At 38.9% G+C, this 108133-nt stretch overlaps 4 protein-coding genes across 8 annotated transcripts; 1 reads left to right on the top strand and 3 right to left on the bottom strand.

Moving 5' to 3' along the window:
• Positions 1-30248: 30248 nt before the first annotated feature.
• LOC112565222 lies at positions 30249-43913 on the bottom strand. Of its 2 annotated transcripts, XM_025240559.1 has the most exons (16): positions 43773-43913; positions 41596-41695; positions 40305-40410; positions 39603-39810; positions 38555-38887; positions 38309-38336; positions 37704-37810; positions 36238-36450; positions 35288-35350; positions 34408-34552; positions 34101-34264; positions 32801-33178; positions 32442-32594; positions 32162-32245; positions 31550-31855; positions 30249-30713 (listed from the first exon to the last, which is right to left on the bottom strand). In XM_025240559.1, the coding sequence occupies exons 3-16, from the start codon at positions 40365-40367 to the stop codon at positions 30445-30447; spliced, it is 2514 nt and encodes an 837-aa protein (XP_025096344.1). In that variant the 5' UTR covers positions 40368-40410; positions 41596-41695; positions 43773-43913; the 3' UTR covers positions 30249-30444. The 2 variants fall into 2 exon arrangements, with proteins under 2 accessions (XP_025096344.1, XP_025096345.1); XM_025240560.1 differs by lacking the exon at positions 41596-41695 and having other exon boundaries at positions 43773-43865.
• A 644-nt stretch (positions 43914-44557) lies between these two features.
• On the bottom strand, positions 44558-61619 carry LOC112564981 (probable C-mannosyltransferase DPY19L1). Of its 2 annotated transcripts, XM_025240182.1 has the most exons (23): positions 61447-61619; positions 61212-61236; positions 60868-60955; positions 60379-60516; positions 59191-59311; positions 57601-57694; positions 57166-57207; positions 55191-55248; positions 54826-54917; positions 54312-54384; positions 53285-53389; positions 52551-52637; positions 52342-52398; positions 50538-50618; positions 49785-49886; positions 49401-49472; positions 48976-49040; positions 48829-48853; positions 48498-48617; positions 47992-48172; positions 47511-47610; positions 47065-47190; positions 44558-46603 (listed from the first exon to the last, which is right to left on the bottom strand). In XM_025240182.1, the coding sequence occupies exons 1-23, from the start codon at positions 61604-61606 to the stop codon at positions 46447-46449; spliced, it is 2169 nt and encodes a 722-aa protein (XP_025095967.1). In that variant the 5' UTR covers positions 61607-61619; the 3' UTR covers positions 44558-46446. The 2 variants fall into 2 exon arrangements, with proteins under 2 accessions (XP_025095967.1, XP_025095968.1); XM_025240183.1 differs by lacking the exon at positions 57166-57207.
• A 205-nt stretch (positions 61620-61824) lies between these two features.
• On the top strand, positions 61825-69992 carry LOC112563687 (spermatogenesis-associated protein 48-like). Its single transcript, XM_025237932.1, has 10 exons — positions 61825-62141; positions 62310-62622; positions 62908-62963; positions 63269-63360; positions 64498-64636; positions 65393-65460; positions 66056-66097; positions 67306-67413; positions 67868-67981; positions 68292-69992. Exons 1-10 carry the CDS (start codon positions 61923-61925, stop codon positions 68416-68418), a joined length of 1278 nt encoding a protein of 425 aa, XP_025093717.1. The 5' UTR covers positions 61825-61922; the 3' UTR covers positions 68419-69992.
• On the bottom strand, positions 69729-103456 carry LOC112563685 (serine/threonine-protein kinase 17A-like). Of its 3 annotated transcripts, none has more exons than XM_025237928.1 (8): positions 103337-103456; positions 100429-100683; positions 88359-88571; positions 79813-79951; positions 77995-78121; positions 77342-77390; positions 76913-77092; positions 69729-76401 (listed from the first exon to the last, which is right to left on the bottom strand). In XM_025237928.1, exons 2-8 carry the CDS (start codon positions 100530-100532, stop codon positions 75696-75698), a joined length of 1518 nt encoding a protein of 505 aa, XP_025093713.1. In that variant the 5' UTR covers positions 100533-100683; positions 103337-103456; the 3' UTR covers positions 69729-75695. The 3 variants fall into 3 exon arrangements, with proteins under 3 accessions (XP_025093713.1, XP_025093714.1, XP_025093715.1); XM_025237929.1 differs by lacking the exon at positions 103337-103456 and adding an exon at positions 102797-103211; XM_025237930.1 differs by lacking the exon at positions 103337-103456 and adding an exon at positions 102894-103211.
• Between the last annotated feature and the right edge of the window lie 4677 nt (positions 103457-108133).

Raw genomic sequence — 108133 nt, 5'->3', positions numbered from 1 at the left:
AAAACACATTTTCTTAATTTTTAACTGTTAGGCTTTAAATCTTTTTAGATAATCAGTTTATAGAAATAAAGTGCACAACACAATTTAGAACTTAAAAACTAAATCTGTTTTAACTAAGACAAAGCTTTTAAAGCAGACTATTGTTTCCAGAAGCACAATTATTCCTATACGCTTTCATAATGGGGTTAGATGCTATTTATAAAATAAATATATCTAAATTTGCTTCCCTAGAACAGTTTTAAGTTTTAGAAACATGCAACTAGCCTTTGACATAAGGATGGATAATGATACTGAGCAACACAATCAGTTTTGCGCACGAACGAGCTGTTTGATTTTGAAGATGTTGAGAGATGTCTCTCTCTCTCACACACAATGTGAACAGAAAGAGACAGTAATCGCAAACGAAAGACAGGTACACGTGTATATAGTGATTGCATTGTGCAGACGATACCATCAGTAAAAATGTACTTTTAATACCCTTCGATAATTTTTATTATTAACTAGCTTGGCTACCCTGCTTTTTCTGTCGTTCTTTCTGACGCTAACTGTGATTTTATTGTCAACTTTTGATTTATCAATTCATTCTAGTCAAGTTTTTTCGTGTACAATGTGACCATAGCAGAATAGGTAAGTACTTGAATTTGCTGTTGATGTCCCTTCCCTAACTTGACATAGATATATATTAGTCAAGCTGCCACGTGAATTGCTCGCTCCCTCCCTAAACTACCCTTCGCTCTTTCCCTCTGTCTGTTGGTCTCTACCCCGTCGAATTACATTGTCCACGTTAATTGTGCATGCTAGAAATATCTCTTAATTTCTTTTGCGTAACTTTTTTTTTTCATTTAAAGTCATTTTCAAATTGAAGAAAACAAACAGCAAAATATACATCCTTCTGAGCATCGTCAATCTATCAAATATAGCCTACGAGGTAATCGAAGCTAACATTCCTACCCAATAAGGCAGGATCAGACAAACTAAGTTAATTCTTCAACCATCGCCCGCCACAACACACTCTTGTAATAACTGAAGTTATTGCCGCAAATGTTATTCTTACATCACAGCTTGGAACGCCGCCAGTCGAGTAATAAAGTCTACAACTGTAAGAAAAACTAAGCTTTCGTCTAGAGAGTTCTAGTTGAACTAAATATTTGGCTGCTTATCGAGCAATGAGCTGTGCTTAGCAGTCAAAACCAAACATTTTGTGTACCTTGGTCAAGAAAACATTGGAGCCCCGGACGGGAAACGAAACACTGTAACTGCTCAGCTTCTCATGAAGTGCAATCCCTGTGACGGCAGCGTTGCAGCTTTTCGTGTAATGAAGTAGGCAAGGATTTCTTCCTCAAGTAGTTTTCATTATAGACCGTAATGTGCCCCACATCCCACCATCCAGAGCGAGCTAATCCTCCGCCCCCAATTCTCCCTTTCCCAGGACATTTTGCAGCCAAGATGTGCTGTAGTCGATCGAGATCGAAGGGAAAAACCAAAAAAAATGTAAAAGAAGATTGGTTGCGTGGGATGACATGAAGGAAGTTGATCATGTCGGTATGAGTTCCGATAAGAGTTTTCTCTTTAAGTGACCACTTCCCGGAGATAAGAATGCCACAAAGCATCGCGAGTTTTGCAGTGAAGTGTTCATCTTTGTCGGTCTTTGAAAACTTGTATGGAGCTAAGCGCCATTTTCTTTAAAATTCATACTTCTTCATCCTTCTCTCCTTCTTCGTTATATTTGCTATGTAACTACCTGCTGTTGCAATTTCTTAGTTTCCTTCGTAGCTTTGCATTTGCTGTTTTACGTTCGTTGTAATTTTGTTATAGATATGACTTCTTTCTTCTTCCTTCTTTCTTCCTTCTTCTTTCTTCTTCCTCTTCTTTTCTTTTTTTGCTGTTCTTAAAGAGGCGAGAAAAAATCAATATCTACAAACAGAAATTGAAAACAAACAGAAAGAGAATGTGTCGTGCAACGTGTGCACTTTACACTCATGCAACTGTGACGCCAGCTCGAGCAGAATGATTTGAACTAGACGTGGGGCAAAGTGACGCCATCAAAAAAACTGCCGCTGGATCACATGTCTCATTACCATTCGCTTACATCATTGACCCTCTCAGGAAGCCATATTCATTGGCTTCAGCTGTTCGAGTTGACGCAAGTAGATTGATTTTACACCTTTTGGTCGCGATTTTGGTTAGCTGTGGTAAAACATCTTGCTGCATCCCCCAGAAGTCTCGACCAAGAGGTTAAAAAAATGACTTGCCACAGAAATTTTCTCCCAAACAAATTCATCCGCGCATCACACACGTCTGCAGACTGGCCGGAGTAACCGTAGCGGCAGGAATTATCTCCTCATTTACCCAGCGGTTCGTAGTGTGTTCTTATGTCACTCACAGAAGGCACGTGAAGAAGCACCGGTTGCCATGGACCCGTCCACATTTCTGCTTTAACCTGGCCACACCGGCATCCTCCAGCGCTCGGTAGGCCACCAACATTCTCTACAGACTGATGTCGACCTCCCCAGCTGTGCAGAAAGACTCTTTGCCCGCTTCCCGTCCTCCCGGGTAGAGATGCAGAAAGATTCAGAAAGCTTCCACGATCTGAGGGGCTTGATGTAGCTATGATGTCTTTTTATTCTTCTTATTTTTATTTTTTTACTGCTCTTATATCTTCTTCTTTGTCACTGTTTTTAAAGACGTGAAGAAAAAAAATCAATTCTAACAAACAGAAATTGAAAGCAAACAGAAAGAAACTGCCTCGTGCAACGTGTGCACCTCACCGTCATGTAACCCTGACGCCAGCTTGAGCAGAATAATTTGAACTAAACGTGGGGCAAAGTGACGCCATCAAAAAACTGCCACTGGGTCACATGTCTCATTATCATTCGCTTACATCATTGACCCGTTCAGGAATCCATACTCACTGGCTTCAGCTGTTAGCGTTGACGCGAGTAGATTGATTTTTTACACCTTTTGATCGAGATTGGGGGAAGGCTGCAGCAAGATGTTTTACTGCAGCTCCCAAAGTTTCGACCAAAAGGTGTAAAAATGACTTGCGACGTGAACAATACCCCTCCCTACTCCTAGAAAAAAAAAAAAACAACAACAGAAAACACGAGCCGAAAACAAAGGAACTAGCGAGCACCCGCACGAACCCAGCGCCGCACAGGGACGCAAACAACAAGCCATGGCAGGCAACAAAACAACCCTCTGGCGACACGCTCCCTTCTTCCCGATCCCCACCCTCTAGACGGCCATACTCTGTCCGGGACCAACAATGCCGCGGCAGAAACAATTATCCAAACTAGAGTAGCCTGACAGGGGCTTAGTGTGGACAGAAGGCACACGAAAAAGCACCGGTTGCCCTGGATCTGTCCCACTTTTTCACTGGCTACGGAATCATGCTACTGCTTTACCCTCGACACACGGGTATCCTCCAGCGCTCGGCAGGCCACCAACTACACTCTCTCTACAGGCTGATGTCGACCTCTCCATCAGCGCAAACAGATTTCTCGCCCGGTTCCCTTCCTCCCTGGCTAGATGTGCAGATGAGGAGAGCTTCATGAAGCTTCTATGATCTGAGAGGCTCGGTGTCCGCACGGTTTCCTATGTCTGACCACTATTCTTCCGGGCTTGAGGTCCACTCACCGTGAGATTAATCCAAGCCCTATCGTTCCGAAAGGAAGGCATAAAACGGAAAGAAAGGGGTGGCAAGGGCTAACTCGTAATTAAACGCTGTAAACTGATCAGGAAACTAAACTGACTTAGGAGAGGCTGAAAAGACTCTTCCATCTCGCCCTGGACCTCGACGTCCGTTGAAACAGTTGGCTACACGCGACAGTTCCAGTACAGTTGTCCGGACGTACGACCGCTGTGGAGAGGGGAATCCAAGCAAGTGCCTGAGAAGGATGTTCCGAATTTCTGACATGGAACGCAGAGCCAATAACTTTGTTCCAGGGAACCCTTTCTCGAAAAAGTGAAGCCGCTATTCTTGAGCCAGGTGACCAGGCAGGACACTCTAAGACAGTTCTTCAGCGGACTTTGGCGCGCGGGGAGGGGAGAGGGTCTATGTCGAGGTGGCAATGGAAGAACCAAGTAAACAAGTTGACTGGTCGTTTGGCTGATCTTCGCTGAGGACACATCCTTAGTGACAAGCCTCAACATCCTCTGCGTCTGATTAGTTGTTCCTCCCTACCACCCTCGACGACCAGCATCAGAAGACTACCAAGTCTCTGTCAAGTGGTACCAGTCACTAGATGAAGGATTTGGGCGACGCCAATAAATTGACAGTTACAGCGCTTAACTGTTTCTCTGTCATTCATTTTGTCATCATTTGTCCTTGTCATTAATACCAGCTGACGCCCAGCTAAGCTGCTCTATCGTGAAGAAAAACTTAATGCAGTATATCGCCTGTACCTATTGTTGCTGTATATATTAATGTACTCGGCATGCATACGTTTACTGCTAGTACATGAACAGTTGGTAATCTCGCTAGTAATCAAGGGTTACAGCTGCCATTAATGGGGCGGGAAGTGGGGGAACAACTAGATAAACACAGGGGTGGTAAGCACGGCATGGCCTTTTTTTTATGCCAGCCAGCCATTCTACTCTTTAGTGTTTTGTGTGCAGTGGAAAAAGAGTCTTTGTTTTAGATTTGTGGGTTCGATTCTCACCGTAGTCCTATTTTCAGATAGTTTTGCTTACGATATTTCTTAATCTGTATATCTTGTGTTTGTGTGTGTGTGTCGCGGACGTGTGTGCCGCCACATAAAAATGCAATTTAAATGAGTTTTCTCCCCTTGCCACTGTGGGGGTGATGTAGAGGGACAGCTGGTGGTACACAAGAGGGAAGGACCAGACTGGTTAGTCATCACACCTGGACTCTTACCGAGCACGGGAGATGTGAATGAGAAAGGACTGTGTGGTTTATACTGAACTTGATGTAAATGAGATGTGAAGAAACATGTGTGGATTTTATCTTTTACTCAACCGCGGGGTGAGGCGACTGTGTGGATTTCGTTGCGGTGTAAAGTGAGTGTGTGGTTCTTCCCTTTTACAGATCCTCAACCGCTGTGTGTTGTATCTGCTGGATTCTTTTAGACCATACTGCTGTGTGATTTTACCGAACCCAAAGGGCCTGTGAGGACCTGGGTGTACAAAAATGAATATTTTCTTATTACTTCGTTTTCAAGTATTGCTATGTATACAAAACCCTTACCCCTACTATAGCTCAGGTGCTCACCTCCCCTATAACTTCGCTATGTGCTTTTAAGCAACCATGACCCCTAGGAATGTGGACAATGAACGTGCATATGTTAAAATGTATTAAGGGTTGTATTTTATTTAGTAATTATATTTTTTGTGTTTAGTCTAGCTACGGTGGTATCTGTCCACTCGTAGTGCGTCATCACTTCCCCACCTCAACCACGTCAGACAGCGACCACTGCTTTCCCCGGCCCACACGGATACTGAACATTGTCCCAGTCCAGAGACGTACACGACAACACTGTCGAAGAAAAGTCTATGATTTTGAAGAAAGTTATTAAAGATGTAGTGACTGTCCACTCGTTTGCACCGACGTTGTCTCTTTCGTCATGAGATGTGGACCTCGCTTTCAGATGATAGAAACATCGTTGACTTCCTGTAGCTGCAACGGCTGCGCTGGCCTGCTCACTCACTCGCATACGTGTCGAGGAGATCGCAGGATGTGAAGGGTAGTGAAAGTTTTAACACTGCCAGATATACATCCGCCCACTCGATACACACACAGACACACAGCAACAAACATACACACCTATCCACATGCAGCCAGTCCACAAACATTCCATGCACGGTCGTCAAGAACACTCAGCTCCAAAGCCCGCAATGCTCTCCTTCTCCAGCAAAAACAGCCCTCCCCCCTTCAAAGAAGAGAAGAAATTAAACAAAAACAAAAAGGAAACCTAATTAAAAGCTAGACACACAGTTCCCCGAACAGCATTAATTCTGCCAGGGCTGTAAACTACCCGCTAATGAACTTATCAGTACACCGAGTGGTGTGGTTTACGCCACATCTTGGAGAGTCACGTTTTTATGTCGTGAGCTAATACCAAGAAAATCTTTGCAAAAGTTTTTATAGAATTTTTCTGAATAAAAAAGGTCCTTCCTGTCCCTCTTTCTGACAGTTATGACACTGTATGACGTGAACTTGTATATTCATTACACGCAAGTAGGGCCTTGTGAGGTAAGGTCGTGACAAACTGTCACAAGAAAGTCACAAGGTCGTAAGGTCCCCAGGGTCTTCTATCTTAGGCATAAGCCGTGCTCTTGCCTAATTGGTCCTATACGACAGCCTAGGACCACGACCCAGGTTTGTTCCAATTACTTTCGATGCTATGAACTGAAGGTACTTTTGTGAAACAAAGACCTCGGAAAGCCAGCAACATCACTGTAGACCAGCGTGATCAAAGTCGTGACCCATGATGTCCAGGAACAGCAACTTGTTTACACGCTATCTCGCCGTCATGCAGTCAATTATGTTTCTATTTCTAATCCTTCATGTTCAACATTCATAACACGCCATATCTCAAAATGGCAATAATTTGATATCGTCGTGAAATTTCAGGGCAGCGTCTGAAGATGGCGGAAGAACAGAAGTGGGTTTCTTCACATTCTAAACTTAGTGAACCCTGTTTACTGCCCCTTACCGTGTCTAGGCTCTGGGACCTTTTATCTCTTAACTTTAACCTTTACCTTTTTCTGTTCGAAGGATTTTATTCTCCCGAGCGGACAAGGCCTACGGGCTCATGGTTTATCGTGAAGTGACATTTCGTGCCAGACATTAATATTTGTGACTTTGCAGTCGCCTATATATCATTATTTTATTATTTTCCTTTTTGATCCTTTCTTTTTTAATCTCCACTAAAATCTCTGAAACTGTGTACATAGCCGCTCAGTGTATGGCTAATGACTACATGTTAGCTGACATCTATATATTGGTCACCCAGCTAGCGGGCATACTATGAACTCTGTCACTGAAACTTAGACAGAAAGAGGGCTTTGAAGTTGGAAGTCAGACTGAAAATAGAAAGCATCACATTCTGTTTTACGACCATACAAGCCTTATTCACCAAAAAGGAAAAACTTCGGGGGAGATTATGTAAGCTAAGTATGGTAATGGCTAAACAGAAACGGAATGAAAGTAGGAAAGAAGGAATGAACAAGCGAGAGCCAATGACGTATGAAGCGGCAGATAGAAGATCATGTCTTCTCCGTAACCACGGCTACGTCTGGAAGCAGGAAATTCACGACGATTTATGCCGTACATTAGAAGGTAATGCACATATAGGCTGCCTGCTGCCTCACAGAACTCGGAACAACAAGAAAAATCAAGCAGCCATGCATGCACCACAGCCCACAAAACAAACAAACCTATTTTAAAAAGAACTTGCGGAGTGCAACCAGTCTGCCAGTTTGTTTTATTTACCTTTTTTTTGTTTGTTTGTTAATACATCCGTCATCTGCTAGTGAAACTCGAGTCGAAAGCCCGCCAGCACAAACATGACTGCGCAGATAAAGAAAAAGAGATTATGCATTCTAATCACGAAAGGCATTTACGCCCTGTCGGAAAGTTTTTTTTGTTGTCGTAACCTTTGACCTCGCCTTTCATATTTATGTTTCAGGGAGCAGAGGTTGGAGGGAATCCAAATTTTTCCAGCCAGGAAACATTCTTAAAGCTACTACATTCTAGAGTAGGATGTCTGTAGCAAGATCGCGATGCTTTTATCTCAGTATTGTTCCTGTGACTTGGATGGACGAGACTTATTCTTTACCGTCCTGTAGGTCAAGTTGTTCTTTGACGAAGGTGTTGGTAATGAATAATTTAGTGGTAACTGTTACCAGATCGCACCGTCAGGTTCAGGATGGCTTGTCAAATAAGTAAATTGGGGTCTTCTAAACACATACGCACACATAGGAAATGGCAGTTGTAACGACTTTTAAGAGTGATGGCTGCATCCTTTTCTTTTTTAAATTTCTGTTTTACCCTGCGATACAACCCAGAAGTAGTGTAATGGCGCAGAAAAAAAATGAGCTGCGACAGAGAGCACAGGAGGCGTTTTATTTCCAAAGGAGAATTCTAGAGGGAGGTGGGTTGATTAACCCCTTTCTTTACCTTACAGCAAGGTTATCATGTTCACTCCAAGAGCAACATGCATTGGGATCAATGCTTTCCCCCCTTTTCTTCCCCACCTCCTTAATTTTCTGTGTTGCTGTGAGGTTTTTTTTTATTTGCTTGGTTTTTTTTTTTTTTGCGGGATTGGCGAGGGATAGGTTGGTTCCTGCTTGTTTTTGGCTCGGTGGGCATCTTGGCTCTCGTTTTGTCAGATCGTGTTTACGACTGCGAGTCAGCTCCCTGGAGAGCTTGATGAAACCTGAATGCCACCAACCACCCGCTGCCAACCCGGATGATGCGGTTTACACTCTGTGCACTTATATTCTAAATCGTTCACTATATTTTTGTGGTATGGCATTGATATTTCTACAATGATGATTGCTTTTCATTTTAATGTGTATCGCAGTATTCCTTCAATATTTGTACCGTACAAAAATGATCATTTTTGTTTATAATTTTTTGATTAGTGTGCATTCAAGAAATATCCTAAGCTTGAGTCCATTCACATTTCACCTACAAATAAACACATGTGCGAAGATACTACATTTTTTATATAGACATTAGAATTTCAAAAACAAAATTCATTGTTATTTCAAACAGCTAGCTTCGTGCAGTGGGTTAGTACATACGCAGCTAATTTTCTTCCATTAATTAATGTCCTTTAAGATTAGCTGACTATATTTCTTATCTAAAGTATGGGACGAATGAAACCCGCTAAACGCGTATGTTATCCAGATGGAGAAAGCTATTAAAACTTTTTTTTCTTGAAAATTATGAGGTGCGGCTGGTGCGGTGGATTGAGTGAATGTGAGAAACATATACACGTTTTATTATTTTTTTGATTCCTTTTTGGAAACACACTTTCTGTGAAACTGTTAGCTTTAGCTTTTGTGCATTTTTTTTCACGAGTGCACAAGAGTATTTTTGTGGAGTAGGACGGTCATGTCGCCAACACGTGCCTAACGACATGTACGCCCATGCATGCGCCTCCACACGTACAAGACATCTGGAGAAAAAAAAAGTAAGGAGCCAGCGTGGCAGGTTCTGCTTTTATAGGCTTGTTTGTTCGTGTAGAACTCTGCTCCCTCTGTCTGTAATCGACCCTGACCATTCCCCGCAAACATTCTCTGTACACGCAGCCAGACGTTAGAGCGGTTAGAGTGACGGTTATGGTAAGAGTATTAGCAGTAATTAGAGTAATACCTCTGGTAAAGGGCAGCAGCAGTAGTAGTAGTAGTCTCAGTTGTCATGGTGTGAGAAGAATGAAGCTGGTCAAAGTGATGAAGTACGAGTCTGGTTAGGGTAATAATAATAATAATAATAATAATAATAATAATAATATAATAATAATAATAATAATAATAATAATAATGATGATGATGATGTAGGTTGATGCATCTTGTATTGCTATTGTTAGAATAATGTTTTGGGTACAATAATTCTGTCGTAGAAGTATAGTGTTCCAGCTAGTCATTCTGAAGGTGAGTGGCATTTTCTCTTCACTGTTTCGAAACACACACACACATGTACATATAGACACGTCTACAATAATAGCGACTTCATGTAACTTTGGTCTAGTCAACTGCCCTCCTCACTTGAAAAATTGAATTTAAGTGTTGATTCAATGTAGTATTTTTCTATACTTAGCTTTTATTTTAAAAGAGATAGTGTTATTGTTTTAAATGATGTAGTCAATCCATAAACATATTCCAATACAATTAGACTGTTGTTTTCCTGGCCGCATGAATCCTACTATTAATAAGAAGATAAAGATCGTCACATGATTTCTGTAAGCACAGGAGTAGGCGCTTGTGTAAACATATGGATGGGGCGGGTAGAAAGATGTCTGTGTGTGTGTTGGGGGGACTGAGGCAGTCGGGGGGTGGGATTGGTGTTTCACGCCGCCAGCAACTACATCACCGCAAGATAGTCAGCCCTGTAAACGGATACCACATGCAGAGAACAGCGTGCCCGAAACGAGAGCTGAACCGGGGTCACCAAACCCTCACTGTATTAGTGAGAAGCGCCAACCGTTGCGCCACCGGGCTGCTTCGGAAGAAAGAAAGTAAAGAAACATCCAACAAGCACATAGCTGGTAAATATTCTGCTCCTCATGTTAAATGGTCAACATTTTTAGCCACATCAATCTTGGCCTTTGTATTCTTTACCAAATTATATTTTCCTATTCACAAAATGATCGAAATTGCGCAATTTGCCCGTATAATAAGAGAATCAAAGAAAGTTATTTCAGTAAAAAAAGCCAACCCTGGGGCATGAAGAGAGTTGCGTGACCACATGATGCAAAGCAGACGAGCGTGCTGCTCGTGGTCTACTGTAGTCGGTAATATTAACAGGCTCTTAGCCGCGCGTGCCCACCAACAATATATGTCAGTATGTTTATGTAAGAAGGCAAATGGATGGACATCTGTCGAATTTGTTTTCCTGTCTTGTGTCATAGCAATGATTTTTTTCTGCATTTATTCTTTTTTTAAAAATTTGTTTTCGTATTGATTTGTTGCAGATGCCAGGAAGCTGGTGTCTGTTTCGAAATGACGGCCAGACTAATCAAGCCACAAACAGCCAATCGCGAGTCTGCGAGGACCAGTGATATTCCGAGACGAGAATCGTCTTTCACGTATTTTTTAAAAATAAATGTGCTTTGGACAGCCATCTTTGCATCTGCAAGTTTGCTGTGTACCTGACATTAAAAAAAAGCAGCATACACAAGGGTTGTTATTCGCAACCTCTAGGTTTGAGAATCCTCCATACCGTCCTCTTCACGTCGTCAGTTGTAAATCCTGTCAGGCTTTGACTGTAATTCATGTCACAGGGTTCCTATAAATCCTGCTTAAACCTCGCTATAAATCCTCTCACGCCGTCACTATAAATCCTGTTACACTTTCAAGGACCGAAAGGCACGAAGTTGATTCAGTGTGAGCACGAACTTGTATTACTGGACTGCTGGCAGGCGATTTTTTTTTCCCAGTGAACTACTAAAACGAGGCATGAGACTACAAAGCTTCCGGTTTATTCCCATTTCAGGTTAACTACTGGAACGAGGTATGCTACTACAAAGCTTCCGGTTTATTCACATTTCAGATTAACTGCTAGAACGAGGCATGAGACTACAAAGCTTCCGGTTTAGTCACATTCTTTGTTTAGGCTCGCCGAGACTAACAGCGGAGAACTTCGCAAGAGACTAAGCGTTGGTCTCGGCAGACAGACAGCAGTCCATCTATACACATCCGCGGTGTGAACGAAACGTCTTGGACTCTTTGCTTTCAAACGATGTAGAAAGAAAGTATCTAGCGAACGGCGAGATAAAACACCCCGTATACCACTATCGAATCTCATGCTTTTAAATACAAGACTTTATCATACCTACTTACCAAGAAATACGTGCGAAAGCAAGGACAGTTAATCAAAAGAAGCAAATATGATATTGAAACTATAAAGGTACGCTTTGCATTCAGCGACTACAGCTACAAGAAATTATTAATTTGGTTACCATACTAAATAATGTGCCTGAACAGACTATCGGGTGCGATTGCAATGAAAGGGTGAGTGGAGCTGAGCAAACAGAAAATCAGGGAGATGAGCGAGAATTATCGGACGTGAACGTGCTACGGACGATAAAGATATCGAAGGTTTGTTGAAACGAGGCCTGGCACGTAAGGCTCATGATGTCACGTGTCACCAGAGTAAACCATTTGCATCAAACATTTGCATGCAAGATACACCTCTTTAAAACCCTTTTACACCAAGTTTATTATGCAAGAAACACTTATTAAAATAAAATTCATAATCAAGTGGTTCGCTCGCTCATCCATTCTTTATTTTAGTTCATGCACTTTGTTCGTGTTTGCCATGATATTATTTTGCTGATGCTTGTGTGTCTAGTATGGGTGCCTATCGTTTGTAGTCTCTCGTTCGTGTATAGCGCATTGAGTTTAACACGGGGAAATGCACTTTACAAATTTTATCATCATTATCATCATCCATCATCATCCATCATCCATCATCATCCCTCCCTCTCTCTCTCTCACACACACACAAGGTCTGCAGGAGAAGATGAGAGCATAAAAACTGAATTCAGAAGCACCATATAGTCTTGCAAGACAAACACTGGGCGAGGCACGAAGGTGATCAATTTAAAGGTTGTTTGTCGATCCATCAGATCAATGGCGTCCACAAAATGTGGGTTGCATAGGACACCTCCTCCTCCCCATACATGGAAATAGATGTGTGATGGTCTTGAAGGGTTTCTTGCACGATGTTCTCCAAGTATCTTCCCAGTTGGTTGTTGAATAAGTAGTTTTCGCTGTTATTGGCTTTTAAAGGGAAAGTGCTTCCACTAAAGGCCAATTCCCACTGGTGAGGATCGGAGTCGGGGGAATATGATGCGAAGTGGGGGGAAGGGATGAGTAGTATTACTCTGTATTACTCTGACTGAACTCTTCTAAAGCTCTTTTATAACTTAAACGAATCCCTCTTTGGTGTTAAACATTTGTGTCATATACCACAGACCCTCGTGTCAGACTGTCAGGTGTCTTTCAAAGTAGATGAAGTTGTGGAAGAGATGTTGAAGATCTGTTCAGCTGTGTTTCTTCCTGGCCAGAAGCCAGCCTGTTCTTTTGCTAGCAGTTCATGCAATCCTGTGCATTAAAAGACTAACCAATGTGTTATTTAGAAGGGTTGTGTAGAAAGATAATAAACATATTTCGATTTTCTGTAGGGGTTCATCAAAGTAAACATGTTTGTTAACCTAAACGCTAATGCATGCTCCTAGCTTGAGGATGCAAAGGTGGATTTCCAGGACTTCCGGGTTTTAACCTCTTTCTGTGTACATTGATTTTCGCATCTCTCAATGCAAGAGAAAGAGAGAGTGTGAGAGAGAGAGAAAGAAAGAAAAAAAGAGAAAGCGAGAGAGAGAGAGAGGGAGAAAGAAAAGAGAAAGCGCACCTCAGAGGCGTAGGAGTCCTGTCAGTGGCGCCACCAAGTAGAAGAAGGCTGGGCATCAACATGATTTTATTTCGTCTTCACCCGCAGCAGACAACAACTTGCGACACAGCCGTGAAATATAAGCAGATGAATATTCGCCAGATATAAAAAATGGTGGCTGTTTGTCCTTCCGTAATTCCGCAATTTCTTGCTGCGTTGTCTTTGACAGTCGACAATTGCGATGTTGCATGCAAGGGCGAGGACTACGAGCAACTGAAAACATGAAAGGCATTGAAAACAAATTAAAGCCAAATATAGTTCTTTGTTTCTGCTTTGATGATCTTTAGTTTTGTTATGATTAGTGGCAATGGTTATAAATGGTTGCAACTAAATAGGAGGAAATCGTAAAATAAATAGGAAGGCTACGAAAATACATTGCCATAAGGAGGACAAGAAATGGCTCTAAAGGAATAGTTTAAGGACAGACAGACAGACAGACAGACAGACAGACAGACAGACAGACAGACAGACAGACAGACAGACAGACAAACAAACAAAGAGAGAAGAAAATAACTTTGATGCCCTTATCTCCGATGTTTACTCATCCTTCACGTTTTCCTGCTTTAAAATATCCCGCACCTTCTTCCTTCGTCCCCAGACACTTAAGTATGTATTCCCAGTTTTTACAAGAACCTTTAATCACGTTAATGGGTTCTAATAGAAAAAAAGACCAACTCAAAACTGCCACAAGCGATTTGGCCCATTTTGTAAAGAAACCGCACAATCAATCATTTCTTTTGGTGGAAGGGAGGATCGAATATCAGAGAAAAACGAAGTGGGAGTGGGAGGCGGCCAACACTGTGACCACTTGCACCCACATGAACGTATTGTTCTTAAAAGTGCTGTTCGATGATCGATGTTAAAAGAGATATTTTGGTATAGAGCCAGGACAAATACGGAGTACACTGGGGTCAGAAAGAATGAGATTCGTACACAACACTTACTCTCAACAGAAATCGCTATAACGTGTCAGCAATTTTTTTAACAAAACGGGAAATGAAAGTATGAGCGTGGAAATGAAAGAGTAAGGATGGAATTCAGAAGCATTATATGCATGCAAGGCGAGTACTATATGACTGGCAGATGAGATCGATTGAAAGGGGAAAGATAAGCAGACATCAAAAGGAAGAAAACAATAATTATGGATATTTTTTTAAATATCAGATTTTTCTGGAAGAGTCAAACAAAGAAATCGATGCAAGCAGAAGGGATAACATGTCTGACAACGGCGTGAACAACACTTATTTTCCGTCCTTCATCCCAGGGCAGACCCAGAAACATAATCAGTGTATGCGGTGTTGTTGTTGTTGTTTATTTTTAAAAAATCTTGTTTCGATCTTTCTTCTGTCCAAAAGAGAAGAAAAATCTTTTAATGTCCACTGCGCTCGGGTATCGTGTTTCTGATGGTTAGTCGTCGCCCAAACTTGAGGAGAGAGAGAGAGAGAAAAAAAAAAGCGTTCTAGGTCAAGAAAAGATAACTTCGTGGCGCTTTACCGCCGCCAGATGGCGCTGTAGAGAGAAATGGCGGCCGTTGAAACAGCTGCGTCTTGCCCCGAACACGGCCGCTGTGGTCGTATCGAGCGAAAGATAAGGGTTTAAGGATTTTCTGTTGTTTTCCATCTCCTGCGGATTTAATCTTTATTTCCCACGGACGTTTGAAGGCAAAAATCGTTGGGCTCGCCACGGCGATCATTACAGGTCTCAGACAATGGATGCCTGCTCACGCCTGCCTGTCAGAGTGGGTTCGGGCACCGGAGGGAGGAGGGCGGGAGGAGAGGAGAAAATGCGGCATATGGTTGCTGTCCTGTTTAAAAGACACCGAAGTTTGAAAAAAAAGTTGTTGTGAGAGTTCGCACATTACTGATGTCTGAATTTGTCTGAGTGATCAATTTCCTTTTATGAACAATGGGAATTTTTGTTGAAGAAATAATTGTTTTAAAATACCATGACATTTTTATAGTAGCAAGATGAAGTTATAATGAGGATTTCTATGAAGGCAACAGCAATGCATCTGTGAACATCATAATTTGGCCTTAGGATAATTTTTTTTAAAATGTAAACAAGCACAGGCACGATGATAAATGACCTAGATAACAGACAAAAAAAAAAAAAAATCTCCCTAGAATAAGAAAGGCGAATAAGACGGAAACACTGATTAAAAAAGTTCAACCTGGCAAACATCTTTTGTGGAATGAATCTTTGATTTAAACCCCGGAAAACCTAATCTTGTAATCCTCATTATTTGTTTTGGCAGTACACATAATTTAGGTCGGGAAATACAACTTGAATACAATAAAATATCTTTATCGTCTACAACAATAATTTTTTGTTAAATCTGTTTTTTTTTCCTTTGACGGAGTCAGTGATAGAGGTGATGACGGTGGTTGGATGATGATGATGATGATGACGAGGACGAGGACAACGACAAAAATGGAAAATGTCGGAAGAAGTAAAAACAAAATCAGAAACGGGAAGAGAGATAACGTGTGAGACCCAAAGGACTGATCAAATAATTACAATTGTATCCTGAGTCTTACAGCAGAATTTCTAAAAATAGGAAATCCATTTCTACCATTCTTCTGTAAACTGAGTGTTGTATTTTCAATCAGCGAAGCCGTGCTCGATGGCGAGGCCTACTTTTCTCCCCAGTGTCGGCATTTCATGACATTTTAATGCCCGCAGAGACATTCACTGTCAATGCTGATATGCCTTTAAACCCACCTTTTGTGAACAAGCTTATTTCTACCCCTGCCCCTGAATAGACTTAGCAAGTGTCTACAAAACATTATGTGCACCTGAATCACACGCACGCCCACCATGGACCATGAGTGCACCCATTCATTTATACAGCCTCAAGGCTTTTGACAAAAAATATTTTAAAATCCCACAGCACAGCAACACCCGCGGAACTATATTTTGATGTCTGATACATACTTAAGGAACATCATTTGGTAAATAAATGTGACTGTCAGCAGCTTCTTGCTTATTTTTGCGATTTTGTCAGCTTTGTTTTGGATGCAGGCTTTCCTGTTCATATTTGAACTGAGCAACTTAAGCGCAATTATATCTTTTTTCATGAATTCTTGCTATGCCAGTTGGCTGGGTAACTTCAACTAATCACTGGCTCATAAATAGGGATTTAATTTGTGTGTCGGGTAGCCTTAACCTGCTAGTTCCCAACCCAAAGTAGGACAATATGCCAGAGAATTAATTCACCATTACTAAGGATAACTTTCCGGTGGCTTAAATACGGGAAAATTAATTCTCTACCCAAGCCACTTCCGACAAAGGGTTGATTGATTTTACTGTCGGTGTTTATACCCGAGAATCACATCCAACACGAACCCTTTGCAGGGCTGCTATCACTTCTTTCGTTTTGTTGTTTCAGATAAAATAGCATTGGTCTTCTACCTGAAAGTTAAAGTCGATGTCTAAAGTGATTTGTTTGTAACTTTTTATATTTTTCTAGGCAAAAGGTATAGTCAGTCATTTGTCCTTTGGTACCTGCCGTGGGATGTGTTGGAGGGGTGGAGTAGTGAGAGGAGATGGACAGACGCGGCAGCTCTATTTGTACAGAAAAAGAGGAAAAAAGTCTGGTACACAAAGCTTGTCGCTCGGTTGGTATGGCAATCAAGATGAGACAAATGTTTAGTTTGTGTAGGCCAACAGTCATCCTTGATTGGTTTGGCAAGAAAGTGCCTCCACCCAGAGGTGATTTCCTGCTATGATGGAGGATGGAGGATGGAGTAAGGGAGGAAACCGAAGCACCCAGAGAAACCCTTGTCCTGACAGCCATATAAACAAGTCGTATGCAGACAAGATTTGAACCTAATACCTTGCTGTTCTCACTAACCAGGTACACTACTGCCCCTACCTCACCTCAACACCAATCATTCTTTTCTTGGAGTCAAGATCGTTCTACTTTGTCGCTGTAGTTGATGAAGCTGTCCATTCCACGACACCGACAGCTCCAGTTGTCAGGAGAAGAAGACAGGGAACAGGTCAAGGTGATCCAACATGAGATCAGCTCTTTAGTTTTCAACTTTTTTATTTCCTTCATATAACCAGGGCTTAGATCCGTACAATACCAATAAATCTGAGAGAATTTGCGTGAAAATCCATATTTTGTTTCTAGCCTCCGAGAATCGATTTTGTCAGAAAGATTTAAAATTGTCATTTCATTTTTTTTTCTTATCAGAAAATGGTCAAAGCTCATGACTGTAGACTTGAAGATAGATGTGTTTGATTGCACCACGATGTCATCACCGTGCACACCAAAAACATAACAATGCTCCATAAGGTAATTTTTTTAAACTATTCAAGATAAGAACATAAAAATATCGACAAAGACCAGCAAGCTTTGGAACAGCGAGGTCAAAATAGTTTGGACATGTACAGATATCGCAGACAAGAAGGCAACAGTTGATGCTTAACTATCGTTTCACCGCTCCAGAATTGTTATTGGAAATTGTAAAATTTCACTCCAAGACTCCATTTTGTGAGAATAATGGAAGCCAGTCATTCGCTCAAACGCATTCACTAGACATGAAGACTGGGGGAGGAGAGAACAAAATCTCTGAGTATGTACTTAAGATTTTCTGTGTGACAAGGAACAGGACTAATGAGTAACACGTGCCGTGCTTTCATGGTCTCTGTAGTTTATTGCTGTCTTGCCACCAGCATCCAGGTCACTAATGGTTTATCACTGTCTTGCCACAGGTCACTAGTAGTTTATTACTGTCTTGCCACCAGCATCCAGGTCACTAATGGTTTATCACTGTCTTGCCACAGGTCACTAGTAGTTTATCACTGTCTTGCCACAGGTCACTAGCAGTGTTTTACTGTCTTACCACCAGCATCTAGGGCATCAGTGCAAAGTTCCCGTGTACGAGAGCCAGCGTTCTGTGGGTGTACCTTTGGAAGGAAGGAAAGATAATCTTCTGATTTGCTCCAAGGTGAAGACATGCACAAAACAGAATCATCTATAGAAAAAAAAAGCCAGAAGATTTTTAGAACTAAGTGGGTTTAACGTTCTGAGTTCTGTGTCAATTGACCTGCACACAGGGTCAGCACTAACCTATATTACACCCTCGGCTAAAGATAATCGTTGTACCCCTTCCTACCCACGACTCCACCCAATCCGAAGCTGAAAATTCAAGCAGCTAAAACCTATTCAACAATTACCTTATATGTTCTCGTCATCACCATTTCCTTGCCTTTTGCTGCGTAGAGAGATGTATTAGTTCTTTCCGATCTAGTGAAGCTACTCGATCATGTTCAGTGGACATGGTGGCCAGAGCAACTAATCTTGACCTCAAATAAATTTTCATTAATTGCCACTTTCACAAAAGATGTTCTCCACTGGCAGAGAAACTGGCAGAGTCGGTAGAATTCTTGAATAAAACGACACCACAGATATGGTTTACCATCAAATAATTTATATCCGACAATACAGATTAGAACTTCTTCGGGTTTCATGATAGTCTACTGCTGTATGTGTTTGCATATCCAACTGGACACATTCTTTCTGAACACACGAAAACCACAAGGAAGGAGGAACGGAAGGAAAAGAAGAGAGAGAGAGAGAGAGAGAGAGAGAGAGAAAAGAGAGAGAGAAAAAACAATTAGGGGAGAAATGAAGATCGTTCCAATCTTTGATGGCAAGAGCAGCCTTGACAACAGTCGTTGAAAAGTACAGCTTCCACGATAAATCCCATCTGTGAATCTCATTACTTGTGATTGCTATCTGATATCTATCAAGATGGTATTTGAAGGCACACTTAGCAATAAAACATTTTGTAGTTTGAGGAATCATGTAAATGGTTTGTTTCTCGCCGATTTGAACACATCGCCCTGTTGATTGAACGGTGCAACACATTCTCTTCATCGGGAGGGTTGCTTCAAGTGGGAAATCATTAAAGATTTTATGCAGCCATCATTAACATGAATCATGAGCAATCACAGGTGAAGGTCCTCTCCTAACTTCTTTTTAGTTTGGTAGGAGATAAGGTGTTAGAGCCTTTTCTTGTCAACTTGTTAAACAGACTAAAAATAATTGTTTGCATATACGCTACAGTATACTTTTTTTTTTACTCAAATGAATGACTCATTCACACACAAACATGTACACAACACCAAAACAGCACGCGCACGCTCACACTAGAGCACCTAGAGAAAAACCACCGACAGCCCTGTAAACAGGTGTCACATTCAGAGAGAGTGGTATGTCGGCGTTGAGATACGAACCCATGACTCCCAATTTTCATGGTCATGATGACATGCTCTCTAGCCACCGTGCCACCTAAAGCACCCTACATATTATTATGCAGACAGGTACGTGGTCTCATGCACACGTGCCACTATGCAGGTACGTGTACACGCCTGCAAGGCGAAGAAGTACAGCATCTCTGGGGCAGAAATAGAGAAGGAAAATGGAGGACGTTAGAGAGGATTGGAGAGAACAGGTTCATTGAATGGTTTGAATGATTCAGACGCCGGAATTTCAATGTTCATCTGAACAACTGTGCAACTCCCTTCATGGGGCCGTAGTTATGAATAGAGGTTAAATCGTTGCCCAGGGCAGAGTGGAGAACTCAAGGAAAAGAATCTTGTTTCCGAAGTTACAAAGTTGTGTCCTGACCCCGTAGATGATGTTTACCCTTGTACCCGTAGTGTTAAACGGTGACAAAGATGCCCTGGGGTAAAGAAGCATGAAATACCGTCCGCATGGTCTGGGCATACCATTACTTGTAACTACGAAAACAAGTGCTTTTCCTTGAGTTCCCCATTCTACCCTGGGGAAACGACCTGTTCTATCTTCATAACTACGGCAATCAGTGATTTACTTTTCTTCCCAAACTTTCTCGTGAGGCAAAGGTCACGATCACCTCGTGCCACCGGACTGTATATTCTCCAAAAAGCAGGACCATGGGAGGTTTGAACATATGGATGGAAACGTGAAGTCTGCAGTCAGTATCCATTGGATAAAAAGCGAAGGGTTATACAGTGCACCGACTACAGGATTTCATAGACAATATAATGTAACACCGGGGTACCGACAGCACGTAGCAGACAACAAGAAACGCGTTTGATAAAAATTAAACGAAAGAAATGCACGGTAGATAATGTAGCAGAAAGGAATGCAGTAAGAGGTCGGCCAACACAGACTCTCAGATGAATAAAGGTAATGGATCGCGAAACAAGAGCTCATCAGGTAAAGGTGGGGACCCTTGCATCCTGTCACGCCATGCCGACAACCAGACTCCGACAACAACTCCACCAACATGGCGGCGAAATGTGAGCGGTGAGGAGGATGTTCCCTAAAGGCCAAAGTCTAGACACAAGTTTGTTTGTTTTTTAAGAAAAAAAAAATACTAACGGAGGTGTGCGAGTTTGTGCTGACCATATCTTGAGTTCTGCGGCAAAAACAGGCTGGTTACATTTCACCAGAAAAAATTACAGAAAACAGCTTCTGAACAATTTTTTTCTCAGGCGACACAATCTACTGTCAACAAGCTGATTAAGGTAAATTGGAGCAATTTTTTCGATAACAAATTTTCTAGAATTTTTATTTTTACGTTTCAACTGCTTCAATAAAATTTGAGCTGAAAATGTTAGGCTGACATATCTGTGCCTTCGCTAAAAATGTGAATTGGAAGTCCAGAGACTGGTTCAAAAACTATTGATCTCAACAAAGGAAAGTGAGTGGGAGAGAGAACTTTGCCTGTTGACTGACATACTAGAAGGGATTATTATTTTTTGCAGTTTCATTAGGACGAGATCAGCCAAGTTATTGTCAGTCTACACTTCGTCTGGAGTTTTGTCGGTGGAGGTCACAACCGAGGAAAGGGAGCCTATTCAGCCAAATAACATTTTGTGCTGACTTTTACCTCGGTGGTATAGGAGGATGGTCAGTTTAGGGAAGAGGGGGGATGAGGGCAAACTCCATGGTGACAGTGAACGACGTTCACATTCTTGACCCTTCAGTATCTTTTTGAGCGGGTGGCTACCCCTCCACCCTTTCTTCTTGGTTCCTACGCCCCTGTACCTAATCATTATGAAAAAAACAATGATAGAGTAGTTGACTCGATCTTTACAGAGTTCGTCAACCTGTAATACTTTTTATCGGTAACATAATAAAGCTAGTTTAATAATATTCTGTCAGATTCATCTTAACCGTTAAAAAGCCTCTGTCTGGTATGTCTTTAATGGTCAGCTACCATTTCCTGAAATATCTAACATACTCTGGATGCATTCATTCCCAGAAACTTATCTCGAGTTTTCGGAAGAGACGTGTGCACTGTAATCTTTCTTCAGACGATGTTTGACCAACAAATAAAAACTGCGTTAATGAAGACTATTATCACCCACGTTATAGAAATTATAAATGAAAAAAAAAATATTTGTGAAAGATTTATCAAAAAGCACGTGATGCGATACTCTTGAGCAGCCGATCAGGTAGATAAAAATACCTAGAGTACGACATTTGTCCTCTCGATAACTTTGTGTCATCTAAATGAGTTCTCATTTCACCTAAATAGTCGGCCTTTGAGGTATGAACAACAGAAATTGGACACAGATTGCTGAAACGTGCGTACCATCACCTTGACTTCTAGAATTCTCCTGATGTCACCCTTCAGCTACCACTCTCCTAATGTCGCCTACCTGTCCCACTTGCACGGGGGCTCTCCCTCTTGAGTGACTGAGCAATCTCTGGTCGACTGTGACGGTGACCCACCCTTGTATAATAATTTTAGGACTCGTGCACTGCCTCCTGGAGGATCCGATGTCGGGAAAGACCAACTAAACTTGACTTTGACCTAAATGTGACAACAAACACACAGGTCCGCCCTCTACCCCCTTTAGTGTACCACTTATCATACTTACATCATTTGGAATAATTATCCTTTTAGGCTTAACTTTCATATATTAACTTAAAATTTAAACAATAAACCTAGGATTACCCTTTACCAGTAATGATTGACGTGGTCTGTCTCAAGATGTTTGCATTCGCAAGCTCACGTGCACGCAGAATATTTCTAGTCATGCTAGTCACGTGACAGTACCAGTCGATTTGTAAAGAGCGGTTTTTGGTGACAAATTATCTCGTATAACCTGGCTGAATGTGTGACAGTCATTACTTTCACACAATAACAATGACAAGCTTAGTTTTGTTTCCGTTATCTTCTCACCTACAGACCTCACCAAGCGTGACCGTGACATAATAAAGACTAGAGATCGAGCTGTAACGGATTTGTTCGCACAATAGAATGTTTTGTTAATGTTTACAGCACCACTAACTCAACCACGTGCATCCATACAAGCAAGAAGGGTACTATAAGAAATAAGGCAATATAATCACGGTAAAGAGATAAATCGTGTTAATAAAATACATACAGCTATATGACAGATACTTATCATTACAAACTCTCATGTCGTGGCTGTAGGACCACCAACGTGTATCCATTGTTCAATCTTAATTTCTTCACATTTTCTCCTTTGGACACAGTCTACTCGGGAAGCATTTTTCGCGAAATCTTTATGTATATTTCAAAACAACTCAGTCCATTAGATATTCTTTACAGCAAACTCTAGTAGACTGTGACGGTGACCCATCTTGAAAAAAACCCACATTTAGGACAAGAGCACTACCTCCTGGCAGATCCGATGAAGGAACAAGCCAAGCTAAACTTGACTTTGACCTAAATCACACACACACACACACAGAGTGAGAGATGAAAGAGAAAGAGAGAAGCATTCCTCTCAGAGAACTGAGCTGCACTTTGATAGTCATCTACCATCAGTTCATCACAAAAGCCACTAACAACCGTCTACACTCAACACTAACAGCAAACCATGACGTAGACCGCAGACGATAGAGACAACGACTGTCATCAAAGGCTGGGAAACAGGTAACTGGCTGCCTTTTTCGGTTTATCCTTGCACAGAACCTTCTGGTGTTATAAGTGTCGTTATTTTATTTTGCTAGGAGGAGAAAATCCAAGCTGCTCTGCACAAAAATTTCGATACAGATAAAATTTGTCCCGTTTGAATTAGGGTGGATTTGGGATAAATTTTATGAGTGTTAATGCATTTCTTGCCGTCCACAAGCTCCACTAGCAAAGCTTTACTTATAAAATATTTTGTACAGTATTGAAGAGCATATAATCTTTACTAGATGACAAGCAGCAAAGGGAAAAGACGATATATATATGAATGTCAGTAACTTTATTTGCGTAAATGTGTTTATCTTTAAGATATTTCCACTTAAGTATCCCATCTCTACAGAGGAGATCAAATCCCCTTAGGAAAAAGGAAGCATAGAATAACACACAAAACGGATAGGTGGTGGTGAGAGAGGGAGAGAAAGAGAGAGAAAGTTAAAACAGTTTAAAAACTCTCCCTAAATGTTCTCCCCTTCCATATCTTACTCTATGACCCCCCCCCAACAAAACAACAACAACAACAACAACAACAACAAAACAAACACAAAAACACAAACAAACAAACAACAACAACAACAACAAACCCAAAGAAAGTTGTTCCTACAGTTCTAGAGTGTCTTCAGAGCCAGACTATCAAATCATGGTTTGGACATCACTTAAAATATCAGCTTAATGTCGAATACAAATCACAGGAAACGATTAATACAAAAGCTAAAGATTTATTCCAAAATGTCAGGAATAATCGCCTATGGAAGAGTATAAATCTGTTTAATAAGGATTTCATTAAGAAAGCAGTAAAAAGAAAGTTATATTAAAAATATCTTCATTGCGCCTTTGCCTTCAAAATGTCATCATAAATTGAGTTCAAGAACTGGGATACATTCCTAGCAGCAGTAACCTGAATTAAATTTAGCAGTGCAATTAGTGAACTTTCTACAAACTTTGTAAACTCACACAGATGTGAATGTTAGTCTTAATAACTATCTCAGTAAAATGAAAAGTATACATCGTGAGACGACACTCTTATTGTATATGTAGAGCTTGATTTGAACAGTTATAATTTCTCTGTATTACTATAGATGAATCATAGATAGGAAAGGAGAGAGAGAGAGAAAAAAAAAAGGGGGGAGTGAGAGAAGGAGAGAAAAAGAATGACACACGGCTGTCCTGTCTCTTCGAAGACCAGATCCGATAAGAACAGGATGAATGCGTCTCTGCGATGTACTTAAAAATAAAAGAAAAGATAATAAAACTTTTTTTTAACACAAAGTAAAAGAAAAGGTATAATAATAATTTTAATACAGGGTTTCTTTCTCAATGTTATTGCAATTTGCAACCTGTGCTACTGCATGATTATGTTTCTCGTGTTAAGTTCATTGCAACAACAACATCAACAACAACAACAACAACAACAACAACAACAACAACAACAACAACAACAACAAAAACAAGAACAATAATATCTGAAAGAGTCATGCGCACTTCATCCACTACAAAGCACATCGCAATATTTGAAATTATTTCCGCGTCGTTGACTTGTCATCAACTGAGTTGAGTCATCAACTGTTTCGTGACTATTGTCATGGATGTCTTTTGAAATCCTAACAACATGACAGTCTTTATCTTTCACCATTCATTTGAAAGCATAGTAGCATCTGTTACTTCAGAAGACCGTGCACCTGTCAGTTCTTTTGTACTCAACCTTTTTGTTAAAGCCACAAGGGAAATATTTTCTGTATTTACTGCCTTTGTTTAAGTGTAAACCAACACGTGTCAATAGAGTTGTGTTACGTAATGTCTTTGTGTTGTAACGAATCACCTTTCATCCTTGACATCGGGTGTCTTTTATCATCTCAAGAGCAGCAATACAATGTAAGAGGTCCTGGTAACATGAGAGGTCCCACGAAAGTGTTCATGTCTATGTTTCAAATCATTCTCATGCGCAAAAGAAGTCCCGTTAGAAAATGGCTGATTTTATTGCATTCAAAAGCTATTTGTTTTTAAAAATCGACTAGGTTGCCATTAATGGCAATCAGAAACAAAGAAAAGACATCGACGAATACCAGAGATGTGAACAGTCAACTAATTCAGTTCCCTCCTCGCAAGTTTTTTTGTTTCAGTCCTGTACTTCAAACTTTTCTTTCCTTTGTTGATGGTCAAGACGTTTGACATTTTAATGATAAGTTTCCCGACTTTCTAATTTCTTACTAAATATAATTCACGAGATATTTTCGTTGTTTTTGAATTATCTTTATTTTACTGACATTATCTTTATTTTACATAAAAATCCATCAGGTGATGAGAAATTCGAGGACAAGTAATGTCACATTGACGTCAACGTTGCCATCAGCAAACTAAAAGTAGATAAAAAGTGAAATGTCAGCTAGTAAAAGGAGATAACTAAAACACACATAAGCCAAAGAACATTTAATTAGAGAGACGCTCCAAGAAAAAAAATTTAAAAAGTGTTAAAGACTGGTTTTGCATTTTTCATACAAAAAGTCAGCTTTATTCCGTATTGAATGTTAGATTTCCTATCTGTCGCAACGAATATCTTATTTCGAATGGGTAGAAGGATTAGACAAATATAAAACTCAAAATCCGCTGTCTCAGTTTGCTTAACAAAAAGAAATAAATCTGATTATTTCTACATCGCCATTTGCCACCATTGATGGACAGACAGAGCGATTTACACTCACATCCTCACAGACTCCAAGGTGCACAAGCAAATATATTACACAAACATAAGATGACCGTTACCATCATTCACACACACACACACACACGCCGATTGTCACTGTGTATTAACATCTACATATAATTAAATGAAAATAGTATTACATTTATTTATAGCATTCACCAATTATTTCGGTTTGAGAAGAACTAGATCGTTCAAGAAAGTGAAAAAGGCTAAAGTGTCTGAACTGTGCCCTGCAATGGTTTGCTCACATGCTCTGTGTACTTTGTGTTGGAAATAAAGTGAGATTCTTACGAACTGAAGTGGAAATATTAGTCTGTTCACCAGGTCAAAGGTTACCGACTGTAATGTATGGCATGTGCTTCTTACAAAACAGATTGTTACAATATTTTTTTGGAGTTGGACCTACGCAGCAGCCGCAGTATTTTTGTGTTGTTCTATTGTAACTTGACCAGTCTAACCAGAACGCACTGTAGCTTTTATTTTGAATACAAAAAAGTCAGATGTGTTTGTTGATGTCTTAATGACATCTGGTCTGACCACCTGATGCGCCTTACAGGCGTTGACAATCATTAATTCGAAACGAAACACTCGACGATGTGATATTCTAGCACCATCTTATATCAACCCCCACTTACCTTGTGTATATGAGAGAGAGTGTGTCTGTGTGTCTGTGTGAGAGAGTGTATGTCTGTGTGTGTGTGTAATCTGATAATACAGTCCGTTACACTGGCTTTATGCCACTGGTGTCGTGTTCGGCACAGGTATGTGGATGGCACAAAGTAAGTTTTGAAGTGTTGTCTGCTGTTGTAATTCAAATTCAGAAACTTAATCATCTTGCACTTCTAGAAGATGCGCACGTCCAGAGACCAGAACAAAGCTGCTGAGGACCAGAACAGTCACGGTTGACCCACATTTGTCACTAGAGTGCGGTGACCTCAACTCACTGACAGACGAGCGTGACTTTGTAAAAAGTAGAACAAAGGTGTTGTAAGTCTGTCAGTGGTGTTCACTATTCCTCACATGGGAAACTTTTCTTTAGTTCATTTTAGTTTGTTCTTCAACGAGCGTTTTGTCCTTGCAGAAATCGTTTAGTCCTTCTTTCTTTTTTCTTCTCTTTTCAGTTCTTACGTTATGTAACCTTGTTTAGACGTTGGTAGATATCCTCCGTTTTGTGTTTTTCGTTCGTGAAAGTCGGATCATATACTTGGACGAAAGGAAAGCAAACGTTCGTCAAACGGTCCAATATGTTAAGTCCTTCCCCTTCCATTTCTAGTTTATTACCTTCGCGTGGATCTTAGCGAGCTGCAGGAACCACGCATTTTATTTTACTTTTTTCAAGTTAACTGACAGAGTTGTTTTCAAAGGTAGATATCTGAAAGTGATCCGTGTTTGTCTTTGTCCACAACTAATTCAGCGTTCATAACGGTGAAAGAGACTCCCTCCGGGCCGTATTCCTTTCTCCCCAGGGTTTATTTTTGTGGTTTACCCACACACCTCGAGGTCTGTCGTGCATGTAATGACCAGCTACATTTCAAAATTTACAGGTCTTGTATTACCTGTAACTCTTTACTTTAACGGTCCCATACCTTTGATGACCTAAAGCGATCGGCACCTGTGCGTGAAGCTTGCGTTAGGGTAGGTGTCAGCATCCACTTTGGACGAGGACGACAATGACGACGATAATGACGACGGCGATGATGGCTTTAAAACCGAAAACATCAAGTTAACGTGCAAGTGATAAATATGAGACAGCGATATTTAACCCGACACTGGGTGACACCTGAGCACAGAGCTTTCAAAACTGCGAAAACATTCACCCTCAGGTGCATTCAGACGGGTACAGACATTGGATCAGGTCAGCGATGTGAAAACTTTTCCGTAAGCCTAGTAAATAATATACATATATGTCATAGAAACCGCGCTCGAGAGTCAACTGTTAGTCTCGAAAGAGTGTGTGTAGAGAGGGGAATGTCAAAACATTGCGATCCCCAGTTTGGAGACTGTCATAAAATTTTGAGTGAGAATGGTGATGAAAAGTTGAGCATGTTGGAGAATACTGGTATGGAAAAGAATAAATGTATAAAACAGTAATAGTTATGCAGTTTCAACATACTTCAATATAGCAGTCCTTGTCGAGAAAGTTTCGGAACCAACCGTGCGTGTAAACTAAAATGTCATTGCAAAAACTGAATGAATCTCCATCTGCTTCACTTGTGTTGAGGCCGGTTGCACTGGGAGTCGAACTGTTCAGACCCTCTCCCCCGGACAAAAACCATGTACCCTTATTTCTCAAAGGTAGACCCATTCAGGACAAGTCTGTTCACATCTGTCCATGCATTTTATTATGCTTTTTGTGCAGGTCATACTGCTAACAGTACCTCAGTTCGACACTTCTCGTGCCCAAAGCGACCACCCTCATCCCTCATGATGGTCAGTTTGAAAGTCAGTATCCACCTTGATAGCTCACTTACCAGTCCCTTTAAAGAAACTGCATGGTGTCATTATGAGGCTGAAGTAGCCATTGGGAGACCGGAATACCTGTTCATTGACTTCAGGTGTAGTGGAATGGTCTGTTTGTGTGGCCCAGGATATCTTTAGTGCCTTTATTTTCGTGGAGATATCTGACCTCAGTGCCCTTCTAGACTAGTCACTGTTACATTATTTGCAAAGTGGGAGAGCTTCAGTTAGACCAATAGTTCTTTTTTGTAGGCTTATCGCATCTGGTGGTGGTGGTGTTTGCTTGGACCTAAAGGTGACAACCTCGTGGAGAAAGGAAAGTTTGCACGAAGAGAAAGGAAGAATTTTCAGGGACCAAAACACAAGGAAGATATTCAAGCATTCCATATATAGTTTCTTTATGTCCACATATTTGGTCAGAGAGAAGGGGCCAGAAAAAACAGTGAAAAGAGAAAAGAATGTGTTCAATTGAGATGAGACTTGGTTTCTTCTGACGCTAGCGCGGCATTGAGTAGATGGCGGGGATGAAGGAAGGTAGGGGGAACAAGTGTTTTACACCGAACAAGTAACTGAGGCTATGTCACGGCAAAGCAGTTAGCCTTGTAAACAGATGCCACATGCAGAAAAAGAACTCAGTGCCTGAAGCGAGATCTGAACCCAGGACAGCCAACATTCACCGCACTGGTGACAGACGCAACCGGACCGCCCCATAGCGTGGACAGCGACAAACATCAGCCTCCAGTATAAAGAAAATAACCAAAAAAAAATCTCGATAAAGTAGGTCACTTGAAACACCGTTAGTCGCTCCAACTGCTTAATATTTGAATATTTTCCTTGCGAAACATCTCCTAAGGTTGGCGGCTGTCAGTGAGAGTAAATGGACAATAACTTAAAAAAATATCTTCAGTCGAGATAGTTCATTCTGCAAGGTGTCAGGTGCAAACGGATTTTTTTGAATGTAGGGGGAACATCTCAAGGCAAAGGCAATGAGGAACTTGACCCTAACATTTGTCGACTAACGGTCGCCGCAAAGCAACCTAATAACAGACATGAGGCGGAATAAGAAAGAACAGAAAAGCGGAAGAAGACCTTTTCATCTTCACCACAAGCTATGGAGCGATCCAGGATTCGAGTTCCTGTAACGTTTTAGCAAAACATTTGAGGAAATATTTGACATCATAGTAAAATGTACTTCATTATAGATAGCAAACTTTAAATTATATATTAGATGTGTGCGTGTGTTCATATTTCAGGAGGTGACGAGAGGTCAGATACAAAGTCTAGCAAGAAAATAGTTTCTTTCGTCAGACGTTCGGATACAGAAGACAACAATCTTAGTCAATCTGGGGTCACAGTGCTGGTGGTGCTTGATTTTTTTTTCATTCAAACATTTTTCAAACATGTGGAGTATCTGGTGGATTTTTTGCAGTGTTTGAGTAATATACACTGCCGCACTTTGTTGTCAATACTAGGCTTTGTAAAAATATATAAAGAGCGAGCAGCGTCGATGTATTGTATCCCAAACATACTCTTACAGTAGCACCAGCACAATTTCAAAATTTAGGTAAAAATTGCTCTCCGTAAACAGTGACACCAGTAAACAAGAGCCTGGAGAGGAAAGTTGTGGGTAGGACGCAGAGATGTGGGGTGGAAGCAGGGTGCACTCAAGAACAAAACACGTGTACATATGTTAGTCATCTGCAGTACAACGTAGACAGCATGACATTCATGTTATAACAACATCAGAAGGGAGTGTTTTGGGAAGGTTAATGAACGGAGCATACAGAGGAATTAATGTTATAGTGACTGCACAGATGTTTTTTGTCTCTCAGCAACTGTACAAGCAGAGAAGGCCAGATACAGTAACAGCCGTGAGTAAAGATAGGGCTAATTATATTGATCATACATTTCCTGTTTATCATTCCAGTTATCTGTACTTGATATTCTTTTTTTCTGCTGTCACATTTATTGTTAATGTTAAAGAAAGCACACTGCTGACAAAAAGTAGATCTCAACTAAATATTTATTTACTCTTTGTTGCTTGTTGTTCATTTGCCGTTAAAGCTCACAAGGGAACGATAACGGAGTTAGAATTGAAAGCGAGCAAGAAAAATATAAGGACAGCATAGTTTAAGTATTCAGTCATCTAACTTTCAAAAAATAACTTTTATGAAATATAACTTAATATACCAAAGGTATCTTTAAACTTTAAAAATAGTTGTGAAATTGTAAAGATATGGCAGAAAAAACCACGTGTATTGCGCACCAGTTGGTTTTAAAGTTACATCAGCCAAAGGTAACTGTTCAGGTTCTTCCCAATGCATCGAGAGAAAGTTATATAAGAGACAAAAAAAGATAGCATTTAGCGGAATCTTGTAGAAATGTCGGGTGATTGCAGTTCTTAATGACTGACAAATGTAAGTGCGCCTCGTCTGGACCTGCTGTACTTGCTGTACTTGTGGTGGTTTATCTGAAATCAAGCACAAAAGTTTACCTAAATATCAATTGGAACACACAGCTCTTGAGAAATGATTTCAAAACCGATTGCTCTTTGCGTGATCATATTTCTGATGTTACGAAGGCATAAATACGAATGACATTTTCTTTATTTAATTACCATTCTATTATTTCTTCCTTTTAAGTATGATCGTCATCTTCCTCAACCCACCTACTCCTCTCCGTTATCTTTGTCTTTTTATTCTTTCGTGTCCATAGTCAAGGTCAAGGATGCCTTGCTTTCAGAAAGATCTTTATCTTTACTTTTCACTTCTTTTCTCGAGCCTTTCCTTGTCTCTTTCTTTTTTCCTTTATTTACTCTTTTTAACCATACAAAATCAAACCCATACTCGTAAAGAAAAAAGACATCTTATAATGTATCCATATAGCATTATTTTCATGTTGCAAATTAAATATTTCATAAAGTTTTACTGACAAACGTCTAATCTGAGCTCTCGAAAATTTTTAGCTGTGATAATAGTGGAAACTCCTTTTGTATGGAAGAGGAAACTGAAACGCACTTATTTCTCTGTTTCAAATATTCTGATGTATGAAAGGAATACAGTAACACTTTACAGTTTTACAGCTTAATTTCACAATTCAGTTTCAACCTTATGATGTCAGATAATCGCTTTAAGATAACCGTAAGTAAAGATATATATATATAGAACATAAGATTTAGGAAAAAAATTTTAAAACATTAACTTTACCTGTTTCTGTTTGCATGAGACACACCTAAGTGAATGTTGATGCATGAACCTTAGCGTGAATGTAGATGACTTTACACCTGTGCACCTTGTACTGACTTACCTATGGCGTGGCGCAGTTCTTCCCCCACGTTAACATCGATGTGTGGAAAATGGTTGCGAGTTAGGTGCTGGACTCGCTTAGGGGCGAGGATGTCGCACAGAAACGACAGCAGCTGGTTTCTCTCAACATTTTCCCGTGCAGTTCGATCCCACAGTATTTTCTTGGAATACCTCGTCATTCTCCACCCCGGGTGGTGGTTTTGGAGAAGAGGCAGAACGTTTGACCACTCAATCTCCAGTCTGATTGCCAGTCTTTCGTCTTCACACTTCACTACGATCTTCATCTGGTTTTTCTTTAGTGTTGTGGCTGCAACATTTCGTGGGCACTAATGCGGTCATGTCCAGTCCGATTAAGTCTAAAATGCTGTACATCTCCTCTACTAATCAATTTTTGTAGTCTTCCTAACAAGATGGGTAAAAATATAAGGGAAAGCATCCATGGATAACGTCAAAGGGTGCTTACCTCCCTTTTGACAGCTATGTAAAGCAGAGTTAACTATTAGCAGGAACATTCTAACCAGTTTATATAGCAATATGAATATTTGCATGCTAATAATATTTCACATAAATAGGAATATTAATATATTAATAATTATCGAATAAGAATATTTACCAGGGCGTCCATTGTCGGGAACTTGTTCTTGGGGGTGGTTCTTGCGTGGAATAACTTGAAATGCTACAACGCTTTCTATGGTGGCTAGAATACACAGAAACTGTTAAGATTAAAGAACAAGTAAAACGTTAAAAAACTGAAAAACTGAAATATTTTATAAGGCCAAATGCTAAACCAATAAAGCAATTTTAATTTAGAATATTTTTGCACAAATGTAAAGGAGTTTATATCGTTTTTGTGCTATATTTGCCTCACAACGTGAAACAGCACTACGGCTCACCAGTAACATCTACACTGTTATCAGCCATTATGATATAACTTTCTTCGTTCTTTTCCTCGTCTTCTCCGCCGTCAGCATGATGCCCAGGCGATGCAACAACAGTCACCTTGTTGTGTTTCCCGATTTGGACATACAGGTTGTTCGCCGTCAGAACTGAGCAGCCCAAGACACACACACAAAAGCAATTATGACAAAGCATGAGTACAATTGCTTTACAAATGTGTCGACTATCAAGAAGAAAAAGAAGTAAAATGGAAACTACAAGAAATAGGTAAATGTAAAAATTTGTTTGGCTACACTTTTGAGTCTTGGAACTATATAGCTTCTTAAATTTGAATAATTATGATCTCTATGTTTACCGGAAACATTTTCCATCTTGACACTGCAGGTGAACTGCACAGGGAGATTCTGACCGCAAGCAAGTTCCCTGAAGCTCTCGTGCAAGAAGAGATCCTGCGTTATTTGTATAATTCGTTGGTCGTGGGCGAGTTCATCTAGCGTCTCTGGGCAACTGGCAAGACGAAGCTTGAACCTTATGCTTCCTTCTTGAACAAGGTCAAGATGTAGGTGATATTTTGAAAACACATCTTTCAAACTACTCCGAGTCCATTGTAATTTCTTAAGTAGGGCGTCCTGTGTTTTCTTTTCTGGAAGCAGGAGCGTTATTTCCCCTTTATTGTGTGCCATGTTCTCTTGAAAACAGGCAGTTAAAAATTTCTGTTTAATTTCCTTTAAGTCTGCAAAAATGAAGTTAAATAAATATTATTAGTGTTCTATATCTTTATATCAAGAAAGTATATCGCAGAAAAGATCTATAGTGGTTTAAAAAAGACTAAAAGAAAATAGGAAAGAGAGATGGGAATGAAAGCGACGAGGGACTGGGACAAATAATAAAATGCATGTCGACAAATACACTGGGTTCGAGATTCCTTTTTATAAATTCATAGAACAAAATAGAAATAAAATGAGCCAGACAGGTCAACTGCTCACAATTAATAGATGAAGTGGAACACCTAATGTCTACCTATTTTCATTTCACTTTCTTGTATGTGCACGAACGTGATCATGAATGCAGATATGTACTATATTTCCTTGTGTGTCTAGGTATTACATATAATAACTTTACATCATATATTGCCTTACCAGGCTAATGAATATGTGAACATTTTAATGCAATTAGAAGGTGAAACAGTCTTGTATCTTATATCTTCGTTCATAGAAAACTGAATTTAAAGGTCTAATAGAGCGAAAAACCTTTTTCAAATGCCTGGACAAAAGGCACTATGATAAGATACTGTTTACCTAAATCTGATGAATACTTCCCCTCTTTCGTTCTCGAGATGCGTGTCTACAATAGCCATACAAAGACAGAAGTCAGGATGGTATATGGATACCTTTATGTTGCTTCAGCCAATAGGAGATCTAGGACTATATTAATTACCCATATCCATGTTGTTACATCACGAGTTTGACCTCTTTTTATGCATTGCTATATTTACAGACGAATATTTCGAGAACGGAGGGGTGTTATTCATCCACATGTTGGAAAATAGTAGGTTGTAGTAAGCTCAATAATTGGATTTATAAAAGAAAATGCACACTACTATATCTTTAATGTTCATATGCTTGTCATTGACAGACCGTGCGCAAATGCACTACCTGTAGTCATTCCTGTAAGGACGAAAACTTTGACTGGCGGGTCAGCCTCTTTCTCGCAGCGTTTTAGGTTTTTCATAGAAAGTGGACTAAAAATATCTCGTAGAAATGTGCGAAGAGGAAATGGCGTCTGGTCTTGTCCTTGTTTCACGACTAACGTAATGTGTCTGAAAAAACACACCGATTCTGAACAAAGTAGTCATTAGCATTGATAACAATAAAACGCATGCAAGCACACACTGGAACCTACATATAAGCAGACAGCCACACGGACTTTACATGACTATGATCTAAAATTGTTATTACTGACCTCTTCTTTGGGCTAACTGATACAACAAGACGTCCGTAATGACGCTCAAGGAAAGGTAGAATGTTTTCGATTTCCTTCTGAACTATTCCCATGGCTTTCTTGGTTGTTAAAGACAAACGAATGTACGTATGTGGCACTTGAGTCTCTAAAACAAAAAAATATAGATGCATACTTTCTACATATGAACACTATACTGACGATTTTAATGTGGGAATTGTAGTCTTGGACAAAAACAAAACAACAAAAATGAACCAACTACTTTAATAAACAAGGGAAGAGGAAAAATAAGAAAGTGTTTAGTCAAAGCTGTCTGTAAAAATTCACAAATATATCATTTTTATGTTGCCAATGGATGTAGATGTTAAAGTAGATACGTAAAAAAGGGAAATCGGTTTGGAATTTTGACCCACCTTTACCAACCCTGTTCGTAAAATATAATGTGTATAGAGAAAGGATATAATTTCTTCACTCCAAGAGATCATCAACCATCTGAACAGCAGCATCCTGGCATAAACTTCCCCCACGAGGTCGAGCAAAATAATAGACTGCCATGCTTGACACCACGACAACCATGGGTGACATGGGTGACTACGGGCTGGTCTCAAAACTCGTTTAGACTTTTAAACCTCCGTGCGAACCTTGTACTGTATTAGTGTAAATATCCCCTTCACGAAGCGGGAATTACGTTTTTACTATACAACAAACATTTCAAGTTCCTCTTATATTACAATCCTAAGCTCATTGACATACACTAAAATATTTTCCATACTGTGTGCATAAATGAATAATTTGATTTTTTTGGTGCTGTTAATAGATGGTACTTAACCATTAATGAAAAACAAAACCGTATATGATCTATACAAAGTTTTGAAGTACTCACTTTTTTCACTTCTGGAGAAAAGCTGGATATTTTCAACGGCAATGATGAGTAAAATTGTCAACACTGAAAAAGGCATCAATTTATTATTATTAGTCTTTCTAAAATATTTGATGAGCACATTGTCGATATATCTTTCCTCCCCTCCCCTTCCGTAGAGCAGTTTGAGTCACTGATGTATCACGAATGCTGATAAGTCCCCGAGCACTAGGAATTTCCCCTCGTGCACTCAACTGGCTGATATTAGTTATCGACTCTTCCCCACAGCGCGTAGTATTGTAGTCATGACAATACAGGACTTGCCACAACAGGCCTTTCTCCAACGAAATACACTTATAAACCTCGTGACCTGTGGTCTTTTATAGTTAGCTGCTAACGAGTAGTAAGATCACCGGCAAACCCCGACCCTTCTCTCGTGAAGCTTATTCCTCTCTTTTGTCATCACCTTTGTCTTATCAGCTCACAGCAGGATGTTGAGTTCAGCTCGCAAACACCAAAGACACTTTTTCAATCAGGTGTCAGTTTTGGCTTAATTATTCTGTTAATTCCGAACCGATTAACTCTTTCATCGTAATTTTGTGATATATCGGCCCGTAAAAACCATGCCCATGGACTGATCAACTTTCAGGTCAATTTATGGGCCGCGTTGTTTGGATTCTTTGGACTTATATGTATACGTGAGCTTGGGCCGAGGGGAATGTGTACAACAATGTCAACACTCTTTGCTAGTGGTATTAGCACTCATCATGGGCAATATGTTTCTGTGCGGAGGGGGATGTCGATGAGCAGAAAAGAGAAAGAGACAGTGAGGGGATAGATAAGAAATGTAAAATCATTTGAAATTGTAGAACTATCTTTTGTTGATCTCTTAAAAATAAAATTGTAATTTGTTTTTAAAATGACAAGAATCCTGGTTCATTCAGTTAAACAAATGTTTGGGAAAATCTTTTTACCTGCAATTAGACTAATTGGAGAAACAGACACACACAGGTCGTCTTCGGAAATGAGAGCAAAAGGATGGGAAGAAAAGTCCTGAAGAAAATACAAAGGGTACGGTGACATAAACGTCACTGGAGGCTGGGTTTTCCCTTCCTCAACACAGCACATTGGTTCACCAAACGGAATAAAGGCAGCCTTCCACTGATATTCAGCTTGTTTCGGTGGTTCTGCACAACAACAGCAACAGTAATAATAATAAATAAGAACATAAAGAATAAAGAAAGAGGAAGACTATCTCCGCTATCTCTAATGAAGAAAATGATGTTTTTACTTTATATAAGGCAGTAAAGATCAAGGTTAAAAGACATGAAGTGACCTCCAACTGAAAGTATACACCACATAATATAACATGAAAAAGTGATGTATAAACTTATCGTATTCATACTAAAGCATCAGCCACTTAAGTATGTACGTTGTGTCTAAGTCTGTCCAAATATAGCTCGAGGCGAGTACATGAATAGCAGCTGACAAGGCCAGCCACTCATTTGGAAGATAGTGAGCAGGTCCTGCACAGGACTACCAGTCCACTTCTTCATGGTCATAAGCAGCCTCGATCATCCTCCAAGATACCTTGAACAATAGTCTTCAACAGTGTCGTGTCAGGTCACATATCCGAGCAAGAACAGCTTTTGCTGTTTGATGCAAGTAGAGGCTTCTGGTGTCCCAAGAGTGTGGCCACCATGTTTCGTACACGTCATTCCATTTATGTTCATTGTACAAGATCCAAGGCAGCCTCCTCAGGCACTTGATATCGAATGCCTGAACTCTCCTCTCCATATCAAGGAGAGGACCCGTTTCACATCCGTAAAAAGAGATCGACTTGTAAGTCGACAAGGGATTTGCAAAGTCGTAAACTTGATCTTAGGAAGCTTGATGTTATGGCTTCATCAGACCCTGTCGCGCATCCCCAGCGACTTAGTTGTCAGTGTTTTGTGTGCGCGGCAACCGTCGTTGATAATGTGAGTGGATCTTCGTGCCTGGTCAGTCGACAGCACCAACACTTGCCTCTTAATATGTGCTACAAAATAATTCTTGTTTTCCAGCTCTGGACGAGCACTGTAGAGTAAAATTCGGGTCGATCATGTCGCGAACATTGAAGACTGGGCATCCAGCCCTGTAAACGGGTGCCACATGCACTGAAAGAACAACGTGCCCGAGACGAGATCTGAAACCAGTCAGCCAATCCTCACTGTATTAACGAAAGGCGCAAGCATTGCGCCACTGGACCGCAAAGTGGCTTCTCAAACTAAGTAATTAAAAATGTGAAAAAAATAAAAGGACCAGAAAGGATTCTCCTATTTATGTGATAAAAATTATAATCATTAGAAAAAGCAACATAATCTATGGAATAGAAATATATGAGAAAAACTTACTACTACTAGTCTGTCTCAATATCATTGAATTTGTATCCATATACTACCTGCAAGCCTTTTTGTTATGTCCACCAAACGCTTGAGTTGCTGCTGAAGCGTGTCCAGATTACTCAGCAGATTTTCAGATGCTTCCTTTTGCACATCTTCAAGAACCCTGCAGAGAAGTCCAGAACATGCATGTGTGATGTCAGTCAATCTAACGCGTCAAACTTTTGAAATGCTTACCCAGCGATCACCCAGTAGTATTGCTGTTTTGGTTCCCACTTACTAAATTTTCTTCAAGTATGTAGACTATTTCTATTGTAAGAGTTTGGATCGTCTGGTAATCAGTAAACAGATTTAAGTTAATCTCTCCTTCACAGCAATACGCAAGAGCTGTGAACTTGCATATGCTAAACAATCTCATAAATTGCTAATAAACATTAATTCACAGCCTGTCTGTAATGAGCCTTGTAGCGGTATGTGAAGGAAGAAAATCTCTCTTCTTTTTGGAAATGGATTTTGAAATGAAGAAGTAAACTCTATTTCCTTGCCGATACAATTATACCTAATACACACAACACACTCATATACCTTTGCACACGCATTCAGATAGAATCAATAACTGCTAATCACGAATGACCGGAAACTATTGGGAAAAAAGGTTACGTACTCTGCCGTCAGCTTTATGCAAGTATAATCTGGGAAAGGAAAAAAATTATAAAAATTAGTATCATGTTAGTTCAAAGCAAAGCGAATACAGTGTGACTGAAAAGGTATTACGATTAACATAGTTTGTCACATGTAAGATCACGTAACAAAACATCACTGAATGTCAGTAGATACAATACCGTATCAATGCATTTGAAAAAATGCCTTCCTACCTAAAAACACATACTTTTTTAATATCTATCCATACCTGTTGAATTAAGTGTCTGGCCAATTGGACATGGATCCAGCTTGCAAACACAGTCTGAGGATGATGCAAAAGCTTTGCAGTCATGATTGGCCTTCGGGACAGGTCGGTAGCCATTTAAATAGTTGCACCTACACATAAATTCGGAGGTAGAATTTCCAAACTGTTCCGTAAGAGTCTGAGGGAATGGACATTGCGTGTGTTTCTTGTGACAATGACTTCTAGTGAAGTAATGGGATGGAGTAGGGGCTGGCTGAAACTCAGTGAGTGGACACAGCTGACACAGAGACTCATCTGTAAATGGCCACGAAACTAACATGATGTTCGCATAGAATCCTGCAAAGCAAGAAACAAAATTTTAATTAAAAATAGAAACTAATTTAAAATGTAACTAAAATTAGTCGCGTTTTTACACCTTTTGCTTCTCTGACTGTCTTTCTCTCACACACTACATTTTGTGAGCGCCTTAGTGTAAATTCGGTAGCAGTAGAAATTGCTCAGGTCATAAATCTTGCGAAATACTGAATTCGTGCTAGTCTGTGATGTGTGAGGTCGCGAGACCTCAAGTGAGAGGACAGATCGAGAAAAGGATGGATAGAGGGAAATGGATCAAATTAGTGGAGACAGAGATGAAAGGGGGATAGCAATGGATGGAGGGAGAAAGTGCCCTTGCTTACAATGTGGAAAGATTGAAAGCATTATTGATGATACCTTATCTTTGTGTGTAAAATAATTAACACAAACATATATAATTTGTTGTGAAGTTTTGAATTTCAGTATTGTGACGCTCATATTTTAAGAACTTATTGCTTCGTTTGCTGTATAAGTATCCTCGTTTATTCTTATCTCCGTTTTTACAACGTCGACATTGCTCAAACAGACACCTACCAGACAAGCTAATGTTCTGTATAGGTGGATGTCTGCATGACAGAAGGCGACTGCCTTGTTAGAAAGGGTGGCTTAGTTTATGAGGGTATGACTATCTGCCCGAAGGTAGAAGGCAAGGTAACACCCAACAAATCTTTGAAAGCAATAACTAAAAACTTCCTACCTGCTGGACACTCTATGGGCTCCATGCACAGTCGCTTGCTAAGTGAAAGGTCGTTCGATTGACAGTGAAATTTTCCACCCTGAGAACAACAGAGCTCCTGAAGGTGCTGCCATTCTGTGCTTTTGGGATCAGGGCACGGCTGCGTGAGGCAGGCAATATCGTTAGTTTCCATTGGCCAAATGTTTGGAATGTTGTTTGACGCCGTCAGCTGTAACATAAAATTAATTGTCAACATAGTTCTAGTGTTGTACTGAATGATTAGTTGCCTAATAAAAAGGTGCTCCAAAACCTCATTTACCCGTTGCCGAAATTACATATTTTAAAGTATATTTGAAATGAATGGCTTGCATCCAATAATCTAAACCTCTTATGAAATTATTTTAAAAGATTGGTGACATAAACTAAATATGACAGATGAGGCCAGTTGTTCATCTTAGTCAACGGTATATTAATTAACGGACGTGTATAGGTGGATTGCTGTCTGTCTGCCGAGACCAACGCTTAGCCTCTTGCGAAGTTCTCCGCTGTAAGTCTTGGAGAAACTTAACAATGAATGTGACTAAACCGGAAGCTTTGTACACACACGCCTCATTCTAGTAGTTAATTTTAAAAAAAACCGTCTGAAAGCAGTCCAGTAATAAAAGTTCGTAGTATATTTTACTGCTCAGTCGGTTCCTTCCGACCTTAGCGTTGTTGACTCACTCGGGTTTTCCAGCAGAGACCAAGCATGAAGGATAAAATCCCATTAAGGGAAAGAAAATCCATTTGTTCCGGGCCGCACCACCTACTGCCTTATTGTGACAGATGTCTGCAAAAATGAATAAATAAACCGGTCGATCTTACTTTCTGAAAAGTCATCAGCATCAACAGATATCAGCGACGCATTTAAGTACACAAGCCAGTCGTTCACGGTGACAGGCATAATGCAAAATAAAGTGTTTGAAATATAGTGATTGTTAATAGTAATTATCATTCATTTATCTCTTAAGCTAACAAAGCGCACGCATGTATGTTCGTGTGTGTGTGTGTCCACGCCCGCAGCTATGCGAAGGTAGAAACGGTGTGGGATTAGAGTAATTAGAGGTAGACAAATATGCATGTGAAGTATTGCGTGTATGCGCTCACATGTGAACTTATTGACGTCACGTGACTGCCGTTGACATTAGATATGAAAGGAATATTCCAAACTTATTCATGTTGACAAATATAAAATAATGACAAATATAATCAACTAGAAGGCTATTAGTTTATCAGATGAGCTTTTGATAACGTGCTTTCATTTAGAAAATGCGGGGAAACTATTCATCGCAGACAACGATATAGTAATAAACTATGCATCAATTAATAAATCAAATAAGCACATTTTTTATGGTACCAAGATAAAGGGTACCAGAGCATCACGGCGATTTCTTCCCTAGCTATGTAATCTTAACCCTGCCACCTCGAAAGACACAGGAATGTTTTCTAATCAGTTATGAACGCAGAGTTTGGGGCACGTATCTGTGACATAAAAGTCGCCATCTGTACACTTCGATTTAAATCGCTGCTAAAGGGAGACTAGTCAGAATTTTTGTTCTGTACGGGAGTTCTCTCTCTTTTTTTGAAGCTTACATAACGCTTGTTAAAAAACCCCATAGAAGTTGGTTGCAAAGCTACCTTAGCAAACTAATTTGGAAAACTGAATTCCCTATCAAGAACTTCACTTTCATCACTTGTCGTGTCCTTTTGTTTTGTCAGTTAATCATGAAATTCGGAACTGACCCTGGAGGATACAATGACATGGATATGACGATGACAGCAGAAAAAGGGAGAAGTAAAAAGAAGATGCTGATACAAATAACGTGTTGGTATTAGAAAGTGGATACTGATAAAATGATGCTACTATCAGGATGTGGATATTTTGATAAAATGATGTTAATATTAGAAAGTGGCTACTGCTAACATATGATGTGTTAGTATCAGGCAAGCAAACGAGACAACAGAAATATATTACTTTCATGTTAGATGATGGTGGTAACTGTCCTGTTAACGTCGAGGACGATAGTGTTGAATGTCAGCCGTACTCTTGCCAGAGAACGCATTGTCGCTGAAGTCTGCAATGTTGTTAGCATTTTAAGTTCTAACCACATAAGGTATACCAGCAATAATCCTTTGTTAATAAACATTAGTATGTTATAATAAATATTTGCAAATAAATCATCTTATAAATAAAAAAGAGTGTTGTAATGTATTTAGGAGGGTTTGCTTTTGTGTTAATTGATGTCATGGACATCTACAGTTTATCCAATACCAACTGAATTGGGCTGGAGGACTCCTTTTGGCTACAGGGAAGTTGTAGACTATATATATGTTCTGAATGACTTTGCTCCCAAGCATCTTTATTTTTATTTTTATTGCTGTTTGCAAGATACTATTTTCCCAAATCTGGGCAAATACAATTGATACCTACCTACAAGTATTAGAATGAGATCAAATTTGTAAAATAATAAACAGGTTTATTAGTGCATATATATATAGTCCCAGCACTACAATTAGATAAAGACTTAACAACATAAGCATGTCCATGCACAATCCTGAAGTCCGTTTGTTGACATCTTTTTGTTCATTGTAGTGTTTGAATGCATGTAACTCAACAATGAAAGTGTGTTAGGGAGGAGAGTATTCACCCATGTTTAGGGAAATGATTTTACATGGCCTTTTATTTTATTAGTTTTGACAGTGTAAGACTAACCCATTTTTTCTCTACATTACACACTTAAATCTACAAATCCCAAAAGCGTATGGATTCCATATACTTCTGGGGAAAAATATGTGGGACTCGATCATTTAATTGCTTTTAGCAATTGACTCCGAAAAATGAAAATGAAATTTGACACAGGACTGCGCCCTGACTAGCTCTCTGTCTATACTCACAATGTCACAGACCATCTGCAATCTGAGAAAAGATGAATCCTCTTCCATTTTCAAGCTCTTGAGCTGACTTTCATGCACCTCAGACTAAATACACATCTCCAGTATCTGACATTTATTTGTTTCAAAAACAACAATAAAATGAAACAAGCCCTGTATTAATGATAGCTTTTAAACAATATCCTGGGGCAATTCGGAGAATTCAAGGACAATTAATTGTCTTGTTTCCGAAGTTATAAAGCGATGTCTAGACGTGTTACTTATAAAGCGGTGGCAAAGGTGTCCTAGGGTAAAGAAACCTGAAGTAGTGTCCGCGTGTTTGGACACACCTTTATAAATTCGGAAACAATACGTTTTTTTTCGAGTTCCCCATGTTAGCCAAGGGAAACACCTTACCCTCGTTTGATAACTACGGCCCCTGTAAGCACTATATATCGTTGAGCTATTATATACGGCGCTTCCATCGACAATGACTTGGACAAGACTTTGTTCGATGTCGATCCGAATGAGAAGAATGCCAAAAAACGAGAATAGTTATTATCTGTTCTTCCTAGTTATACCAGCTTTTCATCTTCGCAGTCTTTCTACAAACTCGATCAACCCGACACTATAATGTAGTTTACGTGTATGTGTGCAAAAAATGCCATCTCGATCAGTCTCACTTCGATCAGCGATTGAATATAATCAGTAACATCAACAGTTATTTTAGCCACTGAAGGGACTTGCGCAATAAAGAAAGGTAACTTAAAAAAAATATATTGCGTCGGGATCCATACCTAAGCTCTACCACTCTTCATATACCCTAATCCTGGCCATACTCTAAACGACAGACCTCTATGGTCACAACAGACCTGTGCCCTAACTCCTATGCCATTTTTATAGCCTCAGTTATTTACATATGTTAATTAGAATAGGCTTCAGAGTTCGCCTTCGCAATCGTTAAATGGGTACTCCGCTGCTGGGCAACTGTAAGAACAATGAAGACGACGGAAGTGTCCTCTATAATGATCTCTGTGTAAGTCAATTTTGTTTCGAAATGGAAACTTGGGACGTAAAACGTGTTCTTACGTACGGCACTGAGAGAAAATAAAAATCACACACCTAGAGTGTCGATCAGTGTCAGTCACTCGAATGCCGAGTAAAAAAAAAAAAATGCTGGCAGCCTGATAATCATCAGACGACTCAGCGCGAAATTGTCACATCAGCATGCACTATGCAGTCCATCATCATTGCTATAGGTACTTAAAATTAAAAACTTACCTGAGGTAGGAGTCAGCAGCAGCCTTTGTATGCCAATGTGCTGGGCTCTTCCCGGAACTGGGATTCAATGAAACATGTCACTGCTGAGCCGGCGTCAAACTGCACTGCACATTTAGTTGAAAGCGAAAGTAGAAATCCTGCTAAGTGGCAGGAGCAGGGAGGGTCATCTTTATGCTGAGATTTCTTGTGAAACTTGGATTTCTCCCAGTGTGTGCTGCTCTAGCAATATTTTCGCAAAAATGTTAGAACATTTTCGGTATTCGTTTGTGCGCGCAATAGTGTGTAAATGCTTGCAGGCTTGATAGATAGTAAATAAAAATGATAGATTCACACATTCTACTTTTTATTAAATTTAGACAGCACAGAATGATAATGTATTGTACTTTCGCTCAAATGACATAAATACGTTTAGCATATGACATTTCCGTGGCATTGGCATATATACTTCTTTGAATGTTATCTACTATCAGCTATTTGACCATTGCAGATTACTATAGATAATACTAAATCCATTTACAGCAAATAATCTGATTTGGTGTTAAAAAGCTTATATAATGATTAACATGTTCTATCTGTTCTCATGCTGCTCAATCCTTGGTTTCTTTTTATTGTTGCTTTCTACACATGCAAGTTCTCTACTAGTGAATGGTAAGTTTTTGATAGTAGCTTAAATCATAATGCTGCACGTAGTTTAAACTTTGATAGTCTGCACTTTTTGGTCACAAGTTTTGATTATTATCATAATGTGAATCCAAGTTAAAAACAACAATGCTATGAAAAAATAACAATACATAACAACTCAGCTTTTGTTTAGAGGTTCATTTTATTCAGAACAGAAATAGCCAGCCCAGCGTTTTAGTGCATAATCATCCTGAAATGGCAAAAAATGAATAAAACACACATCATGATAAACTGCGAATTTTCACCTTATTCGAAAAGGCTTTTGGGAGATGTGTTTTCTTTCTCTCACTGCCATACATACATGTACTCCTGAGGTCTCACTTTCCCTCCCTGTTTGTCACATCACTTTGCCTTATGCAATGCACACACACACATATGGACATACAAATGCATGCATGAGCAATGCACAAACCCATACATGGAACAGTGTGCTAGAATGATATGAAGTTAGATGGCAAGTGTGAGGCGCAAAGACCAGAGTGGAGCTCAGATCTCAAGGTTTTAGCACTTCAAGGACTTACAGATGTGCTCAGAAAGCATAAAGAAACAAGCCCTCAAGTGTCAAAAACAGAAGAATAAGATAACAGATCTGTACCAAAATGTGCATAAAGACCAAAAACAAAATAAACAAACAGAAATCATACAAAATATATATTGCACTAGTTCTAAATAACGAGATGCTTGGATAATACAGACTTTGTATAATTGACATTACAAATAAAAGCAAGCAAAGCCCAGCAACTCTGAATAATAACATCAATCTGAGATGAACATTTAATCCTTAAAATAATAAAAAACAGATATAACTCATTATTAAGTATTATAAAAGTACCAGAGTGCCATGTCATTAAAATAAGTAGAATAATAATGCATGACAAGACAACGAAAACAAAATGTAACAATGGAATGAACACATTTATGTAGTAAATATTACTAAAATTACATAGAAGAAAAACCAAAAAGGCAGTTGTCCAAAGAATGTTTTTAAATGTTAGCATTTAATTGCAATCCCTTTCTATTTTTGAGTTGGATACACCTGAATATGAGTGGTGGTGCTGGAAAAGAATCACTCATTTTATTATGGCTTTGCTTTCATTATGTGTGAGAACTATTCACATTCTTTCATTATGGCTTTAAGATACTTTTCAAGCAGTGAACTAGAACTGATTGGGAAAAAACCTCAACTGGTTCTTCCATTCTACTTCAATTTGATTTGAAGAAGGAAGCTGCACATCCAGTACAATGGCATATTTGTCATGTCTTTACACTCATGCATTATATGCAAGAACACACGCAAGTCCAAAACAATATCTTTGTACCCAAATGTCCTATAAAATAACAGAAAACACTTTCTTCTCTCAAATGCTTTACATGTAAATTTTGCCATAAGTAAAACTTGTAATCATTTTCATCACATCAAATATTACAAACCACAAGCCGTGTTAATAATAATCCTGCATTTACAAAGAAAACTGTAATCTTAATAGGGCAAATAAAATTCTAAATAGCACTAGCAGGTCTTCAAGACAAAGCTAGATTAAACAAAATCTGCTTATGAAGTGATAAGCAGATCCTAAACTTGGAGCAAAACTATCTCGCCAGAACTCAACACTTGCAATGCAAATTAAATGTGGCAAAACATTAATTGTGTGTTTCTTTATTACATATTCCATAGTCAAGTGACACCAAGGAATCAAGAGATTTAATAAAGGGAACAGGATTACTGTTGTCTGTCTTGATTTGATAAAACAATCAAAGTCAAAAAAAGTACCAAAAAATCCATCATGCACTGCTTCAAAAGTTAATTTAAAAATAAAAATGCAATTTAAAAAATATGCTTTCACATATGCAACACATGTTGAATTTTTACACTTTCTCTCTCACTAATGTGCATGAATGCATGTGCATGTACACTCACACACCCAGTATATGGTAAGGGTTACGTGACAAGATTGATTCTGTTTAGACCTTCCATGTGCCATAAATGGTAAAATCATGATGTGTTTACTTGGAGAACATCATAAACACTATTCCTAAAGACACGCTTGAAATGTAGGCCTGGGTTTTGTTTCAACAGAGTGCACAATGGTTCCTTTCCTTGGTTCTCTTCATCTTCTAAGTCCCATATTTCTGGCATTGCACACCCTGGTCTGCAGACATTTTGCACTCATGCTTTCTAATGTTCTCTATCACTTTTTTCCGAATAACTTACTAACTGAATTAAGTTTTAAGCTTGATTCAGTAGATAAAAGCTTGCTAAATAAATTCTTTTGAAACAATTAAAATCTGTTACAAGCACTCCATTCTTCATGTATGCTCTTTTTCTAAAGGCAAAAATAAAATAAATAAATAAATGAAAAAAAGGATCATGGGCTTGTGACCCATGTGTAAATGCATGCAAGGCAAAGGTTTTAAGAGGATGCCATTATTAATCAAACACTTTCATCCCTATTCCTGCATCAAGTTTAACAGTCTTTAACAACTTATAAGTACATTATGACATATGTTATATAACCATTGTTTCTGAGAAATGTCTACGTTAAGTGTTTCATATGGTTTTTAACTATACAGCTGATAAGCTAATTACTTGCCCCCAAAGTCTATAACTCACCTGGTTTTTCGAATACACCATGAGTTTTCCAAGATTGCATACTGAACTCCAAGCTCTTTGAGCAGTCTTTTCACTTCTGATGCTGGCTTTCTGCTATACATAGTGTACACCTTTTTAGTCCGCTCTCTGCAAGATTTGACATACAGTATTGTCATAATATATTATTTAAATAAACTATGGAAGTAGTTGCAGCTATTTTGTACGTGTGCCTCATTTAACATCTGGAGGTACAGGGCAGCAGTAGTAAACAATTTTGAATGTGTGAATAACTTTTCTTAAAAACATAGTAATTTACATGCCTTAGTTTGCAGTATTATGGTTTGTCTTTTAAACCTTCATATATTTTTCCCCCTCATAATAGAAAAAAAACACAATTATCTTGAAATATTAATTTAAGAAAATTTGAAACTTTTTGAAAATTTTTTAAATGTCTTTGAGATCTATACCTAAGATTGGCATCTTCATAGTGGGGATGATTGACAATTGGCCGCTGTGTACACAGTTTGATGGTAGCCATTGTTGGCATGGGACCAGCAAAGACAGCATCTATAAAAATTTAAGAAATACTTAAATGTGTTTATTTTATAACATCAATGGTCAATGATAAAGGTATCAGAGCATAGGCATGACATCCACAATGATAATATGGTGTAAGTGTCACAAACAAACATAGAAAGCATTTGTGTACAAACAAGTGAAGGTATGTGGTATGCACTTGTATCTGGGCAGAAAGCTATTTCATGGCATGTCTACACCACTCTTCTGTTACCTCTTTAGTAAATTTATTGCTTTGCCGATACAGAAATCTTTTCTGTCATCTGATCATTTGAATTCTATCCCTTTTTTCCTGTGCCAGAAAAACTAGAAACTCCAGCCCAAAGAATATCAGACCATAAAGCAAAGAGTAGCACTTCACAGTCTTCTCACCTTTTGGTGTTGATGATTTAATCCATTCTACCATCTCTTCCAAAGGGTAGTTGCTAAATTCTCCAATAATACCCCACTGGTGCTTCAGATTGGCATAGCCTGCTACTCCCATTGTAGCCAGTAAGGCCACAAGCAAGGCTGAGTGTGCCACTTCACTGTACTTGGGCAGTCCTCCCAACAGCTGATGAAAGACAGCATCACGTTTTTATGCCCATTTAAATTAATATCAGTTAATACTATGAAATTTGTATTAATTCAATAAATTATCAAGCTGCATTCACCTGATCGTTTGACAGTTGATAGTACAATGCTTTTACCCCAAATGAAAACCTTTTACGACCTTTCCTACCAGAACTGAAGCTAAGCACAGAATCACGGATTGCTTTAGAATCATATTATTTCTATTTTACAGTCAGTCTAATGAGCTATCTTTATATTTGTGATATATAAGTTATTTTCCCCTTTCTCTAAAACCTAAGAATAGGGTGGAATAATATATGGCTGACCTTGCGTGCAGCTAGAAGTGAGGTCATAAGGCACAGGTGTGGTGTCCAAAAAAGCTTTAACCTCATAATCAAGACAGCTAGTACAGTGAAAGCCAGCAGTTGAAAAACATTGTACACTAGCTGAAATGCAAAACACATGAAGAAACAAATTTATTTACAAAGGAAATTTTTTTTCCTTAAATAAAATAGATAATAAGCTAAAGCTTAAAGGACTCAATAGTAAAGAAACTGAAAAGACTCATTAAAATAGAAAGCATTATTATTATTGTATGATTTAAAGGCCTTATGGGAAGATACATATATACAAAAAAGTATCAGACATACTACTCGCCTCTGCACTTGGTTTGGATGATGAACTGCAATGAGAACAAAAAGTAGTTTGAATTAAATGTGAGACCTAATTTTTCTTCTAGTATATAGCCCCACCCAGTACATTGCAATAGTATTATCAGGAATCCTGGTGACATCAACAGATTACCTTTTAGAAGGAAAAGATGAGCCATTTTCTTGGGTTTTGGAAGCTGAAAACTCATATTTAATAACCTGCAGAAAAAAGGAAGAGAACTATATGTGTGAGCTCTTGGCAGCATGTTTCATCATTTTTAAGTTGCAGAAAATGTTCTTAAAAAATCTCAGAAGAGGGTTAATTACAAAAATAATCTTAAAAAAACAAGCTTTCAAGAATATTCTAAAATCTAAATCCATTTTTCCATGACAGCATCAATCACAGATATGCTAAAGTTCAAGTAAATAAATGTGTGTGTGTAATGATAACAGGTCTACAATATGATAGCAATGAGATCAAAATCCAGTTACACACACATCTTGCATTAAAATCACTTGTTTGCACTTAGTGACCATAAACTAAAGTATATGTATGATCCAGTGCATGGGGTTACTTACATGAAATGCTACAAGACAGACAGACAGAGCTGCACTGGGAAGCAACAAAGTTCTGAGAAGTGATATAAATGTCTGGAAAATACAAAGGGAAATAAAATGTTAGACATGCTCTGGCTGATACAAAATAATGTTTTTAAGACGTGTGAGACATAATACTAACACAGTCCAGTCACTGAACCATTTGAATTTCTGGGAACTCATGTACATATCTTGTATCACTAGTGAGTAATACACTTGTGAAAAAAAAATGTTATGCAATTTTTGTATTTTTATTTTAGGAAAAAAATCATTCCCATCATCAATGATAACCAACATCGTCAATATATTTTATCAAACATGGGATTACTTTTTCTACACTTATTCATGTCAGGGTATTTACTTTACCTCAAATTCTATGAAATCAAACTCTTTAGCACATGTGTACAACATAGTATGGAAATTATCAAAGTTTGTGAACTTGCTGCGGAGAATTTCGCCAATGTGAGCCTGAAAACAAAAAAGATACTAATTCAATGCAGGACAGCTCACTTAACAAAAAAAAGATAAACATATATACAGTTAATAATAATATTAGTAATTATTTTTTATGAAGTGCGTGTTCCAAGTAAAATGCTTGCTTTCAGTTCTGACAGTTAAAAAACATGTAATCAGTTAAGTTAAGACAGGGACAATAAAACTAAAAACAAAAACAAAATATGTTAGCCACACAAAAAAGTGAATGAACAAATTTTAGCAGACACAATAATAATGAAATGCCAAAATGCAATAGACTAAATTCCAGCAGACTTTTAGACAACAAAACTATCATCATCTGCACTAGCGTTCACTAATAAGTAGAATAAAACATAGAAGCAAAAAATGGATTGCAAAAAAGTACTGTGTGTCTAATGGGGCATATTTTAAGCCATTAAATTAGGGTGAGCATTGAGATACGTTTTGGAAAATTATGACTAAGTCTGAGATAAAAAAAGAAAGAGCTACAAAGATATAAATGCACAGTTAAGCCCAGTAAAAACAGGCACTAGCAAAAAACTTGAAGAGTCAAAAAATAAAATTCTGAGAATTAAGTAATAAAGTATAGAGTCCTTCATTATATGAAGCCCAGACATGACACCCAAGAGCAAAATGCAAACTTACATCATCCTTTACACCCAGTATCCTGCTGATAAGAATCTTGCAGCCAAGTGTTCCAGCCAGCAACAGTGCACCATGTACAGTCTGACAGGAAAATAAATGAAGAACATTCAATTTATGAAAAAAATAAATTACTTAATCACTGCTGCACTCACGATGTCCTACAATAAAACACAAATTACAGGGTGATTAAACCTACTTTTCAAAGTCTGTATGCCAAAGAAGAAGAACTACACCTGGTTATCAGAGTAGCATAAATTATTTTACTCAAAGATTCATTAATTAAGCAACAAATAAATATTGATAGAAAATTCAATGTTCAGAAAACTGACAGAAAATGGGCTAGAAACTATTGAAACACCTGATGCCAACAGATGTAAATGTGATATAAATGTTCCACTCTACCAGCATAAATTTGCTGCATTGTCTAGATGGAGTGAAAATGTTAGTAATAATTTCTTAAAATAGTGTTTGGTAATAGACAACAAAATACTGAAACAACACCAATAACACATTCACAGATTGACTGAGTTGAAATCTAAAATGATCAGTTTACAAAGGCTTTTAAATGCTGCTGTTCTTTTTAGTCTGTCATAGACTTGTGAAATGATCAGTTTATCAATAAATTTACACTTTTTTTTGGTTGGTCTCTCATAAATTTGTAAACTCATGATTATAAATATATCAGAACTTTACAACTATCTGCATGCTGCCCCCATTTTTTTTCCATATTTTGAAAAACATTGATTGTAGGCCAATAGATCTTAAAATCACTAAATTCACAATTGTGGTGTAGAATTTCACATGCCCAAACTCTTCACATATATTTACAAGATTTTTTTGCACAATGACATCCCTACTTTTTTCATTCAATCTGTGTAGTTTTTGTGAACACATGAACATAATGAACTCTTCCTTGTCACCAGAACAACATATGGCCACCAGATTTTTAGTTATTGCGTAGTAAAACAATGGAACTCTCTCCCTTTCCATATCCGCCACCTACCCACTACTGAATCCTTTAAACATGCACTGAAAATCCACTTCTTCCATAAACATTACTCCTAACACCCTTTCCCACCATGCTAGTCCTTTTTCACACCCTTCCCTGCTCATCTTAATCATGATACTCTCAGTTCTTGCTATCTGGTTCCTCACTGCATTTTTAGTAATTGTTTTTATTCATCATTAGATCATTAGTAATGTTGTTTATTCTTCATTCTTATAGTTCATTCATAGTGTTATTCAGGGTTATTCATTTATTTTCCTGTCCTTTGTATGCTGTCCATATCTCATTCTTGTTCTTATGCACTAAGAGCATCTTCCTTAGGAGTGTGAGTATACGCTTTACAAATGTTGTATTTATTATTATTATTATTTACATTGTCTACAAAAATCTCTTGCTTTGTAGATACTAGCTTTGATATCATACCATGCTGACATCATCCAGCTAAAGAAAGCCATTAATGTTTGTTTCTCTTACCATGGAGTTATCTAATTACTTTCTTTTTAAATGTAATAAAGGAATAAAAGGAATTTTTTAAAATTTAAATTTCATTTTCTTAACTTGCTAATTCCTTGATGTATAATCAAAACATGATGAGCTTCTGTGAACTGGGTTTTGTCATGCTTAAACACCATTCACTCCATCATTTTATGACCACACTTTGTAAAGAGCATTTCCTCAAAATGTGTTATTTTTCAAAATGTGAAAACTGATTCACAGAATTATCTCAAGGACTAACGAAAAAGATAAATGGTAATATGCCTTTTTTGAATAAAAGTAAACAAATATTGTGACACCTACCCATCTGGCAACACGATATTGCAGTTTGTCAATGACTGGCTCCAGAAGAATAATGGCCTGTAAGAAAATTCATGCCACATAAAACTCATTTTTAACAACTTAGAAGTCAAATAATGCAGTGCTGGTTACCATGAATAAACAACATATCACAAGATGAATGGAAACAAGAAACTGGGAAATGATGATGTGTCGCTCTCATATGTCCTTACCCAGATGGTTACCAGGCAGGAAGCAAAATAGGATGTCAAAAGCATTTCGTTCCCAAACAACAACACATAGCCTGTAACAAGACCCACCTGCAAAATATAAAAATAAAAAGGAGAGTAGAATTGTTTACACTATCCTGCATGAACACATTCACCAAACAAGAAAAAACATGATTTTCGCTATAAATTGTTCCTTTTACCAGTTATTGCAAGGGTGGTATTGTATATTTTTGTGTATTTAAATGTGATAGAAAATTACTCTTCTAATGTTAGAAACAGCTACTGGTTGCCAAATTTAACACTAATTTCTACTTTAACAAGCTAAACTTATAACACAAAGGTGAAAATTTTTTTGAATTATATGTCTCTTACTACGAAAGTATTCAATTATTTTTGTAAAGTGTATGGCTTTTTAGTTAAAAAAAAAAGAATTTTGCTTAAAATGTATGCTTTTCCAAACTTCATATGGTAGGTTACTAGGTGTAGCTACTTCTAAATAAGAGGATTAACACAGGTTAACTACATAGATTAGCCTCCATCTCCTCTAGCAATGAAACATGATTCTGATATTTGTAAATCAGAGGTTAATGGTACTTTGTCACATTTTTTAATCTACATTGTGCTATACTGAAAAATGAAAGAACAGCAAATTTGGTAAGAAATGTAAGGAACAAGCATTATATAAATATACTAATTACAAAGTACATTGGAAATGCTGAAAAGTTTGCGGAACTTACAGTCTGCCCGAGGATAACTGCCCTGAGTGCCTTGGAGTTGATATACTGCATAGTGTAAGTTCCAAAAACTGCAAATGCCTGGGTAAGAAGTGCGAATTGGGCGAACTGAAACATGATATAAAATATAATCATCTTTATGCTCATTAAACATGAAAGTAAAGGTAGTACCCTAACCTTTTGGTCGTACGGTACTGAAATCTTGGCAACCACATTTATCTTGGGGGAAACATTTCTAGGGTGATACTCATCTCCTGTCCCTCGCTTTCTCTTCTCTCTTTGGGGATAGGTATCCATTTAACAGCTGGGTAAACTGGGAAAACAATAGAGCCAGCTAGTGTGTGCCTCCAGCCTTGGATGCAGGTGTTCTAATTACTCAGCTGTCTGTTTCCTTACTGGATATTATTCATGCAGGGAAACACTTGTCATAAATTTTACAATAAAACAAATATTGCTAGAAGGTGCCATCTTTATTATATCTGTTGTCAATTTTCTTCTCCCATGAATACAATTTTAAAAATCATTTTCTAGAATCTAGATGATACTTTAGTTTGTCAAAAAGAAAAAAAAATCTGTGAGTCTATGAGGTAAAAAAAGAAATTTAAGAAGCTACCATAATGATGGTGCCCATGAAGTTAAGACACAGCCAGGGCCGCCGAGAGCCAGCCCGGGCCCCGGGACAGACGACCTCTCCGGGCCCCTTGTACTTGTAATCGTAAATTATTTTCCCAGTATATAATGTATGTTTACAATTCGAATCTCAATATCTACACTCAAACTCAACTTCTGCATGTGTAATGCTTGGGTGTTCTGTCCTTAGACCTTTCTTTAAAAGAAAAAGAAAAGGAGAAGAAAAAAAAATCCACTGACCAAGGCCGGGCCCCCTTGACAGCCGCGGGCCCGGGTACACCAGACCCCCCTGTCCCCCCCCTCTTGTCAGGCCTGGACACAGCACATCAGATAAACAATACCACAAAATAACAAAAAAAAAACAAAAAAAAAAACCCTAACAAAACGGATGTTTTCTTACCTGCCAGCAGGCCATGAAAATGGTGGTCAATGCAGCAACAACAATGGTGTGTAGATAGGACACTTTGCTGCTCCTGTTTAAACAAAATATAAAGGTTTTCTAAAATCATCAAGCTTAGAGGATGTCATAATTGCATAGAATGGCTATAAGCAAAGTCACAAAGTCTAAAATGGGGGGTGTTACAAAAGCAACCTATGGGAATTGAGCATGCATCAATATTAAATGCAAAGATAAGGTTAATGTAATTTACAAATAATATGCATGAATCTAAAACTTGTTAAAGACTTGAGTTTTAAAGTTCTGGAAAAAAAAAACCGGGATATTTATTTTTAAAAGATACCCACACAGTGACACAATAATGACTAGGAACTCCAGAAGATCTGTGATATTTTCAATAGTATGTAAAGGTTGGTATCAGGTTGACTTGAATGCTCATTTTTTAAATAATATTTACAACAACAGATTCTGCTGAAAAAAAATGTGCTAGGCTGAAGTTATCATGATAAGAACCTACCTTAGCATGTGAGATACAACAAACATCTGGAAGACGAAAAAGGGGTACCCAAAGCTCTCACGCAAAGGTGGGGTCCACTGCACACGGGTACACTATGAAAGGGAAAGAGTCCACAGACTAGTGACAACAGAGGCAGTTGATTGTAAGTGGTTCACCATATCTAGGGCATGCCAAGTGAAAGATGGAGCCCAATCCTTTTCTTCCACTGCCTTAAATCTCCCCTTAAGTCGCATGAATATGCATGACCCAGAGAGTACAATCATGTCCCTAATGTTTATGAGAATAGAAAAAGAGTAATATCCTATGCATAGATCACCTGGGATATAAACATTCAGCTTTCCTCACTCAAAACACAGTGTACTAACCTCTCCATGGTTGAAGAAAAAGGATGCTACAGTTAAAACGCCACCAAATGGGCACCCACTGCAACAAGGTCAAAGACCATAACAAACTGTTTTTAGCACTAAAGTAGAATTTTTTGGATACATACACATATATCTTGGTTCTAAATGCACCCTTTTTAAGAAGATTTATAAAAATAAGTAAAGAGACAAATTATCTAAAAGACTAAAATAAAAGTGGATTATTTACTGCAGTCCTTTTCTCTTCTCAGTGACAGGATAAATAATTAAACAAGAAAACAGATGTTTCATCCGTATCTACTGCACAAAATTCCCAGCCAGCATACATGCAAAAAAAAAAAGTACTCTTAGTTGGAAGCAGTGACATCAGCTTAACATCTGATAAACATTGTAGTAGGTTTCTTCATGATATGAGTGTGTGCAAAGGATGTACATGTTATGTGTTTACCATTTCCCCCTGTAAATCGTTCTTTTTAATACACAAATGCAGCCTGAACATTGGCAAATATTTAGAAAAAAGCACGAACTTGTATTACTGGACTGCTGGCAGACAATTTTTTTCAAGCTAACTGCTAAAATGAGGTATGAGACTACAAAGCCTCCGGTTTATTCACATTTCAGATTAACTACTAAAATGAGGCATGAGACTACAAAGCTTCCGGTTTAGTCACATTCTTTGTTTAGGTTCACCGAGACTAACAGTGGAGAACTTCACAAGAGGCTAAGCCTTGGTCATGGGAGACAGACAGCAATCCACCTATACATGTCCGTGGAAAAAAGTATATAGCAGATGCTGATAAATACAATAAAAACACCTCACAAACATTGGTATCAAAGTCAATGTAAAATATCAGGGCAGTGATATGCTAATAGATAAACTGAGGCTTCTTGCTGCTCACAAACAATTAGGAAAGAAGAAAAATGTATTTACTAAGACAAATACATTCTGTTTTGTATCCCACTCGCACAAATGTACATTTGTACATGCCAAGAGAGTTAAAAAAAAAAAGTAAAGAAACAAACCGAGCATACAAACTGCAACTACAATGTCTTTACTTCGGAACCATCATCATAAATAGACTCCATTATTAAATGACCAATGGCAGTTGTTCATTCCTAAACCAATGTCTGTTTAGATGCAAATTCTTTTTTTATCATATATAATGCGTGACACATAAATTACACAAAAATGAATTTACTTAGTAATAGTTGATCTTTCCATCTGCAAAATATACTGTGAGATTACTACATGCGAGCAAAACAACTAGCAGTTGCTTTATATATGTCAGTCTCAAACTATTCAAACCGCTTGCAGAGTGACTGAGGCTGATGTATAAAAGTATTTTCCAATAAAATTTACAAACAATTCAAAATATGATGTGCAGCTAAACAAATTCTGCCAAAATACTTTCATGCAAAGATTCAGTTGTCATACAGCTACTAAAATGTGAAGGGTTTAAGTCACAACGTTTTTGATTAAATGATAAAAGTTTGGGTCTCAAACATGCTTTAAATGTTTTAGTCTGCACGTTACATCTTGAGTGAAATGGAATAGACTATGACAAGCCAGTAATTGTTAAATCTCCTTACAGAAAGAAAATTCTGTTCTCTAAACTTTAAATTTTGTCAGCTCTGCAATTTTATAATTTTTTTCTGCTTCACTGGCTTTTAAATCAAAATGCATGTGTCTGTGTAAGCACAGAACATGCATGGCATTATGTGAGTGAATATAGGGATAGGCTTGTACTCAGCTCATGCAAGTACTTATATTTAAGAATACACATGCACTGATTTGCACAATTATTTACAATCGATTATTCTCTTTAATCAAAGCATCAAGTTCTTGTCAGCAAAAGATATATCTGATTTCTCACCTGAGTCACAGTCTTATGATAAAAAAAATCTTAGATAGACACAACCACACTTGTTAAACAGAGTACTTCTAGAGGTGCATACACTTCTGGCATGCACAACTTACAGCAGCTGACAATGGGCACTGCTCTCATCATGATGATCCATGCTATAAGCATAATTATTAGCCAATAACTGGGCATAATATTAAATCAACATTTAAGATTAACATGGATTGTAAAAATCTGAAAAAAAAAATTTTGTCTGTCAGTAGTAAAACCTATCTACAAAATAATACAAGTAACTTAAAAACTACATGCCATTTGCTAACCATTGATATCCAGATAAAGGTAATAACAGAATGATAGCATTGTAATGATTCTTTAAAAAAAAACCTGAGCAAAGTTGCCCTTATTCCTTTTTTTTTTTTTAAAAACTACCAAGTAAATTAGAGAAGAACAGCCAACACAAGAAATCCCTTCCGGAGTAAGATATCAAACTAAATCTCTTAGAATAGTCACATATGTCGTCCATTGTCACAGGTCCTAAAGCAGTCCATTACCTAAGATAGGTTCCAAACAGGAAGAAGACTCCCATCAGGATTCCATTCAGGAGAAACACACTCTCTACATAGAAGTAGGCTGGCTCTCCAAGTCCTATATAACAGGACAGAAACAATGGATATAAAAACTATTTCAAGAGCCAAAATCATAAGTAAAGCACTTGTTAATTTGTTAATGAGTCATTGCCTGTTAGTTTCACAAGATGTTATTTGTTCAATAAAGTGGGTATTTTCAACCTAAGGCAACAACTTCTAAGCCATGAAGTTTCTGTGACCTGTATTTTGTTTTGGAGAATGGTTAGAGCAACAGCATCCAAACCAGATGGCCACACAAGCTGATTCTATACTCCAGTGGTGCAACATAATTCCCTGTCAACCCAGCTGGTAGGAATGGGTACCTGACTCCATAGAGGGCTGGGGAAGGTGAGGCAGCAAGGAAGATATGGACACTACTCTCACTGGCCCTAAGATAAGAGAGGGCTCCAAAACCTTACTCCACAATGACCCTAAGGTCAAAGGATTGCCTTTACCTTTATATTGAACCTGTTTTGCTTAAACCGTATTCTGTGTACAATGGAACCTCAATTATTCAGTCTTAAATTAATGGTATTCTGTTACCTTGTGTAGTGGAACTTGTCTGGTTTTCAATCAACCACGTATTTTATTATTTAGGATTGTTTCCCACAGCCCCGAGGGAAAAAAGAAAAAAGCAGTCTACAGTGTCATGTTCAATGGGATCTTTAGTAAAAGAGAATAGAGTTATGTGTTCTGCGTCACTAATTGACAAAGCTGCCAAGAATGCCAAGAATTCAGAAGACAGGAATAGATATGTGTGTCATAATTTTTAGTCGATTTTTTAAAAAATTAGATGAATTGTTTCTAGGGTTTACTAACAAAAGGCATAGTTCAAGGGTACGAGTAACATCTGTAACTGGTTTTAAAACCAGCATATAGTAGTCAAATAGTGCCCTAACATGAGAAGGCATTAGAATTAATCCAATGCAGAGCATTTTCATTCTCCTTTATTTTAAATCCTGAGCTCTACCATTGGTCCAGATTTGGATATTTATCTTTTGTTCCAAATGTTTTGTTTTTTTTTAATGAAAAGATTGTGTATGTCACATAGTGCCTTTGGCACCACCAAATCTGCACTCAAAATTACTCAAACACTTGCTGCAAATCAGTCACTCATTCAGAGAAAGGCTGGTGATGGCCAATCAAACCACAATGAGCAAGTCAAAATAAAATAGATGGCACAAAGATAAATTTATTTGCATAAAAAAAGGAAAGGAGAAAACAAATTAGGACAAGAAAAGAGGAAAACATTGTTTTGTTTTATTGCCTGAGCTATGAATTGCTGAAGTCTGACTGGTGATATTGTACTTTGTTGTCTGATGAGCAGAAGAATTACTGGTATCACTCATTATTTTCAGTGAATGAGTGACCCTAATAGTTATGCCACATTTTTTTGATTGGTCTGTTGCATTTAATTTCCACAAACATAAAAAAGTGTTATCATTGTCAACTTGATCATATAATTTATTTTACACAACTAAATATTCTAAATAAATGCAAGGTATGTTTCATTACCTTCACAGCTTAAGACAGGTTCATAACCCTCACCACGATTAACAGTGTAGCAAGTTTTGGTCTGCCACTTTAAGGTGTTGCTTAGCCAGTCAAACATTCTATAAGCTAGCCCTAAAGTGACCTGAAAAATAATTTTGACATAACGGCATTAAAATATCTAACAGTCTAATGCTACTAAAATATTTCATTTAACAGGTTTTTTCAAAATTGTTATAAACTATAGCATCTTCTTTTTAAAATCTTATGCAGAATAAATATCCTGGCACGGTCAAGTATTTCCTCTTTTATGGAAAACAAATCCAGCAAAACATATGTTTCTCAATTCCTAATCCATAAAATTAGCATGCAGCATGGAATTTTCCAGTGGTACTGTTTTGACTTTGTCAAAAAATGGCCACCTTTGGAAAGCAAGCGAGTGTCTAGGATAGGTGATAGTTTTTGTCTTCAGCACACAGAACAATAAATAAAACCCAAAACTAAAATACAAAATGTGGCAGTAGGAAGTCCAGTCTTTAATTTCATATATTTTTCTCACAGCAAAAACAGAAATATGATGTATCAAAACACCAAATATTGGGCTCTTGTCTGCCACTAGGTGACTGTAGCTACCTAGAAATGACCTCCTTTTCTATTATGGAATGACATTGAGTTTAATGCAGAAAATACGAGTCTATTTGCATCCATAATACATTACTTTGTCAGAATTGTGTGCTAACTGTTTAATAACTTTGACACAATGTTCAAATATTAAAAGTTTTCCAATTTGCAGCCGAAACCTCAGAAGCCTTTTGTTTCTGTTTTATAAATTGACCACACTTTCTAGACAGACATTTGTGATAAATTTTCATGAGGATGAAAAGAAGAAAATCTGTCTACATCTTCAATAACAGGTGCCTGTCAATCAAAGGTGGTTTTGAGTTGAAACCAATCTGTGCAGAAATGTCCCCTGGTCAAGGGTCCACAGATGACAAGGTTTTACTATACATATACATAATAAACACCCAATTTAGGAATCAATATCAAACAGCTCTTGAAGATTTTAAATGACCTATTACTGCCCTTTGTGGATGCATTCCATGTGTTTGGCCTGATATGTCATCAAGATCAAATTGTCATGTATTTTTAAATTTACCAAAGTTACATTCTGATCTGCATTTTAACAGAAAATTGTTTCTTTAAAAATCTTACCTCAGGATATAAATTAAAACGCTTCAGAGTGTTGATGGTGGAAGGAAATTCTGTAATGTTATCATACATGATGGCATGGAGGCCCTCCATAGCTGTGCTTGCTGAAACTAATGTTTTAAAATAGGAGTAGTAGAGACCCTGTTGAAAAAAAACAACTCATCAATGGTTATAACACATTGACAAAATTGATAGGAAATGAGTGATAACTTCAAATAATCTCTTAATTTTGGGATTGTAAGTCACATTAGTAAGTATTGTGAAATGAAAGTGCATTATGTTTTGCAAAAGACCCAAAGTTTTTTTAGCACAGTAATCATCATTCTGAAGTTATAGTCTACACTTACACAATGGAAACCAAGGAAGTGACACAAAATTAAGCTAACAACCTAGAAAATACTGTGACTGAGTACAGAGTGATAGGTTAGCCTGATAAATGTTTACAAAAGATTTAAATTCTAAAAATAGAAATAAAACATCATAGCCATTTACCATCTCAGTGCGAAAGGCAAGTTCTCTCTCAAGTGTTGAGAGGTGAGAGAAGTGTCGATCATTTTCAAACATTCCAGCAATATGATTTCTGTAAGTAGACAGCTCTTCTGACATCATAACATTTCTTTATTGTAAACTATATGAAAAGATTTAGTGTTCTGTATGTTTTCTTAATACATGATACAGCAATTATAATTGTTTATCCCCACTTTGAGTGATTCGGTTTCACCAACATGAAAAGCTTTAAACACTGTGAAAAGCCTGCCATACATCTATATGTGCTAGAGCTGAGTACACAAAAGAAAAAAAAAATCAATAGATAAGCTAATTTTATGTAGACTTGCCTGTGTAGAACTGAAACAGCAACAGCTGCAACAAAATCAAATTGTAATAAGTGAAAATACCTTAAGTTGAAGCCTAGCTAAAATATAAGGTCAAGGTTTTTACTTTTTTCATAAATCAGAAACGATAATAGCATCTTCAAATGTTATCGGTCTCTTGCTACTTTTCTATTTCTGGTTATGAAAGTTGACACCATGTATACCACTTAGCTAATCGAATTGACTTTATTATTCTTACCAATGCAGAAAATAAATATTTTGCGCGATAGCATTCCAAATCGCCCAGGTCCTGATTCTTTTTCATGCTTTTGCTCATGTTTCTTTGCAAAGCGAGATTTTGTGTGAAATCGTTTGCTGTTAGATTCTGAGTGATTCGAATGCCGGTAGGAGGCCGCCATGATGTAAACGTCAGACGCCAATATTGTCAAGGAGAATAATCTTCCCTTGCATTTGAAATCATATTTAATGAATTAACAAATAACAAATTTCGATTGATAAGCTAAAATTAAAGTATTATATAAATATACAGCAGTTATAAGTCATTAAAAAATGTTTTCTTCGTTGAGATACGATTATATCCTTTTATGGGAATATCCGGAAATCGCCAGTGGCAACGCTAGAGCGTGAAGCTCTTCGGCAAGGTTGTTGCGGGATCCTGAAACTAATGAACCTGATAGGGAAAAAACCAGATTTTGTTACTTAAAAAATAACAAAATGGAAAAAACAGTTTCTATAAAAACAGTCTTATCAGATTCATTGGAAAAAACACGTCCAAATTTCAAAACGTTTTTATTAACAGATGCAAATGCAGGCGGTAATGCCATGGCTCAGATTGAAGAGAAGAGAAAGATCCGGCAGATGAAATTTCCAGATCTTAGAGGACGTCATGATTGTGAATCATTCCAGAAAAGCTTAGATGATCCAAGCTTTAAGGTAAATGAGTTAAATTAAAATTAAGTTTCTCATAAAACTGTAAAATATATACATGGGCACTCCCACAATTAAGTCTGTAGACAAATTGCTATAATAACCCGAAATAAAGACAATTAATTTACATTGTAAAGAATTGAAGTAAATATAATTTGATTGTTTGTGTTGTAGGTGTGGAATGATGAAGGTGATCACTCAGCCTATGCTCCCCATCGCTGCTTTGACAATATTATTGATCCAGTTTCTGGCTTTGTTAGCGTTGGTGGGGATGTTGATCGTCACACTGGACATGAACGTATCCGCTCAATGGTCCAGCTCAACAGAACACCTCAGTCTGCTGATCCCAAAGAGAAAAATTCAATCCGAGTAAATGATCCTGCAGCGCCTCCAGAACTGAGACGAGAAAACACCTGGGCACCTGGAGAGCCAACAAAGTGGAACAGCCGAAAAGTGTCTGATGGTTGGATTCGGTCCCAACTTGGAGGTCAGTCATTTTCTATTTTCCCACTAGTTTAAAGCAAAGAAAACAGCACCAGAGATCGTTGATTGAAGAAAGTTAATAAAATGGCCCATGAGAAGATGATCCTTCTCTTGGATAAACCATACAGAGATGTCAGGGATCGACTTGCTATAGTGAGCCAGAAAGAAGGAGAAAATTTCCTATAGTACGTGTCACTGAAGTTAATTTTAAATATTAAATAAAACTAAAAACACTGGATAGGTTTTCATGTATTATAAAATGCATTAATTTTATTGTAAAATATAACAGGCTGGACAAGTGAGTATGACCCTCGCAAGCCAGCACCAGAACTTATCAGAGCTAAGGTTAGTGAAATGAACTGAGAGTGTGGTACATGTCATTAATGTCTTTTAGATTACAGCATGGAGGAAAAGACACCTTCAATTTCTTGTTATGGTTTATTTTTTTCCTCATTTTTTATGCTGAACAGTTGTAAGCTAACCTTACCTCTGATGCTCTCGATGAACTGATATAGAAAATAAAACAATCATGGAGCTGGCAGTCATTTAAGAATTTACCCTGGTAATGGTTCTGCATATTTTTAAATACTGTCTGTCTGTATCATTTGTGTTGTTGAGATACCATTAACTGTTGTCTTATGATCTAACAGTCAATGTACATACCCAAGCCTCCATCAGAAGAGAGCAAATATTCCCGTGACCACCTGGCTTTGAGGTATTTGTACAGTTCTTCTACCCAACGGTAGGTACACATGGTTTAACTTTTCAAGTCAACTTTATCTAGGCAAACTCAATAACTGATCTATATATATATATGTGTGTGAGCCTCCACAACAAAATGAGTCTTAAGTCTCGCAGAACAGTTTTGTGCTAGAGTGCAAAGGTGATAGGGGTCAATTTTGTACAGTTTGACTTTTAAAAAAAAATGGATTCCTTGGTTATTAAACTATCAGGAAAATACACTGCTATGTTAAAATAAAAGTTAAAAATTGACTTTAAATTCCTTTTAATCGAGGTACCCTACTCGATCAGTACCGATTTAAGACGAAATTCAAACGCTGTTTCGATACTGTTTCCCAGTCATAACCCCATCGTGCTATACCTTGCCAGAGTCTGTATGTTCAACTTCTTTAAAGAACGATTTAAATATTAACTGATCAAAAGATTTTTCTGCAAAAGTTTAGGAGTAAACAAACCCGGTCGGCCATCTCGACGCTAATCTTTGAACCCACTTTTCTCAAAATGGCCGCCACCGTAATTTCACACTTCAAACATTTATAACTCACTCAGTGTTAGGACTAGAAGAACAACTTTTGTATCTAAAGAAAGTTCAGAACCTGTACTTCTTAAAAATATGTAATTTGGCAAATCTCAAGTATGCAACTTAAGACTCCTTTTGTCGTGGAGGGTCACATATATATCAGTGAATAATGCTATCTGTCTGGCTCTTCACTTTATCTTCCAGCACCTTGAATTCCCTGGCTTCTATGTTCACCTCCTCTCTCTAGAGCATAGCTCCGCCTTCAACACCTTCATTCTGTGTAAACTCTTTGATAAGCTTTTAGAGCTCAGTCTCTCCCAGTCAGCGTGCTTCTGGATCATTGACTTCCTCTTGCACCGTCCCCAAAGAGTAAGAGTCAATAATTGTTTCGCCAACATCCTGGTGCTCAGCACAGCTACACCACAAGGTTTCGCCCTCTCACCATTCCTGTTCTTCCTTTTCACAAAAAACTTTCAGCTCACATATCAATATGAATGGTGAAGTTTGGCAATGACTTCACAGTGGCTCATCTGTGAATCCAAAAGAGCAAGAAATTGACTGGTTAAGTTAGTGTGTGGAAAACAGTTCTGTACCGTTTCTTTTCCTTCATTTCATTAGGGGCTATGAAGAAGTACCTTGGGATACAATGCTCCCACCTAAGATGTGGGCTCCAGTTACCACACTGGAGAATAAGCCAGACCAAATTTCCCAGTGCTTCTCACAAAGAAGATATGAGCCAGCTGCTCAAGAGTGGCAAGTTAGTGGAGACATATTTGAATTATCATACAGTTTTTCCTATTTTATATTTTCATATGCCTGTGGGATAACTTTTGTAATAGGTTTTTATGCTTCCTTTTATCACTTAACTTTTCCTCCTTTGCCTGCTTTCTGATTTTACTAGTAGGTGATGATTATATCCCATGTTTCATCATGTGTGTGTACCTGTGAACAGCTGGCTGTCTGCCAAGACCAAGTTTTTGGTTGTCAGGTCTCAGTGAACCATTTAACAGTTTAATATTTGATAAAACTCTTGAAGTCAACAATAAGATTGCAATAAATTTATTACATAGTTACTTAAATTTTTTTTTTCTTTTGGCAAAATCTTTGATCTCCACTTCCCATGACTTAGAACCAATAAACTGAGAACAAAACAAACCATAATGATTGAGATTTTGTACCTCTGTCAACACACATTTTGCATTATCTGTTTTTCTTCTTGATGTTGATAGTTAAGTGAGACGTGAATTTATGCTTTGAGCTGGCACTAGATGGTAATGTGAGAAAATTTATCTGCAAGCATCCAGAGATATATGTCCATGGTGTCATACTATGATGTAGCTTTCTTCTTCAAGAACATATTTATTTTTTGTAGACAAAAGAACACACTTTAAATGGAGAGCTCTGGGAGTTATTATTTGTTAATTGTGAAAGATATACATACAAATATTACAATTTTCTGCCTGGACATGAATATAAGCAAACAGAATAACCATGGGTTCTTCCATTTTGGCAGGCATTAGGCAGGTCATTTGACTGGTTTCAACAGAGACGAGGGTACTATAAATCTGCTCCCATTACTTTGTGAGTGAAGTCTTAGTCTTTTGAAGGTTTAATATTTTAAATTATATTTTGTGTATGTTTGGATTGTAATTGTGTGCTGATGTTCGTGTATTACCTGTAATTTGCTTCAGTATTTCACTGCATATCTCAGCTGACTACTTTTATTCTATAAAACTGTGAGGTCATGATTAAAGCTTCAAATGTGAAAAGGATAATCACCAAAGACTGCAACAAGCACATGCTGAAAGTCTTCAACTGCAGTAACTGACACCAATGTCCATATTGCTTTTTTAAATGAAAAAACCAAAATTATTACACAGTATATGAATGTATATTTTACATGAGCACAAAACTAGAAAAGGAAGTAATACTAAAAGTATGAAATTAAGAATAGTTTTTTGGAAATGAAAAGAAAAATTAACACTTGCATAGTGAAAATGTAAGTTGATAAATGTCCTCAACTGCATAACAGTAATCACCAAACAGAATAATATTAACAGTTATAGTCTTTTTAAAGAAAGAACAGCAGCTGCTTTTTTCTCTTTATTCTTAATAAATGTACAGTTGGAATATTCACTTTTCATGTCTTAAAGTAATGTTTAATATCTGTCAACAGCTGTAGTCCATGCCCTAGAGCCCATCAGATTCCATTATATGGGTAGGTATAAGAATCTTAAATATGTTTTATTTTTTTTCCATCAATTACATTTCAAAGTCTTTAAATTTGGAATTCATCTGTATCACTGTGCAAAAACAATATGTACAAAACCCAAATTGTTCTCATACAAAAAGTCAGATCTAATACACATTTTTAGTATCATCAATATATTTCAATGCAGTTTTGAGAATTTTATTGTGACTGTAAAGTGAAAAGTACTAGAAAATGAGAAGTTGGGGTATATGACAGCTCCAAATTATCATGTGCAATTAAAATGTATAGCTGTTTCCACTACCCTACATTTTTTTTTTTCCTTGGGAGTGGGACAAAAAAAAAAAAAAAATTCTCATGCACAAGGGAGACAATATCAACTCATGCTGCAAAGGCCTCTCCTGTTGTGTGTAAAGGTGGCAGGACTAGAATTTTGAATTCAATATTTCATATTATTCCTATCTGGTTTATTACTGAGCAACTTCATCATCACATACATAAGCTCTTTAAAGATAAATTTCTAATTCTATCTTACTTGTTACAAAACAATTTGGGACAACTGTGTAAGGGAAAAACATAATATGAAAAAAATCCTTGGAATTGCTGGGCTTTTCCAATCCATGATTATGTGTTCATGTATTTCGTAACTTGTACTCTAATCTTCTCTTAGCATGATAATCTGCATTGAATTTGGACATTGTTGGAATTAAAATCTCAATAATTATGCTACTTTAGAGTATACAAATTAGACGTACTGTTATCGAAGAGTCAAACACGTGTATCGGTATAGCAATTGATCACTGGAGAAGCTTTTCTGCTGCGCAAAAGTGTAGAAACAAAACTTAACAAATGGCAGGCATGCAATGCGCACATATAGAGCGCGTGCTTCCAGTCACTATATATAGTCTGGCCGCCATTGTGCCGTTGGCAGTTCATGGGCAACAGCTGCCTTAGCCCACATGCACACTCGCTATCCCAAAAACTTGAATGAAGTCAGAACTAGAACATGGGCTTCAAGGTCTCAGTAAAAGTTACAGTACCCCTGACATTTTGGCTTTCCATGCTGCTAGGAAAACTTTAAAAAATATACAGATATACAAGAAACATAATTATGTTTTGATACCTGTTTTTTAAAGAGAAATAAAAACAATTTCTGAGTGTATACTGTAATTTAAAATGGTGTGGCAAACTATAATTTTCTTCCCTTTGACATTTAGTGGATGCATAGGAGCTGAGAACTTGGAAGAAATGGACAATGTTCAAGAATCCTTTCATCCTTTTACAATCAAACGAGTTATCATTCCATGTCCCTCAGAAACATCTCAGTAAGTGTTTTGTCTTCTTACATTTTTTTCAGATTCCCTAATAATGGAAATTGTTAAAAAAAATGAAAATTTCATGTTTTTGTGCTAGATTTACATGTGCTTTGCATCAGACAGCGCTTGATCTCTCAACATTGTAAGACTTTGGGAACAGAGACATGAGTTGGGATAAATGATACAGTGTTCTTTCTCATGCTTTGCATACCTTTAGTAAGTGAAATATATATGTGTAGGAAAAAAGAGATATGTCATCTTCCAGACAACTATCATGCCGACTACCGTACTTGATTGACCCAGTGGAAGGTCCCATCCTTTTCAACATATCCCTCCTAAAGCAATCTAGAAATTAAACACTTGTAACAAGGTTTGGACAAAGAGGAACTCCTCTGCAGGTAATATTAATAGAAGAGATAATAGTATAGATGGTGATAATGGTTGCCATAAAATATTTTTACAGCCGACCCAACATCCCTGGTTATAAGGGATGCACTCTCTGGCAAGGATATTATGCACCAGCTCATTCTCAAGTGTCAGAGTACACCATACAGCCAACTACTCTTGCAGTTCATAGGTAAGAATATGCCTATCAACGAAATCTATTTGGTAATCACTGCACCATAAGAGGTTTGAAAAATACAGTAGAATAAAAAGTAGTTACAATATTTCGTTAAAGGCATTATTATAATCAAAGAGCAGATTGCTTGATGCACACATTTTAATAATTTGTAATGATCTGCAAAATCATCATGTGTTTGAAAAAGAAAAAGTAACTTTCATTAAACATTTCTTTTTAAATTTATCTTCATAACAAATGGACAGAATAAATAATTTTAAAAATTATATTGAAAAAATTGTTTTAAAAATCTTGATTTCTGTTGCAGACCTATGCCTCTATCAGGGCCTCCCAATCTAGTTAAGCGCGAAGCAGAAATGTCCCGTATGGTTACTCTTGTTCCACCATGTAACCCATTCAACACAATTAACAAAGAAGAGGTGGTTGTGAGTTAAGATTAAGGTTATAAAAACAAACCTGACTGGACTCCTATCAAAGGTGAAACTGCATACTCTGAAATTATTATATGTACCATAAGTTAAATATGAAAAGAACATGTGTCTGAAACTGATTTGTTAGCAAAGAAAGACAACAAATGTGAACTGAAGCCATAGGCTGTTATTACCGGTTTACCCTGTACTATGATGAGCTCTGTGGCGTGTGTGTACACAGGCACATGGATGGGTGTATGTAGTGTTACTGTGTATGTGTGTTACTGAAAGATTACTTATCTCCAGCCATCCCAAATAAATGTGAATACTTAGGGGAAAACATAAGATTTGATCTCTGTTTCTCAGCTGCACTTGAAATAAGCACAAATGTTTGACTTTAAGGTCATTATTGCTTTAATTGTATTTGATTTCCTTTTTGGAAATTATATGTTAACAGATATGAGTTAGATCATAACTTTGGTTTGTTTCTTCTGTTTAGCATTTTGACCAGTTAGTGATGCTTATATCTTAGTTTTGAGTCTCTTGTGATCTCAGCCATCATTCTGGCATATAGGAGCCACTTGTGCCTATTTTCTGATGACTATAGTCGCAGTCTGCTACGCGTGTAATTAATTTGTGAAAATTGTGATATTTTACTTGACCAGGATGTGTTATGCATTGTGTTCCTAACTCCTGCAGAACATTTTCTCTTGTATAAGAATATTTTTCTGACTTTCAAATGATCCTTAATGGACTGTACAGTTGAATTTTTTCATGTTTTTCTATTGTACATTTGGCTGTTTATTCTTTATATAATTTTGTAATGTGAAAGTTTATTGGCGATTTTCTCTCTGAGCTGTTGTATAAGATTTACTTTCTTACTTTCCAGTTATGAAGGACAGTAAGATCTGCAGTGCCTTTTTTCATACAACTTGCCTTTTGTCCAAAGGGTAATGATTTCAATGTGTGGCCTTAGCATAATTGATACCTGCATCCTTATCACCGAGATTAGAAAAGTGCCTTTTGAAGCCTGTATTAGCTGTCTTGATTTATCGTGTCTTGTGAATGCAGATTTTCTTCTGATAAGTTTGAGATAGTCCTATATATTTATATGGCCAGCTCATCTTGTCAATGAATGTCAACCCATCTTATCATTGTCCTAGAAACACTATGACACTCGCCAAAGTGATGGTACCTTTTCCTTACATTGTCTGTAAACATCTTGATCCTCAATATGTGATCTATGAACTTCATGACACTATTGGCCTCCCCTAAAAAAAATGACATCTTGCTCTGATAACTTAAAACATCTCGTATCTCTCATACACACAAACTTTGTGCAAATCTTTATTAATATCAATTATCTTAGGGGAAGAATTGCCATATATATACACAGTTCACACACTAGTGAATTGATAATACCTCACAAAGGGTCAAATGTGTGAAGGGAGTAGGGGTAGGGTTAGAAGAAAACACAAAAAGTTGTAAAGAATCAGTCTTGTATATCCATTTCAAAACTAAGAAAAGTTGCTACAATGTCATACATCATACAGAAAACAAAATTTAGATATTAAAACAAATCAGGAAAATGTTCAAAATCCAATGGTTTTCACTGGTGCTTTGATGTTTTTCATCCTTAAACTGTTATTGGAGCTCTTGGTTACACATAAAATAATATGCTAGCCTTTCTCTAGTATGCCTTTGCATTTTCAAAAATTGTCTAAAGGCTTTCCTGGTTTAAACTCCTTTCTAAATAAAGACAGAATGAAGTAGTGCATGGTTCATTAAGGCAGCCACTGCCTTGTTCAGAGCTGTATGTTGACCACACTCTGTCTTCAAATAAAATATTCAGGTGGATGCATGGCTTAATAGAGCACCGACAGTGAAGAAATGTCTCTAGAAACCATGCAAGGCAGCTGCGCAGAACAAAGCCATAGAGGCGAACCCCTAGTCAGCTTGGGAGGAAAATCTGGAGATACAGTGCTTTCCATCTATATGCATGTTATCAGCCTATCGGCCCATTTTCTAGCTACTGCATGCTTGGTCTGCTTAAGATCACCTGACACAAACACATCATACAAATAAACAGAGCACGTCTTTAGGAAATGTACTTCAGAAGTCAAGAGAATTGCAAAATGTCCTGCTACCAAAAAAGTGTCTTGAAAAGTTGGCACAAATTTTATGTTTTCTGTGCTATATATTCATGCACTCATTCTGTATGAAGCATGTCTATTGCATTAGGAGCTTAACTACATCCTGCTCAAAGCCTCTGGACCTAAAATTTGAACACTGCAGCAACAAACTTAAAAACAGAATGATTGCAGCACACAATTAACTCCAAGAATGGGTGGCGAGTATCTGAAACTAGAATATGATAAAAGCTTCTTACCCCTAAACTTGTGAAACAAAACAAAGATTTCTTTCCCACAAGCATGAACAGGTGCATGCTCACACACAGCCTATTGCTCTATACACTGACCTTATTGACATTTGGTGTTAACTTATCATAAGGGTAAAATTCTTTTATTGCCAGCTATCTCCCATGAAAAGTGTTGTCACTACAGAAAAATTCTTGTTCACTAACTTGTCCTAGGAGGACTTTTCATCCTCATTTGGTTCTCGTGTATCAGTTTTAACTGAAAAGTAATGTGTGGTCATAAACTTCAAGATATGTTAAAATATACCAAATCTCACTGTCATTAACATTAGAAAAGATGTTTATCAGCTGCAAACTAGAAACTGTGAAGCTATACATAATAAGAAAATATTATTGTGACATCCTCTTGTTTCAAAAGACAATTCCAAAGCAGTTTCCTAAGTTCCTCCAAAGATGTCATTTAGTGTCCAGGATGGCAATGGTACTAAGAGTGAAGATGATACTGATTGGAATGGAAGTGTATTTAAGCATCACTCCTGTTAAAAAAAAAAAATGGTGCGCCAAAAGGTGCAGGAGACCAGTAAATTATAGGAGACCAGTATATTACAGGAGAATAGTATCTTAAATTTCCATCACACCATGCATCTACAAAAATATAGATCCACTTCTATAGTATCAAATTGGCAGTCTTTAGATCATGTGAAAAAATTCGTTCAAGAAGTACATTTACCACATCCACCCACACATACATGCAGATGTGCATATGCAAAAAACATGCAAATTATTATAAATCAATTTTCTGAGTTGCCTAACTAAAAACATGGGAAAAACAAAATTCAAGAAATATTCAAAATTTCACCCAGGAGATTTATAAAACTTCACATCCAGAAGTGCATTCTACAAGCAAAATGAGATAAATTCTGTAAATGGCACGGTATATACATAGTCTTGCAAGAAGATGCTTCATTGGCATCGGGTATTTAAAGATACAGGTCCACACTTTCCCTTGCACACACCTTTTTTAACAAAGTGGTAGCAGTATATGCATGTGTGCATGGACACATAACTAAAACCATAGTTGGTCCTACAATATAAAAATAATAAGTTTTTGTTTGTTATAAAAAGCAGTTACAAAACAACCCAGTGGGTAAGTGGATGCAGCAAACATTATAAATTAAAGATACTGTGCAGGTTTCATTCTTTATATCGCAACCTTATCATTTGCAATACAAACACAACAATCAGTGGGTGCACTACAAAAAAAGGCTGCGCCATTATCATGTGGACTTGACGCCACATGACTAATACTCGGAACTGAAAACACAACTCTGTACAAGGGGGTTCTCTGACAACTGTACACTTGATGGGAGTCAAAAGAAAGAACAAGCTCTTCTAGGTTTCTGTACAAACAGAAGAATTAAATGCCTAGAAATGCCTGATGCTGAATGAAAGGTGGTACATTATTCTATGATCACCTGCTTAATGTGTCATTTACAAAACATCATTATGATATTACTTATTATTCTCTACATGGAAACTTTGTTCATCTGTAGCAACAAAAGATTCTGGAATTTCAGCAATGGCAACTGCTAAACTCGTTAAGCGATTTCATCAGATGCTTTTTTAAAAAACTGAAATATTCACTGAACTATAAAGATGCTTATAGGACACTTTCTTCATTGATGCAACTTTTAGTAACACAGCAAATCAGTGACATCAATCCAAAGCAACAAGATTGTGTTGATTGCAGCTCATGGCTATGTATCTGCTGCAACCTCCAAATTTGGCAGATTAAGGACTGATTGTTTTTCACTTCAACAAGTGCAAGTGCAGAGGCACTTGTCAAGGTATTTACATAATGCTTCAACATTATGTACATGAACTTTTTATATAAGTGGTTAAGAAAAACCAAAATGAAAATTTGCTGATGCAGAGGACACTATTAAAACAGGCCAGATAAACTATAACATGAGATTAAAGAAATCATAGCTGATGCAAGCAGAACAAATAAAAATTATTAGAGCAATCTTTTCCACTTGAAGTGCAACATTTTCTGAAACTCACCTTTCAAAATGAAAGATTAAATGTTACAAATTCTACTCAGCATATTCACAGTAATGATAAGCAAGAATCAGCTGCTTTTCAGTCTTTTATGGTAATTGCCTGGGAAGTTTTTTTTTTGTCAGCAGAGTAAGACAATAGAATCTCACTTCTCCTGCCTTGCTGCTTGGAGAATAATAGGTTGTTCTAGTAAAAAAAATTACTGAGAACAACTCACAGCTAGAAAGCATACCTGCTCAGAACTTGATGACATCTCTTGTTCTGCCTTTCTGTGCTTTCATTGTTTGTGCCATTTTTAAATTTTGGAATATTTGACAGAAAGCCATTCTACTACCTTGACTTTAGGCAAGTATGTCATCTAGAAGAGATAAGGCCAGCCCATTAATGGTTCGCACATGGAATGGAAAATTTCCACCTCTGACCAAAAAGGGGCCAAAGGAGGATACATCAATGGAATCAATCCCAACTCATCTAGTAAAATGAGAAACAAAATTGCAAAGTGCCAGAGGTTGCTAGGGTTTGGAATACATACCAGTGTGCCACACGCAGTGCTGAGATCTAACAAGGCCAGGAAATGATACATCACAAACAAATGTATATCATTAAGCTATTGCTAAAGATCATCTTTGTAACCCATAAAACTGGAGGGTACTTTCCGTCAATACAGCTACTTACAAGATTTTAACAAATATGCATGCAAATGTAAATGTGGACCAAAAGGAAGCACGCCTTTGTCTAGAAATTCCTATTTTTAAACTAATATTCTTACATGAAAAGACAGTCTTTAAGATGGGTTTGTGATGAGAAAAAAATATTGTTGACAAATGGCTTCCAATTCTAACACAAAATATTATTTTACTGAATAACAATCAAATATCAACAATCAAAGGTGTACTGATGCCATTCAGTATGTAAAGCCTATTCTCTTGCTGAGAATCATTGAATAGAAATGTGTTTTGAAAAAAGATAACGCACAAACTTAAGACTATTTCACAAATAACATATCAACTTTTCATTCTTTCATTAACAGTTTTTTTCCACTTCCTCTTTTATTTCTTTTGTTAAAAACTAAATTGGATTGGGGAAAGAGGGGGGTTGGGGTGAAGCCTATTTTTTTCTCTGCTACTTTCCCAAATTTTACCCCAAAATACTGAATAAATTGTATCCAATTTTACATCTCTTTCAGGATTTGCTATTTATATGCAAAGTCTGTACAAAAATAGTTTGTTTGCATACACATACTAAAAGATTAGAAAAGGGAAAAGAGAGCACAGAGCATTCTATATTCTAGTTAAAATACAAATAAGAAACATGAATACCTTCTTAAACAAATTTTACTATTCCATTTCCATTTATCTATCCTACATGGGTATAAAGACAAAACCTTTCTCTCACACCCCTCTCTTTCTCACACATACGCACACAGTGGACTGTCAAAAATGTTCAGGGCTGCATCTGCCTGTAGAAAGTGTGCTTCTAGACTAAAGCATGGATCCTGGGTGGCTTAGCATAGGAAACTCTTCTCTTGCAAACACATAAGCACGGGGATTAGTGTTAGCATTATTGTGTTCTTGTTAAGAGCTGAATTGTCAGTGCATTTGTGTGTGTTAAATTTTCAGAACCAGAACATCTCATGATGTTCCTACTGAGCATTTGGAAAAGGCACAACATACACCTCTGGCAGATCCATACAGACTGCATTCTATTTTTTAGGTGTAGGAGTAAATATCTTCATAAAATTATAAAATTCTTTCATGTAGCTATGCTACAACTTCAAATCTGGTCATTCAAAAATGCTGGGATTTTTTACAGTTCAATAAAACTGCATTCGAATTTGTTAAAGAAGAAATCTGATTGGTAACATTTATCAGACATGATCATATAGTTAAATAGACAAGGTTAAAACACTGTTTAACATTTAATTTGGTTTTTCATAAGTATACACAGACTTTTGTTTTCCACATTCATTGATCAAAAACGTATGTTTTGGTAATAACATAGTTGTATGGCAATAGCATGCATAAGAAATCTACCAAAAAGGAAATGATAGTGTAATGGTAGCTTGCTATCTAGTCAACCTGTGTAAATATGTTGTATTAAATTACTTTTAGTCTTTAAAGTTTCCATTGGAAATATTACTAAATGACATAATTGGATTGAAAACACATAAAGATGAGATATAAGCATCTACACTTCGATCCTCTAAGCAAGATTTTTACACTGTACCCAGATCATGATTATAGTCATCATGTGACCTTAGGTCTCTCTGTGTTAATGCAATATCAGCCTGAATTATGCAGTAAATAGCCTAAATTTATTAAGTAAAAAAAAAAAAAACCCTAAAAAGAACAGATACTTTAGTTGTATCTAGAAAGATTGTGATAAGATTAGTTATAACTTCCTGAGCACACTATTGACCTCTACCCTGAAAAAGCTCAGAATGTCTGCATGATACAATGATCTACAGAGCAATGAAGCAGAAATTTAGTCTGATACTTGGAAGTGTGGATGAAACCTAGAAAATACTGTGTGGTCACAAGTCAGTTTGGGTTTGGGAAGTAGCACTGCATTTTCTGAAGCCTGCTTTTAAAGTACTATACTAAATCTGCAAACAATGGCACAAATAAACAAAAATATTTACATTTCATCATTGTCTCCTTTTATATGTTCATGTCTTTTTCCTGTTTTAATACAGCACGTTTACATCTGTCATTAATTTATTCCGCATATGTGCACCTCAATGGAAAGAATTTGAAATTCAGCGATGCATTTGCTTGAAGTACGACAAGCATTCAAAGTTTGTGGATATCAGCACATCCACATCAACTGAACTGCAACTTGACAGTTAGCTCCTGCTATACTCTCACAGATGTATACTTCTCTCTTCAAATTTGTCCACAATAATGGAATTACTGTCACTGTCATTTGCTACACCAGATTCCTGCATTGGTGAGTCATAAATACATTCTGCTGCAGCAGTTGCTTCCCCTTGCTCCGTAATGCACTCTGTGCCATTCAACTCCACTCCATCTTTATCATTCTGCCCAAGAAACAGCATCTCCTGGTCGGTGGCACTGCTGCAGCATTTTGCCTTTTTCACAGGTATTTCCACAGATTGTCTCTTCTTGGCCACTTCCATCTCTGCACTGGACACACCCCTCAAATCTCCATTGTCTAAGTAGCGACAATCAAGCCTGCTTGTGTCAATACCAATCTCTTGAATTGTTCTGCTCAGGGTGTCTTCACCAGACAAGGACAAAACACGGTGCTCGACCTTGCCATCCTTCTCATCTGGGGTGACACCTCCTTGGGGAGCTGGAAGTCCATGCTGGCTGTTTCTTTCGGCTGCAGGTGGTGATGTCCCCAGAGAGTGCAACTTGGCACTCAGGGTAGGCGAGGCTGATGGCTTGCTAAAGCTGCTTCGGCGGTCAGGGTTCCAGTTGGATGGTGGAGCCATGCTTTTGGCTAAATCAGCAGTGTGGTCCTGAGGAGGAAGAGAGATCTTCAGATGCGCACTAGCTGCCTTCAGCCATGGATGGTCCAGGCACTGCCTTGCTGTCATCCTCCCTCTATGGCAAACAGTTAATGCAAAACACTGGCATGAAAAACCTGATAATGCAGTGATTCATGCACATCCTAAAAAAAATCCACCACTATATCTGCCTATCATTCTGCTAATCGGCACACTCAATAACACTTCAATAACTTTAAATGCTTATAGCCAGTGCAAATTCATGAGTCAAAGTAATAATCTACAATGCAAAAACTGAACTATGGAATATGTTGATATGTAATCTTACACAGCTAATGTGTAAATGTCTTTACATTTAATAGCTCACAAGGGATAAACAATCTTTAAATAACATCCTAAAAACAGCTTTATTTTCGATATAATGAGGTCACAGTAAAACTGTTCACATGATTCATATTTTAACAGTAACCAAAGAACTTTAATAGCAGACAAATGAATTGTGATATGATGTGGCTAGTTTGACAGCTGTGCAGATGCACCAGGTATTGACAGGCAAAGCTAAAGAACATCAAAACTGACAGGTGTCATACAAGGCACATGTCTAATACCTTGGATCTTTGACAAGTAGCTTGCGGATAAAATCCTTGGAATCTTCACTAAGGTCAGAGAAGAGGTCGTCTGGAAAGTCAAGCTTGACCTGAGAAATGTTGCAGAAGGTCTCCTGTTGAGTGTCACCAGCAAAGGGAGAGCAGGCTGTCAACATCACATAGGAAAGAACCCCAAGGCTCCTAGAAGAGAAAACAAATAAAATCATGAATATCTTCGTAAACTAGCACATTAGTATTATTCATCATTCAAGCAGACTTCATTCTTTCTGAATTTGAAATGTATCATTGCATGTGGTAAATATGTTGCACAGAGTTTTAAAATAGTTTATGTGGTAAACATCACGATACTGTACAGTTTTTTTTTAAATGACAAAAGGCATAATCATTGTAGGTTGATGAAAATTAATTTGCTGTCAAATATGGACTCACCACATGTCAGCCTGAATGCTGAGAGGCTCATAATCCAGGACCTCAGGAGCTACAATATAGTTGACAATGTCATGTTTGTTTCTTACAAATGAAGTAATTAATAAGTAAAATATATCATGCAGATATTATGTACCATGCACACATACACATTAGTCTACACATAAATCATTCTTAATCATGAAGTAGGTGCAAATATAATTTTTACATTACTGTTTTATCTTTTATTGGTGGCCAAGGTGACTCATTTATTATCTGACAGTCTCAACAACATGAGAAATATATCTGACATTTACAGGCTGTCAATGTTCATGATCACTTCAACATTCTGATCTAGCTTTTAAAGAGTTTTACACTGAATTCACTAAACATTAAAAAATGAAGTGCTATTCTAAATTTAACATGGGCTTTTAAAAAATATTTAAAATAAGCCGTTCAGTACATCCTTAGTTTGTTATATTCATGCTTTGATGCATCATGTCTATAACTAAATACCACACCTTATTTACAGATTTCAAGAGACAGGTCTTCTGCTCTGAAACTTCAAAATTTTATGTTCTCTAGTGCATACATGTGTGCACCTATGCGCCTGCACACACATATTTATTCTCTCTTCCCCTTCCTCCCCCAAAAAGCCATAAAATACAGTCACTCACCAACATAGTCAGGGGTGCCAATGATATCACGTATGTCTTCCCCAGTGTTTGTCAGACATGCAAATCCTAGATCACAAATCTTGATATCACCTTTAGGGAATGGCTCTGTCAGCAAGATGTTCTGAGGCTGCAAATAAAGCAGATGACATCCTCCCTATAATAGTGAAATGAATGGTTGCATATGAACTGCAAATTTCTTACACAAGGAGGCTACCAGATGTAATGTTTGTCAGGCAGGAAGACCTGTGATGTGCAGGCTCCACCAGCCTGACAACAAAGTTGGTAAGAGGGACTTAAGTGGCCACTTAGCTGATCAGATTCTGATACATTTTCTAACGTACACTAATAAACCAACACATAAAGTGCAAAAGATCACAAAACCTACACTGATTCATGAAGTGGATAGATTCTGAAAATCATATGATAACGCTAAATGCTCAGTAGTCTGATAGATTAACCTGCTTAACTTTGGAGCAAAAAGTGATGACGGTTTAAGCCCTCATCTCAATTCTTCGGCTGGACAACTTTCCTTGTCCATCTGACAGCTTTCCAGGGGAAATGGGTCCCTGATTTATCCCATGATGTGCAGTGAACACAAAAAACTACTTACATCCACTGTTTGTACACCCATGAGGCTAGGGGCTCTTCACCTTTGAGCTATATTTATGCAGGGATAGTTTGATAATGAGAACTTTTTTGAACTTAAGAATCTCTGATGCTACTCAGGTCACTGGCCATCTGCCTTGCTACTGCTTGTCTTTTTCTTGAAGTTAATGGCCCAAAACAAATGAAAGGAGAGGTGAGGGATGCAACCAGACACTGCTTAACACCATAGGAGTGTCATACTTTCTGTGCTGAGCATTATCTACCAGCGCCTAGACAGCTGTTTTGTGGCTCTTTTTGTGTTGGCTATCAGCACACAAAAGGGGAGCTGCAAGGAAAACTCCCTCTTTTGTCACAAACCCCCATATCCCAGGATGCCCCTACTCTCCTCAACCTTATGTACAGTTCATGTACAGTCCTTGCTCTCAGCTGCTGCCTGCATAGAGCATGCCCTTCATTAGGTGCAGCAGTGCAGAGGGCCCCACAATGACACTTCACCTGTGTCACTTCCTCCTCAGACACTTGAAAATTAGCTTCACTGTTTTCTTTGCAAGTCACAGGTGTGTGTGGGTGTCCTGCCTTTTAATTTGCAAAAGAGAGAGTGAACTGCAGGCAGAAAGTGCATGTTATAAATCTCATAGAAGTAGAGTGATGCAGTTCAAAGCAGAAGATTGTGCCCTGAAGTGGGACACCCCCTCCCCCAAAGTCCACTTGCACCTAGGCAGTCAAGTAAGTTTGGAGACTGCTGAAGGAAAGCTTGTGAACATGATCAACCTCATTGCAACTATCAGCACCTGTTCACCATGTTCACTTACAGCAGTTGCTTATTGTACAGATTCACAGTTGCTCAATTAGCAGATTTATAGCTGCTTAGTATACAATGAAATCCTCAGCTGGCCATACACTTATACTTTAGAAATTAGAATAGCACATAAAAAGTAATTAAAAAATGTGTCCTTCCTCACAAACAGAAATGGTTAAGGACCACCTTTAAAAAAATTGTTTAAAAAGTTTGGTGGGTTAGGGTTAGTTTAAATATGTTTATGACTTTAATTATCCTTACTTCCTCTAAAAGGCATTCAAACACTTAACATTCAATTTTCTGACTCTAATTCTTCTTTTAAATTAAGAATCTGTAAATGGAAATAAACTCTGTGAAAGAAAAATAGGATCTAACATATGAAAGTCAAACATTATTTTACACAAGTCAATTACCTTCAAGTCCAAGTGAACAATGTTATTCTCATGAAGGAAGATAAGTCCCTCCAAGATCTGAACCATTAGATGCACCACATCTTTCTCTTTAAACGATTCTTCAATCACACACTCATGAAATAACTCCCCACCAGCACAGCTGAAACAGACAAAATACACTTTACATATGGGTAAGCAAACTATTGTGAGATGACTGAGCATGCAGGAATAAAGAGACAAAACAAATAAAATTGTGACTGTATCCTAAAGAATGAAGACTGCCACAGAAGCATGGGAATAAGTATGAAGTGTATGCATAAAGAAAAAAAGAATTTCAGCAATAACTGTTTTGAAGAAACTACAGTGTATGTATTCAAATGATAATGCTTGTAGTGCGAGAATGCAAGGTCTTCTTGATTTACATATTTAGACAGAATGCTTCCTACTTGAGCCACACTGAGCATTTTCATGATGTAATCAATGATGCAGTTAACAAAAAAAAATTAAAAAAGACTCATGTTATAAAGCCTTGCAGTGCATCTCATTTTGGGCTGGTTAACAACCTCTTATTAATTATAAGCCACATAAAATACTATCAAATGCAGACGTTGCATCAGCAAACTGATCCAGTACAATGATATATAAATGATCTTTAATCAAACATGAAACAGTTAAAATCATGACATTAATGTTGGGCTCCTTTAAGAATATTGCAATAATAGAAGCGAAAACCTAAACTAATTTTGGGGTATGTTTTGCTCCTCAATTTTATCATCAATCATCAGATACATCATATATTATATTTTCTTTATACAGAACATAGTTTTCTGAAAGCCAGATTCCTACTAAATATGCAATATCTCAATCTGCACAGTAATTTTCAAGTCTCCAGTCTGGCCTTTGTTATCAAAAAGGGGTCACTACTAGGTCATCACTAATGTCCATGTTTAGAATATAGTCAGACTTGCAACTTGGTGTGGTCTGATAATAGCTAGAAGTAGGCCACTGACCCCTCTTCAAAACTGTGGTCTGCTTAAATTCAGCTTAGAAGGTGGTCTAGTCAGAGGTTTAAACTCTCTTCTGCTTCACTTTTACTGTTGTGCTTCATGCCTTGTACCTAACCCTAAAGAGAATCTAATCCACTTTTCACTAGAGCCCATACTGCTTAATGATAAGGTCTGCAGCCAACTAAGCACACATTTGTTATAGTCGCCATGAAAGTGCACATATCAAATGAAATGTTTGTCTCAACAATGTGAACTTGAACAGTAGGCTTAGTGTACAGGGTGGAATCTTGTAAAGACAATGCCTCAAAAGGCATCAAAGTGTATTTGTGAATTAACATTTGCACAAGTAGATTTCACTAAAACAGTTAACAGAAAAAGTTAATAAATTAAATGCTTTCATGTGTGGTTAAATCTAAGAAAAATCTGCAAGTGCACGTCTGCACTTATCTTCACCATGATAAATAGGCAAGAAACATGGTATGTCTTTGACAGGAGAATCCAAGAAATCTGAAACACATTGTCTTTAGGCAAAGATCATCATCCTGACATTCAGCACCAATGATTACAACTTGGAGCTACAAAGAAAGGTCCCTCCCAACCCCCTTCCCCCACTCACACCTAAGAAAAAAAAAGAACAGCAGCAAATGCATTTACCTACACTGTGAAATATGAGTCTGAAGGGGGAGAGTGTGGGGAAGAGGTGAGGGGCTGGGCTGGTCTGGTGGGTGATGATGAACAGAGGTTGAAATCTCTAGGCGGTGCCGTCAAGTTACCGACATGAGTCACAACAAACTGCTGCAGGTTCTAGTGCATGCTGGTGAATGCACCTCACACAGAAGATGATGCATAGGCCATAAGCACAGAAAGAAAAGACCCTATACCTAACTCTAAGCATTACACAAGGTTTCTCCCTTCCCTCAACCATCTGGAAACATCCGCTTTTTCTGTTTTGTCCTTGACTGAAACGCACTCTTGAGTTTTGTAAGGTGATCCCGAGGTGCTGGTTCAGGTGGAGGATGTTGGTGGGAAGGGGGATAAAGGAGGCGTACACATGTTGGAAAAAGGTGAAGCTATTCTCCTTCTGTACCACATCAAGGAGCCATATGGTCCTAACGCTAAATGCAACCCATAACTCTGCCTTCACCCTTAACGACACAAAATCTGTCTGTTATTCAGGCTGAAATGATGAGTAAAACCATAAAACTTAATAATGTCCTGAAGATCTACATTTCCCATAAATTTCTTTTTCTCTCCATCCCCCACCCCTAACTCCATCTAAACACAAAGCTCTGTCCCTTAACCATCTATCTAGTAATCGATTGCCTTTATCGCCAGCTCTCTATTCATTATCCATCTAACAAGACAAGAAAGGACAAGGGGAGCAGATGGCACGGTGCGGAGGCGGGGCACTAGATGAATCTTTACTGAAAGGCGTCATTGCGCCTTCTACACGTTTTTGCGACATCAGCTTGTGGACAATAACAGATTTGAACAGAAGAAGCCGGCGAACAATAACAACACAACAACAAAAAGTGAACGGGAATTCTCAATACAGTGAACAGACCGGACAAGAAAGACCGAGTTGCAAAGCTACCGCCAGACGCTGAGGGTACTGAGTCGCGCGATTGGTGTTTGCCTTTCCCTCCTCTTTTGAAGTGTCTTTGGGAAGTTGGGGTAGGTGTGCGTGTGGGGTGGGTGGGGAGAAATGATATCTTGCGCAGTGGAGTTTAGACATAAAATGAGTCTTATGAGCGGAAAAAAAATGTGCGCATGAATATAACAGAGAGAGAGAGAGGTTTAGGGGAAACTGCCAGTGACTGACAAGCAAGGAAGAAACACTTTTTACAACCACGAGAACAATGTCTCAGAAGAGCAGGGACGCTCTAGCCATGTCACCGAAACATCTGAAGGTTGGACGATACTGAAACATCTTAGGATGTCTCATGCGCTGCTTCGAACAGTAATGGCAAAGAAGGAAGAACAACTCGATGATTCTAACCCTTATCCTGCAGCCACTCACACGACCTTCCATGGGTGCATGGTGATGAGCATCATTGTATTCCACCACCACTACCACCCCACGAAACACCTCGACGACGGCGTGTCACTGAGGACATTTTCTTCCGCGTCGTTATTGAATGCCGGAAAGGAGACAATCCCGTGCCACCTACTGGCTGTAGATGCCGTGCCCACAGAACGACAGGGGACTCTGTGTGCGCCCACCAGTGGTATACTTCACAGTCCACATGTCATCCAAACCCACAGAACACGAGAACATTATAAACTGCAGGACTGGGCCACGGCATGCCGACTACACCCATGGCATGCAGACAGCAAGTCGAGGGGTATAATTTCTTACCCACATCAAGCTGATTTGACCATCTCGAGGTTTGATGCACAAGGTGGTGCATGAATTAAAGATACTCAACAAGATTACAGGAAGGACATACAAGATTTAAACAAAATCTCGTTTACAAAAAATAAATAAAAGATCTCTCGCTTGTAAACTGCAGGACGACGATGTCATGAATATGAACTGCGCGCGCTGTTCACATGGCGGTTCTCTATCTTCTTGCTGCTCTCGCTCTAGAACGTCTGATAACCTTTGAGAGGATGTGGTGCCAGACTTGGCAAGAAGTCTTCTATTGAAGCGTTCGGTTGGGAGGTGAATCGGTGTCATGGCGCTGCTAATCTCTTGATGACAAATGCTGCACGCGAACGTCTAAGATGGACTGCTGTTTGGTTTTGCAGCTCGTCATAGCAGTCAGGTCAGGTCTTCCCGAGAAAACCACATCGTTGTACCTTTGTGTCCCCACGTCATTTTTCCTACTCGGAAGTAACGATGGTTTGCATATTACTGAAATGGTATTGTTAACAAGACCCGCAATCCTGGGGTTAGCTTTAGTGCATGCTTGCGTCACAACGGGCCCACACATTTTATAGCTGCATCCGCCCACCTCCAAAAAACAACAAACAAAAGCCGAGTGATGGATAGTCGGACCAACCTCTGCCGCCTCTAAACATGTGTCTCACAACCACATGGCCCCTCCCTGCGTGACCGCCGAGCTGGGGTCAGCTAATACAGGAAAACTGAATGGACGAGGGCAGGCCCTTCCATTTCCGGTCGAAGGGCATACGCCAGGCTACACACTGCGTATGAACGCAATCGCCCGCATAACTATACGCCCTGCAGTCGCCACATGTGAGCACACAACTTCCCCGGTAATATTGTGCAGACCGGTTTGTAAATGTGTGTGTTTGTGTGTGAGAGAGAAAGGAGAGAGAGAGAAAGGATGAGAGAGAGAAAGGAGGAGAGAGAAAGGAGGAGAGAGAGAATGACCAAGACGGTAAGTGGACGGAGCTCACGGCGGGGTGTCAAGTGGCCTGCTGGCAGTCACCAGCGCGTGTGAACGAAGTTCCCCCATTCACGCTTCAAAGTCGGGCGACCCTTCACGACCAGCAACTTGCAGAAGGCGAGGCTGCGACCTTTCACCTGGTCCAGGGCTCATCGCAGGACACCGCGGCATGACCACCCTTGACGGCCGCCAGAGCCCTTTGCATCGGAACCACTCCCTACACCCGACACGACCTATCTCTTGGCACGTGCTGCTTTGTCTAGCTCCCAAACCTGTGTGCATCCTGCTCATGGGTGGGGGGATGAAAAAAGCAGATGAGAAAGGTAAGAAATTAGCTTCAGATGCGTATCCTTTTCTCTCTGTAATGTCTGAAGGCACACACGAGGATGGAAATGACAAGGCTCGACACTATGAAGCACAGCAGCGGCTGGCTGTGACCTCTGACGTTCTGGCCTCGGTCATGAGTGCCAGCTACGTACCACAGGCAGGCAATACATCAAAGTGCTGCTTCTACTATATATCTGGTGTCAAGAACTTCGACAGAGCCAGCTACATTGCGCACTAAAACCACTATAAAACTGAGCGCAGAAACCATCAAAAGCTGGTTGCCATTTTACACAGATCCTACTGAAGACATCTGAAACCTTTAACAATAGTAAGATTTTTGTCTCCGTCTGTTGTCTCTCGGTCACCCCCCCCCCCAAAAAAAACAAAAAAACAAACAACAAACAAAAGTGTTCAACACCCACCCCGCCACCACCACCACCGTGTATCTGTAGAGAACATCTGACAAAAGTCTTCAGGACATATGTCATTGTGGTCTCCGGTAAAAACGTAATGCGTGCCACGTGAAAAACAATATCAGCAAGCAATAAGACAAAAGGTACCAGGCAAAGAACCTAACAACAATCTTGTCAGTAATGTGGCAAACGATCCACGTCAAGAACGTACGCACATTGCATCACGTGAACACTCGGAACACTTTGTCTACCCAGGGGGGAGGAAAAAAAGGAGAAATGCTGCTGATTCTGCAATGTGTGAAGCCCCGTGCAATCACAAAGGCCGTCCCAGTGTCTAGACAGTAGCATTCCAAGATAACTTGTCAGAAAAGATTCGTCGCATACCCTAGCTAGCGTCAACGGGCATGCCTCTGTCGTAAGCAGCCCTTGCCTTGCTCTCGGGTAGCATGCACGTTTCCCTTTAATTACTTTTTCAGCAAAGAAAATACGTCTTTCTTTATATTTTCTTTAAAATATCTGCAATATTGTATCCATTTCCTTTTGCTTTCTTAATTTTATCATGTAACACTAGATGTCTAATCAAGCCGTCATTTCTTCTCCCCATCTCCCTCTTTCAACCCCGGGTTTCACACACACACCCGCGGTACATCATCTTTAACGCACATAGTCCTCTGTCCCAAAAATCCCATGCTCCAAATCCTGTTTTAAGAAATAACTACAATAATAGGCTAGACAAGAAAATAGAGAGAACATTAAATTTATAAGCGTCAGTGAAAAATTCAAACACAAAGAACACCACACTGTAAGTCGTAAAGAAGCAAAAATTCCAATCCTAAAATTATTCGATGTAAACTACCTACAGACAAATCCCCTTTTCAATTTTTTCCCCAGGTTTTCACAACCCAAAGAAGCATTGCAGCCTTTGTATGTGTGTGCTTTTGCCTGCGATTTTTCTCTTCAGAAATTATCGTTTATAGCTCAGCTTTATCCAGTCGACACGGACTTGGCCTGCCTGAACTCTGAAAGCAGCAAAGCACGAAAGCAATTACATCCCATCCTAACCCATCCGCACCCGCATTTCTTTGCCACCCGAACACGTGTTAGGAGACAGTAAACGTCAACAAAACTTCAAGAGGTCAACATAGTTTAGCCCGGGTCTAAACAATACTTTTCTGATTGCACAGCGGTAAGTAAATTGCTTCCTCTTTCTTGTGCTCTGATGGAGTGAATGAGGAAATACACAGTGCAGCCGTTCATAAGCAGAATTCACAGGTCTTGGTGTCAGGGAAAGAAATGCCGGACTTGACGGAAGCAGCTGAGACATCAGCATCTCAGTATCTTCAGTTTAATGATTCTGGGGTCAGGGTCAGGTGCACAAACGCACTCGGGAGTATCTCAACGCCTTGCACTCAGCTAAATTACTCATACCGGGTGGATCAAGAGTAGGCATGAAGCCAAAAGATGCATGACCCGATTAGTAATGCAAACTTATTTTTGGTCTACATGAGTATTTTACCTTCCTGCTTGGCCATGGTCATACATCTTAAAACTATTTGATTTAATGTACATATTTTACACTTCTAAGCTCTTTTTAAAAAAATGAGGAAAGAATACCCTGAAATTATGGTAATTATGCTGTAGTATTTGCAAATTTAAAGAGATTTGCAGCCACAGCTGGATGCAACAGGCATATGGTAGGGAAACGTTTCATTAGACACCTACTAAGGGCCAAAGACAACGTATAGAAGCCTCCCCTACAAAAAGGTCCATATTAGGTTGAAGAAATCTATTTGAACTTTAGTAAAAAGACACATAGGAAGCTGGAGCAGCTTACTCAAAGAGAAATTTTTTTTTTTCAATCAGTACGATGGATGATGATCCTTGTAGCTGCAGTCTACAGACGTTCAGTTCAATGTCAAGGACAACAGGAAATGAGTTTATACAAATTTGTGCCACGGGCGTCTCTAAAGGTTCCTTTGATATGCCTTGAAAAGAAAATGTCGAGGACTTTGCCCTGTAAAGTGTGAACACTGCTCACGCACGAATAATGATGACAGCAGCTTGACCCCGAGTCATCAGTGGGACCAAGGAGGCCAACAGGTTGTTAAGTACACCTGAATGTCAGGTTGAATGCGGGCAATACTACCGGATACAGATAGATATCAATTACAAATCTAAGCAGATGCCCCTGCAGTAAGTACCAACGGTACTCGTCACTCGCCAAACCACAATCAACTGTTCATTGTTAAAGGCTATGTTGTCGGCAAATCAACAGAACATGGCGCATTTATTGCACAATTTTTTGTATAAAAAAAGATAAAATCACTTGTCGACAGACCTAATTTCTATCTTCTAATGTCATTGATAGCCGCAGCCAATGCAAACGTTTCGAGGATATGATGATGGGGCGCGACCTAGTTCGTCAACCTACATTCTAAAACATCGCCGGAAATGAGATCTTGACCTATTTCCAAAACCCAGGTGAGACGTTCAGAAGTTTTTATCTCGCAAATGAAATCCATTTCGCTCAGACTTCGGGAAATATAACTAATTTAACATTCCCCCTCATGTGAAAGTATTTTTTTTACTCGGTTTAGCCCATAATAAAATACAAGTACGTGACACGTGTTGGCTGCTACGACTCGATCTGCGCCAGTCTGTAAGATGAAGCCGAGTGTGTGTGTGTTTCATGTGCCTCCACGCATGACAGACACGGTCCGTTGCGAATGCGCAAGGCGTTGCACCTCACAAAAACCCACACACTTGTCAAGCTGGTGGGTGACACGCCGGCGCCTAAATTGTCAGTCATCATGGTGACCCAACCCCACCCTCCAGCTCACCACGGGACATGACATACGACAACTGCAACATCTGTCGGGATATGCAAAACCACCGATGTTATCCTTGTCGCTGATAGGCAAATGCTGCTGAAAAAGGCGCACCTCCGCACACCTGGCTCCTCGACTCTCACGCCCAGCTCACAGCGCAAACGCAGCAGTCTGGAGTGAGGGTTAATAAGTGCTCTTGCCTGGTCGGAGAAAATATAGATTGTAAACTATGGAAAATTAGTTCATTGCTGTTGAACCATACGTCGTAAATAATTAATGCTACACACAACAATAATATTAACTGCAAGAAGAAACAAATACATGTTAGTATCAAGCGCCTGCACTTTATGTTTTTCACCTCAAGGCATCGGGACACTGTTTTTGATAAAAACATCCGCGGGGTCTGGACAGCGCTTTAATAACTTCGAAAACGCGACGCTTGCCGTGGATTGCCCGTGTTTCCCAGGGGCAACCACTTGCCCCGCTTCATTATTACTTATCTTTACAGGACCAACCCATTCTGCCAGAAACACGGACGACCGACCTAAAATGCCAAGCCAGCGAGCATTAAAAACAAACAAAACCACACACACACACTTTTTAATGATACGATACACAAGTATGAATTGTACTCACTATTCGGTGACCAGGATGAGTTCAGTCGGAGTCTCGTAAACCTCGCAGAGACGCACGAGGCGTGGGTGGGCCATGGCGTACTCTAGCATCACCACCTCGCGCAGGATCTCCTCACGACAGCTCTTGCCCTTTCGCCGCTTGCGAATCACCTTGGCGGCGACAATCTCCTTGCTCTCCAAGCTCATGCATTTGCGCACCACCGCAAACTTGCCCCTGCACAGGAAATAATAATAATCATGACAACAACGAAGACCATGATGATGATGATGATGATGATGATGATGATGATGATGACGACGACGACGATACAACACAACTACGCACAAAATCGAAGTATGGGGCCACACATGCTTTACACAATTGAGGGATAAAAAAGTGAACTCAGTGGCTCTAGTTACCCATTATAGTCGACATGTAACCTTTAGCCATTGCCTCCTGACCCAATACTGATCAGCCTGGATCCAGTGTGCTCAATGGAGACAACGGACTCACAGTTCTGTAGGTCAAAGGTAGGATCTCAGTACGACGTCAATGTCAGGGAAGCAACCTTCTCGAGACGATTGACTCTCTCCCCCTCCCATAATTTATCTACATACAACGATTCACGCCAGGTTGTTTTTTTTTTTAATACAATAATGTTCGTTTCATTTTTTTTTTCCTCGTCCAATTTAAACCACAGAACGACTATTGTTCTCACATCTTTGATAACTTTCAATTCCCGCTAAACACACAGTATACGTTTTGTTTGTACGGACGTGTGTTGGCATGTATTCTTATGTTTTTAACACACACACACACAAACACGAGCGCGCGCTTGCATGCGTGTGCACGTCTTCTTCCAGCCCGGTGAATGGCCGTCCTGAACGATGCACCCTGGACGTGTTAAGTGCTACACTACAGGGTTAAGTACTGTACAGGAAAGAAAAGAAAAAAAATGTATAAGGTTCGGTTCAGAAGCATAGACGACTTCCGCAAGACCAAAGCGCTCATCACGTCATTTCCGGCTGTGAAGAGCGAACGAGTTGAACACGTCATGCCGCCTCTGTAACAGTCACGTGCTGGTCAGCACACTTTCCTCTCTCTCTCCACCCCTTACCCGCACCACCCCACCAGTCGCGGCGCATGGCCTGACAGGTGCTGATCGAGTCCGAGAGTTTAAGATAAAAAATCTACATTTGAACTCTTATAACCTCTGGTTAGAGAGTAGAAATAATATTATTCTCATAAAACCCGTCTGTAAGCTGGTGATAATGAGCAGAGAGGCTTAACGCGAAATCAGTCCCCCCCCCACTCAAACCCACCCACCCCCCGCAACACCCACCGTTCACTTCGACAGCTGTCGCATCTCAGTCACATGCTTCTGCGTCAATGTTTCGCATCCAACGCGCATGCGCACTAAGGTGGAAATGGGAACATTTTATTTTTTCTTATGGGAACGATGTAAAGTCGAGAAGGTTAGGGAGAGATGATATGAAGGTGTTGGTGGTAATGGCACTAGGGATGAACGCGCCATTTCTGCAAAATGAAGACATATCACGGCATCAGTTATGCACAGCATTCATCTGCAACCTCCGTCTATTGCGTCCATTAAATTAGCGCAGATGGTATAGATTGGACTCAGCATAAAAAGTTGTATTACGAATGTATTATGTGGAAGGAACATGCAACCACACAAGTCCATCAGTACAGCAGCATGTTGTATGGATTTCATGTAATATACCTACTCATCGGAAATTTGGGGGGAGGGTTGGAGGTGAAGATTTGGAGGCATACAGAAGCATAGGCTCACCTTCATGGACCATGCTGACGAAGGCGGAGAATATTCGGTATTTATTCTTCTATTTAAAATCTATTCTTCTATTTAAAAGGGGAAAAAACAACTTTCACATCTTTTGGCTAACCATTGATCAACATACAGTCTTCGATTGCCTATCAAAACTCACTCTCCTTCTCTCCTCATGCAACCCCCCCCCCGTGCTTATGGTGTGGATTAGGTTCTTGGTGTAGTCTCTCATCTCTCTCACGTACACATACACATCCTTCAACTTTATCCTAGTTTCCAGACCGATTTGTCTGTGCAAACCGTGACTCAGTGTCGACTATGTTGCGTCCTGCGCCATGCACCTGCCTCCCTAAAGCCGTAAAGAAAAAGCGTTTTTTCCCCCACATCACCTTCGCTGACAGGCGGGTGTTGATGATACAACAAAAGAAAAAGAAAACGAGTCTGCGGTGAAGGCCGACGATAAGGAGCGCGTTAACAGCCTTCAGACTCGGCAAGAGTTCACCGTGTAGCTCCCAATGTCACCCATTTCTTCTCAGGCACGAGTCCAGCCACCTCCTCCTCTTCTCCTAACAGATGGTAAAAGTCTCACCAGGAAATTCTTCATGGTGTATGGTCTTCCTCCACACACAATTATGCGTGTTGGCAAGAGCACACACACACACGCACATACGCGCGCAAAGAGAGATTTCTTCCGTCTTCTGGAAAATTCATTTGAAGACGGCGCTAACCTCACTTCTCGTGAATCCGTTACCCGCAGCATGAGCTCAACTGTACTGAATGTCCTCAAAAACTGTTTGTACTGGCTGTGAATCCGAGTACAGCATAGATCCCTTACGAAGATGTTTTTCTACGATGGTAGTTACGGTATAATTAAGACGTCCTCGCCATTGCATGTGAATTGGGTTCTGCCCCTTTCAAGTCTTGCAGCCAATGATGACATCGACGACCCGTTGCCCGGGCGATGCCCCCATCTTTTCTCCCGACTTGTGCGACGCATACACACTGTGTATTGATTTGTTTGATTTGTCTTTACCCTGCGATCAGCCTAAACGTTAGCCCCACACCGGGAACCCCATCTTTAAAGCCGGTCTTTGTCGGACAAACATGGCCGACAGTAAGACAAAGATATGCGAAGATGTGACAGTTATATCACTACTTGATCAAACAGCCACTTCTTCGTCTATATTAGTCCGTTAACAATGACCTTAATAAACCTTGGCGTCGCCGCGAGCGATCGGGTACATTACACAACTACGTGAAGCACTCCACCCGGGGTCAACAACTGATTTTCCGATCCTACCCAGGAAGGTCGCTGTAGTCACACAACTAACGTCTACGCGCGCTGCTGCAGTTGTGCATGCTCTTCGCTCTTCAGTCGCTCTTGCGTGACTAGCGCCGATAGTGCAAATAGTTGCCCTAACCGCCTGACCTGATGAACTCTTGCACACTAAGAGCTCGGTCCAAAAATTATTCAGCCTTCTTTGCTTGACTTTCCTACTTTTGGACGGCGCTGCTGGGTCGCTTGGCGGACATACACGATTTTTCTGTTTGCACGGCAATGCCGCTCCTCTCCGCAGCCATGCTGGTGTGGATGGGCAGCCTGGCCTGTCCCTCCAGCCGCACGATGGCGCTCTTGACGGCGTCATTGGACAACGACAAAGGCTGCGCTCGTGCACTTGTGTTTAAGGGGATTGTCAGCTGGCGTCCCTTATTTATCTCGCAGAGGAACTGGTGTGACTCACAGGATGTTGTTCTTTCGAGATTTATGTTCGCACATGCTGCAACTTGCGTTACTGAATAAACAAGACAGTGGAGCCTCGACATGTCCCCCGACCCTTCCTCTCTTTGCACGCACAAACGCGCATAGTCACTCGAGTGTGGTAGGCATTTGCCCTACCTCCGTATGACAGCTTTTAAAAGGTGCATTTGTTAGTGATTCTGTAAAGCTTAGCCCTAAATGCTATTTCCCTAAATCTGGGATAGTACATCATTTTCATTCTCGATATACACACCTAAAAACATCACCATACACAGAAAAGACCCAAGCTGTGACGTCACGTTTGTACAGATATGCTTCAAGCTCTAACTGGCTGAAGCTTTTACAATGTAAAGTGTTCCATATAAAATCATGACACCTGTGTAGCTGATTTGGAGAAATAACATCTTATGCTGAGCTTTACCATCAGAAAACAATGTTGCGCCCCACCAGTCCTTTAATAAGACGCAGATGATTGAATATGTTGATACTGGCAACATTTTACGTGAGGGGCAAATAAAAAAAAGAAATAAACCATTCTTACGTTCCACAATATTTGTCTGGCTACTAAGGGCTTTTATGCTTAGCCAATATACTTAGAAATAAATGGGAGACGTCGACTTGTTAGGTAGCTAATGGCATTATTTTATTGTACAACATGATGATCTCACGAGAAAAAACACGATGGTTCAATTTCCCCCTACGATTACCCTCTTCGCGTGGTTCTATCACAGGTGGCAAGTACATTCACACGTTGGAGTAATAAAATCCTAATCACGGCACTAACGTCACCACCACATCTAAGGCGATCGGTTATTATACAAGGCTGTGTTTAACACCAGTGAACGGCACGTCACCGTTCAAAGTGTGACACAATCAAGCAGCGACACCTCGTGACCCAGCACGACAAAGGTTATCAGAGGTCCGGCCGATTTACTACATCTACCCGCGTGGCGCGAGTAGCGAGGGCACTGGCTTGTGTCGTCCTCCATGTCCCTGTAGGACGGAGGTACCTCCATAGAGGCCAGCCATACTTTTGCTGCAACTACTACCTGCTTTCACCCAACCAATCTTGCTTTCCACCTTTTCTTCTCGTCTTTACCTTCGTTGAAGAGGCTCCCCGCTGGAGTGTGCGTATTAGAAGGTGTGGAAGACTCCTGGGCTCACCTTTAGCACCCGATGAAAAGAACGGCTTTGTGATAATGAAGAAACAACATGCGCGCGCAGATGTCGCGGCTGGAGACCCGCGATTCTTTATTTAAATCAAACAAGAACGCCCTTCCTCCTTTCTAAATGAAGCCTGTTTCTGGTGTCAGACGAACTCCGTCAGCCTTCAAAAATAAAACAAATGTCTCGCTGAATACTTTTAACCAGTGGACTTGAGATAGAGGGTGACTCATGCATTGTAAGTCGGACTCCAAGAGGACAGGTTGCTACGACCGTCAACTAATATTCGCGACCTATATCATGTTGTAAAGTGCACCCTTGTACCTTTCAACGCATGCAAATCTGTTTTCTTCGTGGGTGGAAGGTGAGTCCACTCCCCACCAGCAACACACACACCCTCCCTCTCGAATGTGCTCAACATATACAATCCGTTTAATGCATAGGGTTAGTACAGGGACACCACAAGGACATCAATAAGCAAGAAAGTTCAAACTTTGAGTGAGTCATCGTTTACCTACTGCACAGCCTGTCACATCTGCACTGGAGAGAATGCACTTTCTTTCTCGAGGCTCCCTAGTATAGGATAAAGGCAATGCGCGAATAAAGGCTATGCCGCTGTCTCTCAATAATACCATCGACACTGGCGGTCACCTGTCATCTGCACTTCATGGGACGACTGAAGACTCTTTACAGATGACTTGTGTTTTTCAGGATCAACGTAAAAACGGTCTGAAAATCGCAGGAAGCGCAAGGTCTTTAACAAGTGTACAACATCATCACTTTCCATTCACCCACCTACCCTTCACAAACACACAGACACCTTCGGTGTTTATGACTAAGAAGAATGAACAAGAATATACAGTCTGTAGGACATGTAAAGACAAAAGAGTGGTGGGATGAAAGATTCCAAGTAAACTATACCCACGCAACAAATTACAAAGCATTTTTTTTTTTTTTGCAATCAATCGAGAAATAAAAACAAATAGGAGCTGTGATATATCCCCCCTCCCGGTTTTTTGTCTCCCCCTTCTCTTTACTGCCAACGTCATCACGACTGCCCACAGACAAGTACATTCGTCCTTAAGAGTCGTCTGGTAAGAAATGTCCAACTGCACTGAAATTGCCTGATTTCATGTCTTTTGCTTGCCGATTGCTGTCATCGTCTTTGCTGTAGGGGTATCTTTCTTTAGAAGTGCACCAGACCGTGGACGACGACGGCTCAAAGCCGACTTGTTGAAGAGAAGCTGCATGTCTGCATCGAGTTTCGTCTGAAAACCGCTGTCAGCAGCAGCCACGCATACATGCCGCCAGGCAGGGAAGGCAAGAAGGGGGCAGACGAGAGAGGTGAAGGTTAGGGATTCTCCCATAAATCAGCCGCCAGTGCGATTGGGCTCTGGGTGAGCAGCAAACTGCAACTAATTACCCGCGGGCTTACGCATTTTAAGAGCTCTGCAAGCCGGCAGATGGCTCCTGCTTGGGGGGGCTTGAAGTATCAAGTACCCTTTCTCCACAACACCTTACTCACCCGCCCTTCCCCCTTTCCTGACCCAAAAAATAATGTCAAAACGTAGCAACGTAATGTTATACGTGATATAGCACGAAGCATGTCCACTTCTCATGTTTCACAGTCGAGTCTATTAAACTAATACTGAGATTCTATTCTCGTCTGCGCATATAAAAGTACAAAACAGTTCATGCGTTTCAACTGTTTCCTGACACCCTTGTCCTCCAATATTAGCAGCGACGGGGAAAATAAGGTACGGGGATCTGGAAGAGTCTCATAGCCACTGTTCTTGGCTAGCGACCTCCCGTTGACCAAAGCCCCTCCCTGTCATGCCCAGTGGTCTCGAGCAGAAGCACGAAAAACCGTCACGGATGTATCTGCCGGAATTTGAAATTTAAAGGCGGATGGAATGGAAGAGTCCCGAATGTTAGCAGCCGTAACGGTAGCAAACGTGAGTGGTTCACTGTGTCTAATGAAGGACACATGAAAGGCAAAGCTTAAATGTTCTTCTTTGACTGCTTTAACGTTCCTATATAAATCAGCGAACATTTCTAATATGGAATTTTTTTTTTCAAAAACATTCCTCGTTCCACTCCTGTGTCACTGCCACGGACAACTAGCAAACCTAATACCTCTTCTACAAGTCTGTACGCAGAAGGAAGAGGCCTGTGAGTCAGAGACCGTCTTGAAAATGTGAATTATTCCTGGCAAACAGAGCATGAAGCCCGGACGGACACTTATAAATCACTGTAGCGATTACTCAAGGTGCTGCCTGAAACACCTCAACTCCACCGCTCACCCAAACCTTTCCTGCTGTTTTCTTCAACTCGATGGGCGGCATTTTCGCTTTTGTGACATTGGAATGCCGTGCTGCCTCGAAAGTTAGTGCATTCACTAACACCTATATGTCTACGAATGCTCTAGTGGAGGCTCTTCATACAGAATATCTGAACTAGAAGCGTGCCGTGGGTCGACGTCTTATTTGTGTTAACCTTCTGTAGGGTCGCCCCATTCGCTTGGCTCTTTATCGAGTTCCATTTGCTTTTTTTAAAGTCAACAGCTAGGACCCCATAAGTAATACAAGCAACTGTTACCTCTTTCTGGCTATAGTGTATTTTTGTTCTCCACCTCATGACCTATCTGCTGCAAACTCTCGAGTCATCTTATCACCTGTCTCATATTACCCATATTTCTGAGGAAAGATCAGCCGCAGGTGCGTTTTCCCTGGCGGGTGACTTGCTTTCAACTCCCACCACCTCCACGAGGCTGGAATGTTTCATACCCACCTCTTCTGATCTAGCACTCATCTGTGTTGTACAAACCTCTCTCCCTTGTTTGCAATAGTGATCTAATAGTTTACTTAATTGTTTATTCACTGCTTTTCCTCCCTTCCACTTCTTTTAGGCTCCTCAAATGAAATTTTGACAAAATGAAAATGGACAATGCAACTTTATCTGCCTCAAAAGAACAAATTGTTTGATGTTCAGGGACTACACCAGCAGATCTGATCATGTTAGAACTACACATCTGCGACACATTTAGCTATAAATATGCCTTAATGCTGTCATACTCCTACAGACTTATGGGGAGTGTACTCTCTTTCTTGAGGGCACCTGCTACATTTAATCACAGGCGTTTAGGCTGAATCCCTTGGCTTGCTGCTTCTTTGTCCCACACTGCAGTTACAGACCCACCTTCACTGGCTGCTCTTCACACCTTCAAGATGTGTTCACACCCTACCCAATGTTAGTTTATATCACACACATAGTCTAGTTTGAGCAGAGAGTGTGTGCATGCATGTGTGTGAGAGAGAAAGGGAGAGAGAAGGTATTTTCTTCCTCAAACACAAATAACTTCAGATGATTTCAAACAGAAATCAGTGCTCAACTGCCTAGTTTTACTGTTAATGATGTTTCACTGAACTTCATACAGTCATGACATCTAAACACTCCACAATTGCAGGCTTTTGTATCATCATGATGACAGTCTATACATATTGTAAACCTGAAGAAATGATTGAATCACTTCTGATTTTGACATGATAGTATTTTGAGGCATTGTAAGCAAACAGTGCTCTCTCACTTTTAAGTTTTTTTTTCTCTCTCTTTCTTTCACTCACACACATCCCCCACATATGTGCAGCTAGGTGCAATCTCTTTCAGAACTTGTTGAACTTCCTATTTGATAATAAGGCAGTCTGGTTGCTTATCACAAAATTGGGACCAACAACTGACAGTGACTGATAATGAAAAACCTTTCAGTGTCCAGAGGCAAAAGGGAGGAAAGGTGAATCATACCTCACCCGCCTGGCCTGAGCCAGTAATTATACAACCTAATATCTTCCGCAGTCCAACAATTCTATTAAATAAACGCCCAGAAAACAGTTCACATTGAGAAAAACAAGTCCTTCACATATGGTAGATAGATGAGAGCAGGAACACCAACCGGCTGGAATGTAAACAAAACAGAACTTTTTTGGGGTGGTCTGCAGTTTTTGTTATGTTTTAGGTAATGAATGCACTAATTAAAAAAATCTCATTTTCTCTTGTAGATCAAAGACAATGCCAGACCCCGAAAAAACAGCATGAAAGAAAATGAGTTTGTGCTTTAAGCTATCTCCCCAGAAACATTTTCTTTTTTTTTTTTTTTGGATCAAAATGAAAAAATCTGAGACATGATAACACTGATATGGTTACATGAATGTGCACTTTGACAAAGACGAAGACTGATATCACAGGTACACTAAAGTGTGCTGGTCTTGGCACTTTCCTCTACATACAGAACAGCACTAGCATAAATCTAGGGATTAAAATTTAGCATATTACATTCTGTAATTCTTGTCATGGTTTGTTGCACCCTCTCTGGGGCCTTGAAGTTAACTACAAAGCCTTTCGTGCTGCAGAAAATTAAAGTCTAAACCTACCCAGGAGGTGGTCATGATAAGCTTATTGCCTGCATGGCCGTAGCTATTCTATCACACAGTTACCCCATGTGCACTTAATTCACATGCACTCACGCACACATCAAATAACAAAAACAACTCCTCCTAACTTTAAAACAGGGAATTCAAATGTCTGCAATAGGAACAATGGTACTTGGGAAAGACATTTAAGCTGTATGAAAATTTCGTGGATTTCTTAGAAGATACCATCAGCATATCAAGTCACAAGTATGACTGGTTTTAAAAAGAAACTGAATATCTCTTAAGGCACAAGCAGAACCACAACTGCGCTGTTAAGTAGGATCAAAGCTTTCTACCTTGTCAAATATAAGTTAGTCTGAAGAGCACTTGTAAGAGAAAAATCACCAGTGAAATGGCAGCAGGTAAGTGGATGTGGATTGCCCATGCCAGAATGTTGTAGAATACAGTTTGACAAAGAGTGATTTGAACACTGTATCTGAGGTGTAGCAGTTCAACTTGCCTGAAGAGGGAAAATCACACTGCACTAATCTGGCAAAAATAATGATCCCTTGATTGTGTCTTTGGTCAATCACGCTACAAAGTCACAAGATTACCTACATGTTGGTTAGCTCTGTCACTACTTCTGCCTTGCAGCCAAGACAATATTTTGAAGAATAAGTTACAAGAACCACAACATGAGTTTTATTAATGAAAAGAGTGATATGTGTGTGTGTATATACACATATCTTGGCTTAGTCTGTTTAGATCATTAATGAAAAATAAATGACCAAAGTACTTTCCCTCCCCAACACCTGTTTTTTGCTTTAAAATGAATTCATGCTATTTTGTAGTAAGTCTGTGAGTGCAGAATAGAAGCATTTCTACTAAATCATAAAAATGCAGTCATCGGCTACCCTAGAAGAACCCAACATTGTGCAAGAAACAATGCTGAATCCACAAGAACGCATGCATACAAGAGATACATGCATACATAAATTATTCTGCTGAGCTCAGATGTGGACTGCTATTCAGGGACCACTTTGCCATTGTGGCTGTAGCTGATTAATTACAGTTGCTCCAAACATCCATTAATTGCCTAGCGGGTCTATCAGTTGGTTCTACAAGAATTTTACTTGTCTAAAGCTGTGGTCCATCTTAAGCTTTATTGATCATGAACCTTGCAGCTACTGTGGATGTTATGCCAGTGGCAGAGAATAAAATTAAACATCTCTTGGTGAACACAATATGAACTAAGTAAGAGACATTTTGGAGGCCTATATAGAATAGCTACACTGGAGAATGGTTATGGTTGGCGTGTCCTGGAATTGTCTTGCCACAGTATTAGGTAAGCTCTAAATAATCCAAACCTATTAACAACTGGCATAAGTAGTTAATGTTAATTTACAATGCCAGTGACATAAGCTTATTTCTTCCAAGTCCTTAGTGTACAGCTGAAAAAAAGGGGGAATGTCCAACTGCAAGAAAGTAGTCAGTAGGTCAAGACATTAAGACTAGTACATATGTTTTCAGTCTGCTTCAAATTTTAAAGTTGGAAATTAATCAGTTCCCACAACCTTTGCCCTTGCTACCACAGCCTCTGCTCCTGACCTGTCAAACAATGCTAACTACCAAGTCTATAGTTCTGAAATGTCTGACACCTCACTGATCAATCTGACATGTCACTACTTCTGACATATCTGTCATCTGTTTTTCCAATGTAACTGCTTTTATCCTTTTACCCTCTTCTTTCTCTTTTATGTGAAAAACATCATGACATTTTCTAAGTTTTACACCTATACTGATGGCAGAACCTACCGATCTAGATCTTTCAAGGAACAGAAGATTATTTATAAGGTATCTGAAGAACCGAAAAGTGTGCATATAAATACACAAACTACATACCACTGCCTATTCAGTCAGTCAGGGAATACTAACAAGAAGACTGCGGGTTTTAGATCCTTCTCCAATGTAGCCCCACTTTTGTGGAACTCGCTTCCCCTCTCGACCAAGGAGTCTGATAGTATTGCATCTTTCAAGAAAAATCTTAAGACTCACTTGTTTAAACTTATTTGAAGTTATCATTTGACCTGCAGTTTGGTGGCTGCTGGGATCACCGCGCATTGAGCGCATCTTTGTGATGCGGATACTAGCGCGTTATTAAACTACATCATCATCATCATATATTTATTTTAGTGTTTAATTCTTGCCAACCTTTTTCACCCAGCAGCTGTTTAATTACTAACAATGAAGCTGTCACATAAAACATTTAAAGTTTCTGATACCCATCTAATTCTAAACTTATGTTCCTCATATGTTTCTGCCATCAATGCTTTAGTATTAGGTATCCCAACTACATATAATCTGCCTCAACAATACTAGCAAACTGCTCTTTGATTTGTTCCAAGCCTGCACCCAACAGCACTTTATGCCCCCTATTCTCTATGGCATTTCTTCTGCACATTAGCCTTTTTTTTTTTGCAAACCAGTCCTATAGCAAGCTTTCACACTTTCTGCATCATATGAGCTGAGCAATCTCCACTCCCTATCCAGCTTTAACATCAAGTCTACCAAATATTCCCTCTCAAGTTGTTTGCTTCTTTGTTGATATCCAACACTCCTCTATGCTCTATTTATCTAAATTTTTGTGATGTTCTTTTCATCCTTTAATTTATTATTATTGTTAAACTTCTAACAGTTTCACAAAGACATTGTCATCATGTCTCAGCATTAAGTATGGGCACCTCATGTCTCAAGAAAGGTATGTGATAGTTATCAATATATTATGATCTGCTAAGATTAGGAATATAACAAAGGAAGAGGCTTGTGAAATAGTGGCACAAATATGTTATGATGCAGCTGAAAAACAAAATTCCAGGAGAGAGATAACTCAGAAATGTAAAACAAAACAAAACAAAAAAGCAAAGATTCAATACAGAAGATTTTCTGAAAGTCAATTACCTGCCAATATCTCCCAAAATATCGTACTTGCTGGTGAGAGGCTCTGTGTGGATGGTGCTGCTAGGTGTGTACTTTCCCACCTTCAGCCCGTTCATGTTCGACATGGTCCAGTAGCACAGTCAACACCAAACATTGTCTTCACCAAAATCTGAATGATAGTGTCACCACCGTTGATAAACCACAAACTCAAAGCTCCTATCTCCAGTCAACAACTCTGTTGCAGGCCTCACATTGTATGAATTGAATGTCAGCCACCTACAAACAATACGAGAAGGTAAATGCAGAACTATACATTTTGCATCCATGAAAATTTTGAATGAAAGCAGCATAAAATTATAAAGGAAGGGCAAAATAATGGTCATCAAATGGTAAACAGCTTATTTTCCTGACTATGAGGGTCAGACTGCACAGTAGTTGAATCTAATAAAACTGTTTAAGGCTTATACTGACAAGGAAACTGTTAGTTTCAGAACTGGAAAAAAAATGAGGCCGGTCTAACTTAGCACAAAAGAAGTACAGGAGCAAATTTTTCAAGTACAAAAAGCAATGCAATAAACCGTAATAAATATTATGTGAGAGTTATTCTTTTTGTGTCAGTGCAGTTGTCACCAACTTATTATTGTGTAAATGGTGTGTAAACAATTATGAAGGTGTGACAGGAAAAGTGGACAGCAGAGATGATGGTGATAGTGACAGTGATAGCTGTGGCTCTGGAAATATTATTTACCAGTAAAATGTAGATTTAAGAAAATGAATATGTTTTCTTGTGAAGATAGCTGTACAATTTCATATGCATCTTATATAGCAGCAGCAGAATCAAGGTTAGACATACTCGCAGAAACAGCTCTTATGCACTGTATCCAGAACCTATAGTGAATCAGACTAGGATGTATGCATTGTTCTACTGTATCTATAAACTGAGGATATAAAGATATCATATCTTGCAGTCATACGCTGGTTTTTACCCATGACTTTCCTGGCCTGCTCTATTAAACATAACAATATTTTGCATGCGTTATGCTTGATTGTGGTAGTGCTGTGGCAGTAACAACAGTATGAAAGAATGAGCAAATGCCACTAAACTAAGGTATCTATCTTTCTAAAACAAGCTCAAAGGTAAGTTCAATATCTAATTTCAAAAAGCAGTTCTTATAGATATCTTTCCTAACTTTTTAGAAAACATCTTGAACAAGAAAATCTTTGCTAAATACAGAACTATACAGCAGTGCTGTGAGCAGTTTCAAACAGATGTTTCTAGTTGAAAAATATCTTACATTTTTTGTCTTAAGTAATTTATTATCACAAATAAAACATTTGCAGAGAGACCACTTATTTATACTAAAATACTACATTCTTTTTCCTTTACCTTTTATTTTACATTCTTTTCTTTCATTTTTAAGATAACTGTGAACAGCTCTGCAAAACTGTGCTGTTGTCATGTACTACAAAGTCCTGATGTTCAAGAAGCATTTGATCAACTTGACTATAAGTCATCCCTAAGATTTTAGACTGTGACATAACACGTAAAGAAATGCTAGTGATCACTGCAAAAAAACCAAAACATTTGCAAGGGCTCTGCACAATTAAGTGCAAACATTAGCATAATATTAAGCTCCTTTATTGCAAATTCATATAATTTTATCTCGCTAACATACACACTGTTAACTGTGAAACGATATACAGACTGAAGAAGATGGATTTTTAATCTTAAAAATAAATTTCAAATAAAATCAAAACAAATACATAAAAATAAATTTTGTATAAATGACAACTATTTTAAAAAGGCAGTCAAGCTGATCTTTTCTTTCATGAAAGCTAACAGTTGAAAATATTCGCGCAGCTAAAAATATCTTTCAGGATATATGAGTAATCTACAGTTAAAGTAATAACCAAACCAACAGCATTAAGCATGTTGTTAGTCTATTTTGGTCTTCATTACCTACTCAGCAGGATCCAAAGTATCCTTACCAAATAATCCCCACAAAGTACGTAAAATCAAATAAAGAACAGAAATATAATTTAAATGTCTTGTCAGTAGACTAAACAAAAAAAAAAATGTTTGTTGTGTATCTTTATTTGCACTGTTAAATAGAGTCTCCCTGATTCTTCACTAATGCGTATGACTAAATTCTCACATTAGTTTTAGTCTTCTCCAAAAAATAGTGAAAATTTGTATTTTAAAATCATGATTTATGAAACTTTATGATTTATATAATATGCAGTATGCATTTAATTTTTAAACACATTAATACTGAAATTTGAACACTATATTTATATTGATAATTTCGATTAAAATTGACTTAAAAAATAAATCATCAGATGGCTATCATTGGCGAAAACAAAAGACGTGTGTGTTGCTCAGCCTCACCGTTATGACCAATTTAATCCTCTTACTCTCCATACTGAGTCGGAAAATGTACAGCATTCACTCAACTCTAAAACATCGAAGTCCTTCAAACACGTACTATAAGCCTGTGTCTCTTATTTCCGATGACTGAAGGTGATTCATTTCTTTTTCACTTTGGCTGCGAATAGATCAAGCAGCCGACTGCGATGAGATGGTGGCAGTTACGGTTTCGTAGCATGAACGACACGGAAATATTTAATACGTGACACCGATAAACGTCCATTCTTTCTCAGCTCTAGGGCACTAGAACAAGAAAGGGAGTGAGTCCTGCAGAATCGTCTGCCAAGTTATGAGGGCGACACAGCAACAGGAAGGCTTGCCTTACAAAATCTTGCCCAACCCACTGTGACGGCTCTCGCTCCCCAAGATCACAAAAAGGATCTCTTCTCGCTAAAAACCAGCGAACTGAAAAATAATGAGTAACTGAAGTAGATTTTGAGACTATTTTCACGTGTAAATAGCTAGTAATTATTGTTACTGACAGCAAAAGCCAGTTCTCACCTGAGTTTATTGGAGCATTCCACCAGGTGCTTTGTCAATCCACGAATGTTCTCTTGCTGCTCCCCAGCTTTCTTCCGGTGCAGACGCACTTGAAAACGAGGCTGCGTCCGGCCCGGTGATCGCATCGCTTAAATTGTGATTAATACAAAATGTCATTATTTTTTAAAGAAGACTGAAACTATTCTTTTTCAAATGTGTGAATTTACTCACGCGAATTAGTGAAGAATGAGGCGGAGTCTTCTTAACAGTGCGAATGAAGGTACACAACAAAGACAGAGGTCAATAATATTTAATATGTCGACCACTGTTGTCTGTAGCTGAGACATTATTCTCTCGTATTTTTTAGACAACTGAAACGATGTTTAAATTATATTTCTGTTTTTTTTTTAATTCCATTTTCATTATGTTGTGGGGATTATTAGGTAAGAACACTTTGATGCTGCTGAGTAGGTCATCCGCAGTGCAGCACAAAAAAGCGTTTACAACACGCTGTCGTCATCTCTTTATCTGCTTAAAGCGCGAGTAATTAAGGTGATAAACAATATAATTAAAATGTGTTTTACAGAAGGGGGAAAAATCCGCAGCAAGAGCTCTTCGTTTGTGTGTGCAAAATCTTATTTCACGCATAGCTGAGAAGAGAGGAAGAAGAAACCATTATTTTTCATACGAGGTAGTGATTATATTTTTGTAAGACATGAAACTACGATTTTTTTTCCACGTAGACGAATGATTACAGTTAAGATGAAAACGATCACACAACGAAGTTAATAAATATGCGAAAAACATCATAAAGAGAGTGATTCAAAGAGAAGAAGTGGAAGACACCCGTTCAAAGAATGTGAACGTCTTTCACTGTTAGCATGGAATTTACCCCCCACCAACCTAGCTGAGCATGCACCTTCCTACGCAACTGCGTTCGTGTGTGTGTGTGTGTGAAGGAGAGAGAGCTAAGTCACCAGACATCTTATACATCGGCCTTTACATCCGACATAACTATACTACAGGCAGAATTTTGTTCCCTATATGACAGTTCGTTCCTGTAGCCTATTTTTAGATTTTTAAAAAGCTTTTTTTAATTTTGGGAGTGTTTTTATAATTTTTGTCAATTGGATATGAAGTAATTATCTGATAAGCTTCAAATTTATGTTTTTGAACCCTCACTTAAAGAGTTTTTAGACTGACACGTCCCCTTGCTGGACGTGTAATCCATACGCTATTATGGATTGTGTACAAATAAACATCACCTAAGTGTGACCCAAAGATAAATGCGTAATCGGCAAGACCGCAGATGATACATGGAATAAAGACTAGCAGACCATGGCTGTAGAAAGGTGGGGGCTGATATTAGTAATAATAAATGGATGTCCTGCAGACTTTCGTAGCTATACACATATAGTGGGTCATTTGCTTGTAATTGAGATCGAGGTTTTGAGGAATCCAGATTCGAAGACTTTCACGCTGATTGTCGAGGAAGTGCACATACAAGACGAAGATTTGTTTTAGGTAAAAGTGGCCAAGTTCTGCATCCGCCAACAGTTCTTTCTGAGGTTGTTTCGGTGCGTGGCGATGAGCGCCAGCTTCCGGCCACCTTGGCAACGCCAAGGGAGTTGTAGTCAGCTTTGTTTTTCAAGGACTCCGGAGGCTCTGCGTATACCTAGAGATTGCCGAGGGTTCATTGAGCTATTTCGAGAACCTCACTACCTAAAACGATACAACAATCAGACTGTAACAATATTGGTCTTCTGGACTAATAGTCTTTAGTTCTGAGCAACATGGTGTGATGGTGGTGGTGATATTGGTGATCATGATGGTAGCGGTATTACGATTTTAGTATATCACTTCTTAAGTTTGTAGTATTTATGTCTACATTTAAACCGAGAGATTATTTTCACCGTTTTTGTTGCCACACATAATAGTTTCTGTGGATTTTCTCTCTTTCAGCAGTACATAAATGTATATCTACAATGCATTGATATTATTTTCACGAATATGATTATCCTGGTATTTTTTAAAAAAAAAAAGATCAGTTCCACTTTCTTACTTAAAGATATTGAAACACACTAACTGCTCATTAGATTAGTGCTTTGGCAACCGTTTATACGCCGAATGACATATTATTAAGCAGATAGTCTGAAGAGAACAAAAGCGCTTGAGCAAAGGGAAAGCACCGCAAAATGTGCACTCGCCAAAGCTCCATCGAACAAGAAGTAGGCTCCCTTTCTTTGGGAACGCCAAACCAAAGCTCTGCTTTCCCAAGCTTACGAAGATAATATTTATATATCTGAGAATTAAGGTAGGGTTTCTCAGTTTCTCAGTACGCTTTATGGTCCAGAGGCAACGCTACAGAGGGGTCTTGCATCGAAACCTACATAAACTTTCCGAATCCATGTTTTAGACATCTTTATATCATTGAGTGTCTCGTTTTAGCTGTTCTTTTCAAGAAAGAGCACGCGTTAATTAGTACTCGGATTTTTCTCGAATTAGTGATATGTGAAACGAATCATAGTTTTGAAACAAAATATGAAAGATGTCACGTATAAACCAAATTTTGGAGATGGGTGATTGCTCAGAGGTTGTTATTGAGAGTGTACATTACGTTTAATGTATAATATCATGCGAATACCAGAAGCATGTCACCCTGCATACACTAAACTTCGTCGGCTCGCCTCCTGTTTTTTCTACTTATTTCGATATACGTATGTGGACTGTTCTTTAGGACAAGTCTTAACCGGAAAACCGTCTAGCATCGTGTATTATTCCCAACATAAAACAGAAATGCTGTGTTTATAAGTATTCTGTTTATGCTTATTTACTATTCCCTTATTTACTTATTTGGTTTTAAATCATTCATTTATTTATGTATAGCCTGGTCTTCAATGTTTATTTCATATGGTGAAAACTATATCTTACAAGCACATTGCTAACTCAAGTTTTGTCGACGGCAAATCGAGAAGATGGACCCACAGGGGAGGGGGATTAAAAAGGGGTGGTGATTTCTTTGAAACTTAAAGAGAACGGAAAGGAGTGAAAGAAGCAGGCCTGGTGATTATAACTAAAAGCAAAGCAGATCTCAGAAAACCAGACGATCTGTATTCCTTTGTCGACTTAAAGCTTGCCTCAGGCATCCCACGCAACCATCCATATGGCGCTAATTTCTTGAACTGAAAGGAAGTCTTTAAGAAACTCTAGCTTTCGGCGTCCACTTGTTCAGCCATCTCAGTCTTTATTCTTTATTTCGACTGTGCAGCTCATCTGGAGAATGCACACCTCGTCGCCTCCATGCCCCCAAAGTTTCCTATCAAATTTTTACTACAACTGCGATGGCGCATGCAGACGATATCCGGCGAGCAATTGTTCCATGTGCAGGCCGATCTCAATGCAAGAGGTTTTGAATGAAGTGGGCTGGGGTGAATAATGGGCGAAGGATGCGACGTCTACTGGACAGACGAAGAAGAATTCTGACTACCATGTGCGCACGGGCGTTTCGCTTGAACCTTGAGAGTCATGGCTGCCGGTATCTCTCCCGCGCCGCGGACACCCGTTCCCCACCCCAGGGGCACTAGACTGTGGAGGTGCAGCACGTGCCGCTGTCCCAACGCACGTGCCCTTCATGCTCGCGTCTGTGTTGCGCCCGCTCGCAGCGAGCCTCTTCTCTCGCCAAGTCGGCGTGCCCTCCAGTCCATTAAGATCTTGTGAAATAAGCTTCCCATCCAGAGCGACCCTACCCCGCCACCCCCAACGGTTCTGTCTTGTTTCCTCCCTATCCTTGGCCAGCCCTGTCTCTTAACCTTCACCTCTAACCTCCCACCCCCATACGCCCACTCCATCTCAACAGTGTCAACTACAGACGGGGACCCAGGGAGATGGACGAAAGAGAAGGAATTACCGAAAGCAAAAACAAGATCTTCCTGTCTTGTCAACGCGTGGCGGTGCATTTCCAAGTAGTTAATGCTTCTGGGCTTGTGGCGATAGCCAGGATGCAACTCCTCAGAAACGAAGTGGAGAGAGTATGATTATAACCGAACTGTGGATGTTGATACATTTTCTCTTAGTCTGATGTCTTTGAAGTTGTAAACATTTAGCGTTGGGTGATTGGTAGCTTTTGATCTTGAGATTTCCGTTTGCCTTCATTCGACAGAACTAACGGTCGAATATTTATTTGAAAAGGCACTTTTAGAAGCATTTCCATCGAAGTTTTCATTTTTTTTTTTAAATGAGAAGGTTGATGACGGTGCTCACTGTCATAGTCTTCTAAAACTTACCATTCCATGAAAAGATAAGCTTTTGAGGAGGTTTATATACACTGCTTTACTCCAAGGCTATTTACTGTTGTTGATGACAAGAATCCTGAGAACTTAAAATCCTCAGTTACGACACTTTTAGCTCTTGTTACCCGATTTCTCTTTGCGTTTTCTCTATTTGTGTTTTATTAGTACTGTTGTGATGTCCATGTCTCGTTCTTGTCTCAAGCGCTAAGAGCAAGCTTCTTACGAGCGTGAGTATGCACTATACAAATCACACATCATCATCATGAATTTTCCAAATGCACATGAAAGAAATTAATGTAAGTATATTTTGCGTCCAGGCATTTACAAGAAAAAAAAACCAAAAAAAAAACAACAACAACAACAACGAAAACACACAAAACAAGAAATAGCCACATAATTCCTGAATAAATAGTCCTTTTCAGGAGTTATGTGGCTTTTTCTTTTCTTGTGTGGTTCTTTTCTTTTTGCTTGTAAATTCTCCTTCATTTACTGTATTTAACATTAAGCAACCAGAAAATAGTATAATAAT

Source organism: Pomacea canaliculata, linkage group LG5, assembly GCF_003073045.1.
Source record: "Pomacea canaliculata isolate SZHN2017 linkage group LG5, ASM307304v1, whole genome shotgun sequence".
NCBI lineage: Eukaryota > Metazoa > Mollusca > Gastropoda > Architaenioglossa > Ampullariidae > Pomacea > Pomacea canaliculata.
This window is presented reverse-complemented; position numbering and strand designations above follow the sequence as displayed.

Coding starts and splice junctions, on each gene's coding strand:
- LOC112563687 (XM_025237932.1), top strand. CDS start 61,923: ATGGAAAAAACAGTTTCTATAAAAACAGTCTTATCAGATTCATTGGAA. Junction 62,623..62,907: donor GATTCGGTCCCAACTTGGAG/GTCAGTCATTTT, acceptor AAAATATAACAG/GCTGGACAAGTGAGTATGAC. Junction 62,964..63,268: donor CAGAACTTATCAGAGCTAAG/GTTAGTGAAATG, acceptor ATGATCTAACAG/TCAATGTACATACCCAAGCC.
- LOC112565222 (XM_025240559.1), bottom strand. CDS start 40,367: ATGGATTTTCTTTCCCTTAATGGGATTTTATCCTTCATGCTTGGTCTC. Junction 39,811..40,304: donor GTCTCTGCTGGAAAACCCGA/GTGAGTCAACAA, acceptor TTTATGTTACAG/CTGACGGCGTCAAACAACAT. Junction 34,265..34,407: donor TCAGTTAGCCCAAAGAAGAG/GTCAGTAATAAC, acceptor GTGTTTTTTCAG/ACACATTACGTTAGTCGTGA.
- LOC112563685 (XM_025237928.1), bottom strand. CDS start 100,532: ATGTCGAACATGAACGGGCTGAAGGTGGGAAAGTACACACCTAGCAGC. Junction 78,122..79,812: donor TTGTTCACTTGGACTTGAAG/GTAATTGACTTG, acceptor CTTTATTTGCAG/CCTCAGAACATCTTGCTGAC. Junction 77,093..77,341: donor AGCATTCAGGCTGACATGTG/GTGAGTCCATAT, acceptor TTTCTCTTCTAG/GAGCCTTGGGGTTCTTTCCT.
- LOC112564981 (XM_025240182.1), bottom strand. CDS start 61,606: ATGGCGGCCTCCTACCGGCATTCGAATCACTCAGAATCTAACAGCAAA. Junction 59,312..60,378: donor GTTTTAATTTATATCCTGAG/GTAAGATTTTTA, acceptor ATTATTTTTCAG/GTCACTTTAGGGCTAGCTTA. Junction 52,399..52,550: donor CCTGCCTGGTAACCATCTGG/GTAAGGACATAT, acceptor ATTTTCTTACAG/GCCATTATTCTTCTGGAGCC.